The sequence below is a fragment of the Synchytrium microbalum genome (assembly GCF_006535985.1).
Source record: "Synchytrium microbalum strain JEL517 chromosome Unknown SmJEL517_scf0016, whole genome shotgun sequence".
Classification (NCBI taxonomy): Eukaryota; Fungi; Chytridiomycota; class Chytridiomycetes; order Synchytriales; family Synchytriaceae; genus Synchytrium; species Synchytrium microbalum.
This window is the reverse complement of record NW_022158365.1, coordinates 42072-181073: the sequence shown is the minus strand read 5'-3', so window position 1 is coordinate 181073 and position 139002 is coordinate 42072. Positions and strand designations below refer to the sequence as shown.

Here is a 139002-nt window from a genome sequence, read left to right as displayed (position 1 = left end):
TCTAGCAGCACTACTGAGGCTAGACCTACGTCTGTCGCCCTCAGGACGAGTTGGAGAAGTTGATGATGATGCGGATCTACCTCCTCTAGTTTCTGATTTTAATTGCTGACTTTCAGCTTCACGTACATCAGCAGACATCATTTCCATTAGGATTTGGAAGACGGGTTCAGGGAGAGATTTTTGGAAGAGACTAATGAGTTCGAGTGGTTGTGGATACACCTTCATGGCCCTCATGAAGCAGGCAGCAGCAGCTTGGTAGTGTGCTGGACCTAAGCAAGGTCTTGAGGTTAGGATGTGATAAAAGGCAAAAAAGGAGTGTTGGCACAATCATCTCGAATCCCAGTTCGCGAATCTTCAAAACCACGACCAGCTCTGTCTTTGATCACGTTTCAGGTCTCAATGCGATAGTTCTGCATACCTTTGCGATACAATATTTCACCAGATTGTAATTGGTCCATAAAGTACTTTTCCTTTTCTTCGACATTGGTTGGTATCTTATCGGCATCATCTGAAGAACCTCCAGCAGTAGCAGCACGTCCTCTACTCCTAGCAGCTTCCTCTTCAGCTTGGACCTTCATAAGTGCCTTCTTCTGCCTTTCTAAGGATAGTGACCAAAAAAAAGGAGACGTGTTAAATGTTGCCCTGAGAGCTTAAATGAAACGATTGCAAGCGATTGAAGAACGGATAGAGACAAAATCATCAATTTAATGAAAGTACGAGCTGCAGTCCTTCGTCTCGATTGACCTCAACAAGAGCAACTAGCACTTACTCAATGTCTTTCTGAATTGGACATCATTTCGTCGCTTGTAGTCAAAGTATACCAGATAAGAAGCAGAAGCGACAGCTACAGCTAATGTCGTGCCTAAAGCATACTCGCGCCAACTCCACCCTTCAGTTGCCATTTCCATCAAAATGTAGATGCGTTTTTTTTTCTCAAGAAAGAGAGTGTGCTTTTAGATCAGTATACACTTTCACACGTTCGCATCAATAACAAATACCACTTAAAACCTCTTTAAATTCGTTTTCTAGAGTTCGAACGTCGACTAAACGCGTTGGATCAATGGCGATGGTTCTGCATAATGTGAAAATTTGTTCATACACGAAAGGTCGGCCATCCCACTATATAAGGTCGAATCTATTATCTGAACGTGTTGAAGATACAATTGGATACTACTTTGGTATTTCGACGTACTGCGACCGCATGGTACGTTTCTGCGCAGAAGACAATCTAATTTTCTGCACTAACCGCTAACCGCTGTAATCTAAGCTTCATCATGGAAAAGGTGGACTATGTCTTGGTAGAGGCACCCCAAGCTGCATTGGCTGCTGAAAATAGTCACGACGCCCACTCGAATCTACATAAAATCCTACTGAAATTAGGTGGTGATCTCGACCAAGATGATATAGTTCAGGCGGCCGCTAAACGAACTAGGGCAGCAAAGCAAGTGCATTTGGAATTGGCTCAAGAATGGCTCCGCAACGTCACAGACGTAGAAGAACGTGCATATCTCGTGGCCAATGTCATTCCAACTCTGATTGTTGCATTGGAAAAATTATGCATCGAAGCTGAACGCAAGAACCTGCTTGTTCCCTCCACTACCAAAATTTTGCCTACTGTAACTGGTTTTGACGCTACACCCGGCAAATACGAGCACTTCAATCCCGAAATCTATCTAGGTTTGTACATTTTCGTCTTTTTTGCAGCATCGTTCTCGAATATCAACTAATAAGAATCCTCTTCGTTAGCTCAATTCTTGTTTAGGAACAATCCCAAACACAACAATCTTGGATCGTCAAAGTATACCGAAGAGGTTGCAGAAGTCGCTCGAGCATTGAACGACGAATCTCAACGAAAGAAACATGAACGAGATGAAGCCGAAAGTAAAGAGAATGCTCGTAAACAGCGTATCGAGCAAGAGCGTTTACGTGGAGAACTCTTGGCCAGTAGAACGAAAACCATCACTGCAACCGCAAAAACGCACCTAGAAAGTTGGGCATCAAAGTTATGGAGACCTGATGGGTCTTTTGGACAACAAGAGCTTCTAGACTTGATTGCTTCGGCAGAAGACTCGCTTCAAGTGCAGATGGATTCTCAACTCCAAGCAGCGGTTCCAGTTTTACGAAACCAGCTTGCCAAATCTATGGCGGAGGCCAGATTCGACATATCCAGCTTTGCTGATCTGTTGGCAACATGTAGTGCTGCTAACGATTGGAGTGATGGTATGGTCGCCGACTTTCTGGATATGGTCGGCCTTCGAGTGCAAGCAGAATCAAAAGACATGCTACGAACTTACAATCAGTTTATTGATCTGATGCCTTCGTTTGCGGATTGTGATACCATGACAGCTGATGGACGCAGGCAATGGCGTGTCAAGACCTCAGATCTGGTTGGCAAAGCAGCATCAAGATTCAATGCAGAGCTGAAGAATGTAATCACATCTGTCTGGGATTCTAACGTCAAGGTATATGCCGATGAACAAGATGTCGAACAAGAATTCAGGAGTTTTGCAAGACAATTAGCTTCAGCAGTCGGTCCAACAATGTTAAAATATAGTTTGAGTCGCTTCGAATCAACCTTTGCTCCTCTCAAGGCTAAGAAAAATGTCACTCGTGTAAAAGAAGCTGCTGTAGTCGAGCACGTAGTAGAAACGCCACAGTCAGCAGCTGCAGAAAAGGCTCTTGCACCGAAACTTGCTGCCGTAACGAAACCCGAAGCACCGGTTGTAGCTGCTGAGCCCACCGTTCAGAAGCCGTCTGTCAACGAAGCAGCCATAATTCAGTCAATTATAGACTTGGGTCATGATGTGACTATACCTTCTATATCAGCTCTATGCACAAAAGCAATGACCTTGATGAGACTGCCCGACCATGCTAGTATCTCGCTTTTGGAATCGTCTTCCAAGAAAGACGGGGATGTCGTTGTACCTATTGCTGTGCTGAGAGTAGTTGCTGGTGAATTGTGTGGTCAGACATTGGATGAAAAGGCTGTTGAATATCAAGTCGTGAGTTCTGGAAAGCAAGTATCAGCTGACGGGGCGTTGCTCCGTATTGGACTGGAACGTGTCTTGGGTGTCTTGCATTTGCATTTGAATTTGAAGAGTGCTAGTGAAATTGAATTTTTTGAGGTAAGCTGAAACAAATATCTTGGCTTGTAAAGGCTTATGGCCACTCTTGACTCTCAACATCAACTTAGGCCGCCGTTAAAGCTCTCGCGACATCAATCACAGTTTATGACTCACGGCAAAAGGCTCTGATCCTTGGTGATGCTTCGGTCAAATACACAACCGAGAAGAGCAATGTCAAAGCAGAGTTGTACATTGCAGACTACTTTCAATCTAGACCTTCCTTGTACTTGGCAAAGCCTTTACAGAATCAAGCTGCACCAGTGGAATCCCCTTACCTGGCTGAGTCGCCATTTGAACTTGTTGCAGTTGAAAACAATCCGGAAACGTAAGTAGCGTGCAAAAAGAAACCTCTGAAAGCTTTGTATCACACATTCCAATATATTGCTGCGGATCTCAACCTTCTTATCGTACACAGGAGCTACTTGTTTGCAGCCATGACTAGCAAATCAGCCTCTGAAGGGTCGTCAAATGGAAAAGTTGTTACTGCTATTCCTGTGGGTGATGGACACGGAGTTACCGTTGCAATCATTTCAGTTCGACCTGAAACAGCCAGTGAGAGTGAAAGAGTCGGCACAGATGACCTGGATGATGTGCAGCATGTAGCAAGCATCTTCTCTAATGGGTTGAATATGTTGAGCTCAGTTGGATTTGGTGCTCTTCAAGACAAGACTGGATTGGGTATGCAAAAAGATTCGTCTGAGAACTTTGCAATGTTTTTTGACACTAATTTTTACAATAGATGCTGATGACATTGATCAGACTGCCACGACAAACCTTCTGTTTGGAAAGTTGATGCTGTCGTCTATTCGAAGCGTCTTGAGTGGACTGGACTCGAAATCGTTAGCAGAGCTGAGGTCATATCGACGACCACCCGCAACCGTTCACAAGATCTGTAAAGCTGTGTTGTACGTGTTTGGCAAGAAGCCAAAAGAGGGTATGTTGGTGGACTACGTTTGACACGGTCGTCAAGTTTGAGAGATCGCATAGTTCATGCTAGCATTCTCGTTTTTTGGCAACCTAGTTAAAACCTGGCAAGAGACTCTAAAGCACATCAACCATGAACTGTTGACCAAGATTATTTCTTACGATCCAACAAGTCTTCAAAAGAAAATAAGATTCAAGAGGATTGCCAAAGTGCTTGCAAGTAAGTATCGACCGTAAAATTACGCATTTGTGAATTTGTACCAGGTCTGACACTTTTCCTTTTCTGTCTGAACAGCCATTCCAAAAGGTGATCGCCAAACATCCAAGCCTATACAAGCTATGTATCACTGGCTGCGAGTGTCTCTTTCACTACGAGAACAGGCCGTACAAGCCAGAAAGAGACGTAAAGATCTGTTTGATGAAGCATCAACGCAAGAACCTTCTGAGGTTGATGAGGATGGCCAACCTGAAGCTGAAGAAGAGGAACTTGTTGATGATACAGTTGAAATGGAAGAGTCAACCCCGGTGCTTAATGATACCGTGTAAAAATTTGAAACGCAACAGGACAATTCTATGACACACTTCTTTTGCTCAAGAAATGTTAGCATGTCGCATTATTTGGATTCGATGATGGAGCCTGTATCCTGTGTGTACGCATGAATAAAGGAGGTTGAAGTTCACTTCGTTCCCTCGTACAACCCTCTCTTCCTCGAACAAGTGCTTTTCTTGAAAATCTCAAGTTTTAAGAGAACAGAGTTTTGGCAACAGGGACATTGTACTTCAAGAACCAAGAGTCTTTGTTTGCTTTTGCTTCTAACGTACTCTCAAAGTCGTGAACAGGCTGGTCACCACCTTTGAACTTGCACCCAGAGATTCCAACCTCGAAACAATACGGTGAAAGCAAACATGAACATCTCTGATATGAAGATTAGTTGCCGTTGTGTCCTTTGATTCTTGTTGCTGTTAAATTGGTCCTTTTGATTCTACTATTGCTCACATTTTGCGCACACCAATCGCTTCTAGGAATCTGATGCCGTATCTTTTGTGGCAAGTGAAATCAAGTCAATTCACGGTTCTTGAAATCATTTTGGAACAATATGGTGATTCCTAACCTGCCTCCTGAAATCTTATCTCGCATCACTGAAAACATGAGTGAACAATTGCTCTCTTATTTGTCGCTGGTATGTAAAGAGTGGAATGAGGTCGTAGTACCAAGACTATATAAGGTGTGTATTTCTCTTTTGTGACGCTGATTGGCCATGAAATTCTCTCGCGTGACACTTTTCCCTTTGTGATAGCATCTGATCCCCACTGCCAGATTCTTCGAATCCCTCAATTGGATGATACGAATAATAAAATCGCCAGGACCATCTCAAAGACCCCTGGGACACGTACAGACACTATCTCTACTTGATAATATCGTCTCTCTCGATATGGAAACGGACTTCATCATAAGTAACTTGTTGCAGGACTGCTTGAATTTGAAGTCTCTTGGTATTGGCACGCGATGGTTGCCCCTACTCCATTTTGTCCAACCAAGCGTGACTGAGCTCCGATGGTTTGATGAAAATCTGAACGCAGAATGGAATTAGGACGATTTCACCTACTTTGCGAAAGGACACCCTGCAATAGATTGGTTTGTCTCGCAAAGCCTCGCGACATCATCATTGTGAATAGAGCACTGGAACGCTGGGAGCTGAAGGTGGTAAGGTTTTCAGCATTCAAGACATGAAGGCTTTATGATCACGTTGTCTCAACATAGCCATGATTCTCTCGAGACCTTGGTGTTGGGAAACTGTATTATCAAAGTCGATCATAATAATGCCATGAAACGATTTCGAAATCTCAAGAGTCTATATCTCAAACGAGTGGCACTACCAGAAGGTACTCTTCTATCACGTCCTGATTATCAAACTATAAGCTTGGACATAACTGTAGAATCAAAATCGAATGGGCGACCAAGCCAAGGATATTATATAGGAGAATGATTTGCTATAAATACTAAACGCTCAACCCTTTTGAATAAATTCGCTTATTTCTTTAAGAAAAATGGGAGAACACAATGCTTCTGTTTCTGCTCTTGATCTAAGGTCATTTTAATAGGCGATCGCATACGAGTACAAGCACTAGATTAAATTTCTTGAGAGTAAAACCACAATCTCGTCCTTGTCAAGCCTCGGAAATAACGTGTCCTCGTCCAAGTTGCGATATTTTCTTCAAGTCCGACTACTCAGAACATTTGACCAACATGGAGTGCAGATCTGTTCAAGCTACACTGTTACGGCTTCTGCGCCATCCAGAAAGCATGAAAATGCATCGAATATTAACTAGATTCCCATCTGGAGCAGTACCATCACAACGAACATTTGCAACATTCAACAAGAGCAAACCAAGCAACAATCGACCATCAGGAGGAGGCTACACTTCCAAATTTAAATCACCGCCGCGTCGCCCTCCTCGTCAAGGAGGCAACAAACACAACAATCTAGTCATACCATCGAGATTCAGACTCGATGATGGTGAACGTGTGCAATCAGACTCGAGGCAGAGATATAATGGTGATACATCAAGTAAACCGAGATACGATGCACGCAATGGAGAGGCTTTTAGAGGTGGATCACGGTTTGGAGGTGCTGGTGGGGGTGATTCGTACCAGCGTGCACCAGTGAAGAAAAGATTTGAAGGTCAGCAAGGGGATGGATCTAGACCTAGTCGCTCGTTCGTTGAGCGTGGTGTGCCATCTAGTGGTGGATTTGAGCGTGCGCAGGATGATAGATCCAGTCGCTCGTATGCTGAACGTGGCATGGGATCTAGTAGTAGATTTGAGAGTCAGCAATGTGATGGATATAGACCGAGCCGCCCGTTTGCTGAACGTGGTATGCCCACTGGTAATAGGTTTAAGAGTCAGCGGGATGAACGACCTAGTCTCTCGTTTTCTGAACGTGGTATGCCTTCTGGTAATAGATTTGAGGCTCGGCAAGATGATGGGCGTAGTCGCTCGTTTGCTGAACGTAGAATACCATCTCATAATGGTTTTGAGACTCAGCTAGAAGATATACCTAGATCAAATCCTCCGTTTGCTGAACGTGGTACGCAATCCAGCAACAATAGTCCTAAATGGGAAGCACGTGGACGAGTCAAACGAAGATCTAAACAGCCAGCACAAGTTGATGAACAACCATTTAACAGCCAACAACTTGAAGACGACATCCCCAAAGGTATCATAGTTGAAATCAATCAACCCATATCAGATTCCGGATTAGACGAAACGGTAGTCAGCAGTCAAGAAACAGCAGCAACAGGCAAAGCTAAATTCCAAGATATGGGACTGGAACCTGAAGTTTTGGAAGCCATTACGATATCTCTTGGGTTTAGGAAGCCGACTGCACCACAATCTTTAGCTATACCTGTTATCCTGGCAAACCATGGAGATGGCGTGTTATGTGCTGCTGAAACTGGATCTGGAAAGACTGTAGCGTATTTGGCGCCTGTGATGAATATGTTGAAGGCTGAAGAAAAGATGTTGATGAAACAGCAGCAGGAGCAAGAAGAAAAAAAGGATGCAGTAGTAGATAGTAGTGCTGAGACTGCAGAGATCGCCTCCACGATTGATACGATTTTAGGACCCACTAATCCTGACATTGATGGTACAACTACTATAAAACCTACAGAACACTCCAATCACATCGCATCACCACGGCCTGTATTCAAACCGCGCCATCCACGAGCAATTATAATACTCCCAACCCGAGAACTGGTCTTCCAAGTACGTAATGTAGCAGCTCTCATGTCCCACACCATCAAACTACGCACAGTAGCACTAACCAGTGCATTATCCCATGATCGTGTCAACGAGTCTCTGCAACAACCGGTGGATATAATAATGAGTACAGCAGGCACACTAGCACGTCTCGTCAATGATGGATTATTATCACTGTCCAAAGTAAAATTCTGTGTTGTAGATGAAGCAGACTCGCTCCTCGACGACAAGCAAGGCTTCGACACTGAATTAAAAGGAATACTAGCATCCATAAACCACTATAACGTAAAACCGATATTCGTATCAGCCACACTACCCCGATCTGTATCCGCTAAACTGCTCGACGAGTACCCCACCCTAGTCCGAGTCGTGACTCCACGCCTACACAAAACAGTACCGACCTTGTCGCAACGATTCGTAAACATTGAGTCTAAAAGCATGGCTGGCCACACACTCAACGAAATCGTCAAGGACATTTCGAAATCAAATGCGACGCCACAGCATGTCCTTATATTTGTAAATACTCGAATGGCATGTTTCACCATCCAGAAATTCTTGATAAAGTCGGGATACAATGCGAATGCTGTTCAGGTCTTGCATTCGGACTTGGAGAGTCGGGAGAGGATGAAGGTTGTAGAAGAGTTTAGGGAAGCTGTAGGGTTTAAGGTGTTGGTTGCTACGGATATAGCGTCTAGAGGACTGGATACTACAGATGTGGTATGTGGTGTGCACAATCAAGTCCTATTTCGTACTTTCTTTGTTCTCACCAAAATCACATTTCGTAGGATCATGTTATACTGTACGACTTCCCAGCATCCATGCAAGATTACCTACATCGAGTAGGTCGAACAGCTAGAGCTGGAAGCAGAGGCCGTGTTACGTCGTTTGTTTGGCCCAGGGACGTTCGCCTTGCTTCTTTTATAAGACGACAGCTCAACCTGTAGGATTGCACACAAATCTTGACACTGTAATATAAAGTCTACTTAAAGTCATTGAGTAAAGCGGCATCGCACAGTCAATCGGCTATCATGGCACTGCAATTTTTTTTTTTTTTTGTGTCAAAACTTAACTTCAGTATTGATTTTATGAAACGTCGTCATTGTTGTGAGAAAAGAGGATCAAAAAGTGTTACAGTTGTACTATGCTAACTACACTTTACTAGCACTAACTACTACAAAAACCTTTCCCCCACTCCTTGTTTCCTTTGGAATTTACTGCTTGAAAGCAAGCGCAAGAGGATAATACTCTCTTGCTCGCTTCAACAGATCTTGAGCTGCTTGCTCTTGTTTCATCGTCAACTTTAGGAAATCAATTGTTTGAGTTACAAGCTGTGTAAAGAAAAGAAAAGGTGTGAGTTAAAAAACCCGGGGGTTGGCAAATGATCACGCGTCGACGGCGCATCACAACATACCGGTATACTAAACGACTTGCCACAAGTCTTGAAATCCAATTTCGAAATCCATGCAACAATTTCCTCCTTTTTAGGTTCTTCCAACATGACAGCCACTTGAGCTGCTGCAACAACATGTGGTGGAGAAGATTGGAATTTTTTGTAATAGTCTAAATTAGCTTGTTTCAAGTCGGCCTTGTCTTTGTATAGTGGTGCCATTTCGGTGGTGACGACTTCTTTGGTTGATGGATCCAGTTCTGTTGCGTGAACTAGTGGCGATGGCACAAAGATTAGTTGGTCGAAATTGTCAGGCCCAAAAAAGCGGAAACCTGCTATGCAAGAATGTTCTTCAACTGACCTTCTCTATGGAACCTGACCATATTACGATGCAATTCGGGATGTGTAGAGTCTAGTTCATGAGCCTTTAAAAGACACCGTAATGCCAATAGATATTTTTCTAATAACATCGTCGTTAAGAATCAGAACTGGTTGCGAAAAAAAAGCGAGAAAAGTGATGGCCCCCGATGAAATACAAATTGCACAAACTCACTTTTCCTCAAATAAACCTCAACACCCAACAACTGACAATCAACCCTCTTAGAAGCCATATCCAATAAACCCTTCAAAAACTTGGTAGCTTCAGCTAAAACATCAGGCACATTAACCAATTTAGCACCGTCAATATCATCATCCACTTTAGCTGGCTTTTTATCTTTATCCTTGGCATCTTTGGGTGCGACTGCCACAGCTGCTGGAGCTGGCTCAGCAGATTTCAGTTCCGCTTTACGGGCTTTACGTTGTGCTTTCTTACGATCTGCTGCAGACATATTGGCTAGTGTCCAAAGGGATTAGACACTGCTATGACCCAAACAAAAAATTCAAGAGTCTATGTTTGACTCAAGACTTACCATAGTCTTCACTCTCCTTCTCATCATCTGAATTCTTGGGTGCATCATACAGATGCATATACACTTTAACAGCAGCAGTAGCACCCCGCACATAGTATTCATGTCCTTTAATTCCATCCTCAACTCGCAACAGATCAATATAAGACCGAAGAGTCATTTTACGTAAACAGTAGGAATGGAAGTCAAACTGATCATCGACTATATCTATAAAGTGCTAGAAGAGAAAGCGAGAGGGGGATTGTGAGCTTTTGCGACGAGTAAAAACTATCGCAGTCATTGTGATGGACGACATTCACAGCATCAGAATTTTACCTTCTCAAGTTGATGATACCTCTTCAAACCTCGCCCATATTGCTTTTGTCTCACATAACTTGCGCCAGTTTCTAAAGCAAACCACATGGCTTGCATTTCTACTAGATCTGCCAATGGATCTGTTGAGTCACTCTGTGGAATGTGGGAAGATGTGAGCAAAACAATCCTAAAATTGGGCTTTTGAATGTTGCTCTGTTGGCAACACAGCATTTGTAGCCCATGAATTAGCGGTTTGAGCATCTGGCTAGAAAACTATGCCTAATCTGCGGATGCTTACCCGGGTGAATAAAGCAATCGTCTTTTCAGCTTCTGCTATTTGATCAGCTCGAAGCATATACTTGGTACACTTGGAATTGACGAATCGATCCTGTAAATCTAATTCACGTGCTTCATTCATGGCGGCAGAAGCAGTAATTGGGTCTCCGGCATGCTAAAGTCAGCGTGTCGGTCAACTGTACTGATGCAAATCCACAAGCGAGCAGAAAAAGTCAAGTAGCTAGCATATGCATACCTTGTAGATTCTGGCCTTAGTCATGTACAGCTCTACTAACGTTGGGGTATGTGCAATAGCCTCGTTTATGATCTCCAATGCTCTCGATATTTCACCCCTATAGTCGTAATGCTGCGCTAAATAATACAAGACCCATAGATATGCTGTTGCTGGCTCCTTGTCTCCTTCTGGTAAGAATAAACAAATTAGACAGCGAAAACAAAATATCACTCAGCGTGAGCAATGGTTATTTATTCTAACCTGCTTCTCTCTCGAAGTGACCAGAAGCTTTCAACGACGCTTGATACCCAATAACCAGCTCTTCAATGATTTGAAGATGCGAGGCGTTCTGGTATAATGGTTTATTACTGACAAAGAGCGAAGGAACACCTTTCCGGAAGAAAGGCCTCATGTACTTGTCCATGGCTTCCCTGAACTTCTCACCTAGCAAAACGAATCATCATTATTCTGCTTATGATCCATGGATGAATACGTCTGTCTTTGTTCATTACCATCCAGGTACTTCATTGGCATTCTTTTGATGAGATTCGAGCGCTTATACTGCTGGGCCAGTTCATCATACAACTTTAGAATCTGTTCCTTTTGATGTTCCGATACATCTAGAGCGCACACGATATGTCAGATTGGTCAGATTTGCAGGTTTTTCGTGCCTCTTGAGGATTCAAAAGTTCCCTCCTACCTCCAGATAAAGACAGACACGCTTGTAATCCTTCCAGATACGGTAAACAATCTGGATTCTCCTTTACTAGTGATCTATATACTTGTTCGGCTTCGGGCTTTTTGCCTGACTTCAGCAGCAATCGTGCTAAGTAGCAAAAAGATAGACGTCAGATTGATTAATAAGTCGTCTGTGATCTGAGATACATATCCATTACCTCTTGTCTCTTTGAACGCCTTCTTGTCAATAACCTTGGATCCAATCTGGTACAAGTCATCTAATGCGGTGCTATAATCTCCTGATTCTTCAATAATCGTGTTTCGATACAAATACATTTCCGAATTCTCGTATAGCGTTGCGTGGTCTTCTTCTCCTGATTCCTACATAATCAGTCGAGAGTGAGCCAAAAAACAAGGTTGCACACCTGTAACAAAGAGGTCTAGGAGGTTCGACCATGTCGTAAGCACTTCTTTGTAGACAAAAGGGCTACCCGCAACAAGCTGCGATATGTCCGACCCGTGGCCTCCGTGATTGAGGTAGCACATTGCTACACTAGCTTCCCCATACGTTTGACGTGGCAGATCGCTTACGACATAAACGAGGGCTCATGCTAGACACTTGCATATTTACCTTGACAGAGTCAGACCAATCGGTCAGAACTTTCACAGCAGTATCATACTTTTGTAACATGTGATACGATATAGCCAGTCCCACCCAATACTGCTTATTCGAAGGCTTCAACGCGAGTAAGTGATGCCTTGTTTCCTAAGAATGAGAAGCATGAGACCACGAAGCTGGAGTATGTGATCGTGGTTCAGGTAGGCCAATGTTTTTGGCCCATGTTGTTTGGTCACGAAACAAACGAGTCGAGGTCGCTTGATCATAGCCTTTTGGTAGGCTTTTCTTCGCCGACGTCGTTCTCACACCATTCGTCAATACGCTATCCAATTACATACATTGTAGCCTTCATAGTTTCTCATGTGTATCTGTAGTAATGAGTAGTCCTTGATGATTTGAATGTTTTCCTTGTCATATTTGAGTGCATGGCTGTAGCACTTGACAGCTTCTTCATAGTTCTTGTCTCCACGATACAGCAGCCCATACACGTGCCAACCTTTGCAGTAAGATCCGTGGCGTTAGTCAGCAGTTTGGCATTTGACGTGCTTTAATGCGTACATATATGACTGGTGAGGTCGTTTTTCAGACCCTTTTTGATGTATTCGTGACCATCTTCTTTTCTGTCTAGATGGTAGCAAAACAGACCCTTCATTGCGAGTGTTTCTATGTCGAGTGATGGGCAAATAGTAAGCTTCCAAGTGATGAATGGCATGCTTCAACATTTGCACAATGCCGATGCGGGGCAAGTTGTATACCTCCATGGTCTGGGAACTTGCGTAGAATCTGGTCTGAAGATTTAAGGCCCTTCTTGTATTGCTTGTGCTCGTAGAATTTCTAAGTCAAAAAACCAGGTCAGAACAGTGAAAAACAAGCTTGCATCCAGAGCTGCGAACAACGGAGAGCCACATACAAGGATAGCTTTGAAAAGAGCCGCTTCCTTTGAAGGCAGTTCGCGCTTGGCCTTGGCTAGTTCCATCAGAGACGTCATCCTCGCCAAAGTACAATTGTTTTGCAGACAAGTGCCATGTCAATTCGAATCGCATATCGTATAGAAGAACGAACAGATCAAATTAAATGTCATGATATAAAGCTACTTGACGCGTCGAATAATCATATTATGTCACTTCACTCTCGGAAAGAATCCAAACATCGCCACTTTGACAGGCTGCTCCATGAACAGACCAAGGCGACGTGTGAGGACTAGAGACAGTGCTACAAAAATATAGAATTACACGTTCTCACTATTCGGTCCGCCCATACCGCATATCACTATCTCGGTGCCTTGTACTTCCATCATGAAAGTTTTGAGAACGATCAACGACGAGCAAGCAAAGTAAAGCAAAGGAGAAACAGTCACTTATAGTATACAGGTCTACTACGAGGACCTGCTTACACAGTCATCCATTCTCCACGTAAGTTGCTGCTGCTTTGATGAAGCTCGGTTTTGGAAGGAAGGAGCACATCGCAGGTTGGTTGCTTGGTTGGCGTGTGCAACGACAAGGGCAAGACAAGTATCCTAGTCGAGATCAATATATCTCGCTCAATTCCGTTGTCTTTGTTACTGTCTACATGGATCTCTCGGCCCCAACATTCAACATCACATTCTTCAATTTGGACTTCGATTTCTGCATTTGTTTCCCAGTACAAAACGCACTCTAATCAAATGCCTTCTCAATTAGAAATGCCTCCAAAAAGGAAAGCGACCAAAGCATCAGTTGGTCCAAAAGAGACTGTTGCCCAGAAAAAAGCTCGAGTCAAAGCAGAAAAGGATGCTGCTGCTGCAGCCGCTGCTCCTATTCCTGCTCCACCCAAGAAGACTATGTATGTTGATCTTCCTGCTGTGTACTTGTCATTCACACTGATCATCATCTCATTCAAAACACTTTGGTCTCTCCTGCCTGCAGAGTAAGCAGAACAATAGACACAAAATGGGACTCTAACGTATGCTCGAAATGGTTTGACCAGTACCGAGATGAAGATGAGGATGGTGCTATGGGTCCTGCTGGAATCGTGAGGTGAGTCTCGGAGTGCGACTGTCGACTGAGGAGTGCACGGAAACTAGACTAGTGTCGCGCTAAAGAACTCATTATCTCATGTACTGATCCCGTCACTACTCACCATAGGCTTTGCGAGGAGTTGGATGTGTCTCCAGAATCTGTCAAGGTCCTCGTTCTGGCAAACAAAATGAAAGCTCGACGAATGGGCTTCTTTCAAAAGGATGCATGGATGGATGGAATGAAAGAACTCGAGTAAGTCATCACTTTCCATACTCTGTTTCTTGTTATACCTTGCTGCTTCTCGCGACTGTCTATACAAGCCGCACTCTGACTCTCTCGGCAACGTTAGTTGTGATAGCGTACCAAAACTCAAAAGGAAGCTAGCAACATTCGAAAAGGAGCTCGATGATCCAACATTCTTCAAAAGCATCTACTCTTGGACTTTTGATTGGGCAAAGGCAACAGATGGAATCACACCCCCAAAGTGCTTGGATGTCGAGATTGCTACCTCCTTATGGAAGTTGATGATGTCCTCCAGAAGGTACCTTGTTGCCCAATTGCAATGAATTTGGTTCATGGTTATCACTCCTTCACAACAGACACTGATACATCAAACATCTCCACTGGTAGATTTCATCACGTCAATTCCTTTATCACATACTTGACAACGATGCACCCCGTTAAAGTCATAAACAAGGATCAATGGTCGAACTGGCTTGAATTCAGCAAAACGATTAAAGGCGACCTGTCTGGTTACGACTCGTCAAGTGCCTGGCCTACTCTCATTGACAATTATGTGGAATGGTACAAAGTGAGTGTCATTTCATGCCAACTCGACTAATCGTTGAAATGTTGGCACACGTATGCACACAGAACTTCATCAGTTTTGTTTGTTACATGTTGCTCACTCGATTGTCTTGTGCTTGTTTCTCGCAGGAACAACCAGAACAAGAAGTCACCATCATCGACGATTAGCTAGACTATTAGATTGTACAGATATCAAACAACTCCCACTTTGCATTTGCGATACGTACCAACACACGCTACCGATATATAATACAAGAAACCAACATAGGACCTCTCATCAAAGACAGAAAAACGAGAAGAAGATATTATTTGTAGATTTGTTTTGTTCCTATAAATATACACTTTCCGAATTCGCACGTACATCCCCATTGCCAGGAGTGTCAGCAGGTAGTGAAGAATAATTAAAGAAAGGATTACTATTGTATTGTAGAACGCCAGTAGAACGTATTCCAGATTTCGTTGCGTGCGCGGATGTCTGAATGTTGCCACAACGTCGTGACGTCCAAGAACTGCTTAGTCCTTGGTACGCATTTTTTGTCAATACATTGAGAAGGAAGAGACCTAAGTCATTTTCAGCCTATAAACTCACTGATCTGTGTATTTGAAGTGCTCCTTTTACTACTGAAACGTGAGGGCATTCAAATAATATGAATCAACACAATTGCAAGAAATCCAGAGTCATTTGAAAGACGGTCGGTTTCAAGTAGCGTTGGGATATCGAACTTCCATCTATGATGGTACGTATAGTTGCCTTTGATTGTCTTCAGAAAGTCGTAAGTTGGTAGTATTAATGAATCGCAGCACAAATCTGATTCGCTTCCCTTAATATTCATTCATACAGCAGTATTCATTCATCGCAACACGATGAACCACGAAGATGGACCACCGGACTTCTCGCATCGCATTAGAACATACCAGATATCATTTATATACTACAGTACCCTTACTAAGGACAATCCGTAGTTAATTAAATCGCAGGCCACCATAAGCCAAACATAAACCATGGAGACCATTATTCCTCGGTTGCCATTGGACGTCTTGCACTGTATTGCTGACTGGACAACAAACCAAGAAACTTTACACGCAATGTCGCTGATCTCTAAAGGCTGGAGCGAAGCCGCTGTAAAGAAACTCTACAGAAGCCTAAAGGCAACGAAAAGCTTTGCAAGGTCTGCCAAATGCATGCTGCAAACTTCTTCGCCAACAATGTACCGTCAAGAGGTCTTCCCCCTCGTCAAGGATCTGGACTTGTCAGATATTGACCAAGTCATGTATGCAAACCCGGCTGCCATCAAATTCGTAAGCAAAATCCTCTCCAACTGCACCAATCTCAAGAGACTATGCATCAGAACAGAATATCTGCCAGCCTTGTCATCGGTCTCGGAAGGGCTCGTAAAACTGCAGCTAGTTGAGGGCAGTCATCAAGTCGCCTCCGGCTGGGCTGAGAATGAATGGCTCGAGTTTACATCCACCCATCGCAACATAATCACTCTTCATGTTCTTTGCAAACATGTGGATGTATCTGGAATAGTCGCTGCTCTTCGGCAGTGGAAGCTAACTGAGTTTATTGCTCATGATGCTGAAGTCAACGAAGTCACTTTGGATGCTTTGCTTGCTGGTAGTAAATCCTCCTTGGGGAAATTGGAATTGAAGCATATTGGACACCTCCCTGGAAATGCCAGTGCAACCATCGATGCCTTTGAGAATCTGAACGCAATCACCTTCTATGATGCCATCTCTGCATCGTCTGGCTTTGTATTCCCGGCTCGTCCATTGGTATCGCTGCAGTGTTGTAACGTGGAAGGTCTGCAACCAGAAAGTAAGTTGTGCAGCGTCCTCGCGTTAATCCAAAACACAAGTCCTAATAGTCTCGTTTGATAGGTTACTCTGGAGTACTTGAAGCCAGCGTCAACTCATTGAAAACTCTTTCGTTCTTCACCCCAGCACTACTTCCACAAGGGCTCTTCCTCAAACATATGTTTAAGCAACTAGAAACCCTTCAGCTTTTAGGCCCTGATGTGGTAAATAGTGGTCTCCTCGACAGATCGGAACCTTTCCACTCCCTAAAGAGGCTTAGCATCGATATCTGGACTCAGGACATAGAAGCTAAAGTCGCCGTGTTTCCTAAACTATTCCCAAACGTATCACACCTTCAGATAACAGCCATCGATCTCCCCATTACCGACGCTCCATTATTAACAATAATTGGCCGTATGGAACGTCTCGAGACACTTTCTATCTCACTCTGGGCTGAGAACAGTATATTGCCATCATCTGGAAACGTAATTGTCAGCGCTATGGCTTTCAGACCATCAACATCGCCCAAGTTGACGATTGGTGGAGAGGTGGAAATGGCATTTGTGGGTGCACTTACCGACAGTGCTCCAGAAGGAGTCGTTGCAACCCGAAAATTCTTATGTGATCGTGTAGCAGCCGCTACTAGTAGTAAGCTCAACTTTAGTGACTCAGTATCTCTGAAAGTCGCTCGTGTTTGATGGGTGTTGATGCAATGTGGTGCCGTTAAGTGAGAGCATTGCCAACTAGAGACGTTTTACAATCGGACAACTAGAGTGTCTTCATAAAAGTCATAATGCAGTCCGGAGATGGAAAGTCGCTCGTTTCAGGAAACGTAGTAGTATCTGCTATGGGTCTCAGGCCTGCAACATCTCCCGCTTTGGCTATCAGTGGAGATATAGAAGCCAGATTCTTTGGCACTCTCGCCGAGAATGCTCCACATAGAAATGTCACTGTAATCCAAAGATTCTTACGTGATCGTGTCGCCACTGCTACCAATCGTAAGCCAATCTTCGATGACTCGGTGTCTCTGAAAGTCGGTCGTAGTTGAAGGATGTAAATAGTATTGCAAACGATGATGCCGCAAGATGCAAGGGAGGAGAATATGAGAAGAATAAATCCAACTAGTAGGTTTGCACGGGAGGGCACTACTTGGGTTGAAATATCCACACCATGTCGAGAAAAACAATCACCGTAATAACAAACGTATATTTGTGAATGCTTGTAGCTTATGAAAGATAGAAGTAAACTTAGAAAAGCGCCAGAATTCAGAGAGAATTGTTTACAAGAAACAGCCTCATCATGACACACGCAACTTGAATCAAATTTAAATTCAAGAAACTCCACCAACACGACCACCATAAAGTATCAGCCAGATTAGTGGCTCTTTCTATCCTCCACCTCCCTCTTACTTTGCCGAGCAGCCAAATACCCATGCGTCAAAACATACACTGAAGAAACAATAGCAACACTATCAACAATCTTCCTCAGCTTATCATACTGCTGTCCACCTTTCGCCACCAAATACCGAGCAAGACCACAACCAACCACCAATTTGAATATCTCTAAATGATAAGCGTACTTCCAGTTATCAAATAACCGTCCTATGGATGTGAGACACAAGAGGAGGTACGAAGCTCCCATTGTTGGAGCCCATGATGGCAGTGAGTCCATGTGCTCGACGATTTTTGGTTGTGCTGTTTGAATTGGGAAGTATGAGTGAAGCTGGCAAAAAAAGTGGAGGCCTTCGATCGAATCGTAAAGCACTGGTTTGTTCTATACACTCACCAACAATAGCCAGCGCAAACTGCACCAGCGTATACATCTGCATCGAATACCCAAACCTCATCTTTGGATTATACTGTCCAATATCCGCTTTCGGATCCTTTGCCAGATTCGGCACAGCAGGTAAGTCACTCGGGTCTCCAAATCTGAAATGTGGCTTGGTCACATCCCAACCAGGTCCATAAAACAGGACACGCGTACTGACTCTTGCGCCACCAGGTGTATTCCACCATTTCTTTAGCAGCTGGTGCAGGCTGTCGAGTTGGATGTAAAAGGGGTCGAATGTCTGGTTGTTGTGGACGAGTCCGTATAGCACTGGTTCTGTTTCTTTCTCTTCGGCGTAGGTACCGAATATGCGATCCCATATGCAGAGCGTTCCGGCATAGTTTTTGTCTATGCAGTACTATGGAAGGAAGTGTTAGTATTGGTTACAAAAAAAGACCGATTAACAGTGCGCTATAAACCGTACTGGATTCCTTCCGTGGTGAACACGATGCTGAGACGGTGTATTGATTACGTATTCTAGCCAGCCCAGCTTGCCGACCAGCTCTGTGTGGATCCAACTAGTTTTAAAGAGGAGAATGAGCAAATGTAGAGTCAAGTGAAGGCTGGCAGCCATACTATTGAAATAGCGTATTCAATTGCTTATGCACAGAGAACATTGCTGGTGGAAGACCTAATACAGCCAGTGGAAGGTCTATAGCAGATGTGAAAAGTGTGAGTTTCAGGAAAAGGCATTCGTCAATTACAATAAAGGTTCTTTTTGCCGTTGCAAAATCACAAAACCACAAGACTCACAAAACATCCAGCTCGAATACTGCTGCAGAAAACTCTGCCTCAGCGCCGTCGTCTGATTATACTCCTCGGAGCTATGATGCACCTGTATGAGTTCCCAAAAAAGACATTCGTTAATGGCAATAAATGTTTTGAAAACGGGGACCTCAGTAGCGGCGTACCTGATGCCCAGTCCAAAACAACGCAATCTCATGGGCATGTCGATGAAACCAATAATACCCAAAATCCATTCCAAGGAATGCAAACGCCCAAGTCCATTTCGATTTAGCATCCATCGTGAATATCCGACAATTGTTAAAAGTCCAGATATATGTCTTTGCTTCAATCGAGCTCAAAACGATTTTGGATATCCCCATAAAGAGACCGGCTGACATGCTTGTGACCGAGTCATTGAGGCGAGGCAGTTTGAGTGGTTTGCCGGCAGCTAGTGTTCCAGGTTTGCCAGTTGCGCGTTCTTCGGCTTGTTCGTGGTAGTATAGCACGGTTTGGACTAGGGATTCGAATAGGATTGTACTGATAAAGTAAGGGGTAGCCTGTCCAATGTAGTTGGGTACTTCGTTGAAATGTTCAAAGCTGGTTTTTGATGGATCTACGAGGTAGAGGCTGGTTTGGAAGTGGAGTCAGCAAACATGTGGGGGGATGTTCCTTGGACAGCTTGATTCCGAGGAGTAAAACGAATAATGCAGTAAATCAAACGTGGGATGAGAGTGAAACTTACAGCCTATTAGGAGACAATTACGTTAGTGACAGATAGTTTAACACTTGCCCTCAGCAACAAAACGCAACAAGCACAATCGTGGATTTCCGATCGGGCGAATGCAGGCCAATGAAGAGATTATGAATTCACGTACCTTCCATAGCCCTCCAGAACCTCAACCACGTTCTCTTTCATCTTGCTTTGAGCCATCTTGCAGCTTTATGAAATTTGCGTGGTGCAAGATCGTTGCTCACCAGATTCGACTTTGACGGTTCGTGTTGGAGGGAAATCACTAGCTTCATAGCATCATTTCGCATCCGTATTCATGCAATCAACCTTGGATCTAGAGCGATCGCATACAGCGCAAACTGCAATTTGTGGTAGGAGCGGCAGATTTCAGATTTTTATACAACCAAATACACCAATTTCTATAACTTCTTATATAATACCAACCACCAACCACACAAACCAACAAACATTCCAGCAACCAACACCAAACCCCTCATTTATACCCATCTATTCATCGATTTTAGCGGGTATGGACACAGGGAACACCCACTTTGCAATCATGTCCTCCACCCATGGGACTGGCTGTCTTCCAGCATCATAAAACAAACTAAAGTCCTTCAGCACCAGATCTATAGCCTCACCATCCGAGTACTTTGAAACTAGATCCATGAGCTGCATAAAATGTTCTTTGACTGTTATTCCCGTTACAGTGACATTATCGTTATGGCCTAGCACTAGATGTGTGGTTGTAGGCACAAATATGTCTACGATACGGTTGTTGAGATAGTATACGGACAGTTTCACACCAAATCCTTGTGCGTGCACGGTTAGACTGTGTGGGTTATCGAACGATGCGTTTACGAATATAGCGAATTGTTGCGGGATGAGGGATGTTTGTAACTTCTGTTTTACAGTGTTGACGTGTCTGCCTAATTTATCGGTACCTAATAATATATCGTCACTCGCAGCACCATTCAAGATGGGCGTAATCTTCTTATCCACAATGGTGAAGTTATACTTTTTGGCGTCTCCTATCGTATCGGCTAACGATACGGTAAAGTATTTCTCAATGTTTACTTGGAAACCACCAGGCAGCGTCCAAAACGTGTTTGGTTTTACATACGGTTTACCCTGTATCGATACAGTCTGTGGCGGCAGTGCTTTACCAAGATGGATTATATCATTGATTAGACCTGATATCATTCTAACATTCAAGTCTCCAAATGCAGTTCGTAGTGCAACTGGGATGTATTCAACACCCTCTGTAGCAGATAGCGGGCTGTTGAATGGGAATTTCGTGAGATGAATCCCAGCGTCCCGTAAATCCACATCTCGTGTTGTTCCCTCAGGAGCCGCTGTATCGAGTGCGAGATCAAAGTCTGCTGGATACAAACTAAAACCTCGCGGTGCTGCAGCCTTCAACCACATTGTTGCCGTCAGACTACAGTCTACCTGATCTGCATCTAGAGAGTGTAGTTCTACGGTATGGACTTCGAGTCCTCTTCCTCCAGATGCAAATTCGTGTATCTTTGACGGAATTATCACGAGGTATACGATGGGGACTAGGATGGTGAGGGCCGTCAACAGCAGACCACATGAATACACTAATTGTAGGATGGATATCGAGTTAGTGCATGAAATCGCTTATCTCGATATGGTTTTGACATCATACCTGCAAGGCGTTTCAGGACGCTGCGTTGATGTAAAGTTTTGATGTTAACTGCTGTTTGCGGGACATCTGATACTAATGTGTCTCCACTGGGAGCGTTCCTTAGCAATGGCGTTGTCTCGTTCTCCATTCTGATTGTCTCTATCTATAAGTTCTATGGTTGTTGGTCAGCTGTGTGTCTGATGAATCGCTGAATGAAGGGAAAGTGTGAATCGAAAGTCAAAACAACAGCAATGAACCACGTTAACGTGATGTCACCAATTTTCAGCCCATAATTTTACATAGATTATTGAGCGACAACTATTTTTACAGTAGTAATGTACATTATGTTGTTTCTAATACTTGCTATTGTACACAGCGGCCATTGATCCAAACCATCTTTTTCATCGTGGCGATTCTGCGAGAATATCACCCTTCGGCATACAGCTTCCTATCAATTCATCATCAGAGTCTGCCTCAAACCTAGGTGGAGATAACGTGTCAGTGACAGCGTACGAGAGATAAGGATGTGGCAATCATCCAAGACATTCGATGTGTTTTCGTGAAGACCGCCTGCGTGCACATTCAATCAAATACGACGAAGCACCAAAAACTACCCGCAATATGATCAATAGACACTCACACGTAGTACTCCCCCTTCACATCATCATAATCTGGCATGTAATCATCAGTAACATCACTCAAAGCCTCAGCAAAAACCCCTCCTCTACTAGATCGTAGCGTACTAGTCGTCATTGTCTCGACTTGCATCATTGATATAGGTGATCCATTCCTACTACTAGTCTTGTTTTCTTTATTATCTGCCGTTCCAGAAGATCCGGTTACACTATCAGGTGATCCAGTACGTAGTAATTGTTCAGCAGTACTAATGTTATTGTTGTTTGCAGATGGTGCTTCCATCATGTTAACATCATCAGACGCAGACCGGTAATATACTTGTTTTGTTGGGGTTCGAGGTGGTGGCGGACTCATCAGTACACCACGAGGAGATCCAGTCATGCGTCGTGGAGATCCGATTGTGAATTGTAAGTCGGTGCTGTCACTGTTGTTGATACTAATGATTGGACCTTGAGGACTCACAGGAGTCAATCTGTCGATGGGAGTTGGATTTACAGGTGGTTCTACAGGCATAAAGAAGTAAGGGTGTCCACTAGCGCTACTACTACTGTTATTGGAGAATATATTGTTTGCTGGATTTGTTGGAGTGGTTGATCTAGAATCAGCAGGTGTGATGCTTCTAAATGCGGTACTATCCATGACGGGTTTTCGCGAATCTGTGATGAAGTTATAGCCGTTTGTTGGTCTTTTGTACCTTGTAGCAGCCACAGGGCGTTGAATGTGATTGTTGTTGATGTCGAATGTCGATTCGTTACTCGGCGAGTCTATAGTATTAGCACAGGAGCCACCACTCATACTAGCATCCACAGTACGTTTTGAAGCAGCTTCTTTGCTTCGCAGTTGTTTTGTCGAGGTTGACCTGGTATTGGTCTCGTCACGATCATTTTCCAACATTGTTTGAGACCCGTTTCTGATAGATCCGTATATATAGAATAACGTAACCTTTTCAATTCGATACCTAGATTATGATGCGTGGTTCGAAACGTTACTTTGTTGCACTTTAATCAGCGAAGTTTGCAATTACTCGTCGTGTTCTTTTTGGGGAGTTGACCAACCATACAATACGAATTCATACGCATAAACGAGCATGTGGAGGGTAAACGGACGCGTTATTCAATGTACTGCACCAGGCGACACGTAATAATCACCTTGAAATGTCGTTCCAGGACGTTTTTTGACTAAACTGCAAGGGCTGAGATCGAACTTGAATCTGAAGCTGTACGGTGAAGGACGGATCAAACGGAGCTCTGACTCGGCGTGTTCAATAAAAATGCAGGCCAAGAAAGGATTCTTCATGAACTTGGTGGCAAAGGACAAAGGACGAGCCTGGATTACGATTTTTTCCATCACTCCTGTTTTCTTGTTCTTTAGCTATGGCCTCTTTCGAAGATGTAAGCCTAGTTGTGGTTTGAATGGCTTGATTTTGATACTGGTTGCAGCTCCATAAGCCAACTGGCCGAAAGGTTGCATCGCTCTCAAGATCAACATTGAAAGCTGTCGTTTTAGCTTAAGCTCACACCAACCAAGTAGTAATACTAGGAGAAGAGCAAAAGCAGAGAATAGAACGCTAAACACTCAATATACAAAGTACGGCTTGATGGTACTGTGAAGTTTGCCCTCTGCAACATGTCTCCGCTACATTTCCACACATCGACAATGAGTCTTTAAACTCCATCACGTAATAGTAGTAGTTATAGTCTTGGGAGCTAACATATATACAAGGCTCTAAAGGCATTGAGCAAAATAATACAGAATCCAAATGTGTGTTTGAGGTTTGATTTGTTGGTGGCAAGTGTCCGAATCGGCGTAGCTAAAGAGAGAAGAATGGGGCGGCTTTATAAATGGAGGTATCACATTATGGTACAGCGACAGCTGCCTGCATGATCGAGATTCTTGGCCTTTTCAGCTGTTGAGATATGTGTGAGATATGTGTGAATCATCATGGCAGTGTCTGCGACATTTACCTGTGCCTTCACTTGATGCAGCAGACTTTATAATAAGATGAACTGTTGTTGTTTGGCCTGTAGGTATCTTGTTTCCTATGATAAAAAATGAGACGGATTCTAGCTGAAGAGGCAAACAGAATCGACTACCTTCCATAGTCGAATTTGGTTCTAAGAATTTCCCTCTAAGAAGCAGCCTTAATTGAGCCGGAGATTCAGGTAGTTCTTCACTCCATTCTAAAACATATGTGAGAAGCATTAGCCTTCTCGTATACTTTTTATCGACAATGGCAGATAGTCTCGATGTCTTTCCAACAAAAGCCTATTGATGCATACGAGAAGAAGAAAAAAGAATCTATAATATTTCTACCTTTGGGCCAATTCTCAAATATCCTCCTCTTTATAGCCTCGACAGTATCAGATGGCGAAACGACTAAATCACTCCTCTTCCCGCTCACGAGCAATAAGGTGATTTTAATGGTCTCATTATCAACCTTGTTCGGTGCGGGATGAGTTATGGGCGTTGTGGATGACGGCGTCACCTCTTCTGGTGGTATAGACATTTGGGATAATATTATGGCTGCTTCCTCTCAAAATAACTCGATTATGAGACGAGAAGCTCTGATAGAGGCTGGTATGAAAAGGACAGAGGATAACCTATTCCAGACTCTCAAAGCTTGCCCGGATGAGGCCCGCGGCACTCTCTGTAGGAAAAACGAGGTTGACTTTTGTTTGGGCGTTGAGTGGGCGTTTAGGTGCGCACACCTCATAAAATGCGGCTACGTTCTACGTTTTCGCTTAACACGGCATGAAGGGCCAGGTTGAAGACTATTTAAATTCGTTTATGTATATTTTTTATTTTACTTATGGTCTTACAGTTCAAACTGGTCCTAAGTCATGTCCATCACTACCAACCAACTACCCTATGAAATCCTGTTGGAAAGTCGTTCTTCCAACTTTCTAATCTCCTCCATCATCTCTTCGCGTGCCTTGACACGTTCAGCCCACCCCATTCCTGCTGATCGAGCTTGTGAATTGTCTGCGACCATGGCAGGTTGGTGCTGCTGTTGTTGCTGCAATACAGGCACTTCAGGTGCAAATACAGGTGCTGCTGCTACAGGTTGCATAGATACAGTATGGGATCCAATACGGCCTTCAAGTTCCTGGATCCGGGTTTCTAGAGCTTCGATACGTTGTTTCTTTGACTGCCAGTGACCAGTGTACTGATCCTTCTCATTGTGATGGTGGTAGAACCAGTAGCCTCCTCCGAGGACAAGTAGCCAGAAGAAAGGCCGTGGTCCACAGTATGGACGTGGAGCAAAGTGGTAAGCTCGGTAGTATGTAGCGTAGCCACGGTTTAGCATTTGGGTTTGATGGATGAGTCTCGTTGCGTTGACTCTAGTTGCTTGCATTATTTGGCTTTTCTATAGACAGGAGGTAGGAGGTTAGTATCAGTGACTGTGGTGAAGTCAGTACGAAGTGTATGACAGCAAGGCATGCAGCAGTGTTGCATTCTCACCCCACAAGGCTTACCAAGGTGTAACTGGACTTGATGTCGTAGTTCTGAGTTGTTTTGATGCGAGAAATGGCTCCGTTGAAGTTTGATTTTATAGACTTCAAGTTGACACGAAGATATAATGGGATTGGGACAACACACAGATGTCGAAGCTGACGTGTCAAATCACAGGATTAGAATCAGCAAGAAGGGTGAATGGACCATCGAAATAAAGTATGCAAGCCAGTATTTGATGATATTCCTTGTGAATAAATCCAATATCTCCAACCTTCCAAATGCACAGTTCAGCATTTCGAGAAACAAGCGAATATGGCCGACCCATTCGATTTCGATGGAGGAGCACCTCGTTCCTCGCCAAGGAGTCGCAAGACTACTACTAACGCCACTACTGGAGGCGCTGCAGTACAACCAAGATTGACAAAATTGAGATTCAATGACAAGATTGTGCCAGTAACTGCTGCAAAACCAATCAGCTCAACAAAGTTGGTTGATCGACTCAATGTAAATGTTGATTATCATTATATTTATGACATCGTTGTTAATATACATTTTAAACTGTAGGCTCTATCAACAGAACTGTCAAAAATGGAACAGGAACGAGCCGACACAAAGTCATTGGACTCCTACTGCAAGGATTTGATCTCGCCGTCGCTAATCATGCACAAAGACAAGGGTGTCAAGATATTGACTGCTTGTTGCATTGCCGACATGTTGAGATTGTATGCTCCTGATGCTCCATACACTGAAAACGACCTGAGGGTATTCAAAGCTCATGTTGGAGAGTTGGATAATGATTCGTGGTTTGAACAGTTCTATCTCATAGGACATTTTCGAACTCTTCATCTCGCAGCTAAAATACCTCGCAGATCCAACCAACTCCTACGCTCCAAAATACAACTACTTGTTGGAACAACTCTCCTCAGTCAAGAGTATTGTCCTCGTCACTGATTTAAACGGTGCTGATGACTTGATTACTCTAATATTCAAAGAATGTCTTGAATTGATCCAGTACGTTTTAGTGTGGTTGAGTTTTACAATTGGATGGACAGGTCTTCATCCTTTATTGGCTATAGACCGTCAACAAGCAAACCCATATATGCCTCTATCTTGGACATATTGATATGCTTGGTGGATGAATGTGCTGCTGTGCCAGAAGATGTGGTTGATATGATCTTGGACCGGTTCAAGAAAAGGAAACGGGTATGTGTCACTTTGTCGGCAGCAACATACAGTCCAATTTACGTTGCGTTTTCTGTTATTAGGATGAAAACCCAACGGCATACGCTCTTGTTATAAATTTGTGTAATGCTGGGTCTGATAAACTACAGAGATACGTGTTTCAGGTAAAGTGCTGAACCATCCAACCCCCCCCCTGGCTACCCTTACTCAAACTACCTTGTATTTGTAGCACTTTGCGGATATCATCACAACATCAGTCAAAGACCATGACGAAGACGATGACGAAAAAGACGAAAACGAAATCCAAAAAGCTCATAAACTGATTGCAGAACTATATCGATCTTGTCCTGGTGTGCTTTTGAATGTCATTCCACTAGTTGAAGAAGAAATGAAGGTTGATGATGATGGTTTACGAATGTTGGCTACTACGGTACTGGGTGATATGTTTGCCGAGTCATCATCACGACTTGGTGTTTCGTTTCCGGGAGTTTGGAAGACTTGGTTGCAAAGGCAAGATCATCGGAGATACTTGGTTCTTATTTTGCTGTGGGCGAGGACTTACCACTCGTGTTCTTTTAGGAGGAATGATAAGAATCAAGCCATTCGACTCAAGTTGTTTGACTATGCTCCCAAGATCTTTAAGAATCATCCAGAGCTTGCCGGTGATATTTCTGGTAGGAGTTTACTACTGCCCAAAGGTGTCTTTTTGTCTGGATACTGAAAACATGTCTTGCACTGTGTTAGCCTGTTTGGAACAAAAACTTCGTGATCCAGATGACAAGGTTCGATTGGCTTGTATCAAGGTCGTGCAATCTCTAGATCTTGTTCTTGCATCGTTGCTGTCAAAAAATGTGCTGACTGAAGTTGGAGAGAGATGTCGGGACAAAAAAGTGAGATATACGCAACTTTAGTATCGCAGTTGCTTTTACTAAGCAATTCTTCTCGATCAAGGTGTCTATGAGATCTGAAGCCATTACCGCATTATCGAAACTGTACAAGCTTGCTTACAACGATATGTAAGCGAAACCTTGGATTGGAGCAATTACGTGAAACCTACCTGGGACATTCCTACATAGTATCAAGACTGACGACATTGGTCGACGAGCCAAAGAAAGATTTGAATGGATTCCTGGTGTTATTTTGGATACCTTCTACTTGGATGATGCTGAAACGCTGTAAGGATGTGCGACAGAAGCCTCATAGCTTCTATTCATACTCAAGCCATCATTTTTTTAGCGTCTGGGCTGAAAAGGCACTGGATGAAGATATCCTGACACACATTGAAAACCACAAGGAACGCACTGAACGATTGTTGAATGTGATGCTCTCTCTTTCACCGAGATCTCGTGGAGCACTTACTTCCTTTTTCGGGCTCCAAGCAAAGTGAGTTTGGGTTGACTCTTTGCAAACTTGAAGATGATAATTATGGACTGATTGTTATTGACACTTTCCGGGCTTGATAGGACACAAGTGAAGACTGCGTTCTTTTTGGAGACGTGTGTCAAATACAATGTGAGGGTTGTGTCATTTAACGTGTTTCGTACCAAATGGTTGCTTTATTCATTATGTTTCAACAATTAGGGTGGAGTCATGGACGAGAATGAAGATCAGATTCGGAAACAAATGAAGAAGATTCTTGAAGCCTTGACAGGTATTCCAGGCGATCAAAGATCTTTTTTGATCCTATCAACTCACACACCTCTCCTATAGTACGATTCCCTGATCCGCAGAAAGCCAAGTCCAACTTGATGAAATTTGCAACAAACAATGAAGCTCGATTGTACAAACTTATTCGAGCTGCCATGGATCCAAACTCGGAATACAAGCATGTGTACAAGGCCATCGTGAGTTCGCTCGTGATGTATTCCGCTGGGCAGTCTCTTTAACTCACATACACCACGTTTCCTTCGTGTGGTTAGAAAGAGATACAGACCCGATTAAAGGAAACTCCGGCAGTGTTGGAAACCATTCAAATCCTTCTTCGTCGTGTATCATTCTTGATTATTTCCAGACACACTATACCGGCCTTGCTTGAGCATATTACTCACAGTGAGGGTGAATCCAAGGCGTTGGCAGACCAACTCGTCAAGGTTTGGATGATTTCTCTGCTGTTGTGAAGTATTTTTATTTCCTGGCCGCTCTGCTCACTTTTCTGACAACAGGAACTAATTTCTATATTTCCTGGCTTGGGCAAACAAGATGAAACTCTACAGGATTTCTCCAAGACTTTGCGAGCGGGCGATGAGGATATGGCAATAAGTTAGTGCTTTGATAACCTTCTGATACCTGCTCGTTCGCTTGTGTTGACAATCTCATTCCTTTCCTAGTTTCTGATCGTTTGGAAGCCTATGCTAGTCTAATCAAACGCCATCCAACAAAAGCACCCACCGATACAACGTCGTTGACACGCTTATCCAAGTTTGTCAAGGATGGTACTCCATCTGAAGCACGACATGCCATGATTATATTAGCACACAGTACTGCTTCTGAACGCTTCTTGAAGGAATTATTGGGCTATATTGTTGACTCTTTTATTGATGTTGACCAACACCGACTCTTGACCCATTTGAGTGGGTTGGCTGAACTGGCAAGACATGCGCCAGCATTGTTTGATACGAGGACGACAGAGATTGTGGATTTCTTGGTTAAGGATTTGTTGAGGAAGAATCGTGACGGCGTAAGTTTAAATGCTTTTGTTAGATCGAAATCAAATTTTTCCTGACTCGCATCTCTTTAAAAACAATTAGAGCACTGATCCCATGGAAGTGTGGGTAGAAGTAGAAAAGGCACCAGCCGAATTAGGCTTCAAACTTTCAGCCTTGAAAATCCTAGTGAAACGCCTAATGGCCGTTTCTAAAACAGATAATTCGATACCTGATTTGGCACAACCAGTGTTTCGATTACTTCGAACTATAATTCAAAACAATGGCTTGGTGTTTGCTACTCAACCTGAATGTCCCATGTATCAAGCTTATTTGAGACGAGAAGCTGCAGTCTCGATGATACGGCTGAATAAGAGGAGTGTTTATCTTCAGTTTATGGAGTTTCAGGATTATGTGAGATTGGCTACAATTGCTCAGGTATACATTTACGTCATTGAAATAGCGCAAAAATGTACCACCCTGATATTTGCATGATTTCCCGTCTTGTGATTTAGGACAAGTACTTTCAAGCAAGAGAAGCAGTATATGACACCTTGAAGAAGAATCTTGATATTGACGCTATATCCTCATCCTTCCTTCCCATCATCATATACGGTGCTTTTGAACCTGAAGATCAACTGCGAGCTCGTCTGAGAACATTCTTGACTCGATATGCTTCAACCATGAGTAGAAACCCAGCACAATCCAAACAAACAGCTGCAGAACGCAGTCTAGTCCGTTTCATACATTTATTATCTCACGATGCTGATTTTGATGGAAGTGTTGAAATACTTGCTGAGTATGGAGGTTATTTCATGTTCTTCCTTGATGCGATTGCACATCAGAGGAATGTAGGGTTTATGTATACGATGGTTGGAGAATTGAAATTGCATAAGGATCGGCTTGCTGATGATTCAACCGTATGTTTGAATTCATTCGTTTTGGTTGGCCTTTCTTGCTAACAGATAAACGTCACTTTTCACCTAGAAACTGTATATACTATCCGATTTAGCGCAAAAGGTTATACGAGAATGGAGTCTCAAGCATCATTTTACTATTGATGCGCATGAAGGCAAAATGTCTATGCCCAAGGATTTGTTTGAGAAGCTTACTAGTGTTGAAGCTTCTGAAGTAAGTTCCAAATCTTTCGCTATTGTGAATTATGAAAAGAGATTCATCAGTGCGGTATCCTCACTATAAAAGCGTTCACGTGTTTCTTGCTTAGATTATTCGAAAGAACTATGTACCAGCAAACGTGGTAATCGATTCCACCACCTCAACAATAACCGCTGCCACAATATCCAAAAAGGCATCTCCTAAAAGCATAAAGGCAAAAACTTCTGCTAAAGCTAAAGAAGCAGAAGCAGGAAGTGACGATGATTCTTCATCGTCTGAAATCCAAATGTTTAAAAGGAAACCAACGAAACGGGCTCGTAAGGCTAAAGATTCTACACCGAATGATGATGACATTGAGAGTGGGTCTGAGGCTGATGGTGGTGAACCAGTTCCCAAGAAGGCGAAGAAGGCTGCTGGTAAGAAGAAGGCGGTGCCAGAGTCTACTAGAAAGTGAGTTGCACATCATTCAAGTACAAAAGGTTTTTTTTTGCTAACGGTGAATGAATTTTCTAGAATGGCTTCAAGAGCAGCTAAAAGGACTCATCAGAAATATGCAGAAAAGAATTCAGATGATGAGGAAGGGAATGATGATAAGCCTACCTTTGTTGGTGCGAAACAAGCAACAACACCTGTTTCTGATGATCCTATGGATGAAGACATTCGTGTCGAGCCTGCTGGAGAAGCTATGGAGCAAGACAACAACCAGGAAGAAGAGGAAGAAGAAAAGCTGGTAGATCCACGTGTTAAGAGACGACAGATGCAGAATGGGCATCGCGAAGCTGATAAGGTATGTAGCATGAATTGCAATATTGGAGTGTGGTTTTTCGTTTTTTGTCTCTCTGATTCTGATTTCTGCTAGGAGAATGGTGACATGGCGAACAAGAATAACAAGACGAATGGACTTTTGCGCTCATCTAGAAGCAAAAGATCCGTATAAACGGGCGTTGCTGTTGCATTTTAATGTACTTTTGATTCCACTGTTGTTTGTGTTGTATATATAATGACTTTACATAGTGCCAATGCAAGGGCTTTGGGTGTTGTTGTTTTTCGCTTTTGAAAGGAAATCCACAAGCCATGTCAGCCATTATTGACGTACAACTGGACTTTGACTCGTAAGTTATGGTGAAATGATATTTTGACGCTGTGCTTTGTTGGCTTGTCGCAACTTTACACGAGCTATGTTGATTTCAAAGTTAGTATACCAGAACGAGAAGACGGAAAATAAAAACCTATCGACTGCACATGAATACAAGGCTCTGCTTGCCCCTTTCCTAATCTGCAGGTGATCGGGTCTCATTGTGCTAGCTCCTTGTTGCATGGCTGCTGATACGTAGGAATGCGACACTCTTGATCCTTCACACATGCTAACTACTGGGGTTATTCTTTCATGGTTTGTTACTTGCACTTGGGATGTGATTATCATTGCGGTTCTCGTTCTCTACTGTTGTGTTGGGGCATTTGGAACACTTCGTCATTGAAGAGTATTGTGTTTGTCACGGATTCGCGTGGTGCCAATGACTTGATTACATTTCATTCAACGAACATTTCAATTTGACAAAGGTGGGTATATGTTTCAAACTAAAGCTCCAACAGCTACTCCTCCTTTCTTTACAACCCATCAAACGTTTATGTCCTTCTCTATTGGACATACTGATGTGCGTAGTGGATGCATACGCTGATCCACTTTTGTAGCACTTTGCGTCCGTCATTCAAAAACCACGATGAAGACGATGACGGAAGACGAGACGGAAGCCAACTGCTCATGAACCGATTGCAGAACTGAATCAATCAAGTACTGGTATCCTTGTGGATGTCAATACCCTATTTGAAGACGAAACGAGGGTTGCTGATGATGGTCTACGGATGTTGGCTTCTGCTGTGTTGGGTGATATGGCTACCCAGTCATCATTGCGAGTAGTAGCTGTCTTTTTCGGTGGGTTAGAACACCCGTTTACAAAGGTAAGCATTCTCTGAGCAGCAGGTCAGGTTTTTTCCTCACTCGATATCTTAGCTCTTGTCTTACTTGTAGCAGGAAGGATAAGAATCAAGCTATTCGACTCAAAGGGTTTGACTATGCTCCCATGATCTGCAAGAAGTATCCAGAGTTCGCCGGTAACATTATCTGGTAATGAAGTCAGTCTATAAGCGGGGTTTTTGGCTTGGATGTTAAGATATGTTTACACCGGGCTTCCGTTGCTTGGAACAAAAACTGCGCGATCTTGTCACAATTCAATAGTAACGTGAGCGGGGTTGTATCAGGCGGTTTGAGAATCGCAGCTGCGTAAGGACAGGCTGCTGATGAGGCTGCTGATGATTCAACGGTATGTTGAATTGATTACTTGAAGTGAACTTTTTTTGCGAAATAATGAACCCATCGTCGATTTACCCAAACATCGTACATACGTTTCGATCAGTGTCAAACGGTTATACGGGAATGGGGTCTCAGGCATCATTTTACTACATTGCTGCACATAAAGGCAAATTCCGTGCCAAAGTTCTGGATTATTCGCTGCCGATTCTCGCACAAACCCGTGCTCAAAGTAGGAATGTCAGAGTTGCGTAACGCTTCTTTTTCTTTAGGTGAACGTGAAAAAGACTTTTGCTAATTTACAATCTGACTAGCAATGGAAATTAACAGAAACGCTCAAAGACACCACCGTTCACACAGCGACATACTCGAGAAACAATTGAGAAGAGAAGGAAATACTGCTCTAAAAGATGAGCCTAGATACGAGAACGGTGACAATGACGAATACAGATCCAGAAGTGAGGGTCGAGTCACTAGACTTTGCTGGAGTAGTAGTTCCTCCGGTTCCGGTAGTTCCACCAGTAGCAGGGGTACCAGCACCAGCAGCACCACCAGTAGTTGGGTATGCATCAATGTCAGCAAGGTCAACGTAGCACATTCCGTCAGCTCCAGCCTTGAGTTGAGTGAAGGTCAGCTTGGCGCCAGTAGCCATTGGAGTACTGCCAGCGCCTAGGAGAGAAGTGTATCGAGTATTGTTAGAGGACGTAACCTCAACTGTTTCTATCATTTGACGAAACCCCACTTTCAACGTTGAGGTAGTAGTATCCATCAGTTGCATTGGCAACCAGCTTGGCTGTAGTAGGTGTAGCTGCGCCAGCATTGACGGCAGCTAGAGTGACCATCCCGGCTGGACGAGTTCCCCATTCGAAACGCACAGTGGACAGCGCCACTGCTCCATACTGTTTGTCATAAGAGGAGGAGGTTTATGGTGATGAGTTACCATATCGATCGATTGAGGGACATAAGTGCAACATAGATTGAGAATGTGTATTCTTGCCTTGGCAGTCCAGTCTACTGTGAAATCGACCGAGTTTTCACAGGTAGCTGAGATCTTTGACTTCCAGCTAGGTTGAAATGAAAAAGATTTAAGATTTCATTACATTCATAATGCACTGTTGTACGCCAGGAAGAACCTCTAACAACACCTGTATCATCTCTACAACATTTTTCAAAACTTACACGGGAAGGTTTCCAGGGGGTGTTGCGCCGGTAGTCTCGTAGGTGCCATCGAGAACTGCGTTACTGAAATAATAAGGAAAATTTGGTTAAAGTACACCAAAGACTTGAGAAATCGAATCGAAGTAACATGATTCCTCACTTTGGATCAGATGTTGGATCAGTGGAACTATTATGCAAGGCGTTGTTAGAAAGATTGCCAAGGTGTCTAGACAGATTGAAAATGAAACTCAAAATCTCCATCTCACCTTGCGGTACATGCTGCGTTCAAAGTCAGGTATTTGGAGTAATCAGTAGCAGCCAAGGCACTTGCGAGAGAGGCAGCCAGCGTCAAAGCGAAAACCGAGACCTTCATTGTTACTTTTAATTTGATGGATGCTACAAATGGACGGGTTGGAATCAGACAAATTTTCAGGTTGGCGACCAAAAAGTAGGTAATCAAGACTCTGCAAGTTTCTCTCTGTCAGTGCCTACCCTTGAATAGTGTATAGAGTAGATTGCTTGATTGCAAGGTCGATTCAGCCGATATGGGACTTGTTTAAAAAGCGTTCAAGTCGTTGGGAGTTTTGTGAGGAAGGGTTTGTCGACCAATGAGACCTTGCAACGGTTTACGGCTCCAACTCGAGGTCCCGTGCTTGAATTCTGCAACCACGTAGAAGATTTGCAATCGGGCATGAATTCTACGTGCTTTTATAATGTATGTTCATGATCATTCTTGCTGTGATCAAGGAGTACCAGCTGGTGATTTTTCACACACAGACAAGTCCTCAAATTCAAAACAAACGATCGGTACATCAAATACTGCTATTCAATACCGAGGCATAGTTCTCTATGTCTTGTAACGTTCAAAAAAAGCATTTGCATGGCAAGAGGCCTGGATTGCTTCCAGAAACGAATTCTATTTTATGAAACTTGAAAGAATAACGAAGACAGCCTTGAAGAAACTCTCAGAGACACTAGCACTATGAATAGTCTGTGAACCACGAAGAAAACAACTACAAATATGAGACGACGAGGCAACACCCACAAAGTGAAATAGATCAAGCCAGAAATACAATCGAGATCAACCCGACGACAGCAACGACATATCCAATGACGAGATTAGCACCGTCAGATTTGGCTCTAGGGGTTGCTGTGGTGGTTGTGTTTGTGGTGCCTGTGGAAGTTCCGTTTGTCGTTCCATTGGTAGTTCCAGATACCATCGTATCGTTGATGGTACCCAATTTTGGATATGCGTTTATATCAGGAACGTCAACATAGCAACCTTCTGTGCCGTTCTTTAGGAGTGTAAAGATGACTTGTGCACCTGTTGCTAAAGGAGTGCTTCCCGTAGCTAAAAAAAACAAGAGGAAAGAAAGCCACATAAGCACACTGCAATTAATTGTTGTGAAAGATGTAGTCATGATTCAACAAATGGTTCACCTACCTTCCACACTAAGATACGTAAAGGCATCTGTGTTGTTGATGACTGGTTTGGCAGTTGTTGGGGTGATTGTTGGGCCATTGATGATAGACAACGATACATTGCCAGGAGCACGGAGTCCGAATTGAATAGCAACAGAAGAAAGCTGAACACTTCCGTACTGATTCATCAGCAAAAGGGTATGTAAGCATTTTTATCAGAGTGAGTTTGAAATGTGAAATGTTTGCTTGCCTTTGCAGACCAATCTATAGTCATACTGACTGCAGTTTCACAAGAGTTTGTACGGACCGTTGACCTCCAGCTAGACGAAGATTCAAAAGAGGTGAAAGTTAAGACGAAACACGGGAAATTATCCCTGGAAAGCCAATGTTGATTGTAGATACTTACATTGGAATAGCATCTGCGATGGCATTGCTACGTGATTTCAGTGGTGACAATTGGGTGAATCTCAAGCTGAGACGTTTTTGGTGTTTTGGCTGCTTACGCTGGGTCTGTTCCTGGCTGAGTGGAGCTATATTGGAGTTTGACGAGTAAGTTGAGGGGTATGAGGGCTCAAACCAGAATTGACATTATTCTCAAATCTCTTATGCAACGTACTTTGCAGTACATGTAGCACCGTCGGCGAGGGGATGGCCATAGTCTTGTAATGCAGAAACGCATCCCAGAATGGCTGCGAGACCCATAACGATGATCTGAGACTTCATTTTCGTGGTAGTTTGTCCTGTCTTAAAGGCTGCTCTTGTTTCTTTCGGTTGTTGGAGTTTGTCTCAAGATTTTGATTCGAGATGTAGCTCCTTTCGCGTTTCAATCTCCTACTCGGGACCCAACACGATGATTACTGTGTTCATTGTGAAGGCATACGACAAGAACCAATTATTCATCGTCATTTTCACGTTACTAATTCAACCATCAAGTTTGGAAAATCTGATGAATGGCAAGATGTCCGTCGTATCCAAGGCGAAGGAGTCATTTTACGACGTCATAGTACTGTGTCAAACATTTTATGACGTCAGCGCTGGCCTATTGATTAGCAAGTATGCTTCGAAAAGCACACACAGTGCAACCATTTTTAATACTGGGCTTGTTTGTTCCAATACAAGATCCCAAGCAAAGAGAACGAATGGAAGGAGCTTCTATTCGTCAATGTGGATTGTACTAAGACTCAACTTTGTCTGTGATACACGACTTAGAACTTGCCACCAGCCAGATTGGAGTCTGGCATTCAATGGAGGTTCAACTCAAAAAGTACGCAATTCGAAACTTCACAGTCTTTCATGATTCAAAGTACCTTTGACTGCTCGATTATATCGTTTGAGTCTACATACTACAATGATCAATCAACGCACAACCTACAACCTCAACATCAACTCGATCTTGAAAACGACGCACAAAAAGTTCAGGCCAATTTTCATATGAAAAGCTACACTACTTGAATGTTTACAAACCCTCTCCTAAGGGCACCAAAGCAAATGAAATGTTTCTAACCCCCAACACGCTCAAGACTTAAAATATGAAAACCACAAAGAAGGGCCACCACGGAGAAAAGAGCCAGCTTCTCTTACAACACAAAGACAGAGACCAAAGCACAGACAGCGACGGATGCTACTGCAAAGACCGAAGCAGAGGTTTGAGGAGCACCAGATTTAGCTCCAGTTGCAGTAGTGCCCGCACCAGCAGCTCCAACAGTAGGGTAGGCGTCGATGTCAGCTAATGTTTTTAGTAAGTTAATGTCAGATCAGATTTGAGAGAGCAGGGCAAGGTATCAAGAAGACAAAAAAGATTCATACCAAGATCCACATAGCAGGTACCGTCAGTACCGGCCTTCAAGTTAGTGAAGGTCAACTTTGCAGCGGTAGCCATTGGAGTGCTTCCGGTAGCTAACAGAAAAGTATAGATAGAGTTTTAGAATTGTGCACTTGAAAGCAAAGTCTCAAAACCATCTTTTTGAGCACTTTACTAGACTCACTTTCAACGTTCAAATAGTAGTAACCATCGGTGGCATTAGCTACCAATTGAGCAGTGGTGGGCGTTACGGCACCTGCATTAACTGCAGCAAGAGTGACCATGCCAGCTGGACGAGTTCCCCACTCGAAACGAACTGTGGACAAGGCTACAGCGCCATACTGTAGATGAAATTTTGGTTTTAGAAAACTTGAGCATACTACCCAGTCATTTCATCTCAAAACAGCAGTGGTCAATCCTACCTTGGCAGTCCAGTCTACAGTGAAATCAACAGACGTTTCACAGGAAGGTTGAATCTTGGACTTCCATCTATTCAATGGGTTTTGAAAGTTATTAGAAATGCGGCGTCGTTTTATTCGTTGAGAAGGGTAGCGGTTGGAACCACAAGACGGTTTAACGGAACGTACACGGGGAGGTTTCCTGGAGGGGTTGCACCGGTCGTCTCGTAGACACCATCAAGCACAGCATTGTTTGGGTTTGAAGTGGCATCCGTTGAACTGTGTGGAGATTGATATGTTGGGGCGTTAGTGACTTTTTATGGTTCAAGACAGCCAAGGGGACTCTGTAGTAGAAAAGCAAGGCAGATCGATCGTTTGCTCCTGTAGTTTCATAAAATACCTAGCTGTGCACGATGCGTTCAAAGTCAAATATTTGGAGTAGTCGGTTGCAGCAAGGGCGCCTCCGAGAGAGGCAGCAAGAGCCATGACGATGAATTGGGACTTCATGTTCGATAGTAGTGATGAGGATTAGATAAACCTGGATTGTGCTTGTTATATGAATTTGTGGTTTTTTGGAATGTAACAGTGGAGGGTGGATTTTTGGAAGAAGCGTTAAATGAGATGAGATGTAGCCATTCGACTCCATGGTGACTCGAGAACCATGAGGTTTAATCGTATAATTATTCAACGAAATATGAAGCGGATCAATGCCTTCGACGGTGGCTCCATCATCCTGAATTGCGTCGAAGGAAGCGTTCCAAAAAGTGTGAGTTTGAGTGAAAGGCCATGGAAGGACCAGCGTGCAGGACAGAGACGTGTCCAGGATGAAGATTACGTGATTTTGTGTATTGCTTTATGACAGAGACTCATCCGATGTCCCCAGAACAAGAGGTGCCATGGATTTTCAAATATTTAAAGTGGCTGGACCTGATGATTGAAAAGAGACTGACTTGGATAAAAATGAGCAAATGAAATTAAATCCAGAGTAAAGAAGATAAATGTTGCGGTGCTAGCGCACAACTGATCTTCCACCGTGAAGTCTTCTTGCTGACACGTCGGTGCTTTTGTGCAACTTCGTTTTTCCAGTCGTCGGTGACTGAATTTTTTCCATACATACAAGAACCAAAGGTAAGCTTCTAAAATGTATGCGCATCATTCCTATATCTTATGGTTTCCGTAGTCCCATACTGTTTACTAACTGAAAACCATCTACATTCCAAATACTAGTTTTAAAACCACAAAGCTCTTTCACCAAACATGTCCAAGATATTGACCGTTGAGCTCTCAAAGGACTATGGATTCGTTCTCTTGGTAACTGCAGCGTACGTGCCACTCTGCATCCATGTCTGCCACCATGATTATCTGCTGCACCTATATTAATTCCACGCCATCCAAATGTAGTGCCCATCTCCAGATCTTTGCTGCTTCTATGGCTGCTGCTGGTCAAGTAAGTACAGAATTCATTTCGATATTCTTGTTTCAGTTGCATTGCTGTTCCAGCGACGGAAAAACTTTGCACGTCGCGACTTACTTACACAATCACCTTTCTGTAGCGTCGCAAGTTTGGCGTCAGCTATCCTGGTAATCTCACACATGAATTTGCTTTTATAATCTTCTTCCACAACTAACGCTCTTGTCTCCTTAGACATGGGTCACGGTCGTTACTCAGCAAAGGTCTCTGTTTAGGACTTTCTTGCGAAGTACTGGACGAAATGCTGACTCGACACATCCATCTAGTTGACTGATGAGCAATGGGTCACCTTCAACTCCTTCCAACGAGTTCACTACGTAAGTGAATCGTCTCGGTATCCACTGTTTAGTGCATGACTGTTAAACGATATTCTATCTTCTAGAACTACCTTGAACAAATCCCAACATTCACCTTCGCAATGTTAGCATCTGGCATCTGGTATCCACGAGTTTCTGCTTCCTTGGGTGCTATCTACATTGTGAGTACAAGAATGAAGCCTTGTAACAGCAGCAAATAACACACTCTTCTCACAGCTCGGACGATACATGTACGCAACTGGATATTACAACTCAGGGCCTCAAGGCCGAACTACTGGCTTTGGAGTATTCTCCATCGCCAACATGTCGCTCCTTGGAACCTTGGTTTACGCCAGTTTGAAGGTAATGGCATCACTGACCTTTGATGGCTGAGATTTCATTCTCGCTTTGAACTGTCTACCGTCGTTTGTTCCATGGACGTTTGGTTTGTTTACTATTGTCGGGTTTTCTCCATTAGGACGTCCTCCAATTGTTCTGAAGAGTAGTGTGAAAGTGTTCCGAAGAGTTTGTATGGTGGCCATATTTGACGAAAACAAGTTATTGCTTGAAATTACGTGTTGCATGTCACCTATTTTCGCGTTTCGTGACAACCTGGTAATTTAGGCTAATTGCACGGTGGGGGCACTTTATACGGGGAGCAAACGAGCAAACGTGTCTATTCTACCATTGACAATTGATAGCGTTGTATAGTGCAGCCATCGATTAGCACCACGATCATTGGTACATCCTTTCTAACTGAGACTCGCGAACCGCATGACGGCTTGTTCCACACGTCCGAATATACAGAACTTCCCAGTACAAGTAAGCACGCAACTCTTTACGAAGTTGTAGTCACCTGTGGAAGTCATTGAAGGACGACTTTTTTGCTCGAATCAGAATCTGAACTTGCACCTCTTTCGTCTTCCCCTGAAATCAATATTGCGAAATTTGGAACTTGACCCAGCTGCTAGCTTCACTCGTAAACAAAGAGAGAAAAGAAGGCAGCACGCAGCTCGAGTCCATACTATACAAGTTGTCATCAATCTGCAGGTGTGTGCAGCTACAAACCGCCTTTTTTAGCGCAAGAACTTGGAAAACGAAAAACTTACAAATTGCTCATAACAGACTAGAGCTAGACTATTAAACAAGATCTCACTACTGATCAGATCCTCGAGTCACATGTATCGACTGATATAAGTCATGGCACAGACCCTTCTATCCCCATCCACAAATCTTCCAAGTGCTCTGCTGCTACCATCTCCTACCTCTAGTCTCTTTGATAGGAACTTATCAGCACTATATGAAGCTTTCACGAGGCCCTCGTCTGCATATCCGCACGGGCCTCTATCTGCCTCAATCCAGCAGCAACATGGCATCCCCACTAGTAGCAATACCAGCAGTAGTAGCCATATAAATGGGGCAGGGGAGAACTTGGATCCGGCAAAGGATCCCAGAACCGCAACCGACAATCTATTCTCTCCTGCTGTAAAGGGTCTGAATGTGGATCCGGAAACCCGTGACTCGCTAGCTAGCTTCTTCTTCTCATCCTCCTCACCAAACCACAGTAGCAGTCACAACGACAACACCAACAACACGGGAAATGGCAGTAACAATAGTACAGCAAGCTCGATACAGCCGTCAGTCTTGCATGAACCAACGCCGGTGCATAATAGCTATAGTAGCAATCCCATAACAACGACAAAAACACCGCCGTTTGTACCCCCAATCACTACCAACTTCAATCACCATCAAGAGCATCACGTATACCCCAACAACGTAACAGCAACCAGTAATGAGCTCATGACGCCGTATCGTGATCCAACACTAGACTATATAATGGGAAGTTTCTTGGATGGTATGGAATCTCTACAATCGCCCGGTGGAACCTTTCCTACTTTTGGAATGCCAGGAATGACACCGAAATCTGCAAAGCCAGTCCAGTATTCAGATACAATGCTGTTATTAGATTTAGATGGTGGTGAAGGTCCAGACGCTGGTGTCGATGAGAAAATCATAAAACAGGAACCAGTCGACTCAACAATAACAACAACACACCCACTAATGCACAGGCATCCGCATCAGCATCATCATATGCAACCTGGAGGAAACTTTCAATATCCTACCTATCCAACCCCGCTTCTTATAGATAACCGCATGCATGCAACACAATCTCCTGCAACATCGTCTAATGGCACCCCACTACTCCATTGGCCTACCCCAACATCAGTAACACCCATGTATATAACAACAACATCAGCAGCATTGAAAAAACAGCAACAACAGCAACCCTCATATATGTATTCATCGCCATATCCAACACAACCAACTCATCATGGTGTCATACATCATCCTCATCACCACATGAGATATGCACCTTATCCTGCCTCGTACGGATCATTGGGAATTTCAATGGGCATTCCACCAAATACAGTCAACATGTCTGCAAATATGAATAACATGCCGAACGGTGGAGGAAATAATGCTCCACCAGTTAACGTCTTGCATCAGCAGCAAATGAATAGTAACAACAACAATAGCAGCGTTAGTAATGGTAATGGCACTATAAGTAGTAGTAGTAGTATAGGGGGTATGGCTATGGCTGCACCAGGTGGACACCAGCAATCGAATAAAGGTGGTCGAGGTACACCAACCGCTGTTGGTCCTGGTGGTGGTAACGGTGGTGTTGGTGGTAGTGCCAACCCTGCTGCAGCTGCTTCCATAATGAGTGCATCCAATTCAACACCTGGTGGTAGGGCCAAGCCATTCAAATGCGACAAGTGCCCTCAAACGTTTAGTCGCTCTCATGGTAAGTTGAAGGAAAATCGAGTTTTTGAGTATTGGATGATAGGCCGTAAATCGGTCATTCGCTTCTATGATTTTGATTGATCTAACTCTATTGCGCAACATACAGATCTCAAACGACACATGTACATTCATACTCAGCAAAAGCCCTACACTTGTGCAAGGTGCCAAAAGGGATTTAGTAGGCGAGATGCTTTAAGGAGGCATGAAAAGTCTGTTGCTGAAGGAAAGAAGGTACTGCGTCTGTTCAACGTATTACGAATTGATGGACGTTATGCTTATGCTCTATTGTGTTTATCAAGGTTCATTGTGTTCCCCGACCACCAGGACAGCCAGGTCCAGACGGTGACGAAGACTACGATGAAGAGATGGAACAAGATGAAGAATGAAAGTTGCTCTGTATCCCACGTCTAGATGTTATTTTGATGTACCTAAACTTTATTTTGTCTTTTGAGAAATGCAGTCCATAAACAAGAGCCTCGAGTATATCGGTTCCCGTTTCGCCTGGCTTCTCGTGGTCGTCACCCTACACCTTCTCAAAACTAACTCGTGTTTTCTCCTCTTGCGATCACGAAAGGCGGACTGTAGTTTCAGGTATGGGCGAGTAACTCAAAATGACATTCTAGATCCATTTTGAAGATTACCGTTGTGTTTCATAGTCCGGTTTGCGTAGTCAACGTTTGACGTAGTTTTTTGGACATTACGACTTCTGGGAGGTATTACTGGATTATACCGACTTGTACGCCTTCTCGTAAAATATGGACAGAGACCGCTGATCGAGTCTTGACCGTTATCTTGAACATTAAACAGCCGATTCAAACATCAACCAACTCCTAAAACGACTCAACCAGAATGTACAAACGATCCAACGATTCCTCGTCGATAATCTGAATAGCCCCGATTCTTCTCAATCGGCTAATGAGGCTGGATATTCGAGTGATGATATTATTCAATTGGCAGAAGATACAGGACCCGAGGGATCGCAGCCAAATCAACCTGCTGCTGGCAGCAATGGCAACAAACATAGTAGGAAGAGTTTATCGTTAAATGCGAAGATTGGAAATAGCAGTAAGGATAGTAGGAAGAGTCTCCCGTTACTCGTAAACAATCGACAACCAACGACATCAGATGTATCAACACCAGAATCACCATGTAGCACGAGTCAATCGCCCATGGAAACTTTTACTGATATTTTTGGTGCTTAAGAAACTGATGATTTACATGAGTCGGAGGAAGATGATTTGGAGGGTAATTTTGAAGCAAAGCAGGAACAAACCACAGCAAAAACAAGCAGCACAACACGTAAGCCGAGACGAGATCGTGGAGAAATGGCAAAATTCAGGAGGTTGAAGCCAAATCGAATTGTTGTTGGCAATGGTAATGCCACCAATGCAACATGATGTACCAAAGAGGACTGCCACCTTCTATGAGTGTAAAAAGAGGGTGGATCTGGACTGTCTTCATCATCGGCAGAATTCTACCAACCTCAGCTTCAACATTGTTATCAACTCCAGTTTCAACACAAACTCGAAATGGGAAGCGAAAGCAGGTTGTGGTCGTTTAAAAATGAAGGTAGACACTGCAATGGCGTTTGACGCGGCGACTATTGAACATTGTGGAGGTAAATGCAAGGTCGCAACCTTGGGAATCGGTTTCTTATTGCACAATGATCATGACTGCTCTGAGATATTGGAACATTGTGACATAGTCTGTAATTGCTCTTAAAGATCTAAATCGTAAACATAAGGCTCAAGAAAACCACGAACATGACTTAGAGCTAGAAAGCAGATCAAGATCAAGCGTTCCAAAAAAAGCATCTCGCGTCACATTCACTGGATTTCAACACTGTTCGACAACAATGACAAACCAGGACAAGCCGAGCAGCGCACCAGCTCTCCATCATGCTAAAGCCGAGAAAGTTTTAGTATTAGGAGCTGGAAACTTTGGAACGTGTCTAGCAGGTATGTATCGCCATGTTTGACAAGGTCGATTTTGTATGTTTTTCTTTGACGCAAGACGTTGGAACCGCAAAGATGACATGGCTAACGGTTTAATATTATAGATCATCTTTCTGGTATGTTTCAAGCCTCCTCTATTTGGTCTCAGACTGTATAGTTTTGGAAAATCCGGCAAACATTTGTGCATTCAAAATTGCAGATTTGGGAATTGATGCAACGATTTGGGCTCGAGATCAAGATGTCGTCGACGGAATCAACAATGATCATCGAAATATCAAGTACATGAAAGATGTATGTGGTTCAACATACAACAACACAAGGCTGGCTAAGACCAACACCACATTGTCAAACAGGTCGAACTCCACCCAAACTTACGTGCATCAAGCACCCTAACACCAGAACTGATTGCATCATCCACTACTGTCCTATTTTCTATACCAACACAGCACATGAGGAACATACTATCAACGCACTTTAACACAATCCCAGATACTGTCAAAAAGAGTCAATTGCATATATATGTGAATAAGGGTATCGAAATGTCAACGGGTCAGCTACCGTATCAGATTGTAGATGAGGCTTTGGGACAAGAGATTGGAGATTTGGCTGTATATTTGTCTGGACCGTCTTTTGCTGCTGAGGTTGTTAAAAGGCAGCCTGTATGTATATATGATGTACACTACGTGTTTGGGTGTCATTGGTACTTACGAGGTCTTCTGTTGGTTAGACTGCTGTGGCCGTTGCATCAAGAACGCGCGAACGAGCTTTGAGAGCTCAGAGACTGTTTCATGCACCACATTTCAGAGTATACGATACACCTGATATTATAGGTACGACTTGAGCTATAAAGTCTGCATTACGATTGCTCATATTGTTTTTGGCTCTTTGGCTTGTAGGAGTTGAAATATGCGGTGCCCTGAAAAATGTCATCGCAATAGCTGCAGGAGCATCAGCAGCCCAAGGTTTCCAGCAAAATGCTCGTGCAGCATTAATCACCCGTGGTCTAGCCGAGATAACACGTATCGGAGTAGCTCTTGGAGCTTCCCCCATCACATTTCAAGGCCTAGCGGGTATAGGAGACTTGCTGCTAACATGCACGAGTGAAAAATCAAGAAACTTTACACTGGGATTCCGTCTTGGTAACGGAGAACGAGTACAGGATGTGTTGAAGTCTCTAGGGAGTGTTGCTGAAGGGTATGAAACTAGTAAAGCTGCATATGCACTTTGTCGGAAGCTTAACGCTGATTCTCCAATGGTATGTCCTTGTCTTGTCGCTACTACCTAGCTTGTTTACAATGCTTCTCTGAACAGATTGACAGTGTGTATGCTGTTTGTCATCACGACGCCCCTGTTAAAGAAATGATGGCAAAGGTTATGGGCCGACCACCTAAGAGTGAGTTGTATGGGCTGCCGGATATGGAAGGACATTCTGGAGTAGAACATGTTAGTAAGAAGCACAGAAAGGAGTAGTAATAAAAGTAATATGTTTAAGTAGTTGGTATCGACGTGGACGCGACAGTTTCAACTGTAAGTTTAAGTAGCTGATTTGGACGTGAACGCGATGGTTTCAGGTGTGAACGCGATTATGTGATATTGACGCGTGTCGCCCGTCCTTTAGATCTCGATGTGCCAGTTTGGTATCTCGAGATATTGAGCCTGAAACCTTCTTTGTTGAACACTTTCAAACAAGCTAAGAAGAATGTCCAGATACGGTGGCAAGCCAGGAGCTGTCGGTGGCTCAACAAAACAGCAGGATCCTTGCTACAGTAAGCTCGTCAACAGACTTCTTGGTCTACAATCTAAAATGCTTACTGATCTTAAATTTCGCACTTCTCACACCGATTTTCAATCACATAGAGGCCACAAAACTGTAAGAAACGAGTAATACGTGTACTTGGAGACCATCACTTGATTCCCCTGATGCTTGCCTCCGATTTAGTGTAGAATTGAGGATTACTGATTCCGCGGACGCATGGACAGATGCTGGGTTTACAGTTACCAAGACCCCAGGCGGAAAATCCATTGTTCAGGTTGGAGACATCACCATCCATTTGCTGGGTCCAGCTGCTCTCCAAGGTCTGACTAAAGCACATATTGCAATAAACACAAACGTAGCTGACCTTTTTCGTTCCAACAGGCAGGCGCAACATAATCGGCATGTCATTTGAAACCACATCAGCGCACGCATCCGACTTGCTCTTCCCGGTGGACGGTCTATCTGCAACATTAATATCCCCTCGCGATGAACATCGAGAGTTTGTCGTTGGAAACTCCAAGCATCCTAACACTGTCTCCAAAATCCACTTTATTGTAATCCAGTCCTCGGATCTGGACGAGCTTATCGAAGCATTCAGATTGCTGACCATATATCCAACACGGGATGTATCGCAACCGACTCGTCGGGCCGTGTATTTCAAGATTGGAGATGTAATGTTTGAGTGTATGGGACCTTTGAAGGGCCAGAAGAGTGCTGATGTAGATGCGTTTACTGGTGGGAAGGGATCAAAGTTCTGGGGTTTGCTGTTTATTGCAGATGATATTGATGCTTCACATAAATCGTTGGGATCCAAGGCACGTTCGTTGAAGAAGGCTTCGCAGAAGGGGCGAAGAATATATACGTTGAATGGTGATCAGTGTGGTGAATATGGTGAGTGCCTGAACATATTGGTCACATTTGTGTCTGCTACGAACTAGATTTCTTACCAAATTCGTGCTTGTAGGCTTCTCTCCTAACACGGCATTCCTATCTTTGCCAGAGAATACCGTATCTCGACTATAGATTGTGAATTCGACGTAATATGTCGACTGTGCAGCATCATAGTTTTGACGGCTTGCCGCAGCAGTTTATTTCAAGCTAGTTTTACATGCCAGTACGATTGTAATGAAATAAATCCAGTTAAAAAATAGTTAATTTCACGTCAGCGAGCCCGAAAAGGTTCATGACATGTTATTCAATCACCACTCAGAGACTGTACAGCCTTCCAAATTCGTACAAAATGGGCCTAACACACAAACTAATAGGAAAGAAGGGATAATGAACATTGTCGGCCAGAGTGCCAAGCTCCTTAATGGAAAAGTTGTTCTCTGCTTGTCTCTACCAGCCGTTGAATTCGAGAAATCAAGCACATCACAAATCCAACATTTCATTTTGTGCTTGGATGTCAGGTCTCGATACAATGTGTATTTAATCAGCCATCGCATCGCTAAAGTTTTAATCATATTTCTTAGTGGGTCTATGCAGCATGCTCTGCCTGAAGCTAAAAAGGCAATCTTGTCCCTAATTGCCAGCATCAGCGAAAGCCTGGACGAAGAAACGTGCCGCATCACCATTTTATGCTATGAAAGTGTAGTGTACCAGCCTTCCTATCTGTGGAAGACGAAGGACTGGGAACGGAAATTCATACGTACTGATGCTAATGGTGGAACGAACTTTGTTGCTGTGTTTCAGGAGCTTACGAAGCATATTCGCAAGCAGAAGGCACAGAATGCTGCTATTGTGTTCTTTACTGATGGACAAGATGTAAGAGTTCGTTCTCTTTTGATTGTGGACAACTCCAACTACTTTGTTGTGTGATACAGGGGCACATCTTGTTTTTTGCTCATACGATTTTGCTGCCGCTGTAACTGATGCTAATCTAATGCCCATCCAATATATGTTTAATAGGCATCAAAATACGAGAGCAGGACACAAACGCTATCACAAGCGTACGACGAGTTATGTGGAGAGCTGAGCATGCTCCAATCTCAGATACACTCTATAGGATTCACTTCTGCACATGATGCAGAAATGTTGCAGAGACTCTCGCTGTCTGGTACTGTCCGGGGGTCCTTCACTTATATAAAGACAGCGCAGGACCTGGAACAGTGCGTGCTGCGGGTGTCTGAGCTGCTTCTATTGGATAAGATACGTGTTTCTTTACAGATCCATTCTGAAGCAGACCATGTGACGACGCATAGGATCTACTTGGATGCTCTGCAACGTGGCGCGATAGAACTAGACCAAGCAGAATTTGATTCTACTTTATATTTCACTGTCAGCATGTCTACTGGAAACAGTGCAGATTCTAAGAACTTTAGGCTAGAAAAGTCTAGTATTCGTAGTCTTGCTCCCGAAGTATCACCAGAACTCACTGAAGTCATCCTAACATTTGTGCCAACCGAAATCGTCAGACTTGTCGCTGACGTATCAATCGTGATTGGCGATAAAGTGGCACTAGCTAAACTAAATGACAGAACCAAATTCTTGGATGATCAAGTGACTCGAATACTGGATCACCAGAAATCCTCTGAAAATACTGCCGAACGAAAAGCGGTTGTCAAGAGATGCCTCAATATAAAACGACAGATCTCGTCTGTGTATTCGACGATTGCGAGAGCTGTCGAGTCTACATTGAGAGAAGGAGAACTCGCTGCTTTGGCTAGTAGTGCATATCGGATAGTAGCAGGTCGTGGTCTTTCAAAGAAACTGGCACAACGAGCTATAGCAAACACGGATCGCTTGGATAATGCAGAACAAATGATACGACAAGCTCAGTCACAACTCGATATTGAAACTCTTGAAGCTTCAGAACCAGCTGCAAAACGAGAACTGTTTAGGTGCTTCATCAGCCTATCTGATTACATAGAAGCCATGATTGGTGGTGATTGCATGTGTGTCGCTCTGTCAGTCTCTAGATCTCGAGGAGCAATAGCTGATCCAAGCCTCGTTGATATCGACCAAGTACACCCATTCTACATCACAGCATTGACATTCTTTAGTATCATTGTCAACAAGGTCAAGACTCTTGACGCTGAAGATGTGCATGGGGGATTCAAACGGTCTCGATGTAGAAGGAGTCGAGTCGTTGCTAGCCCGTCTCAAGATGCTGTGACAGGGATTCTGCCGCTGTATGTGAGTCCTCAGCATTGGCTGTTTGCTAGACATTTCATGACTGTAAGATTAATGCTCTATAACGGTACGCTTTTTTTGCATCACTTCTAACAATGTTTTTGGCAGAGTGTGCTAGGATTCGTGACAACTCTGGATCCATTGGGCTACTCTCCAGCACAGTTACGAGTAATCCCATTCTTGGCCTTAGCAACAGCCGTATTGCAGCAAGCATCAAATGCCACCACATATAACGCACGTCTTGTTTCTGAGCTGACCGATGTCTGCATGGGTGTATACCAATCATGTGTCGATATTGCCGAATCGATATCCACCGGAACAACACTCACATTATTTGCAACAAACCCAGAAACACGTCTTATCCAACACATCCCAAGCATCCGTGTCTGGCTAACCCATATATTAATTGGTCGTCTCTCAGGAATGAACGTAAACGTCTCTAAAATTTCAGACGCTGGTTTCAATCAGGCGCTGCTACAAGAAGAGCTCGCACGCAGAATGTTTACCGATAGTGTCAAAAAACCACCATCATGTGAGGCGATGTTTGATCATAATCTTCAAGGTATCATAAAGCATGCTGTGGGCGAGTTTAAGAAACGGTGGATGGCATGGGCTGCTGTGAACCACGAGTCGCTCAAAGCTGGAGAATTCGTGCAAGTTGCTGGTGAACCTATATTGTCTCCAATTGTGTTTGAAGAGGGTGACATCAGGCTGACGCCAATTGCTATACAGTGGCTTACGTATTGCTGTGAAGTCTTGCTGGATTCTATGGTTATTGTGTTGGGTCTTTCACAAGCTATTCAGTCTGCAGTTGTCGGGGTGGTGTTGCCTGATTGTGTTGTTGGGCTGGGCAAGGCGATCCGTGAAGAGATGCTTGTTACTCCGTTTGCCACCAGATTGTAAGCGTCTGTGCTTTGAATATCGCATTGTCAGCTATAAGCGGCGGGGGGGTTTTTTTTGCTCGCTAACCAACAAAATTTCGTAGGGCCCTCTTTTTACAAGCTCATGCATGTAAACGTAATTCTGTCAGAGCTTCAGCTATCGAAGCCGGAACGTACATAAATCCCTTTATACCTGGATCTGCTACCAAAATCCTGCAAGCCCATATAACCACGTATTTGAATGAAGTAGCAGAAAGACAAGCCCGCACTTTTGTATTTGACGAACGGAGAAAATTTGCAAGTCACGTCTCAACTGTTTTCGCTTCGTCAAATCTAGCCGAATCTGCCAAGATATTGGAGGGTACCATCAAGAGTGTCGGAATGGGTTTCAAACCAGTAATTGAAGCTCTATGTCGTCCAGACTGTATTTTCGTGTATGAGAAAGCCAAGATGGCTGTTGAGGGTATGGCTGCAGATGGGACGGTGCTTTTGAGTGATAAGAGGAACGATGGGACGCTTGGATGGGTTGGTGGACGTCGTTCCGTGTTTAGGATCTATTGGACACATCGTAAAAGGATCAACATGGAGCAGTGGATGACACTGTTTCCTCAGCACAAGGAGTATCTCTCACGAATAATGATGCCAAGGACACAGGCCCGACTACGTGGCACTCCTGGTAAAATAACCCAAAAACGATTATTGAAATCAGCATTCGCCAAAGCAGATGCTAAACTCCAAGCCGCCAAAGATCGTGAGAAATTACGTAAGGAGGAGGAAGAAGAGTCTCGTAAAGCTTCTGAAGCTGCGACGAGACTCTTTCTCGAATGGCTTGCAAACCGTCGTGAGTATCTAGAACAGGCTGTCAAAGAGAGTAATGCCTTGGAGATATTAGAGTTGATTTTCATTGGTGATGTCAACTCGGAATTGATATTGATGGCTGTAGAGTACTCGACTGTGGATATACTGTCTCTGCTTATTGATGTAACGACTAGTTTCTCGGATCGACAACACTATTTTGCTGCGTTAGCACGATGGCAGGCTCTTGCTAGAGAAGAACTAGGTCTTGTTGGTGAATCCAAAGGCTCTGTGAAACTCGAAATCGGAAACGTACAAACGGAGCCCATACTCCGAGATACTACCAACTCGTTACCTGAAGTTATGCACCTACTAGCATCATGCATATCGTATGTGAATGGCATTCAAGTACTTACTGGCTCTGAAACTGTAAAGGAGGATGGTAGGAAAGCAGTCAAGCATTCACCAGCTCGTATGTCAGTCATTGGGTATGCAAAGGAGTTGGGCTTAGACGCTACAGCAGAGTATTTGGAGAGCATTTGTAATAAGATTGTCGCGGTGTCTAGTGTGAAGGATCGTGAGGAGATGGATGGCAATTGGTTGCAGTCACAGAGCAGTGTGTATAGGTTTGCTGACAGAGTTTATTTGTGGAGTGGGAAAGCACGCGCGAGCGGAGCTATGATGTATTTTTATGTAGATGTTTGATGTGATCTGCTCGAGATCTATTGCTGGACTGTGGTGATTTGTTGTTTGTGGTGATTTGTGTATGATGAAAGCCTTGCAACATGGTCGTAATTTAAGTGTTTTACATGGTTGTAAATATATTCTGCACGTGTAGCTATTTAAAGATTGCGTTGTAAGTTCGACTTTGATCGTTGTCAAATTCCCTCATCGAATTGCAACAACATTTTGGTTTTGGTTTATTAACAGATCTATAACAACAAAGCAGAAAAGGAGAAGGAGACATCTCGAATTAGCAACATGGTAAGCAATATATTTAGATCACATTCCTTCCTAATCTCGTTCTGACCATCATCAACCAACACATTCACCAATTCAATTAACTCAGGCAACTGCATCCTTCCGCAAACCAGCAACATCCAACACCCGTCCCAATCCAACACAATCATCATCCGCCTACCTCCCGTCCTCATCCACAGCAGCAACCTCCTCCTCAAAGGGCAAAAAACCGCACGAATTAACACCAGAACAAAAACAAGAAATCCGAGAAGCCTTCGATCTATTCGATACAGATGGATCCGGCACTATAGATGCCAAGGAATTAAAAGTCGCCATGCGGGCATTGGGATTTGAGCCTAAAAAGGAAGAGATTCGACGCATGATTGCAGAGATTGATAAGAATGGGAGTGGGAGTATTGATTTTGCAGAGTTTTTGGAGCTGATGGCGTCCAAGATGGTGGGTGATTTGCATATATTGGTTTTGAAGGCAATGAAATGCATACTAATGGTGATCTTGGTTGTTTTTTTGCAGTCTGAAAAGGACTCGAGAGAAGAAATATTAAAAGCCTTCCGTCTGTTTGACGATGACGACACGGGTAAAATCACATTCAAGAACCTGAAACGAGTTGCCCGTGAACTGGGTGAGAACTTGACCGATGAGGAGCTACAGGAAATGATTGATGAGGCTGATCGTGACGGTGATGGGGAGATCAATGAGGAAGAGTTTTTGAGGATTATGAAGAAAACTGTGAGTACAATGGATCAGTCCTTGTTGTGTCGCGTCTTGGCGGCAATTAACACTACTTATTTTTAATTTCAGAATCTTTATTGAATATTTCCCAACGAGTATAAAAACTGTTATATCTTTTTGTAAATCACTTTTGTTGATCGAGCCACACACTGTAAAACAAGATTTTGTATAAAGAAGCCACAGCGGGGCGTTTCAGAGTTGTTTAGAGTGATGTTTGTGGACCACCTCCATACATTTGATCAATCTTTTCCCACGAGCGAATGAAGTGTGTAGGACATTCATAACCGTGAGGCTCCTTCACCAGATAATCCTAATCAACATTACAATAAATCCAGTGAACCATTAATTCAACGACATCTCGCAACACACATACTTGGTGGTAATCCTCAGCACTGAAATACGATCCGATAGGCTCAATGGTTGTAGCAATTCCATGACGACCATAATGCGGTTTCACCTTTTCAGTAACTTGTTCAGCAATCTTCTTTTGTGAATCGTTGTGGTAGAATATGGTGGATCTGTATTGGGTGCCGCGATCATTTCCTTGGCGGTTGAGTGTGGTGGGATCGTGTGTGCGATACTAATTCAAGAAGTATATGATTAGATCGGTGCAATACGAACGAATCCAGGTAAATCCATAGACTTACAAAGAAATCTACCAAGGTAGCATATTCAACTTTGGCTGGATCGTATTCGATTTGGACTACTTCGGCGTGTCCGGTATCGCCAGAGCATACTTGGCGATATGTGGGATTGGCAGTTTTGCCACCTATAGATATAAGATATAAACGTGGTTGGTATCGATCGAATATGTAGCTACTTTTAGTGGTAAAACTATCGGCAATGTTTACATACCAGCGTAACCGACTTGAGTTTTGATTCCTAGTGCTCCAAATCCTTTCTATATAGACACATTGTCAGTACACAATCCTTTGATAAGTCTGAGCAGCACGCAATGTTGATGCTTACATCAAATATCTTCTGTGATCCCCAAAAGCATCCCATTCCAAAAGTGGCGAGTCTGTCAAGAATAGGCAAAATGTTAGCAACATTGGTCAATAAGGTGTAAATGATTTTTGGTCTAGATATGAATTTGGTCCAGATCCATCTTCACATTCTGCACAAACTCACTCCATGCCCATTGCTGCCTGTAAATTAGGGGGATTCGGCTTAGAAGAGAAGAGTCTGCTAAAAAAGCTGGTCATACAAATTGCTATTACCGCTACTGCAACTGCCTTGGTTGCCGTTGTTTGACTTTTTGTAGGTGCTGATTTGCAATCCGTTTGTAAGAATCTGGAATTCACTCAAACACGCAAAGCTCCCTCAAGACGCAAAGCAACCGCACGAGTCGAGGACTGGATACTGTGCATTCTTGGACATAATTATCTCATGAGTGTCGTGGTACCGCATCTGTACGCCTCGCGTCTCAAACGCCAATTGGACTGCACAATTTACGTGATTTCAAACCTATCCACAACATGCAGATGCTAGGCCCTAGGCCATGTACACTCAAAGTGCTCGGTAGCTTATAGACTTTGGCAAATACAAACTCGTCACACTTATTGATTACACTCAAACCGTTCTCGACACAGCGATGTCAGCAGAATCAGGACTCCAGCGGCCACCTAGAGCTTCGATGCCAGCCCATACACGGCCTTAAACTTTTCCTGAATATAAGTCACCGGCAAGAACGTCCACGTCCAGAAATTATACGACCCAGTTCCAGCCCAAATGATTGCCTTGGGAGACTTCTTCAACACTTCGGTAGCGATCTCTGCCCCAAATACTTCATTTGGTGTTGATCCTGCATGCTGAGAACCCTGGGTACGTTTCTCAATGTAGGGCCTGTAGGCGGCGTATTTCGTGTTTGGTGGTAACTCGATCTTTTCCAGGCCGGCGTTCGCAATGTTGGATCTTACTGCTCCGGGACATACGAGGATTACGTCGATTCCGAAGGGAGCGAGCTCCATGCGGAGGGCGTGGTTGAAGGCGTGGAGGGCCGATTTTGAGGCACAATATGCACCAGCTAATATTTCACAGAGTGTTGGATAATGCCTTTGACAGATTTCAAATGATATCAAAGGACTCAAAGGACCAAGCTCGATAAAAATACTTGAACAGCCCTTTAAACTTCTTACCCCATGGAGTTGAAATCCATCCAACGACTGATCCAATGTTGACTATTTTAGAGCCTGACTTCATCCTACAAACCAGGGAACGCTTAAGAGCCTGTTTTGTTTCAACAAACTTGCATCAAGAGCTTACTTTGGGAAGGCGTATTGAATGATTTCAAGAATTCCAAAAACGTTGGTTTCGAATGTATCTCGTAAAGCCTTCAGGTTGTACTCTGCCGTAGGTCCAGTCAATATCACACCAGCATTGTTCTAAAGGCACGGAAAATAGTTCAGCTGAGTCCACAATCAGTGCCTGAAAGACACCATCTTGTTGTTGGTCCAAGACTCACGATCAAGATATCAATCTTTCCAGCCTTTGCCAGAACTTGATCGATACAGGCTTGGATTGATGTCTTGTCATTTTGGTCCATTAAAACCATCTCAATGCCCTCTTTAGCCTGAGCTTCGCCAAACTTGGCCTCACTTCTCACCGACCCAAACACTCGACATCCCTTGTTCTTGAAAGCTCGAGTTAGGCCTAGAACGATTGAAAGGGTAATTCTTTCGTGCCACTAAATGTTGAAGCAACAGACCTCCATTTCCAATGGAGTTTGGTTTTGACACAATCATGGGTTTTTGACAAACCACCAACCGGGTGACGCAAACTCGATAAAATTGATAGTGATCGCCCTGCGCTTACCACTCCCTATGCCGCCTTCGGTGGCTCCGGTGACGAGCACTACGAGTTGTTCCTTGGCCATGGTCTCTGCTGATGACGTTGTTGGATCTCTTTGTGTTTCTTGAATTGTGATAGTGGTCAAGCTCACGGTACGGTCTGTTGAGATGAATAAAAGGACGCAAAAGTAGATCAGTTCATGATTCTATACTAACTTTCTTTCGTAGCGTGATCTTGACGTCAATTGCTTTTTGTTTCGCGACGTGAAGTTGGTAAAAGTCATTGACCTCGTCAAGTTTGTTATGAAAAGCGAAGAAGTGAACACACTTATACGTGTTTCTACATAAAGCGTTCAAGGACGTGTGCTCTTCCATCTCCCACATAGAATTTCTTATTCAGCACGCAGCATCATCAACTTGCCATTTTCTGTTGTGAGCAGTTTGATGAAAGACATCAGATGATGGACCCAGCAGGTAAGGCCCCTCATTGTATTCGTCCAGACCACCAATCGTAACCCGTATCCCTACTTTAGAACTTGAAGAGACCTTCCAACGAGCTGCTGAAGCTGTAAAGTCGGTCAAAAACCTGCCCAATTCCAAATTGCTGGATGTAAGACGCATCATGGTCAAATCGTCTTTGTACTGATCCTGTTTAAAAATATCTTGTTACAGCTTTATGGCCTATACAAGCTCGCAACCGTTGGAGCATGTAATGTGTCGAGACCTGGAATGTTGGATTTCGCTGGACGTGCAAAGGTACAAGATTGATCAACGTCGAAGCTAGTTCGGATCCAATGTTCACACGTGATTGCTCTTGTTATTTGCAAATTAGTGGGATGCTTGGAATTCACTAGGTGATTTGGGTCGTCATGAAGCAATGCAGCAATATATAGAGCTTGTCGAGTCTATATCGTCTTGGAAACGTGATGATCAAGAGGCCAAACCGGTACGTTGCAATAACGCATCAGCATACGCGGAATCTGCTGACAACGGACATCTCAGGAGTCGCATCAAAACTCTGAACACGACGTGTACACAAGTCAGCCTGGAGATGGTGGCTTGTCAATGAGTGTATCTATTATGGAACGAGAACAAGACATATTCGTCAAGTGAGATATCAGGCTGACAACGAAGCGCAACACCAATCCTGACGTATATTGCCTTTTTTCCCCGCTAGAGATGAAGACAAGACAGTCTTCCAATTCGCAGAAGAAGGAAACATTACACAAATCCTTGATCGAATAAACAGTGGTAAAGTTGATGTTAATGATGTTGATGAACAGGTATGATTCGGGCAAACGATGTGCGATACCACGTGAATTCTCACATTCTCTTGTTGTTTAGGGGGCTACATTACTACACTGGGCATCAGATAGGGGACACATAGATCTAGTAACGAACTTACTGGACGTGGGCGCGATAATAGAATCAGAAGATCAAGATGCTGCTACTGCATTGCATTACGGTAAGAAAGCGAATAGTTTCATAGTCAAACATCTACTACTCTCTAATAGTTTTACGCATATTTTGCTCATACGTTTCTACAGCCGTACTAGCAGACCGTGAAGACGTAATCAAGATACTCGTATCACGAGGGGCTAGTATAACGCATCAAGACATTGACGATCAATCACCATACGATGTGGCTTCAGAACCTATCCAAAAAATCATGGTTGACGAGTTTGATAAGAGGAATGGTGTTGGGAGCAGCAAGTGGGTCCTTGCAATGGATGAAGAACGCACAGAGGAAGGCACATCATAAAACATATATTTTTACACCTCATATGTAAATATTATATTTTTCGGGCAAATCTATTAATTTAGTTGACATCATGCAGCGCCAATGTGTACAAATGAGTTTCTTCTATACGGAAATTCGCTTTCTATGCTAGGCATCTACTATGAGTTGCGTATGCTTGGATGTGTTCTTTGAAGACTTTGAGATGTCGTGTTCTATGAGGTTCACGTAAATTGGGGTTAAACAACACTCAAAAGGATGCAATTTCATGTGCGTTTTTTTTTGCTCACTGACCCAAGCAAACCCTTGACAAGATTGCTCCTTTCCACACTTGCGACACGAGTTGATGTCGTAGGTAAGGCCGTCCAAGTCTGCATCCAAGTGCGACACATGTCAGGGTATTTGGAAATCATTCGGAAGAGGACTTCAGAAGGTTTGGCAACTTGAGTTCGTGGTAATCGACTTTCAATGTCCTAAGCACCACAAAGCGATGAGTGATCGGAACAAATATCGAGGAAGACTACAGCCGACATCTCACTCACACACAACAACTGCTGAACAATCATTTCTCCACATGAGGATATGAGTTGTTGAGCAAATATTGCTCTATTTGAAGAGCCAATGTCTGAAGCAATCAACTCCAACTAGTACAAAAATGGTGAGTGAATACGCAGAAACAAACAAAAACAAGACCAAGTGTATCTGGGAAATACCACAAGAGTATAAACAGCCGTAAGAGTAAATCTCTCCTCGCTTCGTAGACCAGCCATGAGCAAATCTTGAAAGATGGCAGACAAGACTCGCGGTGGTAGTGCCAATAGAAATATGGGTGCCTTTTGTAACAACTATACAGCAACAAAAGTCAGTGATCTAGATAGCATTATGGAAACACGGAGATAACTCACTCTACTCATCAACTCAAAGAATGCTTCTCCTAGATCAGGATGGACCACCATCCCACTCCTCCCCTCCGAATCAACAGCTTGCAGGATTTGCAAACACTGAATACAGATATTTTGAATCCACTTGATAGCATCTGATGCAAAAACCGTATCTGTTTTGGCTTGCCGAGATACTGTACAGACGAAAGCACCGACTGTAGATAGTATTGTTGGACTGGGATGACGAGAAAACAAGTCTGTCAAGACTGTGACGAGATCTTGTGAAGATGGTGCCAGTAATGGAAGTGAACTGCTGAAACTGGTGGATAAGAGTCCCATAATTTCCTATATGGAATAGTTTGCACGTTAAAATATGTGCGTGAGCCAAACAAAGACCACCAAATCATGCATACACCAACAACTTGGACGTCTTGAGACCACAAGCCAACAACCTCCTTCAAACAATTCCAGATCAATTGAGTCACTGCAACTTCATTTGCCGTAGCAGCCAGCTTCAAAGGGATTGCCTGTGTAACTGTTATAATATTGGATTGTTCTTGAGTCAAATCAATCTCATCAGATACAATCATTCCACGACAACAAGACTTGAGTTGAGAGATGAGTGATATCACTTCATCTTTCGAAACGTCCATATGTTGATGAGCGACATTCAGGACTTGACGAAGCGATGAAGCGATATTGTGCATGATGGCCAAGGCTCGAATCAAGGCCTCTGTCGGAGATAGAGCTTGAATGACATCACATATAGCTTCTACTACTTTTGGTCGTTCAGAGGGCTAATGTTGTTAAAAAAAGGGATGAGGAAACCATGCGAAGAGAACACAAAAGAAGTGTCGCGGCGAAAAAAAGTAGGGAAAGTGTACCAAAATGCTGCTACTAGATTCAAGCCATAGACGAGTCAACCAATCTGCACCAGAAACCAGACCTTGACGACATTCTGAGCAAAGTGTCTTGAGTGCTTTGGCAGCATAGGGAGCTTCACTCTCAAATGACAACCCAGATATCAGAAATCGCATGATTGAAGACAAGTGTTCTGGATGTCGACTATGGTATTCAGCAAAGCTTTCTAATGCGTAAAGTTTCCATGTTAATTGAGAGCTGAAGACAAAAAAAACCTGAGAAAGTGGCAACATTACCAATGAGTACAAACAGTGTAAGTCGAATACGAGACATGAAGGGTGCTGAAACTGTTGAGAGTCTACCAAACACTTGTTCTCCGAATATCGTTGCGAGCGGTGCATCTTCTTGAGCGCTGACTGCTTCACTGAATGCAGTGATACCCCAGAGAACGGATTCGAGCTCCTGATGCAAGTATCAAAAACGAAAATCAGGCACAGAACGATACGATGAGAAAATATAAATTAATGGTCGTAATGGTCACCTGTGGTATGCCATAATGCTGAGGGGAGAACTGTGCAGTCAAAGCAACTGCTCTTTTCACCAGATTGTCCAATGCAGGTTGTCGTAGAATATAGTAGCAAACCAACAAGGCATCCGAGCATTCTCTTCGATACACTCGAAACCTTTCACGCTCATCTACCAAAGTTTTCAAATGTGTCAAGCGAAAAAGAGGCGACGAAGTACGCTGGTTATGCAGACTGATGCTTACCCGCAGACCATGTATGTGCATCTGTAGAGAAGGCCATCTTGAGAATCAATGCGTTCACAAGTTTGGCATACAAGGCTTGAGCAGTATTCCACGTCTGCGTGACTTGATCATCAGGAACTCGACGGCTCGATTTGGAAGCTTCTTCAGAAGATATTGGGGCTCCAGTGTGAGGATTTGTCGTCAAATCATACTTGTCGGAAGTGGCGAGTGGAAGAATATCAGCATTCTGTAAAGTTTCTTGAAAGTTTGACCAGACTGTAAGAGGCAAATCACTAGAACAATCAGGCGTGAGCTTCGAGACAAAAAAGATCCTGCCACAAGAGGACCTACGAGATTTCCTCATCAACCGCAAAGACACCAGGATATTGTGAGTATGCCAACAACATGTCCATGTATATGGTAACATCCTGACGCAACAAGTTGCATATCAAGAATGTTGCATAGTGCTCTCCAAATTCGATCAGTAATTGACATATTTTGACAGACGATTCATCGTCCCCTTCTAACGCAAGCGAAATATTAGAATCGAAGGAGTGGATATTAATCAAGTTGGCGCACCACTAAGAGCACGTTTGAACTCGGTATGTATTGGTCCAGCTGTAACAGCATTCAAGAGCCCGTTTGAAATCGTTTCTGGACAACGAGAACGATGAGACTCCATGCAAAAAAAAAATTGAAAGTCACCTGTCACGTACCGTCGTATCCAGCCATCCGCGGATTCGTAACAATCTCTTCAATAACATCGATTGTTAATGGCCATAGTGGTGTCGACATTTGTTCCATCATCTTGTAAAACATTTGACCCATAGACCTAAGGTCCACAAAAACTTGTAAAGCCAAATTCCGATAAGAAAAAATCAACTGCGATGTGACTCTCACGCAGTGGGAATTCCATAGTGGACCCAACCTTTCGTAGCTTTGAATGCTTGAATTTTCAAGCTCTTGATTGGCTCTGTAGTTTGTTCTTGAGGTATATCCAATACTTCCTCTAGTATAGTCAATGCTACTGGTACTCCAAGCAACAATTCACCATCAAGAGACGCCCTGTAACGTGACGTGTCAAAAATTGACGAAAGAACTGCTCGTCTGAATTAATTTACCTGAGCTTAGCTGGCAGTTCCTGTCGTTGAGCTTCCTCTGCAAGTACAGTCAGCCATTCAACTAGAGCACATTGCAAAGCGAGTCGAATGGCCGGGTCGTTGGATTGTTGAGCTTGTGTCGAAAAGTATTGCGATGTGTACTGAATGCAATTCTGCCATGTAGATGGGCAAGCACGTATAGCATATTCAGTCAGCTATATTTGATAATATGAAAATGGTGAAACCCGGAGAGCTTAGCGAATTAGGCCTCACGTACCGCGACACATAGTTTCGTCAATACAAAGCGTGGTCCATTGGATGCCCGTGTGACTTGTTTGAGTAGTTCATCACGCAATCCACTACGTTCTTCTTCTGTCAATGATTCCCTGTGTTTAGAAAGCAAAAGCTTGAGATCCTTCAAGATTTTGATTGCCAACGTGGTGACAACGTTACCAATCCTGAACAATTTTGATTGCCAGAGTTTGCGAGCCATAGAATCGAGTATTTGGAGACTATATTCAATAGTTAGACACGGTGCATCAAGTGAATCACAACTCAGAACTAATTGTACTTGAGAATTGAGACATTGCAGTGCCAGATTCCAAGCTTGTGGTTGTTTCTGCAGCGTTTGGAGCCAGACTTGAGCACGTTGAACTTGTCCAGGAGCCAATGAAGAATATAATTGCTGAATGGCCTATTTCAGATTGGAATTGGTTAACATCTGAAGCTCTGAGAACTTACAAACTAGCTTCAAGTTTGATTCCACTTAGGGAATGCAATGCAACACTGACCAGCTCAACTTGACTCATAGTGCCATCCATGATAATGTAAAGAAGCTTCTTCCATTCACTTTGCCTGCTTGGATCCTGTATGCAAAAAGAACAACAAATCAGTACTAGTTTGGACTTGCATGCTTTTGGACGAAACCCCATACTGAAGGACGTGAATGTACCCAGTTTTATGCTCTGTACAGCCCCAGGACGCGTAATTCAACTCACCACTTGACTTTTTCGCCTCGGAAAGGCTGAAGAGCTCTGCTCATCAATTATCCATCTTTCTCAAAGCAACTGATTATCGAGACAGGACACGATTAGTTGATGCCGATCTCACTTCTATGCACGATTCCAGCCTGTACATCTGGGACACTCCTGTTGAATAACGAAGGAGCTACATCTCGTCTCGTCTCAAAGTGACTTATCCCAGGGAATTTCGACCTCTCATTTCCAACCTTTGGAACAAACACAGACCGTACCAAAACAAAACCAAGAACACCGAGAACACAACATGAAGGCCCAAATGCTTCTTATGGCTCTTGCTGCTACCGTGGGAAACGTTTATGCTACAATTGACTTCTCAAAGTATCTGACTTTCAACGCAACATGCACAGCAAGGTTAGAAACAAAGCCAAAGGGAAACCATTCAAATTTTGTTGGTTTAGTGCCCAAATTCAACTTGACCTTGGCAACCCTAATTCAACTTGACCTTCGTTGCTTTTCGAACTCGACGATAAACTTAACATTTCAACATCTCAATCTGAAACAGTTCGACAGACCCAACCTCCAACCCCAACAATGCAATTCTTGACGGATTCTACGAGATGACCGGAACGCCTGCACCAGCCGTCCTACCCGTGTAAGTACATTAAACGCTTGTGCTTTCGTTATTGCGTACTTTGCCACGTCACCGTCTCAACCAAGGAAATGTGATTCTCATAATATATCTTCCCATGCCATAGTTGGAAGTCAAAGATCCAACCCACCTGTGAAACTTCTGTCGATTTCACCGTGGACTGGTCTGCAAAGGTATTGTTTGTTGTTTTGAGATGGGCGAGGGTGAATCGGACATTCTCATCAAACCCAATTTTCAATCCAGTTCGGAGTCGTCCCCCTCTCTACAGTCCGTTTTCAGTGGGGTACGCGACCAGCTGGTGCTGTAACATTATCAGCAATTAACGCTGGAATGAGCATGCTCACTCCTGCTGTGTTAACTGCTAACGCCTCAGATGGTTTCTACTATCTAAATGTTGAAAGTGAGTCCTAATTGCTACACTCAAGAACCAATCTGAAGCTTTTGATGGAAGGGCTCTAAACAATTATCGTATCTGTTTTTAGACACTGGAAGTACTCCAATGGCTACTGCAGGTTGGTATACTCCTCCAAACTTTAAGTTAAAAGAAATGTGTCATTAACCTAAGTTGTGATCACTCATAGCCAAGTTAACTATGACCCAATTGAAAGCTGGTGCGGACGGAACGTGTTACGTCGACATTGTATGTGTTCCTAAATTCCGAGATTGGTGCCGAACTGTAGTCTCTTCATTGCTGACCACATTGTAACACCTTATAGTCTGACATGGATGCCTACCCCGCCATCAACGCTGCTGCTACTGGAACTGGTGCTACCACGAGTGTCAAATCTGGTGCTGCGCACACTGCTGGTTCAATAGTTGCAGTTGCATCAGTTTTGGGCTCTGCATTGATCTCTGTCTTCTTGTTCTGAGAGAGCTGGTCTCCTTCTCAGTGGTTTTAATTTCTCTGTGTGTTCTCCAATATTTAAGTCTTTGGGGTGTTTGGTGTGGTTGAAACATTTAATAATTACATAACTTTTATGCTCTGCTTGTAAGCATTCAAGTAGATGGCTTCCTGATCAAAAATTGTTTTGGAAATTGTATGGTGTCCTTTTTGGGGGTCCAATTGGTTGTTCTTTGTTAGATAGGGATATTGGACAGAAGCAAGAGCTTCTTCGCGAAAAGAAGCGATTTATCGGATAGCAACTGCAACCTGTATGCAGTTTGAAGGTGCGTAACGCGACGCGTTGATTGACTTCGCCCTTGGAACCAATATGCTGCCACTACTAGCTAGGTGGAGGACGCAAACTCGATTAGTGGACTCAACAAGGACCAACAGCGCTTTCCAACTTATTGGAAGGCACATCGCACGATGCATTTTGTTTGACTTTGAACAGTGCCTTAAATGCTGTAAAACGTTGAGTATGTTTTGGAATGCTGAAAGTCATTTCGCTTCTGTAGCTATGAATGCACATATCGTGGATTTCTCACTTGAAATGATATATGAACGTAGGAGGTCCCTGAAGTTTTGAAAGGGGCTACACCTCCAATGAAATTTCAACTCATCAAACTTTGAGCAGAAACCGACATTGTGAGAAAACCAACAACCCGGCCAGCAAACTCTCAAAATGAAGACCCCAACAGTACTCATGGCCCTCGCTGTCGCTTTTGAAAGTGTTGCTGCAAGTAGTGATTACTCAAAGTACTTGACTCTCAACGCCAGTTGCACATCTAGGCAAGTCTGAAACTCAGGAAGACGAAAGATCGTATTGTTATTACTGGCCTCCAGTTTATATTTCAATCCGCTTTTTCTTTTGTTTCGCTGTCTTATACGATGAAATGTCCCTAACCTCTCACCGACATCGCTCACAACTTCGAATCCACGTGAATATCTCGAATCATGAAAAACTAACGCTGAACCTTCTCAATCTCCAGTTCGACGGATACCACTTCAAACCCAAACAATGTGGTTTTAGACGGTGCCTACGAAACTACAGGTGCGAGTCCACCTGCAAATCTTCCAGTGTAAGTACAAATGATACCGCAATGATACAGCATGATCAACCAATTTTTTCTGACTTGTCACTTTGCTATAGTTGGAAGTCAAAGATTCAACCTACCTGTGAGGCGTCTGTTGTCTTTACCGTAGACTGGTCTGCAAAAGTAATAGCACGTTTTAAGACCATGCCAGAACACCACTAACGAAACGGCTCAATTAGTTTGGAGCAGTTCAGTTGTCAACCGTCCGTTTTGAATGGGGAACTCGACCTGCTGGAAACGTGACATTATCAGCTATCAACAATGGTGTTTCCAATTTGACTCCTGCGATTTTGACTGCTAATTCAACTGATGGTTATTACTATCTCAATGCGGAAAGTGAGTCGGGCATCCTGCTTGACCTATTTCAAATATAAACGTTGGGATTGTTCCACTAACAGAACTCTATTTTTTGGCTAGGCACTGGAATGACGCCAACCGCGACGGCTGCCAAACTGACCTTTACAAATTTGAAGGCCGGAACGGACAATACGTGCTATGTGGACTTAGCAGATATTGATGCATATCCATTGTATGTGCCTAGCGCTGCACTTGGTGTCACAAATCGAACTACAGGTCCTACTGGAACAAACTCTGGTGTCGCACCTGCTCTCGCTTCAGGATCTGTATTCGCCATTGTGGCTGTGCTAGTATCGAGCGTATTCCTGTAGTCTCGTCTTCCTCCTTCTTTCCATCTCGTCATTTGTATTGAATCTTTGTCGGTGTCTTTGTGGTTTCTCGTTTCTTCTCTCTGCTGGTCAGGGAAATTCTTCAAGACTACTTTCGGTATATTACACCTCTTGATAAATAGATTCGTTTGTACAGCAATCAAGATATGTTGCCCATATGTTTATCTTTGAACGTTGCTCGCCTTGAAGATGACTCTCACCGGTGTTTGATGACTTCGACACTCGCTTTTAAGGACCGTTTTGACACGTCAACTAGATAAGCCAGACAAGACATCCAGGTTACAATGTTGTTATTTTCTGAGTGACTACTACTTCTCGGTGTGCTTGGTGATTTGCGCTCTTCGCTGGTTTGCATGTTAACGAGCAAATTGCCGCAAAGCAGTTTGGAAAATCTTGGAGCGTATCACCAACGGCGATGAATCTTCACCGTAACATTAGGATCGAAATGCTTCCTCCCACTCTTGGCGTCAGTTTCGCTAAAGCCCGGGTCCCAAAGTTGTAGCGGTAAAAAATTATAGATTTCATACGTCGACAACACCTTCTTTCAACATTGCCAACACCTCGGATACTAATCAAACTAGCAAGCTCTAGCTTCTATCGATCTAAAACTACTTTCTTTCATTACTCGAAGGTTGGTACTGGCACACAAAGACTAGCAAGAGTCTCTTATTTTGCTTTTAGTCGCCAACACGAAATTTTGGCTGAACCAAAACCCATTTGTAGAATCAAATACAAAGCAACAATGAAGGTCTCAATTATTACTATGACATTGGCTGCCTCTCTCGGAAGTGCTTTGGCTGCTACTGATTACTCCAAATACCTGACTTTGAACGCAGCATGTACCGCAAGGTGAGAAGGAAAGTTTGAGTGTCATTTTCAATTTGGTTAGACACTCGGCAATCTCTTTAACAACGCCTTCCTAATAGTTCCACTGATCCAACATCTGATCCAAAGTGAGTAATCATGTTACTTCGATTCGATTTCTCAAGTCTTTGTGGCGGTTTAGCTTCGACTAACATTTCCCTTATGATTTCAGCAACGCAGTTCTCGATGGTACCTACGAGACCACCGGTGCTACACCGCCTGGAAACCTCCCCGTGTAAGTTTGAAAACTGTTGTGGTGGCGATATATGTGTTGCTAGAGAGGAAGAAGATTCTTTCTAATGTACATTATGAACGCAAAAGATCTCAAATTGGTTTCATCTAGTTGGAAGTCAAAGATCTCAGCTACTTGTGAGAATTCGGTCGATTTCACAGTAGACTGGACTGCCAAGGTACGAAGTGACATTCTCAATCTAAGCTGTTCTTCATTTCATTCAATCAATCGCTACCACTTGTCAATAACATAAGTCCCGTTTGTTTTATTGAAAATTAGTATGGAGCAGTCTCGCTTTCCACTGTGCGCTTCGAGTGGGGGACTCGTCCAGCGGGAATGGTTACTCTAGCTGCAGTCAATGCTGGAGCAGCTACGCCAACCACAGCCAAACTGGTTGCCAACGCGACGGACGGATACTACTATCTCAATGTTGAAAGTGAGTTTTCGTTCAACTTCAATGTTGGATACACTTGAGGATACGTCCTCTAACAATCCTCGATACATCTGTCTCGTAGGCACTGGCAGTACTCCAATGGCCACTGGTGCCAAGCTGACCTTCACTCAACTCAAGGCTGGAGCTGACGGAATGTGCTACGTCGACCTTGCTGACATTGATGCATACCCTACTACTAGTGGTGCTGCTGGTGCTGGTGCCCCTGCTACTGGTGGAACCACCACAGGAACAACTGCACCAAAGTCGGGGACTACTTCAGTCGTTGCTGGATACGTCTTTGCGGCAGTTGCCATATTGGCATCTGGTTACCTCTTGTAAAAGTAGCGTCATATTCCATTATCAGTCGTCTCTCGAGTGTCTCATTCTGCGTGTATAGAGGGTTGGCTGTGTGTTTTCTTGCTTGCTTTCAGTTCCACTGCTAAAAGATTGTAAAGTTGTTGACGTCTTCACGTTCATTTTTGTTAAAAAAAGAGGTGCTATGCAACTTAAAATGACTATGTGGTGCAAACAATTTCGTTTACAGCTCCAATGGATGGAATCGTGTTTGTTGGTTTGAAGCCGAAGTCGTTTGTCTATGAAGCAGTGCGCCTGTTCACAGCCAACAGACCTTTCTAGTGAACATTCGTACATTATATCACTCGTGAAAATTGTCTCCATCTCGGCATGTGGCTCAGTTGGAAGAGCGTACTCTAAAATCTTCTGCAATTAATACTTTAATACTGCTTTGCATAGTCCTGACCTAGTAAAACAGATTCAGCGTAGGGTCGGGAGATCATTAGTACTTTCCCTGTACGTTGTTTTTGTCCTGCCCAGTTTCTCGCTTATTCCGCTCAGTTTCCCATTCCTACCACAAACATCATTTGCAACGCCAACCAGCGTTGTACTAGCATGAGGAGTGAATATTTACATTCTTAATAAGTAACAGCTTCTACCAAGAACCGTTTGTCATATCGCCAAGGGGATTCGAGTCATGTTGATGCTTCAAAGTCTATTTGCGTAAATTGAGAATTTCTGTTATACAGAGAGCAACACCACTGTTGCTACATGACGCGTAGCATTACAGCAAATATTCGGCTTGATCGCTATTATCGCGACACAACGATTTCTTACTCTGTTTGCGGTCAGAGAACTCACACTAAACATGTTGTAACTTTATCATTTCACTCTAACAATCTCGTTCCTTGCAACCACTTTCAGGCTCCCTAAAAGAGTGATTTTACCGTTTTAAGCATAAAATCAACTATTATAAGCCTGCCTCACCGATCGACTATGCACCTCTCGTCAATTCTCTGGATAATTGCTCTGTACACCACTTTGGCTTTAGGCAAACCGGGAGGCTCTTCTGTGTGTCAGATTGATGTTGGGACCACGGGATGTTCGTATTTTTCATTGAGGCTCAACTATATATCACTCATTATTGATTTCCTTTACCTGATACGATAGCATTTCAACGAGCAACTGGCCATTCGACACCTGGACGAGGAGCAAATTACAATATCAAGTTTTCCACTGCAATGTATACGCCTGGCAAGGCAATGACATTTACAATCAGTGGTGGTGTTATTAGTGGATTACTGTTGGGTTAGTAAAGCATTTGACCGTTGAGATGGAGACAGACCCAAACATCTAGACACAAGCTTCAGCTTCAGATGGAGACAAACCAGAATATCTAGTAACATGTTACACATAGGCATTCAAGACGTAAATGGTGGATATATTGGTGGATTAGCCGTTCCTACAACGGGAAGTTTCCAGATTTGCGATAAAATAGGAAGTGGAAATACGAAGATGATTACACATTCGATGCCAAACACCATGGTAAGATTGGAATTTGCACTTGTTGAGATGCAAGTATTCAATTTGGTTGTTTTGATAGACCACATTGGATGTCAGTTGGATGCCTGGCGCAGACGCCAAAGGCATAATGAACGTAACAGCAATGGTGGTGTCTGGGAACTTTGGTAGTCCATGGAACTATGCGTCTGTGATTGTTCAGTCCAGTGCTGGTGGTAACGTAGCCAAAGTTGTAGCGCCAGCTATGACCTGTCCTGCTGGGTAATGTCATATTTCTTGGCTGACGCCATGAGTGGACCAAACACTGACACATGCTTCTTTCGACAGGTATATGGTGGATCCAAACTACAAGCCCATGAAGTTACTTTAAAAACCAGAATCTTATAACCTGTTTGTAAAAAATTGAATAATGTTCTTTGATGCGATTTGAGCTCGACGGTTGACTCTGGCGATGCGATATTTAGGCGACTGGTGACATGTAGAAAGCACTTTAAATCCGGCCGTGCAGGCCATACGAGGTCTCGTCCACATTAAACTTGAAAAGATTAATCAAGGCCGAACTAATCTCGAAACGAGCTTATAGCCCGCCATGCCCGGACAGGAGAGCGAGGAGGCATCCAAGAAGCGAGCTCCAGAAGCAGGTATGGCTTGATCTTGTACTCGAAATGCTCGTTGGTTAAAAACCACTGGTGTTTGGATTTTTGTTTGAGGCAGATGCTGAACTAAATCTAACAAACTATTGTGGTTCTAGACGATGAAGACGACGATGCAGACATTGGACCTATGCCCGCGGCGGCCGTGGAAGAAGAGCCTACCAGGAAGCGTAAAAAGCAAAAGAGTAAACACTGGAAACATTGCACATTAAAATATGGGTTAGCATGTTAGCTCACATTCTGTCTTTTTATATTGACAACACTAGCTCTGGAACACGAATCACTATATCTCGCAAATCTCCCACTCATCACAATGTATGAAAAGAGTCTGATGCATCGTGACATTGTCAATTTCGTAGAAGTCACAAAGACAGACTTTATAATCACCACCTCGATCGACGGTCACATCAAATTCTGGAAAAAGACGGAACGCGGTATCGAATTCGTAAAGCATTATCGTGCTCATCTGGGTGCTGTCGTTGCTATTGCTGTTAGTGATGATGGAAGCTTGTTGGCTACTGCGGGGGCTGACAAGGCTCTAAAGATATTCGACATAATCAACTTTGGTACGTACATATTATGCCTTCCAAGTCTTTGTTATACAGATGTTTGTGGTCATTAGTATTCCAAGTGTTTCAGCTTTCATCCAGCCGTTAACTTCCACCTTTTTATTTGGCCAAAACAGATATGATCAACTTGATCAAGCTATCCTTTCTCCCAAAAGCCATTTGTTGGATTTTTCGTAAAGGAGAAGCTCAGGCTTGGCTAGCATGGTATGTACATCAAAGATGTCATCGCATCCATCGCTCGCGTGAATTATGCAATCTCTTGAGACTTATTTCTTCGCTCATCCATAGTACCGATCGAGATTCTTCTGCCATTCACATATTCGACGGTAGAGGCGACGCTACGCCATCTCATACCATATCGAATCTACATAATCATCCAGTAACAATCGTAAAGTATAATGCTAGCGCCGAAGTGGTTTTGTCTGTAGACGATCAAGGATATGTCGAGTATTGGGAGCCTGATCCTTCTCAGGAGTTTCCACAACCTCTGCCACCCAAAGTCACTTGGGAGTTTAAATCTGATACGGACTTATATGAATTCAAGAAGGTTGGTTTCATTGCTGTTTTTCTGCGTGACTCGTTGTATAATTCACGATTACGAAGTCCAATTGTGGTTTTTTGCACTCGAAATCTGACAAACCCTTGTCATTTTAGCTCCAGACAGTACCATCATCACTAAACTTTTCCAAAGACTATTCCAAGTTTGTCACATTCGGATTTGGTGATCGGATTGTCCGAATATTCAATTTCGCTACTGGAAAGATCATCAAAAAGTATGACGAGTCGCTAGACGCTATATCTGAAATGCAGCAGAAGGCTACAGCAAAGGATAAGCTGGATGATATGGAGTTTGGTAGAAGATTAGCATTAGAACGTGAGATTGAAAAGACACCAGGTGGTCAAGCCTCAACGGTCAACGCAGGTACTGCAAAAATTAGGTCTTGTCTTTCTTGTGCTCTTTCAAACCTTGTCGACTACCCATATTTTACATTTTCAAGACTAATCAAAACTGTCATTTAGTATTTGATGAGTCTGGTCATTTCCTGCTCTATCCAACACTATTTGGAATCAAAGTCATCAACATCACAACCAATCGAGTTGTAAAAGTAATAGGACGTGGAGAAACCCAACGATTCATGAACCTAGCTCTATATCAAGGTGCACCACGTAAAAAGACATTAATCACAATGGCCATGGCAGCATCCGACAATCCAGCCCTCCAAAACGCCGAATTATCCGACCCAACACTATTTTGTACAGCTTATAAACGAAACCGATTCTATTTATTCACTCAACGAGACCCTAATGAAGCTCAAGAACAGGGAACTGCAGGTGGCGGACGAGATATATTCAATGAGAAGCCATCAAGAGAAGAAATGACTGTTGCTTCTGCTTCAGCCATGAGTTTGAAACAAGCTCTTGGGTCGACTGCTATTATTCATACTACTATGGGTGATATTCATATAAGATTCTTTCCTGAATATGCACCGAAAGCGGTAGAGAATTTTGTCGGGTTGGCTAAAAAAGGGTATTATAATAATTTGATTTTTCATCGAGTCATTAAAGGGTTTATGCTGCAGACGGGTTGTCCATTTGGTGATGGGACTGGTGGTGATTCGTTGTGGGGATCTGATTTTGAGGTATGCAGTGACCTGTTCTCCGAGCGAGAGCATCTTTTGCTGTCCCTCAGAGTGTCAACCAAGCAAAACACTGACACCAGCCATCTTTTCTATGTAGGATGAATTCCATAAGGCAATCAAACATGATCGTCCATACACTGTATCCATGGCAAATGCTGGGCCTGGAACCAATGCATCACAATTCTTCATTACTACTGCACCAACAGTAAGTCAGGATGCGTATACAACATATCTGCCCATCGACGTAAATCAAGATTCCTGACTTGCTGTGTTTTCGTAGCCTTGGTTGGATAACAAGCACACCATCTTTGGTCGTGCTACTGCTGGCATGGACGTGATTCATCTGATTGAAAATGTCAAGGTGGACAAGAATGATAAGCCATGGCAGGATGTCAAGGTTTTGTCTATCGAAGTCCGATAAAGCGCCTATCTATGCTTGTTTGCGAATGATTTTCTTTCGCATGAATTTTTCTAAATGGAACGAAACGTAGAATACTGCCGATAATGACGTGCAATATGTATTTTTATATCGTCTTCATGAATTTTGTTGGAGTTTGTGACGCGTCTGTCTTTATACGTTGTGTTCCTCTTCCGACAAAACACTGAAGCTGAGGAGGCAGGTCAAAGGAAGTAACAACCAAGGTAGGCTATATGCGCTTATGAATGCTTGAAATATGCTGTACTTTTCAGCTTTAGCTTGGAATTTGCTAATTCTACAAAGCTCCCAAAAACTTTGATTTTGTCGCACAATGCTGATTTGAACAACACTTCATTAGGAAGGACGCATTTAAATGCAACGCTAACTTCAGACAATATGTTCACTGAGGAAGAACACACCCGCACAATTCCAAAACAACACTTCTTGTCACCACCACCACCCTCATCATCAACACCATCAGACAACCGCACATGGATACTCGACAACCCAATTGAGCAAATGAGAGAAAACCTGCAAAGAATGAGACGCATAATCGACGCTATATGTGACTCGCACAATGAGCATGCCAAGGACATTCAAGAACTTGATTTCAGCTATACGAGAATTGCCAAATTACCGTCATCACCAAGGAGGCAGTGGAGTAGTAACGAGCCGTTTTCGAGCTCGAGTAGTAGCAGAAGAAGTAGTTCGCAAAGTCGAGATTGGAGGAGTTCCAGCCCGTTGCCACAGTCAGAGTCTGGACGTGGTGCTGTTGCGAGTCGTAGAAAGTCGAGGGATGGATCGCTGTCTGATCGTGGTGGTGCGAGTCATGGGAGGGCTAGAGATGGATCTGTGAATGGTGGTGGTGGGCGGTTGATGCCTGCGCTTTCTGGGAGTTCGTCGTCGTAAGTTTGCGAAGTGCAGTGTGACTTGTTAGCAAAAAAACGACTAAGTCTTACTTTTTAAGGAATGAACATTATGTCGACCATGACGAGAGCGACGGGCCGTTATCGACTGTCCCAACTGAATCCGACGACGAGTCGAACCCGACACCACAACCACCTAGTGAAAAACATGAACCGCAATCACCAGAGCCGTACCGTGAGTCCCATGAAGTAAAAAACAACGAGGAAGACAATGACAATAAATCCTTTGCAGATCCTTTCGAGGACGACAATCCTCGTAAAAGACGCAAAACAGCCAAATTACCTGGTAATTACAACAACCCAGACGATGGCGGCTGTGAAGATGGTGGTGATAATTTCCCCGAATCTGACGAGGAGGAAATCGATACACTAGAACCAGCTATTAGGCGTCGTGAACGTCCTCACAACAACCCCAATCATCATCCAGAATCAATGTATAAAGGTGCGCCACAAAGTCGCGGCAAATGGAAGGCCCGAATCATGCAAGATGGTAGAGATGTCTATTTAGAGACTTTCGAGACTGCTATTGACGCTGCACGAGCTCGGACTAGGGCAACGAGAGGATCGAGGAGAGAAGGGCGTCATGAGGATCATAGTGGTGGTAGTCGGCATTCGTATTCATGGAGAAGGGCGCAGGAGGAGACGTCGAGCTCTAAATGGGAATCGAGACGAAGTAGTGGTGGTAGCAGTAACAGTAGACTGCCGTCTGGTATGATGACACGAGCAGATGACAAGCCTGATGAAGTGTCTAGATACATCGGAGTGTCGCGGAATGGAGATCAGTGGGATGCACATGTGGATTTCAAGAAGTGGTCGTATGAATGTGGGACGTATAATACTGAAGAGGTTCGTGTGTTGTGTGCTTGAACAAATTGTCAGGAACAACCTAATGATTTTTTTCGCTTTATATTAGGAAGCAGCAACGGCATATAATTTAGCTGCTCAGCGGTATTTAGGTGCAAACTGTCAGCTCAATGTAATAGTACAGCCAGCTCCACAGCTCTCTGATGACGATGATCAGACAGATTTGTTTGCATCGTCGGATTCAGAGTCAAAGCATGAGCTAGATTCTGAATACCATAGTGATTTTGAATGAGTGGTGGACTGATAGCATCGTCGGGTACTAATATTTTGTAAACATAATTAAATAACAAAGCTTTTGGCCGATCCACGTATGCCACCTATTCACGTAGTTTGAAGTTTAAAGAATGCATTTCAGCTCAATTGACGCGTCCCTTCCTTCAACACCATGTTACAGTCGCGACTTGCAATTTCCAATCCGTCAAAACGCAAGCACTTTCATATATCGAGAGGCTCTAATCCCTGTGCGGAAACAGACACGATCAGCACCAGATCTAGTAGGTCACAAAAAGCTTAAACAATGGACGTGGACGAGGACGAGCTCCCTGTTTCTCAAGCCGATCTCGGACGGAGGAAATCTGGAGACGCTAGTACGAAAAGAGTCATTTTAACGGAATCAATGACTAGTATGAGTGGATTGAACTCTTCTGCTATTCCTACTTCGCCTGCATTTGAATCTGTCGTGTAAGCATTGGATTATATTTTGCTAGACGTATGTTTTGACTTTGAGATGTTGGCTTGTTGTAACGCTTGGGGAGTGTGATGATCTGGCGTTGGAAAAAGACGAAGAGGAATGGAGAAATTTTGCGTATTCGTCTGATGTTCTCTTTTGGAATGCGTCTTGCGGAAAGTGCAAAACCTCGTGGAATATTGAACAACCAACCCTTGTTGACAATCTCTTTTACTACTATTTAGCTGGCAAAGCATGGTTCAGAAGGCCGCCTTGTCTGTAGTCTCATTACGATACGCGTGTGTCACGAAGTTTGATACCGAAGAAGCTGGAACGTTTGTCGCGACAGGATTTATTGTTGATGCTAAACGTGGTTTGATTCTTACCAATCGACATGGTACTATAAAGAATGGCATATGTTGCCTTCCTTTTATACAGTATACACGTGGAAAATCTCCAAAAACGCTAACTCCAATTGCTTGATCCTAGTTGTCTCCGCCACGATCTTTACGGGAGAAGCCATTCTTCACGACAAGGAAGAGGTCGATGTGTTTGCAATTTACCGAGATCCCATTCACGATTTCGGCTTTTTGAAATTCGACCCGAGTAAAATCAAGTATATGCCACTTCAGGAGATTCACTTGTCCCCTGAACGAGCAAAAGTTGGTTTAGAAGTTCGTGTAGTTGGTAACGACGCTGGAGAAACGCTTTCTGTACTCGCTGGAACCATATCTCGACTAGATCGCAACAGTCCAGGAAAGTCCTTTGTTTGGCCTTTCACAAGTCTAAAGATCCGTCTGAAGCCTAACCCTCTTGCAATTTTTAGGATATGGGCAACGAACATACAATGATTTCAATACGTTTTACATCCAAGGCGCATTAGCATTGTCGGGTGGGTCTTCTGGATCGCCCGTATTAGATATAGATGGACACTGTGTTGCGCTCCATGCTGGTGGCAAATCCACAGCCAGTACAGATTTCTTCTTGCCGCTGGATCGAGTCACTAGAGCTTTAGACTGCCTTAGACGAGATGCTCATATTGATAGAGGAACGATTCAGACGATATGGATTCACCGGCCTTTCGATGAGTGCAGAAGGCTGGGTCTGTCGCCAGAGTTGGAGTTTAAGATCAGGTCCTTGTTTCCTGATGAGACAGGTACAGTTTGCTGAAGTTGTTTGACCATAACGATGTGGCTTACAACAGTTTTTTGGCAGGAATGTTGGTGGCAGAAACGATAGTGCCTGAAGGTCCAGGATCGCAGTTTTTGGAAGAGTCAGATATATTAATCTCTGTTGATGATGTCGTTATTACTAAGTTCTTGCCTCTAGAGGTTGTTTTGGATGAGAGGTAAGTTTTCTGTAAGTTTTCTCACGATCACTTGTGACTTCCAGCTAATGCCTTCCCATTCAGAATTGGTAAACAAATCAAAATGAAGATTGAACGTGGTGGTAAAGAGTTTGAATATTTCATAACGGTCCAAGATCTGCATTCAATCACACCAGACCGATTTGTTGAAATTGGGTCGGCGGTGGTGAATAATCTATCGTATCAGCTGGCGTCACAGTATAACGTGCCTTGTCGTGGTGTATACGTCGCTCATGCAAGTGGCATGTTGTTATTAGGCGGCTCTACAGAAGGATGGATTATATCACACGTAGACCACAAACCAACGCCGAATCTGGACGTATTCATACAAGTTATGCAAGAAATTCCTGATTATGAACGTATAGCCATCACGTACTATGACATTGAAGATGTCCATAAGATAAATATGGACATTGTTGTGAATGAGAGGCACTGGACTTCATTTAAGATGATGGTTCGAAATGATGCTACAGGCTTTTGGGATGTTGTGAAACTACCAGCAGCATCACCACCGAGGCCCATAATTCCAATGTCAACCACCTTTGCCCAGATGGAGGATTCGTTAGGAGCTTGCAGAGATCTCTTTAAATCGATATGTAAAGTGCAGGTACAAAAGCAGCAATGAAAAATATGACGACGAGTATTGCAATTTTTTGCTAATGCTTCTACTGATTCTTATCTATATAGTACTATATGCCCTTCAGCCTTGATGGAGTGAACCGAAACTTTATGACGGGCGCTGGAATAGTAGTAGATGCAGTAAGAGGCATTGCCATCGTTGGAAGGAATGTCGTGCCATTCGGAATGGGTGATATCATCATCACATTCGCTGATTCTCTTATAGTCCGTGGTAAACTCTTGTATCTGGATGATGCACATGGTGTCGCATTCATATCATATGATCCTAAACTGATTGGAGATACTCCAGTCAAGTCTGCTCCCATGTCACCGGTAGAGATCAGTCAAGGATCTCCTATCTCGCTCGTGGCTTTGAATCATAATTTTATGCCGACATTTGTAAACACGTTTGTTACTGACATTACTGCGTTGACTATTCCTCAAAACCCTATACCTCGTTATCGTACCATCAAGTAAGATTTATGTGTTTGGTTGAATTGATTGTATTGACTTTTATTACTCTTCAATGGTAACAACTCATATAAATTCCAGTTTTGATGCAGTTACCATTGACACTCCTGTCGGTCGCCACTGCTCTTCGGGAGTTTTAGCTGATACAGAAGGACGAGTACAAGCGATTTGGCTCACGTTTCAATCTACTACTACTGCTTCCGGCCGTATATCACAGTATGTCTTTCTAGCCTTACTTTGCAAATCACCCGCGTTTTTTGTTCACCTACTCTGGGCTATCCTTTATGTAGGTATGAACTGGGCGTACGTGCTTCTTGTATCCAGCCAGTTTTGGCCAAGCTACAACAACATTCAACATCGCCTATACGTGGTTTCAGTGTTGAACTTACACCTGTTCAGATGTCACGAGCCAGAGATATGGGGTTAAGTGATGGGTATGTTTCAAAAGCAATCGGGAATTGCTAAATTGTCGTTTTTTGTTTTAAGGTGTTTTTCCGACGCTCACAGTATTTTTCTTCATTCTAAGCTGGGTCAAGAAAGTTGAAGAAGCCAATCCAAAGAAACGTCAACTTTTCGTTGTTCGTCAAATTGTGACTGGGAGCAATACTTGCGAGACACTAAAGGAATTGGATTTAATCTTGACCATCAATGGCAAGATTTTGACTCGTATATCAGAGATGGATGTTTCTGCTAATTGGGGTGAATCTGTGGAAATGGTAAGACTTTTTGGAGCTTAAAATACGAATAATCTTAGCTGTTAACGGAATTGTGTTAATTATTTAGGTGATTGTCAGGGGTAAAAAAGAAATGACATTACGAGTCCATACGGACGAGTTGCATGGTTCAGGAACAAACCGCTGGGTCTCGTGGGCTGGTGCGACGTTACAGCCACCACATCCGTCAGCTTGTCTTCAGTCTTCAACACTGCCGAGTCGCGTCTACGTCTCTGCCACTTCTCAAGGAAGTCCCGGTAAAAAAAGGGATCGATTTGGACGTTTGCAGAGGCCGCATATCTAACTCCCTCTCATTTCATTAGCTCGAATGTATGGCTTGCTTAGCACGTCATGGATTGTGTCTGTGAATGATATGCCAACACCTAATCTTGATGAGTTTGTAAAAGTCATCATACTGGTCAAGGCCAAACTAGGAGAGACTGGATATTGTAGAGTCAAGACTATCTCGTTTGATTTGGTACGTAAAAGCTGCTGTTGCAAGAGGAAGAAGAAGATGTAGTGGGACGATTTGATTCCATGTTGTTGTTGTTGTTGTTGTCTGAACGGACTTTTTTTGTCTTGATTGTCACGTTAGGTGCCAGCTGTTTTGAGCATCAAGTTGAATGAACGATACTTTCCCAGTTGTGAATTCGTCAAGGATGATTCAACAAACTCTGGATGGCGGACAAACCCATTGTAGAAGACAAGAACATAGGCAAACACACAAGTATTCGTAGTAGGAATGCAGTATCTCAACCCACTTATGTATGTAGACCGATGTAAAACAAAACAAGAACTTTGCATCTCAAACCAAAAAAGCACAGTGTGTTGTTTCTTTTTTTTTTATTCTATTGCTGGCGTGTCATGTTACAAAAATTTGCTGTGTGGTATAATTAAAATTATTGATGCCGCTATATATGATATGATGTGAGGGATTATAAGGTATATGGTTGGTGTATAGTCAACATAGTTTCAGAGCGACAGCGAGACAAACGTCAACCCCCTTCTAACTCCCGTCTCTATCACATCACTCATGCTTTCCTTTCCCTCTATATCGAGCCAGATCCCACCCTCATCTATATTCCTTATGGTGACATGATGTACCCCCGGCAGATGCGACATGATTTCATACGTCTCATCAATCTCCAGATCCTCCTCCGACATGCCACTATCTATCGACGTGACATCATCATGCTCGTCACTCATACGAGCGGAATAAGCGTAGTGGTCCAGCGGCATAAACATTGTGATTATTTTATGTGTTTTCGAGCTTCCAGAGCCGGATCGGATACACCTGCGTACTGGATGATGTATAAAGTTACGTTTGGATTCGGTTGACGAGTTATTGAATGTAGCCCATGATGATTGTGTTGGCGATGATATATCCGAGAGAGGCGATGACGATGTTGGTGATGTAGAGAGGATCTCGTCGGTTATAGATGGTATAGAGTCGGTGCTGTCGGTGGTAGTGGATCCCCAAAGCATTGGCTTCCAATGTCTGTGGGAAGTGGAATCGCCTGACGATTGGCGTATGTGGTTACGGAATGGCATTATAAGATCTGATCTGAGTGTAGATTCTACGATGAGAGAAGATATATGTGGGAAGGGTGGATTTAGCACTTTGAGATAAGTAAAGTTGGAATGTGCAAGTTGGTTTTTCAAATTCAAGGTGATCGCCAAACTGAACTGAAAATGCCGGCGAAAGTTAAGTTACTTACCAAAAGTGGTTTGTGACGTAGTTGTAGGAAGATCCGTGAGCTTGCTGTAGATGCAGTACGTGCCAAAGGGTGATTTACTAGTAGATATAACAGGTTGTGTTGATGAAAGTTGTTTTTGAAGTTGCTGCGTGGAAGTAGTGCTGGTCGGTAAATTCTGACAAACCAAAGTTTCTGTGACGTGTTCAAAGGGTGGGAGAGGAAGAATTCCCACAAGGTCAGCGGGTGTGCAGTTCCGCAAAGGGGAAAACGTTTGAGGGAGTAAGGTCAGCCAATGAGGTAACTCCAGGCGTTTCAAAAGAAATCGTGGCATATTGTTGGAAGTGAATCTCGGGTGAAAAACAAACCCCGATCGCTCCCTTTAAGACCATATTAGTGACCTCGTGTACTAATGTAGCGCAGACAAGCCTCCAAATAGTAGCGAATCCCCTCTGTATTAAGAAAGTGCGATATGAGGCAGTTTGGTTTGTTTGCCATTCGTGCAAGTTCATATGAAAAATAGACTATTTGCCAACAAATGAAGCGTCGAAACAATTTCGTTGATGCTTCTGCTTCGAGACCTCTGTTGCATCGACTCACTCCTTGTCTTCACAACTTCACAAGTTGCAACAACGCGATCGAGCACCCTAAGCAGGCATCAATGTCTGCAGACGATGATGTACCATTCCTAGTTGATGATGTATGGATCCGTATATTCAAATACTACAGGCTCGACACTAAAACTCTGGGAGACGTCTGTAAAACATGTACAATATGTACGTTAAAACCACTTCAGTTTTTGTGCCAATGGTGATGGAGGTTTAGACTTACCAAACAATATTTTACAATAGCAAAACATTTCAATGAACTGGGCGTACCAATACTATGGTAGGCAATTCAAGTCACAGAGCAAGAATTTGAATGCATGCCATTTGTGGAGAAAAAGGTCATGCCCGTAGAGCCATGCTTCAAAGCTGTAAACAGAGTCACTCCTAGCGGATTTTATCGACAACACAATCCACTTCGCTGTGTTCGGGATCTCGATGTGAATGGGATGCTATGCGAGACTGGGTACCAAAGTGAATGTGTCTTAGTGGGTTTGCAGCAGTACACTGGGGAGCCTGAATGTGCTTCCTGCACTCTCGACTGACGTCTGCTTTGTCAAAGGGACGACGCTGATGAATATATGATCAAGGAACTCCTGTCGCTCTGCACAAAACGTCAAATATAGGAGCACTCTGGAGAGACAGCATGTCCAACGCCATATTTTGGGCCATTCCACCATCTATATCTGAAATGAATCTCTCGGACTGGCAGCACAGAACTCACGACGACTGGACTAAATGGGCACTCGCACATCCAAATGTCGAATTCAAGACCACAATGGATAGGCTGCCACGAACCTTTCCATTAGGATTACGACATTGGCATCTGAAGGAGCTAGATATGTATACCAGTGAACTAGTCATGCCGATATGGAAGGCTCTCGTCGCTGGAAGTAAATTGTAGTAAACGAGATTGTTTTTGGTGGAGGTTGTCATGTCTCAAAACTTTAATCTCGGTGAATTCAAGAATTTGAAGGTGTTGAGGTTGTCTGGTATATCGTCTAGGCAGGGAATCATGCAAGTATTACCGTCTCGTTTAGAAGCTCTGAATCTGTCAACTGATCAACATAGCAAAATTACATCGGAAGGTAATTGCGGTGTCTCTTCGAATGTGCTTCCTTGTCGTTTTGCAATTTACAGCAGAAAGCAACGAACAGTATCATACAGGATGCGTATGAACATATATCGCTAACATTCTTTCTCCTCATAAATGGAAATCTGTCAAGGATTGGCCTCGGTATCAAACACACTTGACGCTATCTCTGAATCTCGCTGGACCACATGCTCTACAAAAGTCCATATTCCGAGACGCTGCATTCCCAAAGTTACTCCAAGTAGAATGAGCTTTCCAATTAGCCTTATGTGGCGGTTTCTTCGAGAGGCCCCAACCTCAATTGACTGATCTTAAGCTCACAAATATAACTTCTGGCGACTGGACGATGATTCCCAACATGTGCCCGAATCTGGTCAAGCTGGAACTGAGCTGACACAGACCGGGAGTTGCCTTCTCTGAGATAAAGCTCTTTTAGATGATAACTGGTCTAAAGAAATGAATTCCTTGTGTTTACATGGAAGTCGGATGTTAGGAGGCATTATAGTGGTAGCATGTTTCAATCGATTATTATTAGAAGGATCCATCGACCTTTTTTTGCTAGCAATGTAATTGTAGGTGGTAGTCACTCTGGCTTCAACGCTGTCGAACAACTCAGAAAGTATATTGAAACAACTACTCGTGGGAGGCTATAGAGTGTTAAGCTCTTGACTGTGACCGTAACGGACTACTTGGCTAGTAAATACAATACGCAAGAACTCTAGATCTTTTCTGGAAGGAAATTTTAGAGGTCTTGTATGTGTAATATATTACATGAAAGCATTGTAACAGTTGGAAAATAGAAGAATCAGATTAGCAAATCACATAAAAAATGAAGCAGGCGGTATTTTTCAGAACTTTAATTTCGAAGCGATAAATGCAGCTGCGGCAGGTGTATCAGCAGCATATCCCCCGTGTGCAAGAGTTATTATGGGTAGTCCCTTACACAACAAATCACCAGGATGACAAAACACTTTGACAATGGAAGGACTAACTCTTGGCATGGCCGTTAAATTGAATGGATCTCCAAACGTTACTACAGCCTTGATACTGGAAAGCGCTGTGGTTTGATTCGTGCAGAAGCGTACTAGTTGAGCTCCTTGGCTGTAACCTGCGAGGACTATTTGCGTTCCGGGACATTTAGCAACTGCATACTCTGTCAGATTTGCCATGTTTGCGCCATCCGCTATTCCGTCAGAGTTAAATTGAGTGAGATACGTGGTGGGAGTGGTTGGTGCGATGAACATTTTTTCTCTACACGGTTTGGATAAGCCAACTAGCGACGTACCTTTATTACCACCAGCCAGGCCTACTATAAGATTAGCTGCATAATCAACGCCCCTACAATGACAAGACTTGTTAGAATCACTACGAAAACTAAATTACATGAACGTCAGTTCCACATTCAATGAAAACTCACTGTAGAGTAACCTTTGAGATATCCACCACTGCAGCCAGCGCTTTAAATAATGGAGGTCCAACATTAAGCCCTACATTCCCTGGCGCAAGTGATTCCCTCCCCCAAATAACAGTCACGGGCTTGCATGGTCCAGCAAGAAGCCCATTCTGAGTAATTGAGTTTAGATCTACTGGTGAATATACCGTTGGGCTAGGTTGTACGGTATTGCTATTGGGTATGAGTTTGGCCGATTGTATGGGAGACGCAGGCCCGGCATCGGTGGTGTTGATGATTAGGAGGAAGAGAGAGAGTCCGATCTAGGTGTGATCGAGAGAGTTAAAAGAAGTGAGGCTTTGGGTGCCAACCGTTTGTGTTGAGCATGATTGGATCGAAATGTTTGGATATCTGAAAATGTGACATTCGTGGACAACCGAAGGAGATCCAGGTGCATTCAACGGTTGAATCCCACCATCAGTATCATTTCTCTGATTGCCACAACTTAAATTGCTGTTTCCTTGGTGATGCGAAACAGTTCTGCGCAGCGTTTTAAGTGGTTGCATACATCCGGTATGGCACCGAATTGAGGGCATACTTGGTCAAGATCGGCAGTCGAGAGCTCGGTACATACCTGGAGTCGTGCTAGAAGCCTCTGATAGTAAGCCATTGTTGTTGCCAAGTCGTAATTGGGTGGTAGTGCACGAGGTGGTGATTAAGTCGGACTTTGAATTATTTTTTTGCCAAAACTCGTCAAAAGCTGGACAGAGAAATTCACTCGAACGGTCGCTCACTGCAGGGAACATCAATGATTCCAATACTTAATTCAAGTCATTTGCCATGATTTGAGAATCTAAAAACGAATGTCCAAACATGGTGAAACATTCTCGCAATTCCGAAATCCGAAATGCCTCAAATGCCAAAATCAGTCGTTTCATTCTATGTTACGATGTACACAGAACACCAGGATATACTTTTGTTGAGAAAAACATGACATTCTGTACTACAATCACATCGTCATCATTCACGCAACTCTCAAAGTCAATTTGGAAAAGATAAAGTTGGCAACATCATCAACATCCAGGCCATACGTATAATGAGGAGGCAAGAGTTCTGTCCCTCCTTGACATATATTGTCTAGTGGATGACAATAAACTTACTTGCGAAAGATCGATCTGTGTGATTTTCGATGGAACAGTCGTAAGGTCGCAAGGTCGGTATTGAAACAACCAAATATCAAGTTCTGAAGGGTAGTTAATCCTTTAACACTGGCTTTCACGTTTATTCACCTACGCGATCGCTCATGAGACAAGAGAGAGAAAATTGTATCTGGACTGTTAGATCAATTTCGATGTTCTACGCGTTCAGAACACCTTTCGAAACAGTCCACAACGACGAAGCTCACTACATACTGCCTCTATTGCCAACAACAATGGTTAGTATTTTAGTATTAGGTTAGAGACAAACTACGATATGGCATAAGTCACTACTGGGCTAGGAATTCTGATCAGATAACCAATCATTCTCTAACATCGTTATCACCCATAGAGCACTTTGCGATCAAAGTTTGAGTTTGGAAAAGATGAAACTAGCAGCATCTCCAGCATCCAAAAGTCCATAAGTATAGTGAGGAGCCGAGATTTGAAGTAAGTTCGTTAGGTGTGCGCCTGAGCAGACAGTGTCATTTTTGTGGCAATACACCTTTATTCGTGAAACATCGACCTACGGTGTGCGGTTTAGCGGAAAATGTTGTAAGCAAAGAATGACCAAAGCAGGTGAGACTCGAACTCACTCTGGAATCCATAGCTGCAGTGTTCTGTGGATCACCAAAAGTGACCTTGAGATGAGAGAAGTTTCGTCAGTAGAATTTTCAGTATTCCAACGACAGAGACTGTTGTTGACTATTACTTACTACAGCAACAATTCTGGCTACGCTCTTTGAGAATGTCAATGCACGGCGAACCAGTTCTGCACCCTAGTAATTCACATAAGTATGGTTGGGCCAAAAACGATTGCAACGGGGCGTTTCTGACATACTTGCGAGTACCCCCCCAAAACAATCTGAGTAGCTGGACAAGCTACTGTCGTTTGATCTACTAGGTCCGCCATTTTGTGTCCATCAGCTAAGGGGAGTCGTGTGAGGATTTGAGGCCATCTTGATATTCGTGCAAGTTGATAGCTTACCTGGATCACCCCCATTGAGTCCTACAGACAGTATTGCCGGATAATCGACACCTTGAAGAGCAAGGTTGTCTGCATTCATCTTTGTGCCAAGTGTCCAAAAGAGCTAAGATGTGACCAAATGAATGATAAAGATGCGAAGAGCTTGTCAAAGCGCATAAAATCAAAATCAGGACTGCATAAGACTTCATGATAACGCTCGCGCCTTACAGGTGGCCCAACTGCAATTCCAACGTTTCCCAGCTCTAATTGGAAACTTCTCGTCAGCACACGCACTTGGATTGATTAACCAAATGCCGCATCATAGTCTGGTCCATCGTCCATCAAATGGGCAAAGTTAAAAGAGTTTTGATGGCGATGGATGCAGTTCAGTAACCAAGCAACCATACCACCAGAGCCTCGTGCATAAATGAAACTGACTATGGGCGAGGAAACCGATGAAAGGTTAGCTCATAAAATTCAGCAAAAATTTGTGTATTGTCTGATATGTACACGTGTACACGACACCTTTTCTGCATGGGAGCTTCAATTTGAATTGATTGACTAGCTGATTTTCGGTGTCTGACAAGTAGGTCAACGGTGGAATGAAGAGTGCGTTGCACTGCTGAATCATCAGCATGAGGCTCAAGAAAAATGTCGTGGTCCAAATCATGACTTTAGTTAAGCCTACGATAGAATGTTTTTCGAACGAGAGTAGCGTGTGCGGGGCTTCATCACCTACGCAAATGAGGCTCATCCGAAAAAAATCAACCAGCCAAAGCACTGAAAATTGAAAGATGCAAGGCCTAGCTCGATACCCTGGATGATATGCAGTATGGAGCCGGATTCATAGTTTAAGGCTTCAAGTACTCGTCCACTAACTTTTGGAACTGAAGAACGTTTTCCTGTTTGCGTCTGTTTCGGCTGGATTGCTTTTCTGCTACATTTTCGAAGGACGCAAAATCGAGCAGAATCACACTCCGCCAGCTGTAAAATTTATGCCAAAGTATTCAGTATTCAGCACTCCGATCCTCCGCACGAGACGTAAGTGTTGAATTTCGAGACTGGTTGATCGATTTTTTCGTGAGTGATGAGGTTTGCGGATTTCTTCCAGGGAACTACTGAAGAGCCAAACTAAGCGAGAACAACGTCAAAGCTACTAAAATACGTCGCCAACTCTCTAACGAATAGCAATCTGTTTGTGTGTCCTCGACGAAAACGTGACGTTGGTCACTCTCCTTCACACCACCATCTCGAACCTCGCTGCAATCCTTTTTGTGAAGAACAATGGCATTCACGGATTACATCATTGTTGGCGGAGGAGCTGCCGGTATGTGGTCAGGCTGTTGTTTCTTGCCTCGTTCGACATTTGGCATTTGGCCGTTGTTTGACGAGAGCATTCGCATTTGTTGTAGGTGGAGTTCTGGCGAAGAGGCTTGCTGAAGATGCTGAAAAGGTAAGATTCAAATATCCCTGTACTGGACCGTATGGCTCAAAGTCCAAGTTCTTGGTGTCACCGAGAGCACATTGGACGTCGCAAGTCTTGGAAGCAGACCGTAAACTTGCAGCCTAACATCTCAATACGCTTCATTGTAGTCTGTCGTCCTATTGGAATCAGGTCCGGTCGATGACAATCCGTTTATTCATATCCCTGTGGCTTTTGGCAAACTCTTCAAGACGGACTTGGATTACCAGTACTTTACAGAGCCTGAACCCACTTCTGGCAATCGAGCCATGTTTTGGTGAGACTATGATGACCTGATTTTTGCTCAAAACTGCCACAACTCGACATGGGCCTCCACTAACTTGCTCTTTGTTCTGGTATAGGCCACGAGCAAAAGTCCTTGGAGGGTGTACAAGCATGAATGCCATGGTATATATTCGAGGAAACAAGGGTGACTATGACCGATGGGCAGAAACTACTGGTGACGCATCTCTCGCTTACGATGCAGATGCCCTCAAATACTTTAAGAAGGCAGAGCACAACGAACGTGCGTCAATCCGAGACCCTAGCATGACCAAACTCCACGGGGTTGGCGGGCCACTAAATGTAACTGATCGTGTTGTCAACGTCATTTCTGAAGCTTTGCTGCAAGCAGCAGTCCAACGTGGTGGCGCTCCATTCGTGACCGACTTGAATACTCCAGAGCAGGAAGGGATTGGATATGTACAGACCACAACAAAGTATGGTTTCCGTGCAGGGACAGCTCGTCAGTATATCCGACCAGCATTGGCGGCATGCAATAACTTGAAACTCGTAACGAATGCACATGTCACTCGCTTGGTTTTTTCTGGAGATAGTAATCCAACTGTTGTTGGTGTGGAATATATGGACAAGACGTCCAAAACTATTAAAACTATCATGGCTAAAGAGACTATTCTCTGTGGTGGTGGTGAGTTTGTGGTGTCTAATGTGACAATGGTCTTGAAAGGTTGGACTGCTTACAACCATTTCTCGATTAGCTTTGAATTCTCCTCAGTTATTGATGCTCTCAGGCATTGGTCCACGTGAACAGCTGGAGCAACATGGCATCAAAGTCGTAGTTGACTTGCCAGCAGTTGGCGAGAATATGCAGGTTCGTAACATCTAGTTTCAGCACCAGCGAATTGTAAGTTTTAATTCAAACTTTCGCTTGCACAGGACCACTTGTTGTGCTCTGTTTGTCACGAGGCTTCACAACCCGTATCGATTGCTCTCGCTGAAACAGACGCAGAAGAATCAATGAGGCAGCTACAGCTCTTTGGAACTGGCCCATTATCATCCAACATTGCCGAAATCTGCGCATTCTACAAGATTCGAACAGACAAAATCGGGTCAGGTGGAGATGACTTGTTTGACCACTCGCTTGCATATCCGACTATGCAAACCCACAGTGCTGGATCGTTCTATCTGGAACATGGTTTCAAGAACCCTCAACCACCGCAGAATCCTCATGGAATGTTCCTCGCGTAAGTTTGCCATGCAATGTATTTGATTTATGTGAATAAGGATAGTGCCTTCTAAAGGACGAATTTGTTTTAGTCCTGGAGTAGTTCGACCAACATCTGTTGGAAAGGTTGTTCTTGCATCCGCAGATCCATTCGAAAATGTCAAGATTATTCCCAACTATTTCAGGTAAGAAGCATTAGTCGATCTTTCCTTTGGAATATTGATTTCCGTTTCAAAATCGCTTAATCCCAACCATTGCCATATTTCTAGCACTCCTGAGGATATTAACGTGATGGTAAACGGAATCAAGCTAGCTCGTGAAATATATCAACAAGAAGGTCAGAATCCTTCAAATGATTCAGAAAAACCAGGCACATTTTTGCAAGTGAACTAATTCGTATCGTTCTATCATAGCAATGAAAAAGTATCTCGGACCAGAGATCGCTCCTGGCCCATCAGTACAGACTGATGCCCAACTTGAAGAATACGCACGTAGTTTCAGCGAAACCATCTACCATCCCACGTCCACTTGCAAGATGGGGTCATCACCTTCAGATTCAGTGGTTGATACCAAATCGCATCGAGTACACGGTGTTCAAGGCATCCGAGTCTGTGATGCCTCTATAATGCCCGATGTAATCACTGGAAACACGAACGCACCAACAATCATGTTGGCTGAGCGAGCTGCTGATTATATTGTCAAGGACGATATGATTACGATTGAAAAAGTCAGGAAGACACACCAGTTCTTTGCTTGAATAGCATAGTATTTACGTTAAAAATGAACAAGTTAGTATGTTGTTAGTATCAATTAAAATGGCAATTCTCGTTACATTTTGTGCCACTTTTGCGTGTGTGTTACGTCTGGACGCATTTCTCTTTCTACACGCATTCAAGTGGATTTAGCTAATCATGACGGTACCAAACGTGATTCTTGGGTACGTACGTCAAGGAAGTTTGATCTTCGAGTACAGTATACTACGTATGCGAAATACATGGAGTTATGTTGCAAAATGCTGACAAACAGCAGATTGTGGTCGATGCTCGTCAGATCAGACATGAAGCTTCCGTATTTATATTTCTATACAATTTATGATCGTGCCTTTGTTTCCGAACTCTCGATCTTTGATATTTTGCATGCTAACTGCATCTCATCAAACCTAAAATTCAGAACCAACGCCGTCGGTGGGAGGCTATCGGACTCTGATCTGAAAAAGACAATCGATGCATTCATAGCTGCTGGTTACAACGAGCTCGATTCCGCTAGGATCTATGCAGGAGGTTGGTGCCATCTCCCTACTTCGTCGACGTTCTTTGCCAACTTTAACGCCGTCGTAATATAGGAAAGTCTGAAGAAACTCTTGGACGAATGGGATACTCCAAATCCTTGAAAGTGGCTACAAAGCTCTTCCCCGCGAAAGCTGGATCATTCTCAGCAGACGGTGTTCGGAAACAAGCAACTCGATGCTTGACTGCGTTGAACGTAACGACGATTGACTTGTTGTATCTGCATTTCCCGGATCGTCCTACACCGCTAGAAGAAACTTGTAAGGCTATCAATGAGCTTTACAAAGAAGGTGAGTGTTCATATTTTCACCCTGGCGATTATAAACTAAGTTTTTGGCTCAAACAGGCAAAATCAAAGCTTTTGGTCTCTCAAATTATAGTGCATTTGAAGTTCAAAAGGTTTGTGCAAACCATTGCAACATTGAGTTGTCGTAATAACTTTTTTTGGTCGTCAGATATACGACATTTGCAACTATAATGGCTACTTGAAACCGACAGTATACCAAGGAATCTACAACCCACTATCAGTACGTCAATGCCGTTTGCATCACGTAGTGTTGTCTGACGACGTAACCATTCTCGTATAGAGAGACGTGGAAGCAGAACTATTCCCAGCCTTAAAACAAATGAACATCGCATTCTACGCGTACTCACCACTTGCCGGTGGCCTCCTTACGAATCGATACTCTTCAATCACTCAGAACTTGGAGGCTGGAACTCGTTTCTCGGCTGGTCGATACCGTGACATGGTGCCTAATCAGCCTTTTTTTTGCTCCATCACAAACAACTCAGTTGTACTAACTCAGAACTCGACACCCATAGTTCTGGAAGGAATCCTATTTGGAAGCAGTCGGGAATGTCAAAAATGTATGCTCAAAGCACAATATTGATATTATGGATGCCTCAATGCGATGGATGAAGTTCCATTCGGGTCTTGATGGATGTGAGTGCTTGGGCAAAGGTTCAGTCCGCCGTCCAGTACATGACTATGAAGCTTCTTTTTTGCCGGTTTAGCAAAAGGAGACGGTTACATCTTGGGCGGATCCTCATTTGCTCAAATGGATTTAAACATCAAGGCCACTCAAAGCGAAAGCAAGCTACCCGAAGAGATCCTGTTAGCTTTCGACGAAGCCTATTACAAGACCAAAGCAACCGCCGAGCCATATTTCGCAAAGTTCTAAAAGATTACTTGATAGTCTGAACAAGTATGTATTTTTGTGCTTGCCCAATCCCAAATACTACTACATATATGCTTCTTCATTTTTAATATTGGTAGCGTGTTCTTTATATACTGTGGTTGTATGTTTATTGGAATGGCCGCCAAGCAGGAGGAGCCGATGATGCAGTAGTATTCATCCGCAGAGGCAAAGGACCTAAGGGTGAGCTATCACGATCATCCCGATCATCAAGATCTTCATCATCGTCCTCTTCCTCCAACTCTTCGTTCGAGTTCAAATCCTCTTCTGTATCTTCAGATTCTACTTCCTCGTCACTGTCTTCGTCAGATGATGTAGCGCGACGTGGACGACCTGCTTTATTACGTGATCCTTTCGGTCGACCTCTTGGACGACCAGTGGGAACACGTGGCGGTGCTGCAGAAGCTGGTTTTCTGAGCGGTGGAGCTACGAGTTCAGGTTCATCTTCAGTCATTCCACCACCAGCCTCCTCTTCATTCAAATCCTCTTCGTCGGATTCCTCTCCTTCTGCGTCATCAAAGGCTGGTTGTGGTTCAAGCACTGATTTAGGAGCTCGTAATACTACTGCTGTTATGGTTTCCTTTTCACGTTCTTTGTCTACTGGGTCTAGACGTTCAATACCATCCCAGTCACGGACTTCACAGACCACGGGCATTCGATGCTTTATATCCGTTTCTCCATAGCATCGTCCAGCTATACGAGTTAGTTCGACTTCACGATGGACGTTGAAGCGACGCCACCTGACTTTTACATCACTATTCGGGAGAGCTACAGCGACACGGTGATATATCTCACCCTCGATGCGTACAGAGGCCGTATTGTTGACTAGACGTCGTCGTACTGTTATATGCCTTATACATAGGTATTCAGGCTCGTTGGGCTGTAACGGTTGATTGGGTACGAGATTAAACGTCACATTACCAAAAGCACCTCCATATGCATTGACTGTAGATGCAGCAGCCGATCGTCGAGTACCAACTCCAGGTCCATTTGGATTATTTCTAGACTTCTTTTCCGTTTGTCTCATTGTCAGTCGTACTAGATCACCCAATTCCAGAACTTCAGAGCCATAGCGTATACGTTGAAGTTGCGTTACTCGTACTTTATCTTGATCTGCTAAACGACCTGCTACTGCTGCAGTAACTCTAGCAGCCATACTCGTATCACTACTATTGGCTGCTTCCAGTACTGGATTATAAGTATCAAAATCACTCAAATCTGGTAGTGCTCGACCCGGTATGGAGAAGCCTTTATTCAGAGCAGCTATAATGTCCCGTGATGTTAATGGGGGACTGGCTTGAGCAGGGTTACTATTCACATCGGGTGATGGTTCTATGCGAGTGATGAAGCGCCTCTTTAGTTCAGATCCCTCCGGTATATGCCACCCTCCAACCATATCGACAGCTTGCAAAGCAGCTCTATTGAATCGAATATCACGTCGTGGCTCTGGCTCATGAGCAAGATATGGATATAGTTGTGCAGCTGGTAATAAATAGTGTTCGGCGGTTGGATCGGGTCGTTTGGGATCTAGAGTATGGAGAGGCAAGGTACGCACTATATACAAGGGTTCTCCTTCAACTGGTAGCTTTGAGGCTGAGCTTGTCTTTCGTTTCTTTACATTGTCTGGCGGGATGCCATTCGCTGCTTTCTCTGGTGAAGTCCTTGGTCCCTTGGCAGAACTACCAGCTATAGTGTCAGATGGTTTTGAAGCTTCACCAGCAGTTCCAGGACTCTTTTTCACACGTTTTTGATCTCGTGCAGAGACTTCCTCGTCTTCTCCATCTGAATCCACACGCATACCGTCAGCGGCACAAGCCAGGTTCAGCAAATCTAGACTACCACCTGCAGACGTAATCCTTAGGCCATCATCAGCTCCAGCTTTTCTCACAATGGCTGATGCGACTGGTCCTATTTTAGCAACTACTTGCACCACCCAAAACAAACTGAATCGACCTTCTGGTGGCGGTGTAGGTGACGCCATTACAGTATCTACAGATTCGGAGAAGGCTGGTGACATTGCACGTTGAGGTTCTGGCGGTCTATCTAATGGAGCCCAACATAATTCACCCTCACGAGGCCCACTAGGCCAAGCCCAACCTACTAGAGGTAACTGCTGAATGGGAGGAGGTGTTCCATCTCGTGGCGGATGAGTATAAAATGGCTGTGATGATATAGACGCAAATTTGGGAGGTGCAGTGGATCTTCCTTGTTTCTGATTAAAAGGATGGTTTGGATGTGACAGGGCATTCATTCCTGGTATCCAGGGAGCTGGTGCTTGAGTTGTTGGCGGTCTCTGGATTACCATGGGCGTATATGTAGTGCCTTTGTAACCACGCGGCCTTCTAGGAGGTCGTTGCTCTTCTGATACTATTGGTGCTGGCTGCTGTTGAGGTGCTGATGGTTGCTGCTGTTGTTGTGATGGCGACTGTGGTTGTGGTGAGACAACTGATGTTTGCGGTTGTGGAGTTCCACTTCTACGTTCCTGCGACGATGTTCTTGCTACTGATGGTGGTGGTGGCAGTGAAGATGTCATTGACGGTAGCTGTTCTGCTGAATACGATTGTGGAAGAGGAGGAACAGGAGAAGCAATATATATTGCACCAGGATCTTCAGGCTCCAGCGAACCTCCTCTTCCCATGCCTTTAGGACTTGATCGATTGAGACCTCTACCACGGGTATTTTGGCCACGAGCACGACCTCTACCACCTGTTGGTGTTGATGACCTCTGAGGTACTGCGACCGGCACTTGCTGCATTTGAGCTACGACTGGCATTTGAGGCATCTGAGGCATCTGAGCATCAGCCATATAAGTTTCTACAGGTTGACTGGGGCCTTCTTCAGACTTGACGAATGGTCTGGGCATAGATAAAGTCGAAGGACTACTTGATCTCGACCTAGTCACAGTTCCCATATGCAGCAATGCTGCCTCCAATAGGTCGTCTACTGGTTGACGGGCAGTATTTATAATAGGAGGATTATGTCGTGGATCTACACCTGTAGTGACTTGTGGTGAAGGAGTGCTGGTAGTGTATGTTGTCAATGATGACGGCGGGATTCCCTTTAGTGAGGTCTGGACACATAAAACACAATCACACGGATTTGGTGAATTCGGTCCACCTGCTCGTAACCAGTCGAGATGAGGTTTGAATTCCTTAGGTGACTGATAATATCTAGTATAACTGACGCGTTAGTTTCGTGAATTGGATTCTGCAAAGAGTTTTGAACAAGGAAATGGTCATAACCCAAATCACGGCATGAATAAGAGACAATGTGAAGCGTTTGGCATCTTTCCATAAAACTCGTGTTTCATGATTCCATCCTTAAACGCTCAACACGGAAGTGTGTGTTTAGTTTCATTGCGAGATGGTTCAACTTACTTTCCGCTTGGATGACCAAATAATTTATGGTCTACGCGAGGTTTAGCAAGAGTAGGCGAATGTGCACGAGGAGCAGAAGCAGTGGGAGAGGGCGGTCGTGATGTTGGTTGCTGAGAGATTAACGTATAACCTGTGGGCCACTCGGTAATAGCCAGCTGTGGCAGCCAGATTCCCTATTAATGTGATGAATTTCGATAAGAAAAGGACGCGACATAAGAGTAAATGTGCTTGTTGTCACCCAGGACGATTTTACTAGTGTTTCGTGTTGTTTTTGATTTCTTTACGTGATTTAAGAACAGACTTACATTAGAAGGAGAGTTAGCACCTTCATATGGTATTCCAGCACTATTGGCTGGCATGCTCGCGCCTGGCCCGGTGCCATCGCTGTACATTTTCTGTTTTTGAAAAGCTGACAGAGTTTTAAGGAAAGAGGTAATGCTCTCGTCGATTTTCAAGATGAGGAACTGAAGCAACGCACTTTGAACACGTAAATTTGATTTTTTTCTAGTCAGCAAGTCGCGATCTCGTTTCCCTGTCTGTTTTTACTAGACATATCAAAGGACGTCATATAGAAGCTAGAGGTTTTTTGGTGTGCAACACTCAAGCCAAAAGTGCTGTCAATCCAAAGAATCGGAGTCTCTTTGTTCCATCCAAATATCTCTGGTAAAGTCAAGCAATTCGTTTTCTGTCGTCGTGAACATTAGTATGCAACTAACGCTATATCGTACGTTAGTATCTACTGTATCATTATCATAGAAAATGGCATCTATAAGGAAGATATTATCGACTCCAGCAGCTTTAGCTGTATCTGTTGGCGGAATATCTGTCTGGACGTACTTTTTCCTCAACAATTCAAACCAATCTCTTACACACACTTCCAGTAAGATTGCAAACTTTTGTCGACCACAAATGGGGCTTTTGTTTGAATTTTGATGGCCAAAGACGTCAGGTCTTTCATCGTCAGGCTTGGAGCCGTGTTGGTGCAGGAACTTGTCCCACAAACAAAGCTAGAGCAAACGAAAGAAGCTTGAACAAACTTGACCTTCTCAACTCACCACCACCAATTTCATTGCTCTAGTCTTTCGAAGTCTTCTGTATACTCTCAATCATGATGGCCGAGTCGCTGAATTCACAGGTGCTAGTAGCAAACTAGTACACAACAAGGGCTGGATCAATGGCAGCATTGAAAGTGTACGAGGAAAAGCCGATTTCGTTTTTTCAGTGGAAGCCCCAGGCGTTGAGCCCGTCACAGTTAGATTCAAAGGAAGAAGGAGGAGTCATGATACTCCTGATGAGTGGGTCGCTGATGAATTCACACTAGCGAAGAAGGATGGTACCAAACTTGAGATGTGAATATGCGAGAAGGACTTTTGGCCTGCATGTAAATGATTTCAATTTATACAACTTTTTTATTATATACATGATTACCCGCTTCTCAGCTGCCTCTTCCTCAGCGTCGAAAGTCCCTACATAGTACATAGTAGCTTCGCGTGTTATACCCAATCTGAGCAATCCATCTCCCCGAGGAACGAGATGTAAATAATGTAAATGTCGCACCTGAAGTCGGAAAACAACAAAAGAAGTGTCAACACGAAGCAAGGCTTCGCTAAACTGCGCCTTGCCTGCTTTACACCTGTCGAATTTCAAGTTATAGAAGCTCAAGCAGTTAAATCTCTTGAAATATATGGATCCTCTCACTCTTTTCGCGACGTGCTTTTGAAACTTTTGTTGGAATGAAGACTTTGCACAAAATATTACATGATGATATCTTACTACTCCCACTGATTGTACGAATGGCCGATATACAAGATATCGGATCTCCTAAAGCGACATGAACTTTCTACAGAAAGCATTCCTTAACTGACATTCCTTAACATTCCCTAACTGACATTCCTTCACCGACTATCGGGAAATTCAAAGGTGCTTCCGAACCAAGTGCTAGTACTCGTGCGTCACGTACACGAGCTGCTTCTTCTTCAGTATCAAAGGCCTAGTAAAGGACCAAAGTGATCAGACTGCTGAACATCGTTGACTGAAAAGCTTCCACAAATAAACAATGGTGCTTCATACTTACACCCAAGTAGACACCACTGTATTTAGCTCTCCATTTGTTTCTCTTCCTGCACACGCCAATAAATCTACTACTCTTAGGTTTTGCGTCTCTACTAATAAAACGTAGATTAGATATGGACCCAGCCGTCCGACTCGCAACAAATTGAAAACGTCACTCTTCCCCATTTGCTTACTTTGAAAAGAAGACACCATTCCCAGTTGCAGAGCGACGAGCAGCGGCAGCAGCCTTGTATGCTTTGCTTGCATCAATCTCGGAATCGAATGTCCCTATATGGACTTTTCGCCCATTCTGCGATATCCTAGCCTGCCACCGTCCTGACTTTGCTCTCCTCACGCCTGTATACGTAGATGTTCGAGTGGCCGATTTCAAAGACGCGGAAGAAGTGATTTGCTCTGATTGACCAGAGTCATTCCCGTTTGTCACAGTGTCAGTATCTGACTCGCGGTCGCCGTTGCTGTTCTCCTCAATGTCTGGGCTCTGGGAACGGTGCTGACTGACAGCAATATCATGCTCATAATTGTAAGAATCGTCGTTATGTTCGTAGATGTCGCTCCTAGAATGCAAACGAAAAAAAGTAAGGATAAAGTTCATTCGTCATAATGATCCAAGCGCCTCCACTTACACAGACAGGCTCCTCGCTCGTTCATTGCGATCCTGCACTACCTCTTCTTCGCCATCATTCTCATCATCTGTGAATTCAGCCGTGTCATCATCTCCATACCATATGGGACGTCTTTTATTCGGTGGCGTATACTCATCAGAATCAACATATGACTGTGTCCGTTTAAGTCCTTTCACAATTTGCTCTTTGAACGTAGATCTGGATGCCACACTGGCGGTTTGGACGGTCCCCATCGTTCCGTAAATCCACGGCAATGATCCTGTACGTTTGATGACAAACTCCAGTGGAACAGTTTGAGAAGAGCTCATGACGATTAGTGATCAGTTATAGCTGATATAGACTGTGTCAAAAATAATGCGATTGTGGATTGATGATGCCAAGTGGTACACCAAATTAAACTGTAGGCGTGGAACGGTACTCAGTGACTAGTCAGTCAACCAAAGTTATGAGGATATGGACCAAGAGAGTCACAATGGAATATAGGCCAGGTGAAGCTGTGACTGGTGTATGGCTTACCGTCTTCCGGTCCTTACTTTTTTCAGATGGAGGGCGGGGTTTGAAAACATTGTCAGGGCTTTTCTTCGCATCGTTGCGCCTACACCTGTTTAGTTTTATTGCTATAGTTTAGTTTTGGTAAAATACACAACCTGACGCGTCCAGTTAGCTTCACATGGCCCAAAAATGGCTCGAATACGCATGGGATGTCAATCGATCTACGCTTGTCGCCAATCGAAACCCCCCACGTGAGCGGGAACAGAGGATTTTTCGAAAAATTACATGATATACTGCTTTTACGAATGAAAAATATACAATAACAAAACGGAGACAAGGTTCAATCTGGTTTTTGTGCAAGCAAAGCAAGCAGCCACCTTCAAAGCAGCAGCAAAGCTTTCGACATGCTGGGTTCACGGGAAGTTCAGAGGGGCATCAGCACCCACTTCCAGTACATGCTCGTCGCGTCTACGAGCTGCCCGCTCTTCAGTATCAAAGGTCTGAGAATGAAAGAAAAAGATGAGAATCTTGTATTGCTTGCTGAAAATGAGTGAGGTACTTCACTTACTCCCAACCATTTGCCACCGTATTTGGCACCCCATTTATTCTTATTCTTACACACTCCTATGAACTGACTAGTTTTGACTCTACGGATGGAGCGAATTGGTGGTTAGTTGCTGCTGTTCCGTTTTTACCCCCAAGCCAAGCAATGGATTTCGTTTATTAAGTACTTGCCTGGGCATAGTAACATCAGAGGGACGGGCGACCGTATTGATATCAGAGCGACGGGCGACCGCTTCCTCATACTTCTTGGCAGCTTCAATTTCTGTGTCGAAGGTGCCAACTTGAATCTTTTTACCAGCCCTACTGATAATTGCTTGCCAGCGTCCAGATTTAGCCTTTGATACACCCTTGAACTGGGATGTTTTTTTGTTTGATTTCGGGGCCCGTGGTGATTGAGCGAAAATCTCCTTTACGACCTGAGAACGTACAGTGATAGCATCATCCACCTCGCCGTCTTCCTTCTCTCTCTCGTCTAGCTCACCCTCTTCTTTGTCGTCTTCTCCCTCTGTCTCATGAGCCAATGGCGGACTCGTAGCGAGACGACCTTCCTCCTCGTCATCGTCTTCCTGCTCCTGCTCCTCCTCGTCACTTTGACTTTCATCGTTATGAATCTCCATATCCTCTACATCAGATGCGTATATATCGCTCCTGCGAAAGCAGAAACGAATAAAAGTGTCAAAGTTATGGATTGACTGTAAACATGACTGTTCCAACTCGTAAGCTTACACCGACAGACTCCTCTCCCTGACAGCTCTTGCCGGAAGATCATCCATTAAATCATCTTCATCATCACTGAATACCGGTAAGTCTTCATCGTTGAGTGACTTGAATGTTGCTAACATAGGTCCAACAGCATCAAGACGGGACGGTACACCGTTAAAAGCTACGTGCATGGGTGCTTTGCCCTTAGAATTAGAGGGGACACTGGTGGTTTGAAGGGCGACGGGGCCATATTGCTTGAAGGGCAATGTCCCAGAACGTTTTGCTACATACTCCAAAGGGACCCGTTGAGATGTGCTCATGACTTCAGTTGTAGCTGGTATTAAGGGTATACGTCTTGAGGCTATGGATTGCTGGTGCCAAGGGGGTACGCCCTCCTGCGAGGCCGAAAAGCAGTTCGGAAATACAATGGTGCCAATTGCAGATCCACAAGCTGTTGAAGATAAGGAGGAAGAGAGTTAGTTGGTACCGATAGTTGTACAACTAATGCCACTGTCGATGCGGATGCCGCTCTTACCTCGTTAGGATTATAGTGTTTTTGATGAAACTTAGGTTTTTTGGTAAGTAAGGGTGTGTTTCGCCTTAAGTGAAGCTTCACGACAAAGCAATGCAGGAGCGCCTCGTCGTCTGACCACCAACATAGACACGCGAAGAAGCCTTGCAAAACGTTCAGAGTGTATAGAAAATCACCTTCTTGACGTGGTTTGAACGATTTCGCAGGCGTTGATCGCGCTGGAATCGTGAAGTTTACGTTTTCAGATACGTTGGTTTATGTTAACTACTTAACTACTTTACAATACACAGATGCTCCTCTACTGTTATTACAAATGTTCGTTTGGTAGCTCTGTCGACGATGGGTGCTTCCACATTGAGCGCTAATGGCAGATTATGCGAGCGACGCCGACCCCAGTTCATGCTCTCAAGTCTCAACAGGACAGACAGCGTTTAAAGATACCTCGTGAACGACAAGGTGTTGGTTGAAACTGTCGTCCGTGCCTACACTCACAACTCATATCGGAAAACAGATTACAGCAAGCAAACCACGGCGGACAGGCGCCGCTTCTCAGCAAGTAGTGCAGTGATGTGGTGAGTCCGCTCTACTGTGCTATCGTCACTAGATCAATCTATCGCCTGCCAAATGTTGGCAAATTCTTAACTGCTGTTTGTCGCAGTTTCCAGTCATTGTTTGAGACGGCTTGCTGATTCCAAATCTGTAATAGAGCCAACACTACTCATACCAAGTGGATCATGATCTGGATGGCTCCTTCTCTCTCTTCTACTGCCTTCGGACTGTTCTCCCAAACCACACATCAACCGTTCGACATTTTTTGTTTTTGTTTTGAATTGGCTGGCAAGAGACGAGACAAGATGTCGTTAGCAGAGCATACACTCACTCTTTAGGCGCATAGGCATATCAGACAACCAGTTACCACTTGGCTACCTGAATATGAAACACCTCAAGACTACTCAATCACCATCCTAAACCACGTTTCATGAGCCAACGGAAGGAACGGTTGTCCGCAATTCCACGAAGAGACCATTGCGTGGTTGCTGCCCAAGCGTAAAAACTTCATCCGAGGACACGCTCCTCTCCAGTGGTAAGAGGGAACCTGGGCAAAGCGTCAACTGCCATTTGAACCGGCTGCCTTGATCCTCACCTGGCAGGACTTGGTTGGGGCGAATGATGGGTGGCAGAGGATTTGGATTACAGGCCAGCTTCTCTTATCTGACAGGTATGTGCAGGATTAATTAACACTCTATACTCTTACTAACCCTTTCTTGGTCTTGCCAGGTATCGAAGAGTGAATTTGAGGCTGTGCATTTGTACGGGCAGGAGACGCTATTTGGTGGCTGTCGGAGGGGCGAAGCGGATACGTGAGTCAAGTATTCGACCTTCTAATGGCAAAAGACAAGGAGAGAACGTCCTTGTCTGGACGATCTGCGAAAGAGGTAACTTGTCCAGCCAGAAATGTTGGATATTGGCTCGATACTCACACCACACAATCGCTAGATTCTTGTTTTGCCTTCTACTTTCGTTTCACTGCTTCTATAGATTGAAGTACACAATATCAACACGTCACACGCATGGGACAACAACTATAACAGTTGCCACGAGATACTTTTTGATTCAATTCTGTGATTATATTTTATAAACACTTATTTGGGTCTACAAAAAGGTGTTAGTTGCGGATTGCAGCATGCGTTTCCCTGTCAAGCATCTGGAAGACACGTCTTATTCAGCTCTTAGCAATTCCGGAATATCGAAATACGAGGACCGAGCTTCAAAAACAACGCGTCCGTCCCATGCAATGACTCGAACTGCAATGTCGAAATCAAACCACTCAGCACTTAGCAGCTCTGACGAAAAAGGTCTGTAATGGCCGAGCAGTCTTCCAACAAGAGACAGCGTCCAGATGAGCCTGATGCCACTCCGTCACCACACACTGCAACGAATTCCAACCCATCGTCAAATGTCAAATCAGACAACGAGAGTCAAAATCAACAACAAGCTGGAGCATCTACTAAACCAAAACCACTGGAGCAATGCATAGTACATGGGAAAACGCCTGGAAATGATATTCTGGATGAAGTTTGTGCTGTATGTCTTCGACATCCTGCCTTCGGTTTTTGTTGGATCAAGCGTGCTGCACAACTGTTTAGACTGATGGTTTATTTTCAATTTCTAGTTTCTATGGGAGCAAATATCAAAGTTTCCATCGTCAAATTATGTCATGGAGGTTGGTTTCGGCAAGCTTACGACGTTTTCTGCTTTCAAGAACATGGGCTCAATACCCTTTTACTAGATCGAGGGCAAGCTTGGAGTATTTGTAGACAAGAGAACTAATCAACGTGTCCATGGCGTGTACTCTACCGAAGCAGGTAGCATTGATCCTCCTAGCATCACAGGACTGTTTTTGTTCGACTGACTTCCTAAAACGACCATACTAGTCCTTCCTGATTCCAGAGATCTTCGCTTTGAGAGTGACATGACGATGGTAGGCTCTCGCCAAAATATCTACAGCGTACATCGTGAATTACTCTCTGGTTACTACTAGAAACGACACGAACTCTTCAACAAGACTTTAAATACTCTATATCAACAAAAATTGAAGCCTGGCTACACGGTAAATATCATCAATACTAGCGGGAAATAATTTATTCTGACCCAGTCTCAAAACATAGGGATCACAAATCTATGCTACTCATACCAAAGTCCGAGATGAATTCTATTCTACACGCACCGATGGAAGAGTTCGAGTATCAAAGGATCTAGCTACCTTAAAGGTAAACACAGCGTGAACTACTTTGGTCCAGTATGACTTCCTCGAACGTATCGCTTTTTTTTGTTCTTAGGTGGTTCCAGAACATGGAGTGATTGAAAAACGCAAGTTTGGTGACATAAATATTCATTGTCCTCGTCATGAACTTGATTTCAGAATAAGTTTCAACGCTGAAATTCCAGGTATGAGCTATGTCAAGTTGATTGCAAGGGAGCGAATCCAATGTCTCCGTTTTTAGCTCAACTCCCACCATCACACGTACCAATGACCTCATACCGTGATAAAGACCGTGTATCGTATCGACATCAGATCTGTCAAATCGATTTGACTCAAGTGACGCAGCATCTTACTGGCACTCCGGAGGTGATCATGAACACGATCCTCTCCTTTTGTTGCACAGCTAAGCTAACACACATGCCCTTAGCAATCGAATACAGTGACTCATGAATTTGAGGTTGAATTCCTGTATCCCAAAATATTAGCGGACTTTGTTCGTGCAGGAGATGCACGTCGATTCAAGGAGCATCTTGCAGTGTTTCTGAACAATATTCGCATGTTTGCACGCGGTGAATTCGTGTAATATAATTTTGTAGGTAGTGGCAAATGTAAATAAGCAATTTTTGCTATATGGCTATACGTGGTTTGTTGTTTGTTGAATGCTGGTCTGAACGCGTCACCTACTTTGTTCAACAAAACCAGCAGGGAGACGAAGCTTTTAAGAAGAGGATAAAAAGCTCAGCAGTAATTACTGTTTACAAGGGGCATTCATCATGTTCAGGTAAGTCCTATGGTATATAGAGTTTCAATGCTTCTAAATTCAAAACACCCCTCATCTGAAATAGGAATCAATATGACAATGATATCACGACATGGTCTCCACAAGGACGTATACATCAAGTCGAATATGCACTAGAAGCTGTCAAGCAAGGATCTGCTGCTGTGGGACTGCGCTCAAAAACTCATGTTGTTCTCCTATCATTAAAAGTAAAACTCATGATGGATTGTTTGAGAGTCCAACTTTAAATGTGATTGGAAGCAGCATGTTGATGCTAACTTCTCTTTTATTATTTATTTGAATTTATAAAGAGATCTCCAAGTGAACTGGCTTCATCCCAAAAGAAGCTCGTACGAGTTGATGACCACTTGGGTATTGCTTTTGCTGGATTGACTTCAGATGCTCGTGTATTGAGGTAGTTGATCTGTTAGAGTAGCTGTTTGCTTTGCCAATCATCAAAAGGACTGTTGGAAGATAAACGTGTCACGCATTATCCATCTGACCTGTTCTCGTTTTGCTCATTCAATTCCTAGTAACTTTATGAGAACTGAAGCTATGCGTTCTCGCATGGTGTACAACCGGCCTATACCCATCTACCGAATTGTCGCTGCAATTGGTGACAGTACGTTATTCTCAAATTTAGTTTCTAGTCTCAACGAAACAATAATCAACTTGAACGATACATAACAATTACTAGAGGCACAAGTCAACACTCAACGATATGGAAGGAGGCCATATGGTGTTGGATTGTTGGTTGGTGGATATGATGTGAGTGTTTGCCACAAATCCAAAATTGGTTCTCTGCTGTTGCAATAGCTTTTTTTGCTCACCTCCCTTCCATTAGGAAACTGGTCCACACTTGTACGAATGCTCTCCATCTGGGAACTTTTTCGAATACATTGCAATGAGCATTGGAGCACGATCACAATCAGCAAAGACTTATTTGGAGAAACATTACTTGAGTTTTGCTGATGGTAAGATTGTATTCACGTCTATCTTACGACATAAAGCCTTGCAAGGTTTTCCTTTTTTTGTTAACCTCAACAACTCTGACGACGAAAACACCTCCCAATTATTTCGAATAGCATCACGAGACGACCTTGTAGTCCACGGACTCCGATCTCTCCGTGACACACTACAACAAGACAAAGAACTCGACACCACAAACTGTTATCTAGCAATCACAGGCAAAGACAACAAGTTTGAAATCGTGGAAGGTGATGCCTTGACAAAGTTCTTGAATGTATTGCGAACTACTGATGGTGTCGTTGGAACTGCCCCTACTGGAGATGAACCTACTGCTCCATCTGGTGATGATTCGGTTGTGCCTATGGAAACTGAATAAAACTGTGTACCAAACGAGGGTAGATATTTGTAAAGAACGAGTTGCTTGAAAAAAACTTATAAATCACTATCAAAACTGGACTATATTTCAAGAAAGGGGGTTTTACTACTATCTTGCGGTGGCTAGGTACACGAACTATTCTTGGGCTTCTTGCTCCGGTTGTGATAGTGTTGGAGCCAAGACTGTGCTTGTATGTGCAGAAGCCGGTCGGGCTTTGAGTTCATGTGCGATGGAGGAGTTGCTCTTTAAGACTTCAGCGGATTGGGTTCGAGAAGTTTGTTTGAGTGGTGCTGATGTGGCAAAATGATCATTAGAACAAAAGGTTTCAGAATGGGTCTTTGAATGACATACCAGGAGTATTTGATGCTGTTACCGCTTCAATCGGTGATTGATTGCTGGTTGAAACTGGTGCAGACTTGAGTGGAGCTAGAGTTGCCAGCAAGAAGGGTGAGCTAAAAAAACCAGACTAGCGCATTGAAGAACGTACCAGGAGTATGTGCTACAACTGCCTCAATCGGCTCGTTGTAGCTGGTTGCAGCTGGTACCGGTGGTGAAGTCGAGGTTGTGAGTGCTGCTAAAAGTTGATTTGAAGTGAGTATTAATTCGTAACCAAAAAAAAGATTAGATACAGGTTAATGTGCCTTACCGGCAGTCACAGGTCCAACACTGTTACTCAACACCCCAACTTCAGCAGCAGGTCTATGTACAGTAGCGCTCAGGTATTCAATACTAGTATCCAAGGCTTGCAACCTCAACTGCAAGGGCGACAGCAAGTTTGCAGTGGTTTGCTCAAACGACATGACATCAACCCAAGTTTTCGAGTGTTCTTTAATTCCATTCACGTCGTTGGAGAGTGTTCGTAACTGGATACTGAGCTCTTGGTCGAGCTCTCGTTGGATGGTCTTCACTTGTTCCTTTACGGTATCGAGTGATTTGGTAAGCGGGGCAATACTGTATTCGATTCCGTCAATGCGTTTGAAAGTCATGTCTCTCCATAATTTTGTTTCTCGTGCGTCACTTTCACGTTCCTTTTCGTGTGTGGCGCGTGCATCTCGTAGACGTTCACGTTCACGAGACTTGGATTCGGCGAGTTCGTGAGATAATTGTTTTGTCAACGGTTGTTCGACTTCCAGTTGTGCTGATAGTCGAGACAGGTTGGATTTGATTTCAGATATTACGGATTCGGTTTCTTGAGCGTTTGATTTTAGTGCCAGGAATTCCTTGATTTCGGTTATGGATTGTGAGCGTGTGTTGGTTTCGGTTTCGAGGGATTCGGTGATTTGGTGACGGATGCTCGTCATGTTGGTTTCTAATTCCGTTAGTTTGGCTGGAAGGGCGTTCAAAGCATCGTCTAATGAAGCCGCCTTGCTTTCGGAAGTACCCTTGAATTTCACGTATTGGATTTGATGTTCCTCGAAACGAGCATCCAATTTACCCAATTGGGATTGCAAAGATTTGCGAGACGCATCGACATCATCTACCAGTTTCAATCGTATGGATTCAATCATGGTATTCTGACTAGCCAATTTGGCATCCAATGCCGTTCTCGTGCTATCCAAAGCACCATTCACAGTCTCGATTTCCGAATGAGTAGCCGAAGTACTCTTCAAACTGGACACTTGAGCTTCCAAAATTGTTACCTGAGCACTCAATTTAGTAATACTGGTAGTCAATGCCGATTGAGCATCTTGATGAGTAGAAGCATCCAACTTTTCGTCTAGTGTGCTTGTAACAGCATCCATTTGCAAATCCAACATGTCAATTCTAGCATCCCTCATAGCAATAGCCTCATCTAATCGTGCATCACGTTCGTGCATGGCATGATCAAGTTTGGAGTCCTGTGATGAGATTGCTTGTGATAGTGATGTGGATGAAGAAGTGATTGCTTGTTGGATTTGGGCATCAAATTTGGTTATTGCGTGATCAAGACGGGCATATGCAGCTGAGAATTCGGTTTGCAGGTTGGAGTCTCGAGTGGATAGGGAGTTTTGTAGTTGGGAGTCTCGTAAGGCCAGCGCGTCTTTTAAGGACTCGTCTCGGGTAGCTAGAGCTTGTTGCAATTTAGTGTCTCTGGTAGCTAATTCCGTGGCAATGTGAGCATCTCGTGTCGATAACGCTGCGTCAAGGTGAGCATCTCTTGTACTCAATTCCTTGACCAAGTGCTCATCTCGTGTAGCAAGAGCATCCTTCAATTGAATATCTCTCATAGTGAAAGCCTCTTCAATTCTATCATACTTGACAGCCAACTCCTCATCCAATACGATTTTAGCTGCTGCAAGTGTAGCGATTCCTTGACTCAATTGACTAGCACTTGACTCCATTCGAGCCACATCAGCAAAACGAGTGTCGTTGCACTCTTTAACTGCATTCAGGCATTTGGTTTCCGTCTCTAGAACATCGGCTCGTAGCGACAACGATGGAAGTGTTTCTTGCACTTGTTGCATATTATCAACCACTTGATCAAGTCGTGATTGCGCACTCTTCAATTCTTCTTGCGTGTTTGATATCATTTGTAGTCCCTTCATGGCAGCTTCCATAGCGGATATATGATCATCTTGTTCTAAATCTCCTGATTTGACGACACTTTGTTCCAGTAATTCCAATCTTGTCGATAAAGTTTGCAATGTTTGGTTGCATTGAGCGACAGAATCATCCATTTCAGACTGTCCAGCTTTGGAATTGAGGACACCTGAAATATTGTTTACGATTTCCTCAATAGTTTCAACGCCACCACGGAGTTCGGATACAGCAACCATTATTCCAGACTCCATGTCAGATACTTGACTAGACGTTGGTCGAGCGTCCAATTCTGTCTTGAAAGCAGCCATAGTTGTATCAATTTGAATACTGTGTAGCTGTAATTTAGCTTCTGAATCACTGGTTAACTTCGATACGTTGGCCTCAATTTCACTAGTCTTGGATTTGGTATCATTCAATTCTCGAATGATTTCAGATACGAGTTTCTCTACTGTGGTTGCCGAGTCTTCAAACCCAATTTGTTGAGATTTGCGAACGGATGCAATGGTATCGGTTAGATGATTAATGTGGTCGTTAAACACCGTCTCAGCGTCCTTGACACGGTTCTTGACTTGAGTGATTTGAGTGTTGAAGTCATCACTTTGTCGTACTCGTGATGCATTCATTTCAGTTGACAGAGACTTCATTTCGTGTGTTGATGTCAACTGAGCTTCCATCAACTCTTGTTTCAAACCATCAATATCTTGACGATGGTTTCGATCAACGTTATCGAATCGTTCAGCAACGTCCCTAGTCAGAGTCTCCAAGCGAGCTTCAACTTGCATCCTAGCACGAATTTCAGAGCGTATGACTTCTTGAAGTGCCGATGATCGAGTAATATCGGATTTCTCAACGAGTAAGATAGCTTCCTGCAATTCTTTAACTGCAACAGCGGTTTGCTGACGAGTATCAGCTTGTTGAGCCTGCAAATCTTCAGCACGTTTAGAAATGTCTACCTGCAGGACCTTGACGATATCTTCCACATCTTGTCGTAATCGTGACTCAAATTTGGTACGTTGCAAACGCTCGTCGGTGATGACACTTTCACAATCAGTGATTTTAACGGTTATTGCATCCACGAGTTTAAAATTTTGATCGACGACCTGTCGTTCCATGATTCGTAGTTGATTGACAATGGAGTTAAGAGCCTTATCACGTTCTTCACGTTCTTGTCCCAAAGCAGTAGCGATGCTTCCTCTGACAGATTCAACACGTTGTATAGCAGCTTGATCCAAAGAAGCCATAACACGACGTATCTCACTATACGAATCCTTGATGTTGACTTCATGTTGAGCTCTAGCTTTCGATTCAGCATCAATTCGACTCCTGATATCGTTAATAGCAGCTTCACATCGTCTTGCTATTGCATCAATAGCAGTCTCAGCACCAGATCTGACTCGTTCAAGAGCTTGATCGTGATCTCGAACGGCACGAGCAACTTGTCCTAGATGTTGCTGTTCAGTTTCGACTTCCTTGGTAATGGATTTTAATTCGGCACCAGCTTCGACTGCTTTGAGCGTGGCTCCTTCGACACGGTATCTCACACGTCCTAACTCTTCTTGCAAGGCACGACTGCGTTCATCGTCTTCATGTAATGCTCGATCATGCACGTTTTGGCGAGATACCAGTTCGGAAAGTAAACTATTAGCACGTTGTGATTCCCTCTCAAGTCGTGCATTGATATCCATTACTGCGGTCTTGCTACGAGATTCAGATTCGGAGACTACACGAGTTACATCTCGTAAGGAAGCTGAATCCAATGTGACCTTTTCCTGTAGTGAATCTACCTTGGCGGCTAATGCAGCTAGTAGTGTTCTTCCCATAGACAATTCTTGTTCCATGTGTGAGCGAGATTTGCGTTCGAGGTATAACTGTTCTTCTGTTTGTGCTAGCCTCGTCAGCAGCTGTTGTTGGTCGTTTACTCCAACGGCTATAACGTCTGATGATGCATTCAAATAGGGATTGCTACTACTGCTGTTGTTGTTGACAGGAGACGCTAAAGTCGACATGTTTCCAAAATTCGATCCAGGTGACGTTATAGCTGAATACGGCGTGTAAGGCGTTATAGGAGAATTCAAGGTCGAATACTGTTGCAGCAATGTTGATGCGCCATTGTTAGGTCTGCTGTATGATAAGTCAATGCCTGAATCCTTGTTGTGACTTTGTTGCAACTGTGTCGTTTGTGGTGGAGGAAGAGGTACGGAATTTCGCAGTGGCGATGTTGGCATCTGTATCTGTAGAGATGCTGGTCGTGGTGGTGATGAGATTGGTGGTATAATTGTAGAAGGCATTAAAGGTGGTCTCGCTGAAACTCCTGTACGGTAGTCGTTCTGACTTTGTGCGTTACGCATTCCCAAAAAGTCAGACGGATTTGGCCAATTGTTTGTGTTTGATGATATAGACCTTGCTGCTTGTTGTAGAGCAGGAGCGGCAGGCTCCCTTGGTTCTCTGATTTGTCTCTGCGATGATGAGAAGCGTCAGATATGGTGGAATTGTCTGCATTCTGCCAGGTAAGCCCACAACAAACAGAAGTAAAAGACGCACAGGGCTGGTGTCTGAGAATGAAATTCCGCTCATCTTCCTGTATTCTTCAATCTCGAGTTGCCTTTGCATTGCCTTCCTATAATTAGTGGCGAGTGTGAGAAGTACATACGCGTTTATGCGGCACTTGGACCAGTACAAACCCATGTTTTGCTTCGTCTCGTTGCTTGCTGAGATATTCTTTAAGCTTGACATTGGCTTCATTGCGATCATGGTCTCGTTTCTCAACCGAGTTCCAGTCCATGTCGAGCACCGGTACGTGAATTTGATGTCCAAGTCACGAGATCAAGTGGTAGACAGGCCGAGTAAAATGAACTGTAGTTCGTTAGCAATTGGTAGTCGCGGTGCTCAGTTGACTAAAAAATAGGCAGGGTCGATACTACCACTCACATCCCAATCAAATCGCCGGAACTTGGTTCTTGTATAAGTAGACAAGTAGCAGCAGTAGACCATACAAAGCACTAGTAGAATGCCTGGTAAGTTGGCCTAAAGTTACTACTGACAACAACAAGCAGTCTACACTTTACGCCCAAACACTCACATTCGGGTATGAACACTAGGCCCAGATGAATGGTTGGAGACAGTCAAGAAATGCCAGTATCTGCCGGAACCCGATATAAAGAAACTATGCGATACAGTACGCAAGGGCTTTCTCTGTCTCGTCCGCCCCCTTACATCAACAACATGTTGTGGATTACGAATATATATAGAACTAAACCAAACCATATACACAACGATAGGTCAAAGACTTGCTCATGGAAGAATCAAACATCCAACCTGTACATAGTCCTGTCACCGTCTGTGGTGACATCCACGGACAGTTCTTTGACCTCATCGAGTTGTTTCGTGTCGGAGGAGAGATTCCTACTACCTCTTACATATTTATGGTATAATACAGATCATTGGAGAGATGTAAGCCTATAGAATGCTCACCAAGCACATCCTTCACACCCTAGGGTGACTTTGTAGATCGTGGATATTACTCGCTAGAAACATTTACATTATTGCTGGTCCTCAAGGCCAGGTACGACAGATAAAAATATCGTTTTTTGTCATTGGATCTCGTCTGAATCAATAAAAATCTACTGTAGGTATCCAGACAAGATTACACTATTGCGAGGAAATCATGAAAGCAGACAGATAACACAAGTATATGGCTTCTATGGTAACGAAGACATCAATATCTTTATTGATCAATTCATCTCATTACTCTTCTCGCTCACGCTTAGATGAATGCCAAACAAAATATGGCAATGCCAATGTGTGGAAGTATTGCTGCGGTGTCTTTGATTACTTGACATTGGCTGCAGTACGTAGCATATATTCCAGAAACGAAAATTATGCCAAAGAAGTTTCCCACATGAAAAAGTACTCACTCACTGTTTTCTTTAGATTGTAGACGGCAGAGTACTATGTGTGCACGGTGGATTATCGCCGGATGTACGTACATTGGATCAAATTCGAACAATACAGCGATGCCAAGAGATTCCTCATGAGGGTGCCTTCTGCGGTAAGACTAGTGCTTCTGAAGGTTGGAGTTTGAACATGGTTTTCTAACTATGGGCTTTCTAGACTTGATGTGGTCAGATCCTGAGGAAATTGAAACATGGGGCGTCAGTCCTAGAGGAGCAGGATGGTTGTTTGGTAGCAAAGTGACTTCAGAGGTATTTTTTATCTTTGGTTTGCGCTTGTTTTGCTTTCTTAACTGAAACAATCCATCACTCACACTAGTTCAACCATGTCAACAATCTGCTTTTAATTGCACGAGCCCATCAATTGGTTCAAGAGGGATACAAGTACATGTTCCCAGATTCCAATCTAGTTACAGTATGGTCCGCACCCAACTATTGTTATCGCTGTGGGAATGTTGCATCGATAATGGTGGTGGACGAGAGTCTGAATATTGACGAAAAGTCATTCAAGATATTCAATGCTGTTCCTGGTAAGTTGTTGCGTGTGTGATGATGTCGAATTGAAATTTGGAAAGCTGAAGTCCTCGTTTTGTTCTTCCCAACAGACAATGACAGATCGGTGCCTCCGAGACAACAAGCTCCTTATTTCCTCTAGTTTTTCTTTTTAAGCTTTCGTGTTGCACAAATAAACGTATTACTGAAGACACCTGCTTTTGATATCCCTCGACCGTGCAAAATAAGCGAACTGCGTTTATCGTCGACTCATGAAGTATGAATGATTCATTATGATTGTCATTCACAACGCGTTTGGCTCCAGCTTGGTTCAACTCTCAGCTTGGAATTACTGCTTCTGAGCCCCATTCTCGTACTAGCTGTTCAGGTCCATTTGCACGCCAGACCTCCTGCTCCAAACAGCCTGACATGCTAACATAACTAGATACAATATGATCTTTACTCAAGTTGGCCAGGCACTAAACTTGAAGAGCTTGGATGTTTTATTCCTTTATTGCTTTCTAACTTGACTCACTTAGTGTGGCATTCAAGTTGGCCAAAGCCTGTTTGATCAGCTTGCATCAGAGTAAATAATTTAATTGATCGTTTTGATTAGTGCTTCAACCACGTGGTTGTGGCAAACCTGACGTTGGTTGCAACATTAGGTATCAAGATGTCGAATTACGATACCCATTAAACACCTACAAGCAATTAGTCGTTGATACCGAGCGTAAAGTGAGTATCATCATTGGCAATTTCAAAGTGGAACTATGTTGTACCCCAAAAAAATCGATTTGATCGACCTATGTGGATGCTTTTGTTTCCAATTTACAATTGACATAATTTCTAACATGTGATTGTTTACATGTATTCAGACATGGAGGAAACGAAAGCAAACAGCACATCCTTCCTTCCCTGCTTCATACATTGAAAACGGAACATCAGGAAGAGGCAACAATTGGGCTCATGGGTATTGGGATACACGACGATTAGATGATATCATGGAATTGTATCGTTCCGTCTCGGAGAAGGCTAGTCGTTATGATGGGTGTATGTTGCTTCACAGGTACCCAGTTTCCCTGTCGAAGTGCCGGGTTTTTTGTCAGGAGCCTTACGGCTTTTTGTCTTCTCCTTTTCATAGTGTCGCTGGAGGAACTGGATCTGGTCTAGGATCTAGGTGAGTTTCCATGTTGGAACTGGCTTATTTTTGCGCCGATAATAGTTAAACTGTTTTATTCTCACCCAGGCTAGCAGAAGAAATACGCGATGCATTTCCTAAAGGCTTCATCATGTCGACCGCGTGAGTAGTATCGCTCTCACTATCTGCCAAACAAACTTGACGTTAATAAACCTAGTGTCATACCTTTTCAATCTGGAGAAACCACTCTACAAAGCTATAACACAATGTTAACTCTGGGCTGGCTTCAGAGGTATCCCTTTTGTGTAAGAGGTTTTTTCGCCATTCAAACCTTAACCTTGTTCTCTTCCAAAATCAAAGGAACGTCGACTTTATTGGCTTGTTTTCAAATGATTCCGTCATGGCTTCTATACATAGACAGCTTGGGATTTATGCTGGCAAAGGTTTGTTATGACAGGGTATCTTGCTTGTTTTTTTCCGCTCCCAATTCTCAAAGGAAACATCCACCTTCTTTTCAGCAACCACCCTCAACAATCGAGTATCACTTGACGACCTGAATGAGTATATTGCATCTTGCCTAGCTGCATTCTTGTTGCCAACAAGTGACTTGGTTAATGGAAGGTAAAATTTTCAAAGGTTTGGGTGTGTTCCAAATAACCGGGGAAAACACTTATACCTTCAACCCACCACCCCAAATCACTTATCTAGGCTGTCCACAAAATCCATTGACCCGTGGGCATTGATAACAGACATAACACCAATGCCTTGTTGTAAGATGGCTTCATTCTCGTCGTCTAGTATAGCTCGTCAAGCTTCAAAGTAATGAACGATCATGATAACGCCCGAACAGCAAACATTTCTTGCTGACCTTCTTTGTGCATATCAATAGGCACTCTGTGGTGGAAGGATGGGATGACATGGCTGCCAACTTGATGAGGAATGCTAGTGTGCCTTTTGCTGATCATAAGAGATTGTATAGTATAGTTGTCAATCCGTTTTTGTGAATTCATCTGTACGGTGATACATACTTTTTCGCTCTCTATGTCAGGACATTATCAAGTGCACTAGTAGCACGAGGGACTAACGGTGGTGATTATGGACTACGAACTGTGAATGTGTTGAACAGGATTGCTACCAAACTCAATGCTCCAAGAATATCACTTCACCAAACTTCTCACTACTATGGTATGATTCATTCTGGAAAATCTTTTTTTCTGCCATGAGCTTCATACCTTGTCAACAACCTTTTTGCTGTCATCTTTCTTAACTTACACATTCTAGCAACTGAACCTAAATCAACCAAGAAATCTTTAACGCTATGTTACAACAGTAACGATGTGGTCCCCATGCTTGAATCCGTGACTAGGAAGGCAAGAGCAATGTATACTGAAGGAGCATTCTTGCACTGGTATCAGAAATATGGTGGTGATGACACTCCATACGTGTTTGATGAATGCTTTGAAGAAATCACCTCTGTAATTGAATCATATAATGACTTTTGTTCATAGTAAACATATAAGTTATATTTTAGTAGTTTAAACACACGAATTTTGCAACAACAAAAAGGCTGCAGAGGAGCTGGCCGATAGTAGTGACTACATTCGCACTGTAGTAAAAACTACAGCAATCTAGTCTGGGTTTTGCTGTTACGTTTTGGGTTTCATGCCATGTCATAGTCCTCATCATCATCTTGCGATGGTCGTGTTTCAGAAGCAGGCATATACATTGGTTGTTGAGGAACATATCCCATTGGCTGCTGCTGTGGAGGCATCATTTGCTGTTGTTGATTCATTGGATTCATTTGTGGCATTTGCTGCTGCTGTTGATGCATTTGCATTCCTTGCTGATGTTGCTGCATTTCCTGTTTTCGTTTTTGTGGTATACCAGATGAATGTGTTCCTTCTGGGGTTTGCTTTATCAACAGCCAGAACAAAAGCAGTTGATTTAGTCAGAAGAATGTGTGGTATACAACAACTCAGGCAGTATTACTGGACTCAAACGCTTACATTAGTTGGAATGGGCGTGACGACAAAGTTTGGAGAAGTGAGTGTTCTAGCTTCTGGAGGTACACGGAATCCAAACTTTTCTGCTATGGATGGCAAAGGGATTGAATTCTTTGAGGCTGCTAGTTCCAATAATGCCTGTATAGAAAGGTATTTGGTGGACGATGAGCGAGCAAACGGGAAGAGGAATTTGTTGGAATGTGCGCAGACTAGGCCAACATTAGCTTACATCATGAGAAGGTGGTAGAGCAAAAGAGTGTTCTAATCTAGACAAGACAGCCAATTCCAAATCTGCATTGTTGATTTCTTGTCGTCCAGCATGGTCTGCAACCACCATTGAGTCATTCAAAACATCCAATACATATCCTACAATTTGATGTTCATGTTTGAATGAATTCGACATAGTAACTTGACAATAATGAATACACCACTCGATACAGCATATATAACCGTACTCACGATGCATAAATTCCAGTAATTGATGTAATACTCTTGGCTCGTATTCTTCAATTCCCATTGATTGCAACAAGAGTGAAATTAATCGGGCATCTCGAGGAATTTGTGACGCATCCTGTGCCGTATCGCCCTCTAATGTGCCTAATGCTTGGCTGGTGCTGCCTGTGGCCATTCTCTGTTGCTCTTTGTCCTTCTTTCGTAATATGTTTGAAGCTTGAAGAATCTGTCGCAAGAAGCAAGCTCAACACGGTCACTGACGCTGTTTCGACGAACAAACTGACTCGAATCACGTTACATTTATTGAAACTTACGTACACAATAGACAAAATTGAAAATTCACGTGTTGCTACATCCATAATGTTAACGATGGACTTGTTATCATTTTCGAATCATTGCGATGCAGAGCTCCACAAAAGTAATCTGAGATCTGGAAACCAAAATATCAAAGCTCTACTAGATCAGTCAGGAACTGCTTCTGATCACTTTGATTGACTGAATACCGTCTATCCCAATTCAAGTAGCTAATGCTGTATCCTCTGGATTCGCACATACCAAATGCAGAAATACGAGCAACTTGTCCTCACTCTCTCTCTCTTTCGCGAAGGTTTGGGGCTCTTGAACAAGGGCGACGAAAACTCATCACAACCTGACTTACAAATCGAGGATGTATCCCAGTCATATAAATAATTAATCTGATTGTATTATTTCGTTATCTCGTTGCTTTTTAACTGAGGTATTATAATTAGGTATTTTGCGTAGAATGCAATTATGTAGGTTACTGAGCTCATCTTCTATTGTACATAACATTCACACAATCTCATCATCATTCCACAGGTGGTCTTCTTTTCAATCAGCCGGTTCAATCGTCTTCACAGAATCCAGCAAGACCACCAGTGATGCTGCTTAAATCTCGATCAAATTCAGTAGGTGTACTCCACGAGTCTAATATGAGCTCATAAGGACTTGAATGATTTTGTTGCTTGATTGGTGACTGTTGCTTATTAAATATCATTGCGAGGTCTTGAGTGCTGTATGAAGATGAGTGTCGCTTAGACGATTGATATTCATTTGGCTCTCCAAATATTCAACAGTCATTTGGAAGTATACCTGAGTCTTTGTCTCTTTTCAGATCGATAGCGATGAGGTGACGTAAGTACTGGCTCTCCAGACCAAAAAGTGTCACGACCACCAACCATGCTTCCCTTTGTAACAGCATCGTCTTGAGGTTCTTGCTTGACTTGAATCGATGAAATTCCATCAGAGCTATATCCCTCTTCATATGCTCCCAGTGCCGGACTAGGTGACGTCAAGAATGGTGGATTGAATGTACCACTACTAGTGGCACTACTACTGCCCATTCCCATCATCCCAACAAAGTCTAGATCGGGCTGTTTGCTGGGACTAAACATGGCAGAAGATGACGATGCAGGAAGGGAACAATATTGTTGTTCGCTAGACAATTCAGAATCACCATCCACATTTTGCACATCGACATCGACACCACGGGCAAAAGTATCGTATTCTTCAAAGTGCTGCATGCGTTCGAGTTCTCGGAATAGGAATGGATTTGTCATGTCCCAGACTTTATGTTGGACAGCACATGCCGAGAAAGAGGTGGTCGAAGCATCCTTTTGGTTGAAGGCAGACAAGAGGTCGAAATAAGCTTCCATCCATGATTTGCAGACAGCCAGCCAAGCTATTATTTATAATAGATTGTCGTCAGTACCGGCATTAAGCGAGTTTGATTGTGAGTGAATGAGGACCAAGTATGAATTTTGTTTTTCTGCAGAATAGCATTCCATACCATTTGCAGCATCACTAAAGTGGTAGGTCTTGAGTATCAGATTCATAAACCACGAGAACGAAGACTGGAATGTTCTGACGTTAGATAAGCTCATTCCCTTTTCCTAAGTGGTAATGATGAGATACTTAAGCAAAAAAGGAAGGTCTCTCACACAAGGCATACCAGATCAGCACCAACATTCATTAATGAATGAGCCCAGTTACCCCATGATATAAGAGATTGACGGCTGTCGATTTGCGAGATAAAGTTGGATAGTACTAATTGAGAAAGAGACTTGTTAAAATAAAACTCCGTGCATCTTTGCTATCAACACATACATGTCATGAACACAGCAGTGCTATCATCTCCGCAATGGGACACAAACATATCATGAGCCCATACAGCATCCACAGTAGCCAATTCCTTGGAGACAGAATCAACGACAGGGCCATCCTGTATGATTTGACCAAAGCATAGCGAAAGATGAATGAATCCAATGAGCATTTCTACACTTTTCTGGAAGGCAATGACGATTTCAGCCTTCTTGACGTGGACGGCGTGTCCAATTGGGAATACAGATACACCAGCAGCGAATATTTTGGGCAGCGATCGAAGAGAGTCTACGGTTTGGGGACTGATGGTATGCGGCAGTAGCAGTTTCTCGTGGAGGGTCGTCAAAACAGCCTTAATTGTCAAGAAAAAAAATCAGCCAATGCTCTTATGGAGCAAGCGCAAAAAAATTGACAAGAGCACGACCTGGCACTTACGCTGGCAAGGACGATATCGCATTCCACAATCCATCTGACGGCATTCCAATCCATCATGGCATCTGGATACCTTGCAACAAACTCTCTAGTGGTAGCACATAGTTTCAAATGAATCTTTTCAACTGCCAATCCAAAAGCTTCACTATGTGCCGACAGCTTTTCAACCTCTTCACACAGCCACGTAAACGTCGAAGTAGCATCAAGCGTTATAGATAAAAAGGATTTACAAGCTTGAATCGGCGAGAATCCCAACGGATGGGAATGCATTGGTGGTGACGTGATTTGAGGATGTGACATTTGTAATGGACTACCCAACATTCCTGAGAGTAAAGGTAGACTCATTACGGAAGGATTTAGTGCTCCGGAGGTAGCAGAGAATGTTAATGGTGTGGTTCCCATAAGTGATGTATTAGAGGTTGGTATTTGTGGGGATTGCAATACTAGTGATGCAAAGTCCGGCATTGGAGTTCCTGGTAGAGAGGCTAGGAATGGAGATGGCGGAGATGGGATGATTAAAGGAGTTAGACCACCTGGTGGTTGTAAACGGCCTAATCGTTGAGCTAATGGTGATGCCTTGTTTTTCTTGATGGTTCTTGAAGCTTCAGACAACGACCCGCGACGCGCCTTTGTTGCCGTAGTTGGCGGGGCTGTTGTTGAAGTGGGCGTTGATGCGGATGTGGACGTCGAGCTTAGATTAGATTTGGCTGATCTTTTGGTAGGCTTTTTTGGAATGACTAGTTCAGGAGTGATGATTGTAGTTTGGATAACCATCCCGCTTTTAGCTAATGGACCATCGGGTTTCACACAGACACCAATATAGTGATATTTGGAAGAGCCTCGACAACCCAATCTACGAGTTCCGACTTTTGGGAAGACGTGCCGTATTAACTTGCCAAAAGTTGCCGGAGTTGCGGCCGCCACATATTCTTCATGGCTGGTAGTGTGATAAGAGACGTCTATACATGCAAAAGAGGTCATTAATGATGTGCTTAGTATGTTAAAAGTCGTAGCTTCAAAGGATTGTCCATGAAGAGTTCAAACCAGGAGAGCCCCGGAACACTCACAATAAGAATATAAAGCTTCTCGTTGCATAGATGCATCAGCTCGAGCCTCAAAGTTTTCCAAAAGCCTATAGCAGAACAAAGTAGCGGTTAATACGCAATGTTGGTTGAAATGAATGAGTCCATCCAGCAAGCGCTGTACTGTAGGACAATGGGCGCAACGATACCACCTAATCGGCAATCTCTTACCATCTAGATACATCAGCTCCTACAGACTTGGGCCAGCATTCAGATCTCTTTCTGGAAGACTTGCTCATTCTCGAACTTGACGCGCCAGTTGCAGTGGAGGCTTGACTAGATGGATTCACAGACTCGTCATCATCAAAAGAATCACCTTCCGCCTCATCATCCCACTCATACTCCTTGATGGCGTCATTCATTTCGATTCCCTGCATCTTTGTGATTTTTTTAATAAGTGATGGAGGATGATGGAGAGAATGCAGGTTTGGCGTTTTGCAGTGATCTACTAGACTGGGAATAGACTGCTTTCTTGACGCGTAATGAGCGTGCTGATGAAGTGGCTTTTTGGAGGGAGCTTGTGAACTATAAATGAATGGTGGGAAAAAAAGTTTGGTGTTAATTCTTTTGTTCTTTACGTGAATCAAATAGTTCCAGTTCATCAGCTCACTGATAGACGCGGCCAAAGTCAGTTCCCTTTGTGTTATAATGCAAGGCTTATGAGTCGGCCGTTTCACAGTCACAAATGGAGGGATGAATGGTCACGAATGTTTGTCCATCTCATTCTGGCGGCGAACCCTGATTATGGACTGCGAAGTTGATCTATATGGACTATACAATTACGATTATTTATGTATGCTACCCAAGACGCCATCATCACTTTCTCGACGTAGTCGTCGGCGAACCCCCATCAGTTGCCGACATTAGGTTGTTGATGTATTTGAGCAAGATCTGATTCTCTGACAACATTTGAGAATGAGTATTTCGTGCAGTTTGGACTCTCAATACCAGATCTAATACGCATGACTGTGAGACATATGGTGTAATAAGCAAATAACAACCAATACCTTTGAGTGAATCTTGCAACTCCAATACTTGACTAGAGAATAACGTGTCAACCAGATATCAGAAAGTAAGGAATAAAACGTAGCGCTACCTAACAAGACTATCTCTCTCAGGGTCATAATCAAATTCCGTCTGCTTTGATGTCATAGCATTAAATGTCAATTCTTCATCGAAATGTATCAGCTTTGAAGTGTCTGGAGAAGCAGTACTTGGCGACTTTTCTGGTATTATAGATGGTTCCAATGTACTTATAACAAAAGCTGGTGCTTGGGGACTCGTGTTCTCTGCTTTCATAGCCTGCCATTCGTCAAAGACTGGAGCTGTTGTAATAGGAGGACTAGTAGGTATAGGCTCTGTTGGAGAAGAGGGCTCGGCTTCTGGACTACTACTAGGAGCAGCCCAAGGATTTGCTAGAGCATCGTCCATTTCGTGACTGGTTTATAAGTGTGTTGATTGAGAAAATGGTGGACCATGAGAACACTCAGCCTTACGCGTTATCTGACGTACAACTGCAAAGTTTCAAAAATGGATATATTGTCTTGAAAGACCTCCTAACACCAGCCCAGAAGCAAATCATGTTACAAGCTGCTTCTACCATCAGGAATTGGCCCGAAGAGAAAGGTCCGGTTTCACCGGCATGTTTTCGTTTCAATCGCCCCCTTAAATGATTTCTAATTGAATGCTGTCTTCATATATGCAGGAAAGTGGATGCACTATTCAGAAGTTCGAAATGGACAGGCGCTCCTATGCAGAACTGAGAATTTCACACCCTACAATCAAGAAATTCACGATCTAGTCAATTCTTCTCGTATATTGAACGTACTTACTGCCTTGCTATCCGCTGAAAACAATGAACAGTCACCAGGAATGGTCTTGTTTAAGGAAAAGATCAATTACAAACTCGCTGGTAAGCCAGCTGACGTGGTAACGACCTAAAGGAGCCCGTTGATTCAATCTTACACTCTACAATCCAACATGAAGGCGGTGGTGGTTTTCCTCCTCATCAAGACGCTCCCGCATTCTCACAATTCGGACAGCCTATGCATCTTTCGCTTATGATGGCTGTTGATCCTGCCACAATCGGTATGCAGTGTCTCTTACAATATCTGCAAGTACTGTACTGAAAATCTCCTCCAAATCCAGAAAATGGCTGCCTAGAAGTCGTACCAGGCTCACATACTAAGGGAGTGCTGCCTCAAGAAGCAGATGGTTCCATTGCGAGATCTTGGGTGGACGCTACTCAACCATGGGTTCCAGTAACTTGTGATTCTGGTGACTGTCTGATATTTGGCTCCTACCTTGCTCATAGATCCGGAGGAAATAATACGGATAGGGCTAGATCAGCTTTCTACTTGACCTATAATGATTTGAGGGCCGGCAATATGAGGAAACATTATTACGACGACAAACGTGAAAAGGTATGTTGTTGGCATTTTGAGATATCGTGACCGAGTCATGCCCTTACATTGAGTGCTCAATTTCAACAGTTTCCACCTCTGGCTGAACGGGTGCCAGGCAAGGATTATAGTGAAGGAGCCAAGATCTATAACTTGGCGACACCCATTGCGTATTGAAGTATGGTGGTAATAGTAGTAAGTTTCTTTCAACAATTTGTATATTCGATTCTTTAAACTGTATAGCTGTGGTCTGATATCCGATATCATGTATTTGTGACTTGGCGCTCTTGGTTGGCAATCTTGCCTTCAGCTTCATGGTCGTGACAATTGTAACACGATTGAAAATGAGTTAAGCACGAAACAAGGACGTATTTGGAGGACATGGATACGTGAGATATGTCAGGTGTGTGCACGAATACGCCAGATTCCAGCCCCCCGCTGAACGTATTTGGGTTGGTAACTTGCCTCATTTGATAATTGGATTGCCATAATAATCCCAACACACCTTAGCAGAGAGACGAGAGAGACCTCTCGAAGACCACAGCCGCCCACACGGCTGCCGTTGATACTCGTTGGCCGGCCCTCATCTAGGCAATCCATGTACTCTGATAGAGAGACCACATGGAACCTCATTGAGCAACACCAGTATGTGTAGACTTGCTGCGTAGTCAGGTACTCCAGTTGCGTTCTACACATGTGTACTCGACAGGGCTGGAGTGAATTACTGGGGCAAGAGAACTTCGTGATCGATGGCCGCCGCATCAAGTGTCATTTCTGTGTCATTGCATCTGTGTTTTGTGGTGATTGTAGTGATAAGCCTAGTAATGAAATCGATGTAGTATTGTAGTTTTATAATAGCAATATATGACTGCATCAGTGCTCCTCCTTCCCTATAACACTCTAGCATCTTATTTGAAATTGGAACTGCCTACACGGCGTCGAATAGTGTAGTAGCAAATGACAGGAATGGCAGAGGAAGCAGTCGTTGAAGCTCTTCATAAAGCCGCTGAGACCGTTCAATCTGAAATGACGGGCAAGTCCAATTGTTTGAATGACGGTTTCAAATTTAATCACTTGTCTTAGGCTAACCAAGTTTCCCATTATTTGATATAGCAATAATTGATGACTATCAAGCTATCGAGACTCTAAATGCTGCTACCCGTGATGTTTATTCTGAATTGGCTACTAAATCACAACATTTGATCAACGAGCTCACGGCTTTACAACAGACACGTACGTTCCTTGGAAAGACATCCTACGATGATCATTCTTCGTCAAATGACTGAAATGGCTTGATTTAGAAAAGGAAATTGAACCATATTTGACTCAAGTCGCTGATCTTGAGCAACAAGTCACAGAGCTAGAGCAACTTGCGGCTGTGTTAGAGGATTATTCGAGAAGAGTTGGTATAAATGATTGAATTTGATTGTTTTTGAGATCTGAAAACGAACCATGACACGTTTATTATAGATGATTATGCTCGAAAGCAAGGCAGATGAATTTGTGTCCACACTGCGACTTATCTACACATTGTACATATAATACTGATGCCTCAACCAATTACTCTTTGTATCGACTTCATGTCCGGCCCCTTTCGTGGTGAAGAGAGTCTCGCCGAAGAAGCTTAGTGCCTTTGAGTGTATGCGGACTACTTTTGGGCGTCGTCAAGTTGAAACCATGCTTCAAAATCAACGACCACGCGATTCAGTTGGTAAAAACATTATTCGAATCGAATTCTTCCTTTTATAGGTCTGCTCTTGTCGTCTTGTTCGTTTAACTGGTCCAAACCACGAGGCACTGTCACCCAAAACACCAGAAGTTCGTAAAGAAGCGAGCTAAAATAACAATTATAGTGATGGCAGGTTAGTGAAAAATTGTGCACGACTTCTTGATTATTTTTTATTCATTAAATACGAAATCAAACTCCGAACATTTAATAGATATCTTCAAGGTCAAACCGGACGGAACGTCTACCAGGTCTACCAAGCCTATACCTCTCTCACCTGTAAAAGCTGCCACTACCGTCCCTAAGCCCAAACAAGAACCAGTCTCTCCGTCACAAATCCGAAAATCAGGTCGCGAAACCCGACCATCTACACGCTTATTGTTTCCAACCCTGCTTGCAGCAAACCCCGAAAATGGAGTTGCCAAACCAGTCAGGACTAGAATAATATCTCAAAGGGTTCCTGTGGTCGGTACTCCGTCATTGTCAGGCGCGACAACACCACAACAGTCCGAGGCTCCCGAAGAAGACGACGAAGAAGACGAAGAAGAAGATAGATTTGACATAGTACGCCAACAGCAAAACGTTGCAACCAAAGTCATTCAACCTAAGGTGTCATCGGCAGCTCCCATAGTCGCTGCACGACCTGTCGCTCCCATCACTCCCGAGGACAGTGGAAGTGGTCCCGATATGATGGAAGATATACAGCACCAAGAACAACAATCAGAAAGGAAGCCTTCTGCTCCTCCACCACCAGCCACGTCAACTACAACCACAACAGTTACAACGATTACTAGTGGCCCTTCGGGTTCAGTTACTTCACCGGAACACCAAGAACAACAGAATTCTACGTTCAAAGGAGTTTATAAAGCTGGTGATCGATGGCAGGCAAAGATTAACATTGATGGACAATTCTTGTCAATTGGTAAGTTTGCAACTATTTTTGACACATGTCCAAGGCCTCGTGCCTGACGTAATCTTGCTTTCTACTCTTGTCACAGGTTTCTACAATACTGAACTGGAGGGTAAAGACATGCTTTGTATCTTGTGCTTTGAATTTTTGCGTTTTTCGTCAAATCTTAATTTGTCGCGGATCCAACCTGTTTTCTTTTGTTGTTAAGCGGCTCATGCATACAGTGCCAATTTTGCTGAATTACTTGGAACTGCTGCTCGGTGAGTTTGGAGAAATTCTGTGATTTCTTTCTGTTACACCATTTTCTTCCTTCTGATTCTCAAATCATTCGTGTCTTCATGTCATGCTCTGTGCAGATTACAAGATCTTGGCCGAAAGCCTCGTGGTAGACCTACCAAACTTGGATTCTCAACTTCTCCGAGGTAGGAAACAAAAAAATCCGTACAAAGCCGTCCAATGACACTCCGGCTTTATTCCAATTCAGGGTGGGCACATTCTCCCCCACCGCTCGTCCAAAAGCTCGTGTTGGTCGTCGATCACTCGGCTCCTCAGTTGTGAAAAGTACTGCACGAAGACCCAACGGAACAGGAGGCCCTTCGTCTTCATCATTTACAAGTAATATTGTATCACGTACATCGCCATCAGGTGACTCTCGACCTGAGGCGGCTCTTTCTATAAGTGATAGTGGCAGTAAATATATTGGGGTAAGCATTCTGCCAGATTGCGTGATAGTGTGGAGTTTTTTTTGTCTCGCATCAAACTGATCACACCCTGCTTTTACACCTTTTATAGGTCACAAAGAAGGGAGATTTATGGGAGGCCAACGTATACTTCAAGCGATGGCTGTACTTTATTGGAGAATATAACAATGAGTTGGACGCAGGTGAGTTTCATGCTTATGGTGCTTCTTAACCTACATGGTATTCACACTGCTTTGTTTTCCCCCTCGTTTTAGCTCGGGCATACAATGACGCAGCACCCGAATATCTCGGTCCTGAAACCGAGCTCAATCAAATCGACGAAGCCACTGGTCCAGCTCCCCTTCAACAATATGCCGATGATGACGAGGAAGACGATGAAGAGGGAGAAGGAAATGGTGATGATGAAGAAGAACAGGGAGAAGAAGCGAACGGAGGAGATTATAATGATGTAGAGAGGGATTACGGTCAAGACATTTTACAAGCCGCTGCACGTCTGGAACGTTTAACGCAGGACCTTATTCGATCTCCTTCCCCTTTGCAGACGGAATTTTTCAACGCTGCAAACGAGTTTGCTCTTTTGTAAAGTTTGATGAGAATTATTACGTGTATGAAAAATCCTGTAAGATGTCTAAACACCAAAAATAAAGAACAATGTCATCGCTGTGCAGCAAAATCGAGCTTTCAGAGGTAAACACCTTGCCTGTTAAACCGATTTTTTGCCTGCCCTTCGTTCCAAACAACAAGAAAATGTACTACTCACCTTGATTGCGAGATTGTGCAACAAGTTCAGAAAAGGTTGCTCATGTTATAGCAGTTTAATAAGCTAAGATTATACAAGACGAACAAATGTGGCGGACAAAACGATATGAGTGTACCCATTTATTTTACTTTCTTCGATTCCTTCACACCACTCTTCTTGTCCCCCTTGGATGATGCGCCATCAATCGGCTTCTTGTCAACATCACCACCACCCTCCTTCTTTTCCTCCTTCTTGTCCTCCTTTTCAAGTTCATCCTCGTCCTCATCAGAGAGGTCATCTTGACCGCCTCCATCTTCACCGACCTGTCCAAACTCGTTCCTTCTTCTGCTGTCTTCAGGGTATACCCATCTTTGGTATAGATAGACGAAAAAGACCACGTCGTCACGTAAACAGGCTATGCGATGCAACCAAGGCATTTTCACAATGAATGCAAACAAGTCGTCTAGGTGTGTATAAGTGTGAGCGTGATGAGATGAGAGGTTGTAGAATTGAGCAACGTACCAATGAATGTGTTTAAAGCTAAGTTTCCAAGAAGAAGGAGGAAGGAGTCAGCCAACACCCCGAACAAAAAAACCTTACGTGTATGTGAACGATGTTCTCATACCTTTGTACATGAAAGTCTTCCAGGGCATATGAGCCACACTCTTCAGCTTGTAATTGATGAATAGTTGTGGCGTCATGGTAATAAATCCAAACATGTACACAAATCCAACCAGTGTTGATACAATGAATGAATACCATGACTTGTGCTCCTCATTGTATAACGAGTAGATCGCGTAACCAAGTAGACATGGGTATAGTAAGTATGACATATATCTGAATGCGATCTATTCAACGGTGTTGCGGGAGAAATTTTTGTTTGAAAACTGTACACAAAGGAATAATTTCACTCACCTCATCATACTTCTTGGTCTTTCGAACAAGCTTGCTAGCCTTCACTTTATCAACAAATTCAACGAAAGGGAAGGTAGCTTTGGTCTAGATTTGAAACAGAATGGTTTGTCAGCGCAACAAAACAGCTTATATCATCGATATTCCAAAGGCCTAACCACCGACACTCTGTTCACAGATAACCTTACTCACCTTGACATTAACAGTCTTATTAATCTTCCACATCTCAATCAAAAGTCCGACTCCAGAAGAAATCAACACCATCCAAGACGTTTCATTATCCATCAGATACAAAAAGATAATAAATTGTGTAGCCACATTCCAAACAATGGTTCTGAATGATAAGCCTTCCATGTCCTTCTTCTTTTGCCAGAATTGTACCTCTACAGTTTGAAAGAAAGAGTATTGTTAGACATTCGTCGTTGTCATAGTTTCTGGTATCTTCATCTTTTTTACCATTCTTGAATGCCAAAAAGTCAAAGAGACTGTGTAATATCGAGACAAACATGGTGATACCCATCAAGTATGGGTTAGTTTCCAATAACATTCGCTAGATTGGCAAATACCAGAGAAGCTGTGAGCGAGAGTCGTGGAAAAGCCCGACAGCCAAGCATTTTACAAAGTTTACGGTTTTTATCCTCATACCTTCACTTCATCCTTTTCACCATCAGACTGTCCCATCATTTGACTCTGTTGCTTGAATGAATCATCCAATTGCATATACATTTGATGGTAAAAGGATGATAAAGAATAGAATTGTAGTGCTACATCCAAAGTGCTAATGTTCAAAGAGAAAGTGAAAGTCAGCTTTTAATAGTGATCTCAACTGCATATATTTTTATGCTCACCTTGTAGTCGAGTTAATTGGGTATAGTTTCTCATGCAGCAGCCAAAACTCATTCATGTAAAAGATTGGATAGTAGCTAAATCCATCTGGTGTGAGTTTCACATCTAACAAAACAAATGAGGGAAATTGTGTCAATCTATTAATAATCAGATATCAACCAGCAATTTTCAATCTCACTCACTCTTCATAATGTGAGGTGGCAGATTAGCAGGGTACTGATTTTGATCCATGACCAGAGCAATAGAAATGTTTGGCCACCAGTATGATATTATTGGTAGTTCCTCCTTCTTTTTTTCAGCTCCTTCTTCGTCGTGCTCTTCACTCTACATAAGAAAAGTTGTGGAATGTACGACTTGATTTTGGATTCATCCTAGAGCGTCCGCGCATGGATTTTCGTGATTGACACTTTACCTGCTCAGAAACAACTGGCTCTGGGTCTTTTGATTGATATCCAACAACTCCAACCAGTTTCTTCTTGGTTGACACTTTCTTCATACGTTTATACCTTGTCACCACTACACAAAACGAACCGTAAGAACGAAGGACGACAAAAAAAACTACCAAGATCGCACGAACGAACGCCGGTTCAGCCAAATCACGTACTCTGACTGTACTCCAAAGTATGCTCTGCATCATAACTCTTTGCAGCAGGATTAGGACTTGCACCATGTGGAGTCAAGTACATGTGAGCATACAAGGATCCATTGTTTTTCACATCTTCAGAAGGTGTGTAAAAAGTATCCAATCGTCGATATTCAGACGTGTTTCCGAATAGAATGTTTGGTTGAAACCAAATCAAGGATTTCTCATCTGAGAATGAGGGGTGTTCTTCTGATTCAGATAGGTATACGTACAAGTCCTAAAGCGAGAAGAGTAGAGATGTTTGGTGTGAGAAAGAAGAAAAAAAGGCTAGCGCTTTGAGGTGTAATCAGTGTTGGCGATTATCAGCTAGGCAATGAGTAAACGCGATTCAACCTCAAAAGCTCAACAAAACTAATTACCAAATTGATACCATGTCCCCAGGCAGGCGTATACGCTGTAATCTTGGGAACGAGAATGGATTCACCAGTCTCTGAGGTCGTCTGAACTTGTTGAACTGGCGGTGGTTTTGGAGTGAAATATCCGACTACAGCATTAGTGACCATCCAGATCATAACCATCCTATGTTAAATACGTGCCAACGTTAGCTCGTATTACATTTTGATCAAACATAATGTAATTTCAAACATGTTTACCGTGAGATGCCTTGGAAGGAAAAGAGGTTCCCAAAGAATCCTCCATCTGCAGGTGGAGGTGCTGGTCCACCTGGTGCCGCTACTTCAGCCATGATGTTTGTCGTTGGAAGTGTCAAACAATTGGGTGGCAGAACAACGCGAACCTCAAGGCAAATTAGCGTAAGTGTCAACACAAAATCAGACAAGATTTCGACTTGGTTCAAAACGTTGTTTCGACTATTATACGCGTCATTCGCGTCGAAAGAGCCGCTCTGCAATGTTCTCGAATCGAGATGTAGAGAGGATGATGATAACGTTTATTTACAATGACATTTTTTTTTTTCTTCTTTTTATAAAAATGCAATACCCAAGTAAAGTAAGGTTTGAAACTTTTTCTTTCAAGGCTTTTAAGCGGCCTTTACAATTCCAGAAGTTGTTTCATCCATTAGACCATCATGATCCATGAATGAACCACACGAAGGAGAATCCATATCCATTGGCGTGTGAGGTACACCAGCTGGTGACGATACTTCAGAAGACAAGTCATATGGTGATGATGCAGGAGAAGAGTACTCGTCATCGTCATGTACATCTCCTTCCGCCGAGTCGAGTCTGATGTATTCATTCACATCAACAGGACCATCTGATGAGACGGAGAAAAAAAGAGTGAGCATAAAGTTTGTGTGGGGCAAAAATACAAATCCTCTAGTGATACATGTCACCAATTGACATGTGACAACTCACCAAGCATGATAACACTACTTCTACGAAGCTTTTCTTCAGTAGAATGATGTGTTTCAATCCAACTACCTACAGCAGCTCTCCCGACAGGAGTGCCCCTCCATCCATAGTCCAACAGCGTCTCATAGAATGCACGTTCAGGTTCATGCAATCGAGTATTCTCGACCAGCGGTTTCCAGATAGACGATTTACAACCTTCAAAGTCTGAAGCAGCTAATCTAGTTACACCTGTTCTGTATGGTCTGTAACCTACACGTTTTGGTAGATCAAAGAGTCGAGATCGGGACCTCCATCGTGATCGTTCTTGTTGCGCCAATATGCCATCTAGAGTGAGCTCTTCATAGTCTGATTTTATATTGGTGTCCCAAGGCGAGAAGACAATGTTGGGTGTTCTTGCTGTGTTGTTGTCTGAATTTGCGGGTGGATCAGTGTATATTATGCTGTTGAATGACGATGACGATGGGCCATCTCTAGTATGATCATCTGATGCTGTATATGATGGTTTCGGGGTGGCTGCGGGAGATAACAATGATTGTAATGACTCTGCTGATGATGACGTGGTGGCGGTAGACGGAAGTAGTGATAGTTTGCGTGCTACTCGAGATATAGATGATATGGGCGTAGTAGATGGAGTGGATGCTGGTGTTATTGGATACCTATTCCTGGGTGGTCTTCCTGCTTTTCGTTTGATGGGCTGTGTAATCTCATGTGATGTTGTTGATGGCGTTGGAGCAACAGTCACCTCCAACTTTTTCGGTCTCTCCTTCTTTATTTGAGCATCATTACTATGAGTCGACGCAGTTGGTTTTAAACCACTAAACAAAAAAATGTTGGTCAACAACTATGGCGTTCGGATTGGGTGATGGAAACACAAGATGAAGCATAAATTTTCATGATTGAGCAGGAGAGTGGTGGAATCGAGGGATAAGGAGAATGAAATGTAACTTGGACTTACTTGTATGAAGAGAATCTGCAACCTCTTGTTGGTCTCGATTCAGCAGAATCATCATGTTCGTCCTGCCTCATGGTGCTGTCAAGTGTAGTACTAGTTTGACGTGTACGATCGGCGGTAGCAGAATGATGATTAATTTCTTCCTGTTGATCCATGGGCGAGGATACGGTCTCTTTATCGGTATAGATTGCGTTTGAGTCATCGTTCATGCTATCCAATTCTGAATAATGAGGTTCATACGACGGCGAAAGCACCATATCGTAATCTGGCACGGGAGTGGTCGACTCGTGTCGTAGCTGAGGCATATCGTCTTGGGCGTCCTCGACTTCCTTCTTTACTCGAGATGTTCGTCGTTTAGTTGTTGGTTTCGACGGCACCATGACCTTCACATCGTTAGTGACTTGACCACTTGACCTCCTCGTAGTAATAGTCATATCGATTGGCGGAACAAGAGAGAGAGATAATATATCTACTGGTAATGATATCGTCCTACGAGAGATGGTGGTCTTACACACCCTCTAAGACAAATTTGAGGAATGCTGTGTTAAAGGCTTTGACAGTTGTTGAGGGAGGTGACGATCAGGAACTAGTTTACTTGGCAATCAGTCTGTTTATCGCTGTTTCTACCTGCAAACGACAAGTTGAGACGTGCGTTTACATACACAACACTGGCATATATCTCCAAACTCCACCTTGGTTCACAAACAGAAATCATGAAATCTTAAAGTTTTGGAAAAGACCAATACGTTTCGCGTTTCCGGACGTTCCAAAAGCATATCCACGTGTATCGCATTTATGTTTGATATCAAGTGTTGGCTCCTGTCGCGTAGAGGATGTCCATATCCGTCCTGTTGTTTGCTGGACGGCATTCCGTGATTTTCTCCAGCTTTTCACATCGATTTCATTGCTGTAACAAAGTCATCAAACTAAAGATCTCATAAGGTAATCGGTCGAAGCAAACTTTGGTGTAGTAGTGCCATTAATTCCATGCATTGCATTAGAGCTCGGCTTACACATTTTCTTAAATTGCAAAACAGAAAAGAGCTCACAAAGATGGACGCTGGTGGTCAAGGAGGCAAACCAGAGAAAGTAATCTACGTATGTGGAGGTATGCTTGTGTTTTGCCTTCCTGCAGCTCTTGTATCCAAGCTACTATGATTGCCAACTTATCATCAAACCAAAAAAAACCCTTTGTAGAATGTGGTGCTGACAATGAAATTAAGGCCAAAGATGTAGTAAAGTAAGATATCTCACTATTGGGGTGACCTGCATGGCGGCGAGGAGAGAGTTGAGACTCTATGAACTCACAATGTTCCCTATTAGATGCAAAACTTGCAACGAAGGTCGAATCTTGTACAAGAAACGAACAAAGAGAAGTAAGGCCCCTTGAGGGAACAGCATCGTCATGGATGTTGCTATGTGTCCTGTACTCATACGAACAAATACTTACATTCCTCTTGGATCTAGTGATTCAATTCGAAGCTCGATAATGTGATGCTTCTTACTCGTCAAGGCTTCCCATCGAATGTACAATCCTCTTGTATGATACTATATTACACGATTATATTTGCACATCAGCAACTATTTATATATGTGTTATGCCGGGAGGCCGTCGAGAGAGATCAAGACCATACTGATTAGATTATATCAATATTCAGATTAGAATCTCTTGTCCTTCATCCTCCATATCTACATCCTCATCTCGGCCGCCTTCATCAGGTTCGGATTCCGCTCCACCACCAGATTTTTCTTCACTCTCGTCTTCTTCTTCCTCCTCTTCTTCTTCCTCCTCCTCGATTCCTATAACATTCCTGCTGATCTTGGATTCACGTCGTGGTGGTTTCTTGATGGTGGACGCCGACTTTGGTGGTCGTCCTACACCTCGTTTGTTCTTCTTGTTATAAGCCCTCTTGACAACACCACTAGCTGTTGCTTTTAGTGCTGCTGGAATAGGTGGTCGGACTAACGGGGTTGTTGTATTTGCAGGAGCTAGTGATTTGACGATATTTACCTGAAAAGACGAGTTTGTTGGAAAAAAACTTCCACCTTTTTTCGGTATTGCAGACAGGACTTGCGAGTCCAGTTCAGAAACTTACTCCGCGAGGGGGAGATGCTCCGGGTATTCTTGAATGAAAGTCCACAACGACTTTTTTCAATACTGGCAAGTATTTGGTCTAACATATACGGCCGAAAAAAGCATTGAATCATTGGTATCGTTGTCTAAACCAGTCGTCAACAAGCATGCTACCTTGTTCATCATCTCTTCAATCAGATTGTTTGGATTCTGGACTAGCGACCGTATGGCATCCATCAATTCTCGTGATGCTCCTTTGATATACACGATCAGCCCTTGTTGAGGTCCACTAGTTCCTTCCTTCTTGTGTTCAGTAGCATATACTGGTAGATAGAATGCTGTCGTGATCTAAGCAAAACAAAATAGGTTCAGTGTTTCAAGAGCCTTTGTCTGAGGAGCAATCAGCGGCGTGCGTACATCAAATGGCTCCTGTTTCGACGTAGTATCCATCATGCATGGTGGATATATTTGCATCACTCCAGGATTGTCCTGGAATTCGAATATGACGACAGACTTGACTCGTTTGTTGCTTGTTGTTGCTGATGACGTTATTGGACGCGGTGAGTTGGGTGGTGATGAATAAGTATGGCCGTCAACTCTATAGAATGCCACGTTATAAAATATGTGTGGTCCTATGATGTGAGCGAAGATCAGTCTCAAGCAATTGTTCTGCATTCAAGCGTGTACGAGCGCACTTGGTCACAACAATTTGACACGTTACCTATACGTATTTCAGCATTGCCTAATGATATCTTGTTGTCTGATGACTCGAGATATTTAGGAAAGTGAGCGTGTGTGTAAGAGTATCGAGATTGTCGCAACGATTGGAAGAGATTGTTTGCTAGTGTTTCCCTGAAAAGATGGATTCACTAAATATTAGTTCATGAATGAAATATTGCAGTCCAATCCATTGTTACGGTCTGGGAATGCTTGGCTCTTGACTGGTTGATGTTGGCTGCTGGATATCTTTGACTTCGGGCGTTGCAGCAGTCAATAGAGATGCTAATCGCCTCTTGCCACTTGATAGCATATTTTAATGATCCTGGTAATGATCAGATCTTGCAAATCTTTGGCAAGTCGTCAGTTCAATTGTGTCGATGGTCAATGCTCGACATAACGTTACAAACAAAGCGCAAGCGCTTACCACGATAGCACCAAATGAGCTCTCATATAGATACAGACACAGACTCCTCCTACAAGCTAATCTCGTAATGACAGAATAAGCTGCAAAACTCTGAATCTTTCCTTTTGTGGACTTTGGATTGTCAAGCAAGAGCTTGATTGTCACGAAAGTGACACAGAAGAAGCTATCTTGCAACCTGTATTGATCAAAGGGATACGGATCCTCAGTAGTAGGCTGGTATTTCAGCTTGCCAAGTGAGTTTGAATGGACATTGGACGTGAACATCTGGGATGTTTGACACAACACAACATGCCGGAGAACGACTCTAATTGTATTGATACAACATGGTGTTTTCATGGACATTTTACGTTATTCTGAATGGAGTGAAGACTACGTGTGAAAGATAATGCATGAAAACGGCGTAACTGTTCGTAACAAACCATCCGCACACAGACCTTACCGTGACAATAGCTTGTGCTGAGAGCCAAACGCACACTCAGAAAAGACTCAGACTTCACCGCGTCTCTCATAGAGAGCAATTTGGAGGTGTTGCTGCTAGTGGACTGCGCGCGTGCCAATGCTGAAACATAGATGTGTGACACATAGTGTCTTAAACCGAGTTTTACCTTTATGAGTCAAGTATAGGCAGATAAAGACAAGGAATTTGAATATGATGATATGCCTGTAATATACTTTTCTCCTCTCTTCTCACCTTAAACCGAGTTTTAGCTTTATAAGTCAAGATTTAGCAAAGTTATATCTTTGCTAAATCTTACATTTATCCCCTGTTTAAGTTTGACTGCCCCGGTGGCTACTTTGAATGGTTATTTCAACACATATTTGACTTTGACATCATCACATGCTTCTCTCTTCTTCTTGTTATACGCGTTTGCGTCCTGTGCTTTGATTGTGGTGACCGGTCGCACTACACCCACGACCGTTGATGCTGGTAGTCGAGACCCAACAGCTTTTGATGCTGATGACTGATACCCATTATAAGAAGATGAGGATGATGAAGAGTCAATTTGTGTTGACTCGAATGACACGTTCGTGTCAGTTCGTGTCAGTGTGAGTCGTTTGGATGTGATTGTGGCAGGGTTTGCATGTGATTATGGCCTTTCCGAGTGCAACGAAAATGAGGTCTGTCCCCTCAAAATATGCTTTATTGTTTTCTTTGTTGCTTCTCTTAGCTCTAGGAGCAAGTTTGAAGCTGGGCTAGAAAAAATCAAAGGCTTTTTTCTTTTTAGTCTGGCGTTTCATTTGTGTGATGCCGCTGCTTGTGTTTAGTTTCATGAAATTCATCGCCAGCCAAGAAATTCACCCACGAACCCACTTGTTGCAATGACTTTGAGATCTTGGTCATGCAACGATTACACATATTTAATAAGTCTTTCGTCATTTTTTGCGACTCTTCTTGATGACAATGATTCGTCCGCTTGCAGACTTTCAACACCTGCTTTGATGGCTTATAAATTCATCCTGGATACTACGATTTCGTTACATGGCAGAATTCTAGCATGCGCTTTCTGCATCCATCGTATAGCCAACATCATCCAAGATCCAAAAATTCTGAAAGTAAGGTTCTCGCTCCACCACTATTCTTCGGAAGTTGTGCTGACTCTCCTCCTGGTGAGAGCCCCAGTCTTTGCTTCTGAAGCGATGATGTTCCTTCGGCACTTTAAGCAAGCAAGACGTTTGTGCATTGCTAGGTATCTTTCTACTTATATACATCCGCAGATGCGTGGTTTGCAATTACTTTTCCTCTGGTTAGAGATCATAAAATGCTTTATTCAGCGTCATGTATAGTAGAATGGTTGTGTCTGCAAGTTCGATGTCCTGGAGTGGTCTTGATTCAAGCAGAAGTATCAGTTCGAGATTGTAGATCATGACAATAATCCAGTTTAGTCACGAATGACGATAAGATGATGTTTGGAGTTAGTCTTTGCTTTGTCTTGGAACACTTCACTTTTGCGTCAAATGCCGATATCCTCAGAGGTTTACACAACCATTTCATAAAAGTGACCCTGGTTTCATATCTTAGCCTCACATTTTGCAGTGTCTTGTGCGGTGAGCCCGGTGCGGGTTGGTGGGAGGCGATGGAGCGGTGCATCCTTAGCCTGAACGGACTTTCGACACGATACCCGATCTCGGAATCCAGGAGGGTACGTTCGAATCCTTCTCCTCGGTGCTCATCGCACAAATCCTTTTTGTTTTTTGGGCCAGACCAATGAAAACCATAAGGACAAACCAGACCAAAAGGACACTCTTCGGATAATGTGAGATGTGTGTAATATATTTGCTCATGTCAGAAGAAAAGAATGCTAGAATTTACACCTCATTGCATATTTGACTACAATACAAAAATCAATAAACCACGCAACCAAAAAACTCTGATCAAAACTATACAAGATACTTACATGCTCTGGTTGAGTAACTCGCCTTCGTGCAGCTTGAGCTTCAGCAAGTTGTTCCAAGACAATGACGGTATCATCGAAATGGATACAAGCATCAGTAATACTAATTCCGTACTTCAAGTCTTTTGGATCGTTTGGCATTTTTTGGTTTCCTTCGTTGATATTTGATTCAATCATCACTCCAACAATAGATGGGTCTCCTGCTTGTAATTGACGACACTAAGGGAGAAACTTTTATAAGTTGCCATATCATTGAGTATACATATCCACTATGTTTTTTGTTGACGCTTACCAAGTCTTCACAAACAAGTATTTGATTTTTGTGCTTCTTCGAAGAGTTGCCGTGAGAAGCATCGACCATGATACGAGCTGGGAGATTTGATTTTGTCAAGTAGTGTACAGTTTCATCAATGTATTTCTTCTCATAGTTAGGACCAGCCTTGCCACCACGGAGAATGATATGACATGTATCATTACCCTTATGATATCAAGATATTTAGGACGTTGACTTCTACGAGAATAAACGAATTTTCTTCCTTACCTTGGTGTTGGCGATGGCAGCTAGACCTTGCTTTGTCACACCCAAGAAGTGATGAGGATGAGAAGCAGCGTGAATTGCATCTATCGCAATGTCGACGTTTCCATCAGTGCCGTTCTAGGAAGTGTAAGCGAAGGTTAGATCAGTTAGACAAAGAAACAATGTCACCGTGAAAATACCTTGAAACCAACAGGGAAGGAGACACCACTAGCCAATTCACGATGAAGCTGAGATTCAGTTGTACGAGCACCAATGGCACCTATCGTTTTGAAATCGATGAGCGACTTTTGGTTGGCACTTGTCTGGCAACCACAGCGCACCCCAAGAAATGCAATCGGCCAAGAATTGAGGAGAGATGGTATCCAGAAGTTCACAGCCGACAGGGATTCCAGAGTCTGTCAGATCACATAATAATTGTCGAGCGATTCGTAGACCCTTGTTGATGTGGAAACTGTAGACAAAAAATCATTAGCCAGACTCTTTTCTACGTCCTTACGGTTTTAAAGTGCAACTCACCTTCCGTCCAGTTGTGGATCGTTGATGAGACCTAGTGATAAATGAATGACGTCTTGGTTATTCCAGTACTTGAAACGATCGCCTCGAGCCTTCAAAAACTTGATTACCCTTCCAACCGACAGTTGTTCGTGGTTTTTCAAAGTAGGCACGCATAACGATACATAGATGGTCCTTCAACTTGTCAGCGACTTCTTTTAACCTTGCAGCTATTGTAATAAAAAGACTTTGTTAGGGTGAACACACACACACCACTGTTTTCTGTGACTCAGTCAAAGGAAGTCACCAATGTACCATAGACTTTGGCAGTTTCCACGTCGTGAATTGAGCATGGCCCCACAATGACCAGTAAGCGATCGTCTTCACCCTTGATGATTGCAGTTGCTTGTTTTCTGCCTAGAGCGACCGTTTTGGCACCTTGTTTGGTCAATGGATGTTCGAGTTGAATGATTTGTGGTGGAACTAGAGAGAAAAAGGCACGTTGGAATGGAGTCATGACGTGAATATTATGCGGACGGAGTCGTGTTCTCTTTGTCGTGTTCATCAATTAAATCAATGCGTTTGAAAACGTGCCAACAAAAGAAAAAAACTTACGAAGTGGGTCATATCCAGTGATGTTGGTATCTTCTGATGGTTGGTCGTCTTCGTAGGAGTGACCATTGAGTTGAGCTGATGTGTAGACGGTGCCTGATACTCCTGCCGTTGCCATTTTTGTTGAATTGGATTGTGCGAACGAAGTGTGTTTTTAATAGGGGTTGTCCTTGCGAAGTTTGGATGTTTGCACTGACATGTGAAAGACATCTCAAAGGCGTTCTTCCCGTAATTCGTGCAATTGGAACGCGTCAAAATAATGTTCAGAACATATGATCAACCTTACAAAGTGTCTTGAAAGACTTCTTCACAAAAACACGCACTCCCGATTTTCAATGAAAACAGAGGTGGATCGTCGTTCAAAGTACTTCATTTCCGTTTCAAAATAAAGTATCAATGTATTTCAGCAAAGGCTTTCTATGTACTACTTATGCTTTGGCAGCTTCGACCTCTGTAGCGTATACTCCAATTTGTTTTTCTCGACCATCGACCTTTAATCTTGCACGCCATCGTTTTCCTTTGCTCTTGCTGACTCCGCGGTAGTTTGAGGTGTTCTTGGGCCTTCTAGCAGGTGGTAAATACGAGGGAGATGGTGATTGTGAGGTGCAATGATCACCATCCTCATTGTCTTCGTCGTCTTCAGTACGGTACATACATACTATCCTCCCGCTTGTGAGGTTTGCCATCACAGCCTTGTCTAAACTCTTCAGCTGCAGGTAACAAATCCAAGCCAACGCATGATGGAGCAGGTTGTTTACTATCAGATATAGGAGTTGAGGATGAGGTTGATGCACTGGATATTGAGTATGGTCCCGATGACCTTGAGGAAGGCGAGAATCCAGGCTTTATAAAAGTGTTGTCGTCATCATTGAGGTAGGAGATCATCCATTTGACTATGGAGAGAATTTCTACGCAGGTTCGGCGCTTGATACTGGCGCCAAATTCTTCTGTTAGTAATGGCATCGTTTGCGATGATGATTTCTACGAAAGTCCAAAGTGTAAGTTGACATGTCGCTGGATTAGGCCAAGGGAGCTGAAGCACTTACGGTTGCAATGAATTTAGTTGCCAATGAGTGCTCACTTTTCAGAGTTCTCGCGGAAGTTCTTTGTGGCGAGCAGTTGAATTTGTTGTAAATGGCGTCACATTTCACTTATCAGGTAATGAAATCCAGCGTATGAAATTATATTCATTTGTTTTCAGATCACAAGTAAAGGGCCAACCAAGAATGAGTTCCAGTGGGTCGTGTCGTTTCCTTCGAATTTCCTTTACACTTTTTGCCAATCTCCCAACCCCAAATATGGCAAACATCACCTCTCAAATCAGATTGGTATGGAGAGATGCACTGTATTTAAGTATACTTATGTATTTACACTGTGAGTGGTAACCATTGGTCCTTCATCTATTCACGATCACACCTATCTTTGTACATGGTTGACAGTTCTGTGATGGAATAAAAGCTTGTTAAAAATACCACTTGTATAAGAAAGCCAAAAACAAACTGACCCTGACGTGTTTGAGGTGATGTGGTTTGAATTCAACACAACCAAAAAGTCATCCTCGTCTATTGGGGCGGGTGGTGATGGAGGCATAAAAGTAACATGCGCTACAGTATTTGTCCCGGATCTGTTAGCGGCAAGTAATGATGCAGAGGTTCTGCGAGAGTGATGGGGCAAGAATGCCAACGGTACGTCACTATTGTCACTTGCATAACCACCATCCTCATCTGGAAGGTCTGACGAGTAGTCACAATCTCTAATCATCTTCTCTACTATTTCCCTCATGGTTTTCAGTCTAGTTCTCATGCGATCAAGTGTTTCCGAGAAGGCATGAGCGTCGTCGTTTGATGTCATCGTTCGCTCGTGAGTAGGCTGACCCATCATGGCCCCAAAATAGCAACTGCACGCAGGTGGATAAAGGTCAAAGAAGTAGCTGCACTACTTTGACGGCAAACAGTCAGTTGTTAGACTTGGAAGCGAGTGACAACATGAAAACCATTCAAGACGTCAAAAGCATTTTTCTCAAGGAGGCCAAGCTAGTTTCAACTACAAATACTGTACTACCAACCTCGCGAATGCACTCGTTGATGCTCCTATGTTGTTACAGCGAGCGTTGTCTGCTTTGCGGCACGATTATGATTTTCAAGTTGAGCGTCACTCATTCTGAAAACAGGCGAGGTAGACCAGCAACTGGAAGAGTCAGTTTCAGCGTGATATTGATGATTAAAACAGTTGCAAATTACCGAGGAAAAGCGAATATGTTTTATGGAATTTCTGTTGATAACGCGTGAGCTTTACAAGCAATGACAATAATTTAGGCTTTGTGCCAAACAAAAAAATTCACAAGTCCGACATTGTCTCTGGTTTGCCATGAGATGCACCTTCTGGCAAGATATTGAGCATGCCACCATCTCCAAGTCATTCCAAAGCAGAATTATTGTAAGCACGAGCAGCTTGAACTTTGTTGCATAGGTACCAATCCAGTAGGATCCACTTCTGACATTGATACGAGCTCGCCATTTGTCACGATCCTAAGAGACAAGGTTGTTAGAGCTTTTGAGTTTAAAGTGAGGTTGGACTTGCGTCGACACCATACCTTTGAGACACCTGTAGATGCTTGCTTTGAGAGGCCGAGTGCTTTTGACCCCTGATCAATTGTTTTCGCAATTTTTTAAATATGGGTTAGGTGGATACTCAGTTTTGAAACTGCAATGCAAATGCTAAAGGTTACCTTGCTTCCTTCCTGGCTTCCTTCTGTTCTGCAGCAACGAAATTTTAAGTCCCATAGTCAATTGTAAACGTTAGTATCTATGTCTGGAACATTGCGACACTACATGAGAGCATACTTGGCAATCTTTGGTAATGGTCTGGTTATAGTTTTGGTAGCCTAAATAGTAAGACCAAAGTTAATACCGGTCCATAATACCAATTAGACCATCTATACTCACTTCTTAATGGGTTTGACAGGCTTTGATTTCACATCTTTCGCAAGTACTTCTTCAATCTCATCGTCCTCTTCTTCATCGTCAGTGACGTCAGCACTGGTATCAGCAGGCGAATCGAAGGCAAATTGTTGGGGGGTGAGATCTCTTATCATCGATCCTGCGATTGGTTTTATTGCAACGGACGCTGATCGGTGACTTTCGTTTGGTTTGTGTTGTTGTAACTGATGATGTTGGTTTGGAATGGTTCCCATGCAACAAGGGCATCAACATTTGTGAAGAGTCAACAGAATCATCATCCAGTTCTGAGAGTCTTGGGTGTCCTGAAAAATTCGATGGACCACTACGCTGTTCGTTCGATGCTCTAGGTGTTGAATATGTGGAGGTGGGAGATCAGACCGTTGGTACGTTGTAGTACTTGTTCGAGATCTGCCAGTAGCAAAGACTGATGCAAATGTGCTCTTTGTGTCGTTTGGCGTGGATGGACCAGAATCATCGATCGAGTAGCCGTCGTCATCGTCGTCCATCGGATCCGTGGAGGCGTCACAATCTTG

The 139002-nt window shown here is 43.4% G+C and overlaps 31 protein-coding genes across 31 annotated transcripts in view; 18 read left to right on the top strand and 13 right to left on the bottom strand.

Annotated features, from left to right (window-relative positions):
* The window catches only part of SmJEL517_g03203 (uncharacterized protein), a gene marked incomplete at both ends in the record, with an annotated part of 1025 nt that extends 123 nt beyond the window's left edge, over positions 1–902 (bottom strand). The window contains 3 exons of the mRNA XM_031169131.1: positions 1–269; positions 419–598; positions 770–902. The exon at positions 1–269 is cut by the window's left edge and continues 123 nt beyond it. Coding sequence (XP_031024832.1) covers positions 1–269; positions 419–598; positions 770–902 — 582 coding nt within the window. The remainder of the gene's footprint in view (positions 270–418; positions 599–769) is intronic.
* Positions 903–1274: 372 nt separating this feature from the next.
* Positions 1275–4595, top strand: SmJEL517_g03202 (uncharacterized protein; the record flags this gene model as incomplete). Its single annotated transcript, XM_031169130.1, has 7 exons — positions 1275–1677; positions 1747–3125; positions 3194–3450; positions 3541–3803; positions 3865–4059; positions 4147–4269; positions 4345–4595. 7 exons carry the CDS (start codon positions 1275–1277, stop codon positions 4593–4595), a joined length of 2871 nt encoding a protein of 956 aa, XP_031024831.1.
* Positions 4596–6354: 1759 nt separating this feature from the next.
* SmJEL517_g03201 (uncharacterized protein) lies at positions 6355–8753 on the top strand (the record flags this gene model as incomplete). The annotated part of the gene is made up of 2 exons (XM_031169129.1): positions 6355–8526; positions 8595–8753. 2 exons carry the CDS (start codon positions 6355–6357, stop codon positions 8751–8753), a joined length of 2331 nt encoding a protein of 776 aa, XP_031024830.1.
* Positions 8754–9020: 267 nt separating this feature from the next.
* On the bottom strand, positions 9021–13194 carry SmJEL517_g03200 (uncharacterized protein; the record flags this gene model as incomplete). Its single annotated transcript, XM_031169128.1, has 17 exons — positions 9021–9137; positions 9221–9468; positions 9558–9656; positions 9750–10031; positions 10108–10321; positions 10420–10551; positions 10697–10849; positions 10931–11097; positions 11171–11353; positions 11422–11529; positions 11610–11735; positions 11806–11968; positions 12219–12353; positions 12545–12702; positions 12765–12869; positions 12962–13040; positions 13117–13194. The coding sequence occupies 17 exons, from the start codon at positions 13192–13194 to the stop codon at positions 9021–9023; spliced, it is 2547 nt and encodes an 848-aa protein (XP_031024829.1).
* Positions 13195–13869: 675 nt separating this feature from the next.
* On the top strand, positions 13870–15178 carry SmJEL517_g03199 (uncharacterized protein; the record flags this gene model as incomplete). Its single annotated transcript, XM_031169127.1, has 6 exons — positions 13870–14027; positions 14111–14221; positions 14330–14455; positions 14553–14744; positions 14834–15014; positions 15140–15178. The coding sequence occupies 6 exons, from the start codon at positions 13870–13872 to the stop codon at positions 15176–15178; spliced, it is 807 nt and encodes a 268-aa protein (XP_031024814.1).
* A 3003-nt stretch (positions 15179–18181) lies between these two features.
* On the bottom strand, positions 18182–20291 carry SmJEL517_g03198 (uncharacterized protein; the record flags this gene model as incomplete). Its single annotated transcript, XM_031169126.1, has 7 exons — positions 18182–18501; positions 18593–18992; positions 19059–19152; positions 19211–19286; positions 19388–19469; positions 19546–19987; positions 20236–20291. 7 exons carry the CDS (start codon positions 20289–20291, stop codon positions 18182–18184), a joined length of 1470 nt encoding a protein of 489 aa, XP_031024813.1.
* A 306-nt stretch (positions 20292–20597) lies between these two features.
* SmJEL517_g03197 (uncharacterized protein) lies at positions 20598–21889 on the bottom strand (the record flags this gene model as incomplete). The annotated part of the gene is made up of 2 exons (XM_031169125.1): positions 20598–21694; positions 21763–21889. 2 exons carry the CDS (start codon positions 21887–21889, stop codon positions 20598–20600), a joined length of 1224 nt encoding a protein of 407 aa, XP_031024818.1.
* A 2338-nt stretch (positions 21890–24227) lies between these two features.
* SmJEL517_g03196 (uncharacterized protein) lies at positions 24228–24883 on the bottom strand (the record flags this gene model as incomplete). Its single annotated transcript, XM_031169124.1, has 4 exons — positions 24228–24283; positions 24342–24416; positions 24471–24557; positions 24691–24883. 4 exons carry the CDS (start codon positions 24881–24883, stop codon positions 24228–24230), a joined length of 411 nt encoding a protein of 136 aa, XP_031024817.1.
* A 1262-nt stretch (positions 24884–26145) lies between these two features.
* SmJEL517_g03195 (uncharacterized protein) lies at positions 26146–32902 on the top strand (the record flags this gene model as incomplete). Its single annotated transcript, XM_031169123.1, has 25 exons — positions 26146–26337; positions 26398–26595; positions 26660–26844; positions 26910–27036; positions 27099–27179; positions 27245–27516; positions 27595–27689; positions 27760–27905; positions 27967–28031; positions 28092–28190; positions 28252–28398; positions 28479–28527; positions 28597–28666; positions 28726–28859; positions 28935–29105; positions 29178–29274; positions 29343–29692; positions 29763–30095; positions 30173–30577; positions 30645–30788; positions 30883–31223; positions 31287–31560; positions 31633–31639; positions 32551–32710; positions 32803–32902. The coding sequence occupies 25 exons, from the start codon at positions 26146–26148 to the stop codon at positions 32900–32902; spliced, it is 4242 nt and encodes a 1413-aa protein (XP_031024816.1).
* Positions 32903–39117: 6215 nt separating this feature from the next.
* On the top strand, positions 39118–40020 carry SmJEL517_g03194 (uncharacterized protein; the record flags this gene model as incomplete). The annotated part of the gene is made up of 7 exons (XM_031169122.1): positions 39118–39182; positions 39262–39307; positions 39414–39441; positions 39506–39534; positions 39598–39648; positions 39714–39809; positions 39865–40020. 7 exons carry the CDS (start codon positions 39118–39120, stop codon positions 40018–40020), a joined length of 471 nt encoding a protein of 156 aa, XP_031024815.1.
* An 807-nt stretch (positions 40021–40827) lies between these two features.
* SmJEL517_g03193 (uncharacterized protein) lies at positions 40828–42818 on the top strand (the record flags this gene model as incomplete). Its single annotated transcript, XM_031169121.1, has 3 exons — positions 40828–42433; positions 42539–42663; positions 42732–42818. 3 exons carry the CDS (start codon positions 40828–40830, stop codon positions 42816–42818), a joined length of 1818 nt encoding a protein of 605 aa, XP_031024822.1.
* Positions 42819–44287: 1469 nt separating this feature from the next.
* Positions 44288–45857, top strand: SmJEL517_g03192 (glycerol-3-phosphate dehydrogenase [NAD(P)+]; the record flags this gene model as incomplete). The annotated part of the gene is made up of 8 exons (XM_031169120.1): positions 44288–44390; positions 44492–44503; positions 44587–44678; positions 44741–45046; positions 45115–45217; positions 45284–45642; positions 45699–45830; positions 45852–45857. The coding sequence occupies 8 exons, from the start codon at positions 44288–44290 to the stop codon at positions 45855–45857; spliced, it is 1113 nt and encodes a 370-aa protein (XP_031024821.1).
* Positions 45858–51932: 6075 nt separating this feature from the next.
* Positions 51933–52743, top strand: SmJEL517_g03191 (uncharacterized protein; the record flags this gene model as incomplete). The annotated part of the gene is made up of 4 exons (XM_031169119.1): positions 51933–51935; positions 52021–52368; positions 52444–52659; positions 52732–52743. The coding sequence occupies 4 exons, from the start codon at positions 51933–51935 to the stop codon at positions 52741–52743; spliced, it is 579 nt and encodes a 192-aa protein (XP_031024820.1).
* Positions 52744–52864: 121 nt separating this feature from the next.
* Positions 52865–53804, bottom strand: SmJEL517_g03190 (uncharacterized protein; the record flags this gene model as incomplete). The annotated part of the gene is made up of 6 exons (XM_031169118.1): positions 52865–52972; positions 53036–53242; positions 53310–53431; positions 53518–53563; positions 53632–53683; positions 53794–53804. 6 exons carry the CDS (start codon positions 53802–53804, stop codon positions 52865–52867), a joined length of 546 nt encoding a protein of 181 aa, XP_031024819.1.
* Positions 53805–55912: 2108 nt separating this feature from the next.
* SmJEL517_g03189 (uncharacterized protein) lies at positions 55913–57213 on the top strand (the record flags this gene model as incomplete). The annotated part of the gene is made up of 8 exons (XM_031169117.1): positions 55913–55925; positions 55985–56061; positions 56124–56207; positions 56284–56397; positions 56454–56560; positions 56629–56734; positions 56796–56916; positions 56999–57213. The coding sequence occupies 8 exons, from the start codon at positions 55913–55915 to the stop codon at positions 57211–57213; spliced, it is 837 nt and encodes a 278-aa protein (XP_031024878.1).
* A 121-nt stretch (positions 57214–57334) lies between these two features.
* Positions 57335–61600, bottom strand: SmJEL517_g03188 (uncharacterized protein; the record flags this gene model as incomplete). The annotated part of the gene is made up of 19 exons (XM_031169116.1): positions 57335–57404; positions 57484–57662; positions 57732–57833; positions 57903–58034; positions 58095–58415; positions 58484–58867; positions 58955–59157; positions 59228–59393; positions 59473–59627; positions 59701–59972; positions 60031–60202; positions 60259–60333; positions 60396–60511; positions 60580–60744; positions 60801–60994; positions 61057–61165; positions 61233–61291; positions 61351–61473; positions 61571–61600. 19 exons carry the CDS (start codon positions 61598–61600, stop codon positions 57335–57337), a joined length of 3027 nt encoding a protein of 1008 aa, XP_031024879.1.
* Positions 61601–62376: 776 nt separating this feature from the next.
* On the top strand, positions 62377–63277 carry SmJEL517_g03187 (uncharacterized protein; the record flags this gene model as incomplete). The annotated part of the gene is made up of 6 exons (XM_031169115.1): positions 62377–62411; positions 62515–62581; positions 62652–62808; positions 62891–62920; positions 62990–63048; positions 63125–63277. 6 exons carry the CDS (start codon positions 62377–62379, stop codon positions 63275–63277), a joined length of 501 nt encoding a protein of 166 aa, XP_031024880.1.
* Positions 63278–63973: 696 nt separating this feature from the next.
* SmJEL517_g03186 (uncharacterized protein) lies at positions 63974–65053 on the top strand (the record flags this gene model as incomplete). Its single annotated transcript, XM_031169114.1, has 5 exons — positions 63974–64047; positions 64281–64370; positions 64442–64508; positions 64565–64721; positions 64803–65053. 5 exons carry the CDS (start codon positions 63974–63976, stop codon positions 65051–65053), a joined length of 639 nt encoding a protein of 212 aa, XP_031024881.1.
* A 760-nt stretch (positions 65054–65813) lies between these two features.
* Positions 65814–66939, top strand: SmJEL517_g03185 (uncharacterized protein; the record flags this gene model as incomplete). The annotated part of the gene is made up of 6 exons (XM_031169113.1): positions 65814–65920; positions 65998–66024; positions 66108–66170; positions 66279–66345; positions 66447–66603; positions 66683–66939. The coding sequence occupies 6 exons, from the start codon at positions 65814–65816 to the stop codon at positions 66937–66939; spliced, it is 678 nt and encodes a 225-aa protein (XP_031024882.1).
* A 2065-nt stretch (positions 66940–69004) lies between these two features.
* On the top strand, positions 69005–71698 carry SmJEL517_g03184 (uncharacterized protein; the record flags this gene model as incomplete). The annotated part of the gene is made up of 9 exons (XM_031169112.1): positions 69005–69056; positions 69167–69253; positions 69335–69634; positions 69754–69841; positions 69926–70184; positions 70292–70559; positions 70658–71277; positions 71375–71482; positions 71558–71698. 9 exons carry the CDS (start codon positions 69005–69007, stop codon positions 71696–71698), a joined length of 1923 nt encoding a protein of 640 aa, XP_031024883.1.
* A 2304-nt stretch (positions 71699–74002) lies between these two features.
* Positions 74003–78020, top strand: SmJEL517_g03183 (uncharacterized protein; the record flags this gene model as incomplete). Its single annotated transcript, XM_031169111.1, has 13 exons — positions 74003–74166; positions 74398–74549; positions 74642–74902; positions 74979–75308; positions 75368–75500; positions 75564–76125; positions 76206–76609; positions 76689–76823; positions 76898–77041; positions 77134–77323; positions 77391–77577; positions 77644–77798; positions 77916–78020. The coding sequence occupies 13 exons, from the start codon at positions 74003–74005 to the stop codon at positions 78018–78020; spliced, it is 2922 nt and encodes a 973-aa protein (XP_031024884.1).
* A 3540-nt stretch (positions 78021–81560) lies between these two features.
* Positions 81561–82772, bottom strand: SmJEL517_g03182 (uncharacterized protein; the record flags this gene model as incomplete). Its single annotated transcript, XM_031169110.1, has 4 exons — positions 81561–81895; positions 81998–82050; positions 82130–82425; positions 82671–82772. The coding sequence occupies 4 exons, from the start codon at positions 82770–82772 to the stop codon at positions 81561–81563; spliced, it is 786 nt and encodes a 261-aa protein (XP_031024885.1).
* Positions 82773–83662: 890 nt separating this feature from the next.
* Positions 83663–84365, bottom strand: SmJEL517_g03181 (uncharacterized protein; the record flags this gene model as incomplete). The annotated part of the gene is made up of 5 exons (XM_031169109.1): positions 83663–83824; positions 83895–83939; positions 84015–84077; positions 84140–84225; positions 84287–84365. The coding sequence occupies 5 exons, from the start codon at positions 84363–84365 to the stop codon at positions 83663–83665; spliced, it is 435 nt and encodes a 144-aa protein (XP_031024886.1).
* Positions 84366–85549: 1184 nt separating this feature from the next.
* SmJEL517_g03180 (uncharacterized protein) lies at positions 85550–87949 on the top strand (the record flags this gene model as incomplete). The annotated part of the gene is made up of 9 exons (XM_031169108.1): positions 85550–85592; positions 85678–85718; positions 85859–86004; positions 86090–86655; positions 86726–86838; positions 86904–87211; positions 87285–87377; positions 87462–87529; positions 87606–87949. The coding sequence occupies 9 exons, from the start codon at positions 85550–85552 to the stop codon at positions 87947–87949; spliced, it is 1722 nt and encodes a 573-aa protein (XP_031024887.1).
* Positions 87950–88103: 154 nt separating this feature from the next.
* Positions 88104–89659, top strand: SmJEL517_g03179 (uncharacterized protein; the record flags this gene model as incomplete). The annotated part of the gene is made up of 8 exons (XM_031169107.1): positions 88104–88129; positions 88363–88472; positions 88535–88768; positions 88825–88877; positions 88934–89005; positions 89066–89227; positions 89301–89421; positions 89493–89659. The coding sequence occupies 8 exons, from the start codon at positions 88104–88106 to the stop codon at positions 89657–89659; spliced, it is 945 nt and encodes a 314-aa protein (XP_031024877.1).
* Positions 89660–101574: 11915 nt separating this feature from the next.
* Positions 101575–102924, top strand: SmJEL517_g03178 (uncharacterized protein; the record flags this gene model as incomplete). Its single annotated transcript, XM_031169106.1, has 7 exons — positions 101575–101582; positions 101647–101788; positions 101891–101994; positions 102113–102201; positions 102277–102347; positions 102424–102553; positions 102665–102924. The coding sequence occupies 7 exons, from the start codon at positions 101575–101577 to the stop codon at positions 102922–102924; spliced, it is 804 nt and encodes a 267-aa protein (XP_031024876.1).
* Positions 102925–108451: 5527 nt separating this feature from the next.
* SmJEL517_g03177 (uncharacterized protein) lies at positions 108452–112616 on the top strand (the record flags this gene model as incomplete). Its single annotated transcript, XM_031169105.1, has 20 exons — positions 108452–108458; positions 108543–108619; positions 108723–108869; positions 108939–109006; positions 109074–109147; positions 109212–109291; positions 109375–109492; positions 109555–109646; positions 109714–109924; positions 110503–110621; positions 110762–110952; positions 111028–111063; positions 111133–111186; positions 111385–111467; positions 111543–111645; positions 111733–111843; positions 111914–111997; positions 112073–112209; positions 112306–112499; positions 112614–112616. 20 exons carry the CDS (start codon positions 108452–108454, stop codon positions 112614–112616), a joined length of 1989 nt encoding a protein of 662 aa, XP_031024873.1.
* Positions 112617–112684: 68 nt separating this feature from the next.
* SmJEL517_g03176 (uncharacterized protein) lies at positions 112685–113655 on the bottom strand (the record flags this gene model as incomplete). Its single annotated transcript, XM_031169104.1, has 4 exons — positions 112685–112936; positions 113031–113165; positions 113257–113393; positions 113487–113655. The coding sequence occupies 4 exons, from the start codon at positions 113653–113655 to the stop codon at positions 112685–112687; spliced, it is 693 nt and encodes a 230-aa protein (XP_031024872.1).
* A 687-nt stretch (positions 113656–114342) lies between these two features.
* Positions 114343–117489, bottom strand: SmJEL517_g03175 (uncharacterized protein; the record flags this gene model as incomplete). Its single annotated transcript, XM_031169103.1, has 8 exons — positions 114343–114511; positions 114591–115179; positions 115288–115390; positions 115450–115544; positions 115605–115950; positions 116034–116989; positions 117098–117162; positions 117284–117489. 8 exons carry the CDS (start codon positions 117487–117489, stop codon positions 114343–114345), a joined length of 2529 nt encoding a protein of 842 aa, XP_031024875.1.
* A 6241-nt stretch (positions 117490–123730) lies between these two features.
* On the bottom strand, positions 123731–126676 carry SmJEL517_g03174 (uncharacterized protein; the record flags this gene model as incomplete). The annotated part of the gene is made up of 13 exons (XM_031169102.1): positions 123731–124053; positions 124113–124130; positions 124216–124438; positions 124506–124589; positions 124695–124885; positions 124959–125052; positions 125148–125280; positions 125351–125453; positions 125531–125672; positions 125761–125864; positions 125953–126208; positions 126351–126510; positions 126585–126676. 13 exons carry the CDS (start codon positions 126674–126676, stop codon positions 123731–123733), a joined length of 1923 nt encoding a protein of 640 aa, XP_031024874.1.
* A 7112-nt stretch (positions 126677–133788) lies between these two features.
* On the bottom strand, positions 133789–135627 carry SmJEL517_g03173 (uncharacterized protein; the record flags this gene model as incomplete). The annotated part of the gene is made up of 10 exons (XM_031169101.1): positions 133789–133803; positions 133871–134086; positions 134160–134345; positions 134409–134522; positions 134585–134664; positions 134726–134856; positions 134922–134952; positions 135029–135127; positions 135213–135380; positions 135513–135627. 10 exons carry the CDS (start codon positions 135625–135627, stop codon positions 133789–133791), a joined length of 1155 nt encoding a protein of 384 aa, XP_031024869.1.
* Positions 135628–139002: the final 3375 nt, after the last annotated feature.